The sequence below is a fragment of the Dunckerocampus dactyliophorus genome, chromosome 4, assembly GCF_027744805.1.
Source record: "Dunckerocampus dactyliophorus isolate RoL2022-P2 chromosome 4, RoL_Ddac_1.1, whole genome shotgun sequence".
NCBI classification, from domain to species: Eukaryota; Metazoa; Chordata; class Actinopteri; order Syngnathiformes; family Syngnathidae; genus Dunckerocampus; species Dunckerocampus dactyliophorus.
The window spans coordinates 17,808,646-17,932,095 of record NC_072822.1 but is presented as its reverse complement, the minus strand read 5'-3'; the positions used below and the strand labels follow the sequence as shown (position 1 = coordinate 17,932,095).

The 123,450-nt window shown below is 41.8% G+C and overlaps 9 protein-coding genes and 1 long non-coding RNA gene across 21 annotated transcripts; 7 read left to right on the top strand and 3 right to left on the bottom strand.

Moving 5' to 3' along the window:
* The first annotated feature begins 6,434 nt into the window (after nt 1-6,434).
* On the top strand, nt 6,435-16,155 carry arid5a (AT rich interactive domain 5A (MRF1-like)). The gene is made up of 7 exons (XM_054775012.1): nt 6,435-6,461; nt 7,344-7,429; nt 12,284-12,440; nt 12,513-12,565; nt 14,293-14,390; nt 14,478-14,631; nt 14,714-16,155. Exons 1-7 carry the CDS (start codon nt 6,458-6,460, stop codon nt 15,842-15,844), a joined length of 1,683 nt encoding a protein of 560 aa, XP_054630987.1. The 5' UTR covers nt 6,435-6,457; the 3' UTR covers nt 15,845-16,155.
* A 1,044-nt stretch (nt 16,156-17,199) lies between these two features.
* gins4 (GINS complex subunit 4 (Sld5 homolog)) lies at nt 17,200-22,689 on the top strand. Its single transcript, XM_054772285.1, has 8 exons — nt 17,200-17,478; nt 17,583-17,669; nt 20,221-20,334; nt 20,417-20,514; nt 21,287-21,375; nt 21,460-21,550; nt 21,624-21,728; nt 21,992-22,689. The coding sequence occupies exons 1-7, from the start codon at nt 17,389-17,391 to the stop codon at nt 21,718-21,720; spliced, it is 666 nt and encodes a 221-aa protein (XP_054628260.1). The 5' UTR covers nt 17,200-17,388; the 3' UTR covers nt 21,721-21,728; nt 21,992-22,689.
* Nucleotides 22,690-24,292: 1,603 nt separating this feature from the next.
* On the top strand, nt 24,293-25,581 carry ppp1r3c2b (protein phosphatase 1 regulatory subunit 3C2, duplicate b). The gene is made up of 3 exons (XM_054772283.1): nt 24,293-24,358; nt 24,438-24,500; nt 24,640-25,581. The coding sequence occupies exons 2-3, from the start codon at nt 24,481-24,483 to the stop codon at nt 25,484-25,486; spliced, it is 867 nt and encodes a 288-aa protein (XP_054628258.1). The 5' UTR covers nt 24,293-24,358; nt 24,438-24,480; the 3' UTR covers nt 25,487-25,581.
* Nucleotides 25,518-36,777, bottom strand: LOC129179266 (phytanoyl-CoA hydroxylase-interacting protein). 2 transcript variants are annotated; one of them, XM_054772281.1, is made up of 5 exons: nt 36,616-36,777; nt 31,630-31,803; nt 29,087-29,261; nt 28,776-28,893; nt 25,518-28,699 (listed from the first exon to the last, which is right to left on the bottom strand). In XM_054772281.1, exons 2-5 carry the CDS (start codon nt 31,795-31,797, stop codon nt 28,153-28,155), a joined length of 1,008 nt encoding a protein of 335 aa, XP_054628256.1. In that variant the 5' UTR covers nt 31,798-31,803; nt 36,616-36,777; the 3' UTR covers nt 25,518-28,152. The 2 variants fall into 2 exon arrangements, with proteins under 2 accessions (XP_054628256.1, XP_054628257.1); XM_054772282.1 differs by having other exon boundaries at nt 31,630-31,799; nt 36,616-36,774.
* polr3d (polymerase (RNA) III (DNA directed) polypeptide D) lies at nt 27,254-43,666 on the top strand. 2 transcript variants are annotated; one of them, XM_054772280.1, is made up of 9 exons: nt 27,254-27,390; nt 41,363-41,525; nt 41,622-41,665; nt 41,740-41,894; nt 41,961-42,085; nt 42,167-42,323; nt 42,564-42,811; nt 42,886-43,038; nt 43,171-43,666. In XM_054772280.1, exons 2-9 carry the CDS (start codon nt 41,364-41,366, stop codon nt 43,282-43,284), a joined length of 1,158 nt encoding a protein of 385 aa, XP_054628255.1. In that variant the 5' UTR covers nt 27,254-27,390; nt 41,363; the 3' UTR covers nt 43,285-43,666. The 2 variants fall into 2 exon arrangements, with proteins under 2 accessions (XP_054628255.1, XP_054628254.1); XM_054772279.1 differs by lacking the exon at nt 27,254-27,390 and adding an exon at nt 40,039-40,157 and having other exon boundaries at nt 43,171-43,665.
* Nucleotides 37,701-42,663, bottom strand: LOC129179269 (uncharacterized). Its single transcript, XR_008569932.1, has 3 exons — nt 41,342-42,663; nt 41,075-41,211; nt 37,701-38,995 (listed from the first exon to the last, which is right to left on the bottom strand). It is a non-coding gene; the product is annotated as an uncharacterized LOC129179269 (long non-coding RNA).
* A 605-nt stretch (nt 43,667-44,271) lies between the features above and the next one.
* On the top strand, nt 44,272-65,928 carry LOC129179263 (glycerol-3-phosphate acyltransferase 4). 2 transcript variants are annotated; one of them, XM_054772268.1, is made up of 13 exons: nt 44,275-44,475; nt 47,496-48,040; nt 54,441-54,510; nt 55,771-56,071; nt 58,182-58,256; nt 58,362-58,451; nt 60,003-60,096; nt 60,199-60,314; nt 63,318-63,373; nt 63,449-63,534; nt 63,621-63,749; nt 63,817-63,896; nt 64,854-65,928. In XM_054772268.1, the coding sequence occupies exons 2-13, from the start codon at nt 47,873-47,875 to the stop codon at nt 64,960-64,962; spliced, it is 1,374 nt and encodes a 457-aa protein (XP_054628243.1). In that variant the 5' UTR covers nt 44,275-44,475; nt 47,496-47,872; the 3' UTR covers nt 64,963-65,928. The 2 variants fall into 2 exon arrangements, with proteins under 2 accessions (XP_054628244.1, XP_054628243.1); XM_054772269.1 differs by lacking the exons at nt 58,182-58,256; nt 58,362-58,451 and having other exon boundaries at nt 44,272-44,475.
* A 137-nt stretch (nt 65,929-66,065) lies between these two features.
* On the top strand, nt 66,066-84,808 carry inpp5l (inositol polyphosphate-5-phosphatase L). Of its 8 annotated transcripts, XM_054772276.1 has the most exons (19): nt 66,066-66,892; nt 68,740-68,824; nt 68,951-69,038; nt 70,364-70,405; nt 70,677-70,777; nt 70,848-70,902; nt 71,098-71,185; nt 76,991-77,054; nt 77,497-77,600; nt 77,793-77,845; nt 78,648-78,767; nt 79,449-79,533; nt 79,615-79,707; nt 79,781-79,855; nt 79,992-80,065; nt 80,841-80,952; nt 83,525-83,593; nt 83,664-83,731; nt 84,324-84,808. In XM_054772276.1, the coding sequence occupies exons 4-18, from the start codon at nt 70,380-70,382 to the stop codon at nt 83,703-83,705; spliced, it is 1,161 nt and encodes a 386-aa protein (XP_054628251.1). In that variant the 5' UTR covers nt 66,066-66,892; nt 68,740-68,824; nt 68,951-69,038; nt 70,364-70,379; the 3' UTR covers nt 83,706-83,731; nt 84,324-84,808. The 8 variants fall into 8 exon arrangements, with proteins under 8 accessions (XP_054628251.1, XP_054628247.1, XP_054628245.1 ...); XM_054772272.1 differs by lacking the exon at nt 70,848-70,902; XM_054772270.1 differs by lacking the exons at nt 68,740-68,824; nt 68,951-69,038.
* Nucleotides 84,809-89,236: 4,428 nt separating this feature from the next.
* nkx6.3 (NK6 homeobox 3) lies at nt 89,237-92,454 on the bottom strand. Its single transcript, XM_054774194.1, has 3 exons — nt 91,803-92,454; nt 90,432-90,598; nt 89,237-89,653 (listed from the first exon to the last, which is right to left on the bottom strand). The coding sequence occupies exons 1-3, from the start codon at nt 92,209-92,211 to the stop codon at nt 89,426-89,428; spliced, it is 804 nt and encodes a 267-aa protein (XP_054630169.1). The 5' UTR covers nt 92,212-92,454; the 3' UTR covers nt 89,237-89,425.
* A 3,485-nt stretch (nt 92,455-95,939) lies between these two features.
* Nucleotides 95,940-99,505, top strand: LOC129179961 (E3 ubiquitin-protein ligase NEURL3). Of its 2 annotated transcripts, XM_054773854.1 has the most exons (6): nt 95,940-96,058; nt 96,174-96,250; nt 96,349-96,393; nt 97,550-98,062; nt 98,144-98,269; nt 98,346-99,505. In XM_054773854.1, the coding sequence occupies exons 3-6, from the start codon at nt 96,369-96,371 to the stop codon at nt 98,522-98,524; spliced, it is 843 nt and encodes a 280-aa protein (XP_054629829.1). In that variant the 5' UTR covers nt 95,940-96,058; nt 96,174-96,250; nt 96,349-96,368; the 3' UTR covers nt 98,525-99,505. The 2 variants fall into 2 exon arrangements, with proteins under 2 accessions (XP_054629829.1, XP_054629828.1); XM_054773853.1 differs by having other exon boundaries at nt 96,174-96,393.
* The last annotated feature ends 23,945 nt before the right edge of the window (nt 99,506-123,450 follow it).

Here is a 123,450-nt window from a genome sequence, read left to right as displayed (position 1 = left end):
TTTTGTACATTAGAAACACAAAATTAATTCAACATCGGTCAATATATGCTAAACAAAAACACCAGCATCTTTGTGTTATACTAGTAGGTGACAAAGCAAAGTAGTGTTATATGTACCAGTACTAGTATGTGTGTCAATAATGAATTAATTGTATTTTTACAATATGCAGAAGGACAATAAAAATCAAGCTACGGCTGGAAATGGCCACAGGGCCGCACTTTCGACACCCCGGACCTAGATGAAAAAGTAATTGTTAGTTTCAGGCCTTGACAGGAATACAGTATGCCAGAATTAGTAATCCAAGGAAGGTGACTCACCTCAAGACAAGAATAGAGTTATGTTCAATATGTTTTTCCCCATGCAACACTTACTGCAAGTCTGCATTTAATAATATTTAGTTGATGTCCTCTGCATTTTTTTGTCCAAAAGTTAACGCTGTATTAATAGGCAGAAGGACCAAACGGAAACGGCCAATCAAACTGACTTCTCTTTCCGTTTGGGCCGCCCATAAAGCTCATCAATTGGCTCGGCCGTTTTTTGGCTAACGTGTGATTGGTCGTCCCCGCTGTCACTCCATCCTTGTACACCGGTATTCTCGTTCGCTGGCCAGAGTCCGTTTTCGTCTGCCACTGTCAGTTGTAAACATTTTTGGGCGTTTGTTCTGCCTGGGTCACGTCAGCTAGACGGAATTTAATATCAAAGGTTTCATTTACAATAACATTTGAGTCTGTGCCTGTGTGCGCGTGCGTGTGTTTGGTCCCCCAACCCCAAGGGCCCTCTCGCTACACCCCACGTCACCCCAAACTCAAACCAGTTGTGAGCCCCCCCACCCCCAACACACATACACACACACTTCAGAAATAAAAATGTCGTCAATAGTTGTCACTCTACTGTACTTAGTTTACAAAAAGTTAGATTTCTGCAAATATTAAGCAGGGATTTAAAACAATGCAGACTCGGTGGGAAAATCCATGTCTACAATAATGTAAAAGTTCAAAATCATTTTATTTCTTGACATTTAGCATTTGCCATTTGAAACCATGGTTGTGCAGAAAGTAAAGATATCACAAAATCAAGAGAAAAAAATCCCTTCGACAGAAGAACGGTTAATACAACACAAGTTTGGTACTTTTGCCATTTTACTAATTTCATCATTTTGAAATGTCGTCTATCTGCAGTTGAGGACATCCCCTTTTTGGCACAGATCAAACAAATGCAGAAGAATCTGTGTTGTGTGTACGTGTGTGTTTTGTGTACCTTACTTATTGTTTGTCATGGGAACAATCTAACTAAAGCGTAAGGCCTGGCAGAAATGACCCAATTCTCCTAAAGACTCATGACTGGCAGTGGTGTGAAATAGTGTTCCTGATTTATTTATTTTTTGTTGCATGTTTGTAACACTTAAATGTTTCAGATCATCAAACTAATTTGAAAATGTTAGTCAATGACAACACAGTTGCACACAAAATGCAGTTTTTAAATGAAACTTTTTATGATTAAGGTTGAAAAAAATCCAAATCGACATGGATGGCCCTGTGTGAAAAAGTGATTGCCTCCCCGTTAAAACATAATTTAACTGAGATTAATTGAGGTCAAAACCTAACTTTACTGAGATTAATTGAAATCTATCAGTCTGGAAAAGGGTACAAAGCCATTTCTAAAGCTTTGGGACATCAGCAAACCACAGTGAGAGCCATGATCCACAAATGGCAAAAACATGGAACAGTGGTGAACCTTCCCAGGAGTGGCCGGCCTGTCAAAATTACCCCCAAGAGCGCAGCGATGATGCATCCAAGAGGTCACAAAAGAGCCCACAACAACATCCAAAGAACTGCAGGCCTCACTGCCTCCACCATAAGAAAGACACTGGGCAAAAACGGCCTGCATGCCAGTGTTCCAAGGCGAAAACCACTGCTGAACAAAAACAACATTAAGGCTTGTCTCAATTTTGCCAGAAAACAATTTGATGATCGCCAAGACCTTTGGGAAAATACTCTGTAGTCTGACGAGACAAAAGGCGTAAAAGTAAAGGCGCATTTCAGAAAAAGAACATCAATACCAACAGTAAAATATGGTGGTGGTAGTGTGATGGTCCGCTGAATTCTACCGTCTGCCAAGGGTGGCCCAACCAGTTATTAGGTTTGGGCGGCAATCACTTTTTCACACAGGGCCATGTAGGTTTGAATTTTTTTCTACCTTAACAATAAAAAGGTTCATTTAAAAACTGCATTTTATGTTCAGTTGTGTTGTCATTGACTCATATTTAAATTGTTTTGTCTAAAACATTTAACATGCACAAAAATAAGAAATCAGGAAGGGGCCAAACACTTTTTCACACCACTGTAGTTACTGGCTCTACTTATATGTGTAGGAAATTGCTGCTTCTGCATTGTCCTGATGTCATATTTTTAGCATGGGGACAAAGGCCAGTAGAGACTCTTTTTAAAGAAGTGCTCCTTTTCCTCTTCCATAAAAATAGCAGTCATAAAGTGTAGTTGCAGCCAGCCTTAGTCAAATACAGCTTATAAGGAGGCTACTAAAATAAAAATCAGATCAAATAGTCAATCTATTTTTATTAAGAAAATGTTTACATGTTACAGATTTACCACAAATTCCGGTGTATAAGCCGCAAACTTTGAACCCTCCGGCTTATACATCGGTGGTCATGTGGTCATGTTCTAATCTTGTGATATCTCCTATAGTTGAGAACTACTACTAATCTTTTAAATATGTATTTAGGAAAACACTGTAACTAAGATAGTCCACCATAAGGGCAAAAAAAAAAAAAGTTCAGGAAACAAGGAAAAAACACAGAGACGACACCATTCTCGGCATTTGTTAACGCTGTCGCTCGAGATGACTTCACACGCTGCCGTTTACAGTGAGCAACAACAAGCACAATTTATACTAAAATCAAATGTAAAACATTGTTGGATTTGGATTATAAACACCATGAATGCTGTATACCGCCAAGATTGCAAAGCCTGTTTTGTTGAATCAATACAAAAAAAAAGATGGGAGGTATTGGAATTTGTGCAGCGATCGCGTTGCTGACACATACCTGCATCTGCTGAGGGCTCTACGCACTATGAGGACTCAAAGGTGGCCACAAAGGTGCCTTCTTCTTCTTCTTTGGTTTTATGGCGGTTGGCATCCACAAAGGTGCTACTGTACCGTGGTTCTCATGAAGTCCAGAGCGATAATTCCAGTAGAAAGAGTGTGTAATATCCAGCAATAGAGATAAAATAAACCATATAAAACAAAGCGTAAAATGCTGTGTTGTTCTCTTGGACATTAATAAAGTCGCTATCTATACATCTAAAACTGATTGCCGAGAAATGTAGACGCGTTCATTTTCTTCTTTATGTTTATGGCGGGTCGCAACCAACGTTTAGTAACCATCTACTGTACCGGAATGTTGTTGTATTTTCCTCACACGGGTTTAGCTTCTTCTGTTTCTTCTATTGTTTACAGTATTGGCGGTTAGCAAGCAGCTGAGAGGGTTAGCTAGTTTGGTAGCCATGACCACAACAAGAGACACCACGAAGGGGATTGATTGACAATGATCTGCAGCCAATCAGGACGCAGAAGACAATGGGCGGCGCAGACAGAAGAGAGAGAATACAGAAGAGAGAGAATAGAGAGAGAATAGAGAGAGACACAGCTGCCTTTGCGAAGGCACAGAACTACAGCACTCATCTTCCCACAATGCAATTCTTCTTACAGGGCCAGGCTCTGCACAGTGTTCATACGCTGTAAAAAATAATAACAATAAATAAAGAATGGAGTGTAAGTATGAAGTACATGATTAAAACTAACAAATGTACAAAAAGAGTCTATTGATGGATTAACCTGGTGTGATCTAGTTAATATACTGTACGTACAACTGATAGATAATGGCTTTTTAAGGGGGGTGCAGCATTCATCTTCTTCCTTATACTGAAGTAATGTCATAATAATGTTTTAACATTTTTTTGATATTTCAATAATTATTTAGTCTAAATGGGCATTTTGTCATGTTCTGTCATGCTGCTCTGCTGCCGCCTATCTGCATTCTGTTGCAGTACACTGCTGACTCTCCTGGGAGGAGTTACCTGTCCACATCTGCACCTAATTAGCCTGACTACTACTACTTTAGCTGTGCTGTTTACACCTTTGCCAGATTGTTCCCTGCTCCTCGTCAGACCCCAGCTTTGTGTTACCTCTTGGTCTGTGCTTTCTGGTCCACTTTTGCTTAGCTTTGTGAGTACCTTGTTCCCTGCTTGGCTTCTCCAGCAGCGGTTTGTATTTTTTGTCATTTTGGCTCTACACTCGCCTGCTTGATTTTCAGCAGAGCATTTTTTGCTCTTATTAGTGTTTTTTCCTGCTTGTTCTCGCAGCAGTGATTTTTAGTTCTTGTATATTACCTCTTTTTCATGCTTAGTTTTTTTTCAGCAGTGTTTATTGCCCGATAGTTTTGGTTGGTTTTTCCTTTTTGTGTTGTATTTTTTTTTTTTTTTTTACCTTTGTGGACACCTTTTTGTTTTACAGAGTGACTTGTCTCTGCATTTTGGGATCCTGTACTATGGCCTTGGTCCGCCCGTGACACATTTGCTGCATTCCAGCTGAATGATCATTTTAGATTACAATATCCTTCAATAAAATCAAATAAATCCTAATATCACCGTAACAAATATTCTGAGGTCATTCTCCCTATATTCGTTTATAAATACACGATGACGAATGCATGATGATAAAGTAGGCAGTATAGTAATCAGCAGAGGTCCCCAACCGGTGGGTGGGGCCGTACTGGGCCGCAGGAAACTTTCAGAAGCAATGGGGAAAAAAAGACATGTTTTTTAAAATTTTGTAAATAACTACATAAAATATGATGTAAATGCATATCAAGTTTGAAAAGAAGGGGCATTTATTTATGTTTTTTACTCTTGACGTCACATCAAGATCAAAGTTGTACGCACGCGGTCATATTGCTTGTGCTCGTTGCTTCCATACTAATGAGCTGTAGCAAATCAGTAGTAGACAGTAGCATTAGATTACCAGTGACGTGTAGCTGGGGGAGCCTCACCTATCATGATGAAAAATGTAAAAAAATAACATAAAATAAATATTAATACCCTAAGCGGCATAGGAGATGGATGGATTTGTCTGTTGAACTGTATTGTAAATGTATTTTCAGTATGAGCCAATCGTTTTTAACATTTTGAAGTAAAAATAGCTGAATTTGCCCATTTCCTGATCAAGTGAGGCTGCCGTGAGCGTGCCCGCCAACCGTTACACTGCAGACTGAGTTGGATCATGGCTCTTGCCGGTGTGTGTTTGTCAGCGGGTTGCCAATAATATAATGTTGCAGAAACATTTGTTGTACACCATAACTTTCTACAGTCCATGTAATGTCTTTAATGTAAGCGTGACATCATTATTCTTGCTAATCAAACAATAAAATACATAGAATTTTCTTCCGGGAGGCATTTGCACTACTGCTGCATCCTGTAGGGGTCAGGCATGAGCTAGAAGGTGCTTGTCACTGTCTTTCTTCCATAGATTAAAACCCAGCGTTTAGGGTTTTTTTTTTGACAGCAGCAGCACTAACTAAAGAAAGTCAAATATATTCAAGGTGTTTTTATATCCTGCTGAACTAATGCATGAATTTGACTGCCAAGATGGAGGATTATATACCCAAACTCACCAAGAGGTGATCAGGATTTTACAACAAAGTATCACAACTTTTCCCGGAGACGGAAAGGCTGCATGTGCTTCATATACAAACAAAAGGTAAGAACACAAATGTTTTCCAGTTAATAAAAAATTTAACTAAGACTTATTTGAAAACAATTTGAAGACATATTTTGAAACAACACTGAATTATTCTCTTCTTTGTCTTGTTATCCTCTTAATGAGCAACCTGTACTAACATTAAAAAATCTTCAAAAGCGTCAGTTCCTCACAAGCCATGAACCTCACTGCACATCACTGTAGACTATTATATTACTATAACACTTGACATTTTTAGAGTCGCCTCAATTACTCGTGCTTGTTTGTCGGAATGTATTTAGGTACGTACCTAGTGTGTGCCATCCACTTCCACATTTAAGGTATTTTAAAACAATGGGTAAAAGTAAGTATTTTGTAACATTATATTAGTGTGTAAGGATGCTCCCACAGTATTTGTTTCTCAATTCCTTACACTTGTCTTGTGTCTTCAATTTTAGTATTCCTGAGTTAAGTTATTTGCCTGCACAAACAAGGAATTTGCCTGTGCCATTTGGGTGCATGAAGAGTACAGGAATTGAAACGTAAATACTGCAATCAGGAAATAATGTCATAACATAACAGGTCATATGTGTGGTGTCAACCAATGACTGTGAGCTGTGGGAGAGACACTTTGTGCATATGTCAGTGCGTCCAGTTGAATTACTGTCACAAAACAGAGACGCCTCCCATTAGAAGACCACTGGAGATGGGTAAGAATCACTTTCAACTTTATTTTGTTTCCTTCAGCCAGTTACTTATCTATTTAGCAGTGAAGTTGATTACATATCGTGTCCTATGAAAAGCATCTGACTATATCATTTCATATGAATATGCTTGTTAAACAAATACAGTACATTTTGTCCCAAGCGCAGTATTTCTGACTGTATTTTGAATAAACTGCAGAAAAAAAGTAACTGTACATGTTAAAGTAAATATATGTAAATATATATATATAGTAAATATATGTGCGATATATTTATAATACAGTACGTCCCCAGCACATGAAATGGAGAAGTCGGAGGTTATATTGAAAGCAGAATTCGAATTTGAAGCCGCAGCACAGGAAGCAAGCGATCTCAAAAGGAGCATTTTGGTTTTACACACAAATGCTAGAGCTACACCGCAGTTGGAGAGCTGGGACGTGGCGCTTGAACAAAAAAAAGACTTCCATTCATTTTATTTTGAAAATGTTATCGTTTCACCGCCGTCTGATGTTAAAAACTCACCAGCCACTTCATGTATGTGTTGTTTAAATCAAGTATTCCTTCTCAGTATGATGCAGTTCTAAGTAAAACATCGATAATACATTGCAGAAATGTTGAATGAATACTTCTGACAGTATGAATCAAAGCTGAGCATGCATTGCATCTCCTTCTATACTGTAGTCTACAATAATATCACCCAGTGCTGCACATAAGAGTGTGTGTTCATGAGCAGGAAGTGGTTTCCTACCTGTGGTTTCATATCAGACACTTTCGACAATATGCTCACACAGCCATTGGAATGTTGTGACAATTACTATGATGTGATGCGTCAAATTAAATTGGCTGGAGAAAATGGAGAAAATACTTATTGTGCTTCTTCTTGTTCAGATCATGAGGACCAAAGCGTGACGGTGGTCAGTGAAGAAGAAGAAGAAGAAGAAGAAGAAGAAGAAGACAAGCGAACTGCAAACAAGGTAAGAACGGGTTAGGAAGAAAAGAAGGTCTGTTTGCTTGGTGGAGACTGCAGACATGACTACACACAGTCGCATTTTCATTTCCCTTTTTGGTGAATTTCAGAAGGAGTGCAAATTTGAAGCGCTGACCGTACGCGGGGTTTCATCTTGTGACATGAGTAACGAGGAATGTGTGATTCTTCTTTGAAGACACAATTTGGTCTCCTTTTGTACAGGAACTGCACTCATTCTTCTGGTAACTGAATGTGCGCTGCAATGTGAGAAACACAGATTAGTTCGTGAAATTTCCCAGGCAGGTGGTTTCTGTGGCGACCTCTGAATTGTCAGTGGCATCCACCTTTAACACTGACATCACCCGCGTGTATTTCCCCCTAATTCTTTTCTTGCAGAAATCAAAGAAACGGGTACGCACGCTTCTTTTTCTTTTTCCACCAAAGGCCGCATACAGAAAAATTCAAGGGTGTCCTATATGAGAACACACTGTACACATATGGTGAAAGTTATTGTAAATATTTGCATGGAATACAGCCAACATATTTAGTTGAACTGGATTGTAATCTTTTATTATCTCTTGCCAATCAAACTTACACCACCTAGACCATGGGGGGTGTACAAACCTTTTCCACTGATGACCGTGTAAGATTTAAGCATGCGGGGGCCACTTTTGTGCATTACATATGCTAAAAACAATCCAATGTACCAGGTATGTCAATATATGCTAAGCTAACAGAACAAAAAAAAATGACACATTAGTGTAATATTTAGTAATATATCTTATTAATAATGACTTTATTTTATTTTTGCAATGTGCCGAGAGCCAATAAACAATGAGCTGCACTTTGCACACCAGTGGTCTACATCTTCTTCTTGTATTGTGACTATGACAAGAAAAGAAGAAAGTTGTTTTATTTATTCCCACCTCTGTCAACTAAACAGCAGACCGAAGTCCATCCTTTCGGTACCTTACATCAGAGTTAGTACTCCCCATAGATTTGTTTTTTGGCCAAAAATGATTAAAGAATATATATATATATTTGAAAACAACCCGTTTTTCCCACAGAAAACACATCTCATTCACCATAAGTCGGTAATAATACGTGATAATACAAGTAAAATGTACAGCACACATGCACCACTGCTAGAAAGCCCACAATGTTTACATCTTTACATCTTTATAGGTCACTGATCATGTTTTTTCAATGTTTTTTGTTCGGTGTCCCTTAAACCCACCATAGTTGTGTGCTGTGAGACGCAAAAGTTTGTTTGGCCCAGAAATTCTGGGCCCCCCTGGGCAGCTTTATTTCCATCTTTATTTTTGGGGCCCCTTTCAGTCAGGAGCCCTTGGATTTTTCCTAACTTCCGATACGGCGCCCCTGACAGAAGCACTACCTTCCTCAAAACTTGCAGCGAGGGGAATACAAGTAAATATATGATTGTAAATAGTTACCGGAAGTACAACAGGCAAGCTGTGTGGATTATGTAGACACGCCCTCTTTAGCTTGCTCGTCTCTAACGTTAGCCTGACGATTAGGCTAAAGGCTACACTGTGACTCCGAATCCATCTGTCATCGGAATGTTGATCTGCAAGCGGAGTAGAGCGTCAATGTCAAGCTAGCAGGAGGGTTTGGAGGGGGAGGAGTGAATCATGTTTCAAAAATAGACATTTTTTATGGGTTTATCAATCACTCTCTCTTGTGGTTGTTCGCCATTCACAGGTGGTCTTGGAAACCGCTGATAATAGTGGGGATGGATGGTATATGTAAATGTAAATGGCAACTGTACATCCTAAAGTAAGTACTGCACTATATACTTGTATGCAAATGTAAACGGTGACTGGTTAAGAACACAGCTGGACTCACACAGTGTATTAATAACTTGACAACACGCTAACCGGAAAATGTATGTAAACCGAGGCTGACTTTTGGCATAAGTTTTGGACGTTAACTGAAAAACACGCTAACCGGGGCGGACGCTAACCGAGGTTCCACTTCACACTAAATATGTGTGTGTGTGTGAAATAGCAACCTTGGGTTTACAAAATAAGTACTTGCAGTACATGTACTGTAAATGTACATTACAAAGTAAATATGATACCTGCAGCTATGAACAGTATATATAAGCTGTTGTGAGTGAATATGCCAACAATAATAACTGAAACTATACAATTTTATAATATAATATACAATTAAATCATATAGAATTTATTCTGTGTATATTTAACCATTCATAAGGGTACCTTTATTCCAAAGTGATAGATGGATGAATGACAGATCGACTTTTAATCCCTCTCACTACAGGAAATGAAGGACAGCTATGACAGGAAATGTGCTTGAAGGTTTTGTGAATCTGATATGAAATCAATGACCGAAAACAGAACGCAACCTGTTGTAACACAAGCAAATGAATGCCAATACTGTACACTTCTGCAGCCACTGTTCCACATTTATGAGCACACCACAGAGGTGCAGCAGCACGGAGAATTCTCATTTCGGATCACAAAGGCTGCATCTGCCGTGAGAGAAGAGCACCACTGAGGGGTTCAAACAGTGAAACGTCAAAGCTGGAAACAGCAGATGAAGGCTGACTCACTTGGAGCTCGGCCAGCGGCCCGCACCTTCACTATTACTCACTGTGCAGGCCAACTTCTCGGAACCAGGAACCACAGAGAGGAACTTGATTCAAGATGAAACCACCTTGAGCTGTTTGTTGTAGAATGGCTGCCATACAAAAAAAAAAACAGCAGTCTACATGAGTTGAGTCAAACGAAAATATTGATAGCGTTCACTGCGGTTTCTCATGCATCCAATCAATCGAAAGTGATGTCTGTTTGGCAATGTGAGGTTTCGTGTTTGAATATTGTCATCCTTTTCTCTATAGCAACAAAACTGACTCCCAGCCAGCTCATCTTTGCCTGGCAGCAGTTGTTCAGACTCCGGTTTGGCACGTCCTGTGCGCTTTTGGAACACTTTTAATAGAAGCGTCTCTTCAAGGAAGCTTTTTTTTTTTTGCAAGCTCTCCCTGTTTCATTTCTCCTTTCTTGCAAACCACAAATAGTGACATTGTCAATTTCATGCTCCGATGTGGGCAGTCTGAAATATGTCAAAGATGTAACAGTTATGAAACAGGAGCATTATTCCTGCTTCTGCATGTAGAGTAACCCCAGTTCCTGCAAGACTAACTTTTGCAGACACAATTAACACTGATGATACTGGTGATAACACTGGTGATAAAAAGCCTGTCCTCTTAAACCTGGTCCTTAGAAAATCTTTAAAAAAAAAAGAAGAAACAACTCCAAATGCAGGTGTGTCCAAAGAGCGGCTCGGAGACCATCAGGGGTCCTTGGCTGTTTATTTATTGGCCCATTGTAAAGATATAATTTAACAAAAAAAATATTTAAAAAAAACAAACAGCAAAAATAGAAAATCAGCTGTAATTTTGCAAAAATACGTTCAAAATATTAAAAAAAGAAAGTTGTCATCTAATGAGAAAAAGTCATAATTTTATGAGAATAACAACATTAACATTATGAGGAAAAATAACGTCATTTTTGTAGCATAAAGTTGAAATATTAAAGAAAGTTGTAAGTTTCTGAAAATTAGGTTGTGGAAAAACGTATAATGTTACGAGAATAGAATAAAAATATTAAGGGAATACAATAATCCCTCGTTAATCTCGGTTAATTGGTTCCAGACCCGATCGTGATAAGTGAATTTCTGCAAAGTGGGATTTCTTATTTATAAATTGAATATTTTGATAATTATTGGAGCCCTCTAAGCATGAAATAAGACCCCTATAGTCACCTTTACACTCGTATTACCCAATATAGCAGATGTAATCAGAGAAAATAACCCATTAAAGACATAACACTCGTGCTGGTGTGTGTTGCAATAAATATCTTCCGGACGTGTGGACAGGAAGTGACGTCAGGGGTTCAGAGTTGAGTTTTAGCTGCATTACGGCCACAATAGCAGCTTGTGTTATCACTGTGATGATTATTATTATTATGTTATGATTTTGCCTGTTGTTCTGATGATCAAGTCTGGTGCTTGTGTGTGAAATCTAGTGACAAGAGTATATACTACATTTACTATGTACTGTATTTGGATTTTAGTTTACTTAGCCATTTTTATGCTTGAAAATGTTTAATTTAGGCCAAGAATACATGAAATTTGCTTAAATGTGCATTTGTGTCAAAACAGTGATCATTTATTAATTAATATATTTTTGAAAAAATGCAATAGAGTGAGGGTGTGATGTTCAAACCACAAAGTGGTGAGGAACAATTATAAAGTAATAATTCTGAGAAGAAAAATTACAAGAATAAACTTTAAATATTTGGAAAATTAACAAAAAACCACAGCAGAAATGGAAAAAAATAGCTGTAATTGTACAAGAATAAAGTCAAAATATTAAGAGAAAAAAGTAGCAATTTCAAGAAAATAATCCATATTATGAGGAAATATATAAATGTCATTTTAGTAGCATAGGGATGTAATGTTAAAGAAAACATACATTATTTTTAAAGCTGTAATATTCTGAGAAACAAGCAAAACAAAATCAAATTGGGTTGGGGGAAAAGTTATAATATTATGGGAATAATCCAAATATTTTGGAATAAAGTCATAATATTAGGAGAAGAAAATTTACAAAGATTATATGAAAAGAAAATGTTTAAAAAACAGGAAAAATGGGAAAAAAACAGCAAAGTTTGTACTAATAATAGGCTTTTTTTTTTTTTTTTTTAAACTGTATCACAAAGCCCTTGCATCCTTTCATTTTTTTGTATGTGGCCCTTGGTGAAAAAAGTTTGGACACCCTCGTCCTAATGCATGTCCAACGCTTTCTCCTAATTAGACATCTCCAGCGATTGAGGTCAATGATAAATGCAAGAAAGGACAGGGAAGTGGCCTGCTGCAGATGGAGGAGAAGTCATTTGTATCAAGTCTGCATTCCTTCATGAAGGAAAGAGGCTCACCCATTGAAAGAATCCCACATTTGGGCTTCAAACAAAGTGAGTTTGATCAATACAGTACAGACACAATGCACTCCGGCCAGTGAGTTCCTGATCTATTTCTGCTCTCAGTTAACCTGTGGATGATCTACAAGACAGTTGAGAAACTAGGTGGCTACAATTCAGTAAGTAGATCCTAAATGTTCGTCATGTGTTTGTCTGAATTGCTGGTGCAAATAACATTAGTCACATTTTCAGTCTTCGATGCATGCGCAGATATTATTTGCATTGTTAATTTCGTCAGGGTCGAAACAGAATAGTCTGCATAAAATGCGTCCACCTGATATGACAGTGCTATTTTGTGTTATTTAAAGGTCAGTTAACCACTTCTCATTCTCAAACTGATCTGCATGGTACATGAGAATATGCACTGAGCCCATTTTTCAGAAGCATTATTTCTGCCTCAACTCCCAAAATGTGTCTCTTTTTTTAAATACTGTATTATGATACAGACTAAAATGCATACCTATATTTGCAAAATGTGATTAAATTCCCCAGCTGACAAAGAAGAATAGGCAGGTGTTCTTTTTCCATTTAGACCTGTGCAGTAAAGGTCGGGGCTTACGTCACATACAGTTTCATTATTTTATTATTATTTTTTAATTTGTTTTATTAATTACTCACCCTCCATGAAACAGGAAGTAGCCTGTTAACTAACACATGTACAAACAAACACAAACACACGCCACAATTGTTTTTTGTTTTTTCATTTTTTTTTTAAATAGCTTGGCCTTGGCAGAGGTCTGTGCTCTAGTTGTATGTATGTAACGGGTGCCAGCCAGCGTGGCATCTTGACACCTTAAGGGTCGCTTTGGGTTTGAGTTGACAATCCTGGGTTTTTAGCTCGATGACTAGCGCTCTCGACTCTCAACCCTGATTCTAGCCATGGAGGAATGCGGGGCTGACTGAAGCAGTTGGGTCAAATGTGGTCATTAAAGTACTGCTAAAAGAACAAATCTAATCTAGCCTAATACTTTTGCACAGTACTGTAAATAACAGAAAAACTACAGTACTCTCTATATGTGTGCTTTTGTTCCAATGGTCCAAAGCAACTAATGGTAGAATACTGTGCTGCCTCACTCAATAGAAAAGCATAGGGAGAGTCAACAGTACCCCATTCAACAAACAAATAATAAGGAACTATCTTCAAAAATTACATGCGCTACAAAACTAGTTTAATTATCCTTTTTTTTACCACAGCACCACCTGCTGAGTCTAGAGGGGTACTGCCAAGGCAAAATTGCTTTTGCCAATCAAATACATTTATATTTCAAGTTTCTTGTGGTCTTTATCAGTGCTATACAGTATACGTACACGTTTACAAGCCAATTTATGATCAGTTCATGGTCCTTGTGAATGTTGGCAGACAATCTTGGGATTTAATTTACACATTAAATATGAGCATATTTAGATGACAGCGAGAGTTTGTTTTACACGTAAACAGCATATGCAGAACCTTTAACGGTCGTACACAAACCTTTCCCAGACGCTGGTCGATTTCCAATTTATACAGATATTAAGACATTTTTTTTCCCAAAGAAATAATCGAAACTGTTGCCATCATGGAACCTTTATTTACCTTTCATTATTAAGTAACAAGATTTTTAAAGACCATATAAGTGTAAAAAACATAAAAACATAAACATAAATATTACATTTTAATTGTCACACAAGCGTAAAAAAGTTAACTTTTATGATGTTTGGTGCATTCAAATGTACCTCAGTCATGCCTCGTAGCGGACAAAACAAAAATTTTGTCTCCTCCTAGTGGCAATCACAAATTCAGCACCCACCCAAGATGAATTCTATGACGAACATAATGAAGCTTTTGACAAGGTGATGTCATCAACAGGTGACGGCAAGGCGTCTGTGGAAGAAAGTGTACGATGAACTGGGTGGGAGTCCCGGGAGCACCAGTGCAGCTACATGCACCCGCAGACACTATGAGAGGTAGTCATTCATCTCTTTCAAGCTCATTTCTTTATTATTTATGTGTCAAACAAAATGTTCAATGACACAGTGTGGGTCATGTTGCAGGCTGGTGTTGCCCTTTGAAAGACATCTAAGAGGAGAAGATGATAAACCTCTGCCTCTCAGCAAACCAAGGAAGCCTTATAAGAGGAAGGGGAAGATGAACAAAGCTGAGTGGGAGGGGAAAAGAATCCATGCAGACAGGGGAAAAGATTGTGAGGTACCATGTTGTGATTGATGAAAACAGTTCATAATACTGTATGTGTTTTAATTGTATGAATTTAACGTGTATTATTTTACAGAGGATTCCAGAGGCTGCCAGTCAGAGTGGAGCAGTGATGCCTCCTCATCAGTCTACCCTCTGGCCTGAAAGACACCATTTGGACTGCTCCCAGCCAGACCGGCCTCTGACCCCTGACCTTTATACGTGTTCCCACCTTGTGCATGGCTCTGCAGCAACCCCCTGGCCTGCAAACTTGTCATCGGTTGCTGGAGAGGTCATCTCTCCTCTGGAAAAAAAGAAGCGAGTGGCTCAGGCCAGCCTTCAGGTGAAAACAGAGGGGAAGTGGAGAGACAGGCCCTCTGTCATCCAGCGCTCTCTCTCTCCAGCCTGTTCCAGCCACAAGTGTAACTCCTCTGATGGCTCACCTTGCCCTCCTTCCTCCTCGTCCTCCTCTTCCTCACAGAGCACATCCCCATGCTCCATCTCATCAGAGGATGCTCCTGCATGCGGTGAAAGCAAACCTGATTTGGCCCTTTTCAGCACTGTGAAAAACACACTCAACCAAAGTGAGGACATGCCCATGAGACAGATCTACAAAGATCCTGCAGGAGAGAATAAAGACAGACTCCATGTTAGCTCCCAAAAGGTCAAAGCTCACATTAAAGACTGGAAGCCAAAAGGCGGTGACATCAACCTCATGCATCCTTTTTACTCTGCTATCAAAGGTAAATCTGACTGTTCTCCACCACCTTCTTCTAGTTTCGTCAATGTTCTTCCAAGGTCTACACACATCCCACGGCCTGCTCCTATTCGACCAGGTTACCGAAGCCACCAGGCCACTTTGACGCACTGCAACGCTTCTTCACTGAAAAATATCCCTCTGCCTCCGTGGCTTTATCAAACTGAAAAGTGGGAAACACTCAGGGCAATCCCTGCAAAGGTTCCTTCAACCCAGCACACGCTATCCCACACTGCCTGTGTCCTGCCCCCTTATGACAAATCAGACTCTCATCAGCAGACAACACTGCACCACCCAGCCTTCCTCCCCAGAATGAGAATACCTCAGTCTCAGCTCATGTACCGGCATGTTCCAGGCAGTGCAACTTCTTCTGCTCTCATTTACCCATACCCATATTCCATCCCTCTGTGGGGGCCCCACACTGCATATACCCTCCCCACCATGAACACCTTTTATACTCACAAACTGTGATTCTTTACATTTTAGCTCCAAGCAACTGCAATTTCAGAAATATTTATATGCAATATTTCTATGGAATATGGAACATTTGGCATGCTCTCTCATTAGAGGACGACTGTTGAAAATAGTTAATTGTTGTGTGCAAGTGTGACCTCATACTACATGAAAATATTTAATTTCACTGGCACAAAATCACACAATGTGGATAAATATGACTCTTGTGTGACTGGATTGTCAATAAAATGTGAAGCAAACTGGTCTGAATGAACATTCTCCTTTGTAAAACAAAAACAGCTGGGGGTTAATTTCCTGAATATATGTTACCTTTCACTATTCCCGTCCATTTTGGAAAAAATATAAGATCAGTCTTTTTTTGGTAACACGGGAAGAAAATCCCATTTATATTCAAATCATTTTTAGAAATGTTTAGTCATAAAGTATTTATTTGACTTTCAAACATCTTTTCAACATTATAACTTTAAAGTGAAGTAGTGTGAAAAATAAAATGGGCCAAGTACATACCAGTTGTGCAATGGTGTGTTCATTAGGGAAACTGTCTTAGCTTTCCTGCCTGGCAGAGGTGAGATTACAGACAGCACACACAGAAAGAGAAACAGGAGGGAGACATGAGAGTGTAACAGCTTGCTGAAAAAGTGAGGAAAAACGCTGAAAATACATAAGCAGAGTGAGCATGCAAGATTACATTTTCTTACTGATCAGGCTTCACAAAAAACACTACACAAAAGAAAATAATTCATAATTATTCATTTGTTTTATACGTTATTTATTAATTTTACACTTTACACTGGTATTTGGTCATAAATGAAAGCAACAAAAAATCTGAGGATCCACTTAGGAGCCGAAAGAAGCGACTCCTTTAGTGAGCCGAACTATAAAAAACAGTTCTCCTTAAAGAACCAGAATTCCCGTCACTACTATGGTAATGGTAATGGTTTGGTTTTATTTGAACATGCATACAAGTTACAGTGGATCCACTGTATCCCCCCCACACACCCCTCTAAATCCGCGCCTGATACTTTATAGTAACATATAATATAATACATGGTAGTATGTCGTACAGTATAGTAGACAATACAGTGTCTTTAAACAGTTCCAAAACAAGTCTTTTTAAGACCTGGTTTTTGACTTGCAGGAAACATTGCTCAATGGTGATCTAGGAAATCTCCTTACAAAGACAACGATTTGGTTGTTAACAGAAAAAAATCACATAAATTAGTCATTTCTATCTGTAAATCAAGTGGCTATATATATTTTAATGTTGGAAATAGTAGACAGACCAGGACAAATTTTGCCTTGGAAGCGAAGCTCGGGAGCAAATAGTTTATCCTCTCGCGAGAACTGCTACAGTGGCGCGAATAAACAAGTACCTTCCCTTTCCAATGTCTTACGTTTAGCTCACATAACAAGTGACAAAAACGTAGCGAAAGTCTTCGCTTATTATCTCTGTAGACTATAATTCAGCCGACTGACACTTAGTTTACGTGTAGGACTTTGTTTTTGTTTAGTGGCACTGGCACCTTAACTGAAGCGAAATCATGTCGGACTCTTTCTCTGACAACAACAGCCAAGAAGAATGTCAGAACGATGACATGACCCCGGCGGATCTGATCGCTAAACTGGAGGAAGTGAGTGAGCTCAAATTATTTAAATAAATATACATATAATATACGTATAATACATACATATAATCACCCAGCGGCCACTATCACAACGTTTGTGTCTGTCACAGGCTTGGCTCAATGAGAAGTTCTCTCCAGAGCTTCTAGCAAACCAGTCCGAGGTGGTGGAGTGTGTCATGGAGCAGCTCACTCACATGGTATACTTTCTATTCTTACAATGTTCTCCACCGTATCATACCAACATAATCGCATGGAGTTGGAGCAAAACCTTCTTAAATCTTAAATTAGGTTGCAGTCATTATGAATTTGAAGTATTTTATGACCACTAATGTAAACAGTGGTAACCAGTGTCAGCCATAACAGGCATGTTGCGTCAATGGTACATTTTAATCTCAACACCTTGCGAGTTTACACACATACTACTGAACTTTGTGGACGGAACACATTGAAGTATGGTGCTTTTTTTGTTGTTGTTCTTTTACTACGTCTATTTTTATAGCGTATTTAGATGTTGTTCCGAGTGAGCCTGTGAAATTTTGATCAGAATGCACACGTGTTGATGTTGTCTCAAAATATTGTAAGAATTAAAAAGAAAATCCATTGTGGTTTTGTAATATACACAACCACTATATCATTATCAAATATGATTTCTTTGTTATATGTATCCACAATCAGAAGCTGTAATATCAAATCGATTTTTAACCAGCTACAGTAGTGTCCCGCTATTTACGAGGATTGCGTTCCAAGGTTAGATGAATGGTGAAAAACCATGAATAATGGACCCACCCATAAAAACCCCTAAAATACCTTTGTGACTCGCACTAATCTCCACGGCGGGATGTAACCTGGAATTAAATGTGGCTGAGTGGGTCTTGATTGTGGAGAAAATTGCTAAATGTTTGCTATATGCTATATGCGCTTTATGTTCGGCGGATGTAACTTCAGCTATGATCTAAATTGTTGCCAGGTAATGGTAATGGTTTAATTGTATTTGAACATGCATACAAGATACAATGGAATACATAACATAATTCAATTTACAGTTTCACATGTCCAAAAGGAGTAGGAAGAAGCAAAGGTGATATCATCCTACCCCTCATCCGTTCCACATCTATTGCAAGACATTTATTCTCTTCCTGTATTCCATATGTGATTTTTTTTATACATAGAAGAATGATAAGGTAATATAACAATATGGTGATGTAATTATTGAGATTTTTTCACAATAAATGGAAATCATATGTAATAATCAGTGTAATAGTAAATAAATAATAATGAATAGAGGCAAAGTTCAAGACTCTTCTGCCTTGTAGTTTGCAAACATCAGCTGCTTGTATTGTTTCTTGAATTCGCTGATCTTGGTGCATTGTTTGAGTTCCTTACTTAATCCGTTCCATAATTGGATTCCACATACTGAAATGCTGTGGGTTTTTAGCATTGTAGGTAGTTGTAGTTGTAAGGAGTTCATGATTGTGGAGAAAAACAGATAACTGTGTCTGCCGGCTATTAAAGACATAAAGTACGGTACATATGTATGGAGGAAGCTGAACGGTTGTATTTTAAAAATGGTTGTACTGTAAAAAAAAGTAGCCATCACACTGTGGCGACCTGTATTGTTTATGTGCAAAATGCTCGCCATCCAGCTCAAGATGCTCACTTAATAGAGAGCAATAGCAGGCATTTTGGTAGGCACACTGCGTATGGCCAATAATCACAATGAAGCATATAAACACGGACGTCACAATGAGGTGTGAAAAATGGAGAAACCAAATTATTTCAGTAATCCGAGTAATTTAGGGCATGGAAACGTACTGAGCAGCATAAAATTTGCCGATAATACCAGTACCACACAATTAAAAAAACAACACTTTGAGCAAACACAGTGCCAGTCTGAAACATAAAATGTGACCTGTGTAATATGTCTACTTGTTTATATGTTTACTTATTCTTTGTGGCTAGTAAGCTGTTTATAATGTTTTGTGAACAGCAATAAAATGTGAATTGAAAACATTATAGTTTCTGCATATGTTGTTCAAGCATTTATCAGTAATTCAGTGAAAATGGAAATACCGTATATAGTTTGCAAGTTGATTTCGGTGTGCGCCCATAAATTTTCTGCTTGCGCGCCTAAAATGTTAAGTTAGGGCCCACTGTGCTCCTAATTAAAAAAAAGTTAGCCTGGAGCCCTGGCATTGTACTTACAAAACATGCAGTTACACAACACACCTTGTCAAAGCATCTTCCTGCTGGAGAATATTGAATGAATTGACTTGTGAGGCAGCGCCCTATGCTGGATTCATAGCTGCAGCACTCTTTCTCCTGCAGATAGCGCCATCAAACCACATTTAAAGGTGTTGTCTACCTTGGTTAGATGCGCAAAGGGGGTGCTAACTTTTTAATGTGCTGCAAGGCTTGTGTGTACGTGATGCAGATATGTGACAGCGGTGTGTTAAAGCCATGAACGGGAATTATTTAGTTTGGGCTTCATGAAAATTTTTACAAAGTTGAAGTTTGAGTTGTGGCAAATATAGATGTAGATACTTGAAAAACTGTAATTTGGAGCTGAAGAGGGACAACTCCCTTAAAGTTACCAAAAAAAGAGTATTTACAATTTAAAGCAGAGAAAAGAGCTCAGCAAATATGCTGGGATTTACCGTACAGATTTCACATTTGGCTATGTAAAATCTGGGGGGGGGAGTATTATATCCAGCTCATCTTGTGTTATTGCTCATCCCTTCCCTCCACCAGGAAGAGAACCTGCAGAGGGTGAAAAAAGGCGACGCCAAGGCCAGCGTCCATCGCATGGAGATCGACCGCATCCGCTTTGTGTTGTGCAGCTATTTACGCTCTCGTCTGCAAAAGGTCAGACTGGTCATTATTCGAGCATGTGTCCAGGTATTAGGTGCGTTTGATTACATGGCCGTTTGCTTGTTTGTGTGTGTAGATTGAAAAGTTCTTCCCTCATATCCTTGAAAAAGAGAAGTCTCGCAGTGTAGGAGAACCATCGCTGCTTTCGCCTGAGGAGTTTGCCTTTGCCAAAGAGTGAGTAGACCACCCTCAAGTGCAGTAAAACAACCAATCTGGATGCCTCTAAAATGGTACAATTTGGAATTCCACCCAAAGGTTCAAGAAAAGTATGGTTTAAAGTCGGGACATTAACTTGCAGGTCGAATGGTCATCATGTGTGGCATCATGGAAGACGTTCACATATCACGCTTCAGCATGTCTTGTCATATCTCAGCTTAATATGGCTAGGGGGGACAACCATAATTCTAAATGAACAAGAATGGGCTGCACACCATAAAGTCATCTCTGTATAGCGTATACAGACGCAAGTATGAGTAAGAGAATTTACTTTTTATATTTTATTTTAATAATTTACTTTTATGTTTATCACAATAGATAACTTATTTATACACTTGTATGTCCGTGTATTATATCCACGTTTTGGCTTCCGATCTGATCCGATTTTTTTTATAGTCTTGCCGAGCCGATCCGATTCGGTACCAATTTTTTTAAATAATAAGAGAAAACCCACACACGCACGGGGAGAACATGCAAACTCCACACAGAGATGCGCAAGCGGAGATTCGAACCCAGGTCTTCGTCATTGTGTGGAAGACAACACTGTTCTGTTAGAATACTACTTACAATTTTAAAATGTCTGTACAGATAATATTAGTTTTATTGTGGTGCTAATTTGACCGTGGACCTTATTTTGACCCAGGCTGAACAAGTGTGTTTTTACTGTGATTATGTTTTACCGCTTTAAATCACAAATCTGTATGTCTGTGTGTCTGTGTACGTTGTTCAGATATGCCGCAAACACAGAAAGCCACTTGAAGTCTGTTGCACTGAACCACATGCCCCCCATCCTGCAGACACTTGATATGCTTAAAGCAGGTACAATCCTCAAACCTGGTCTAGTTTTAGCTTTCATGCTCTTTCACACTCACTTTCATGCTTGTTATTCTGTTGGCGGCTCAGTACCTGCACCATGCCTGGACTCCTTTGTGTTCTTGCGGGTGAAGGAGAGACAAGAGAACATCTTAGTGGAGCCAGAAACAGACGATCAAAGGTACATTAGAACAGAGTGGTTTTTTTTGTTTTAAACATTTATGCCTCATTAATGATTACCCCTCTTCTCCCAGAGAGTACGTTGTGGATCTTGAAGAGGGCTCGCAGCATCTTATGCGCTATCGAACCATTGCGCCACTTATTTCAAGTGGAGCTGCACAGTTGATCTAAATGCCAAGGTAAGTAAGAAATTCCATTCTGCCCCTCAAGCCCGTGCACACACTCCATTTTTTTTCCTCTGCAGATCTTATATAAGCCACTGCTTTGTAGTGACATTTGGGTTTATTTTTAGCTCTTCATTTCTTTTTTTTTTGCATTGTTTCTTGGCAACAGTTTATTTATAGAGATTTTGTGTTCATAAATCACATTGTTAGGTGGTCCTGCAGTTTCTAATGACTTTACAACATAATGTAACTAATACAGAGTGTATTTTGCATTGCAGGAGTGGGTGCCATGGCCCCCAAGAGGTCACAACATATGGACCATTTAACCTTTCTGGACACAAGCAGCGGGAATGTCTTCATAACAAACCCTGGCGGTTATACGATCATAGCTACATTCACACAAACGAGTGTAAATGTCTCCAAGACTAAAGTTCATCTAATCCTGTTAATCCTAATGATCAGGATGATTGGATTGTTTTTGTGCTGCACTGGAAGACTTCAAATTATACAAATTATTTTGCCATAATAACAAAAGGATTGTCAAAAGGGAGATTTAGCTTTATGCTTGTACCAAGTCCTACTAAATTCCAATGTGAATAGACCCTACCTTTTCCTAAAATTTGCTACAGTGTCTATGACTTGTGGAAAAGGTTCATTTCAGTCATGTGTGTTTCATACAGTCATGTGCCTTGTCTTCTCTGAGGCATAATTGTTCTAATAGTGCTGTTATGTAATTTTCAGCGAGGGCAATCAGTGTTCATTGTGTGCCCTCTCTCAAATTGCCAAGTAATTAGACCAAATGTGTGATTACAAAGCACCGATTGAAATGAGCTGAAAGCCATTATCTTGATGAAGCAGTGCAACAATCCAGGTTTATCTGATTGTTGTTTTGGTAAGACCATTCAGAGCAGCATCGTAGGCAAAGAATGTTGAAGACTGTATTTCAAAAATATTAAAATATTGAAAAAAAAATTAATGATTGTGATAATTTCATCTCTTACTATCATTTCTTTTTTTTTTTGTCATTTATACCGTTTCAATGTTTCCATTTTCCAAACTTTTCAGGACTGCAGCCTATCTGTAGTTGGGGCAACGGCATAGTCTTAATTTTCATAATTGACCATGACAACATTGTATTATGTTTTTAAACGTTATTTAACAACAGAACATGACGTTGACTTAGAAGTGTTTGTTTCATTTTGTTCAGATTTCGCTAGGTTTGTCACTAGTCACTTTTTTGAGTCAAAAAGCTGGCAACACTGAATTCCCTCCTGCCACGCCATCTCATTGACTGGCAGTCCAGGTGTGTATGAGGTGTTTTAAGAAGCAGAGTTTCAGGCGATCTCTTGTACGGAGTTGGAAGGACAAGCTACACAGACAGTCCCGTAATGTGCTTATGAGCGAGTGCAAACATCCATCTATCCATTTTTTATACTGCTTATTCTGACTAGGGTTGCAGGTACGCTGGAGCCTATCCCAGCTGTCTTTGGCATAGAGGCGGGGTACACCCTGGACTGGCTGGTGAAGGCGAACAGGTCGCACCAAATCCAAAAATAAATAAATAAAAGGTAGTTCCAAATGGCCTTGCGACCAATCCAAGGTGTACGCTGCCTCTCGCCTGACGTCAGCTGGGATATAAGCTCCAGCATACCCACGATCCGAATGACAACAAGCAGTACAGAAAATAGATGGATAGCACTAAATGTATCTGCGTTGTTAAAAATGTAATGAATGTCTGGGACACACTGCTTTTTCAATAGATTTGGAATCTTAAGTCGGTGGTAATTGCATTGTTGTTGTATTTTTTTATTACATGTTTTTACATTTGTCCAAATAGCTCAGTATGTGTCAGGTTTCCAGTGCACACTTTCACCCAGTGGCTTTAGCATGTGGGGTTGACACGTTAGATGACTGACATGCTGAGAGTGGCTTGTAGTCCTCCCTGCGTCACACATGCCAACGTACGGGTACTCTCACACACAGTGATCCCGTCAGGACATGAGCCAGCCTGCAGAGCTCATGGACAAAATGCACAAAATGTACAAAATGGTATGTCTAACCACTACTACACTCATTACTTTTCATTCTTGTGAGTTCATTGCCAGTACTCACCCATTAGTACAGCTAAATTCAGTTATGTCTTTAAACTGATTATTATTTATTTACTATTATAATAATTATGTGGTTAATTATTTATTATGATTGAAGAAAAACCCTGACAATTATATTACTACACTGGTACATTACTTTATCATTTTTCCATGTTTCAACTGGTAAAGACTACATCAGAATACAGGAAGTGAATAAATGTATTGCCATTGATGTGAAATGGATGAGGGGTAGGATTAAATGAGCTTTGCTTCTTCCTTCTTCTTTTGGACATGTCGAACTGCGAATTGAACTATGTGATGTATTCAGTTGTAACTTGCATGTTCAAATAAAATTAAACCATTACCAGTAAAAATAATCTAATCGCTGCCTCACAGAGGGTTGTAAAATAGCATTAGAAGAGCTAACTGGTCACAAGACTAAAGGGGGCAGAGAACATGATAACTGGGTGAGTATAAATAGACAGACGTACAAGATTCCACTGTGGGTAAAGGGTGGACGAAGATCTGGTAGGACAACTGTTCACAATTTTGTAGGTAATGTATTTTTTTTTTTCAATTTTCATTTTAATTCTCCAAGGTTTAACATGCATTATGCAACATGTTTTTCTCTTAGATAAGAACAAAGTGCATCCCTAAATCTGCACCGGACCATCAGTATGGAAACATCCAGCACAAAGTAAGAACTTATGTGTGTTAATCAATTTAAATTCTTTGCATGTTTTCACTCTCTCATAATTGTTTGATGTGCATACAAGCTTAATCAGCATTGGTAGTAGCAGAACAAGTTGGAGCCACTTTTTGTTGTTTCTTGATAGTGTCCTGCCTGTCTTTGGCCTGGGATCAATGGCACAGTCAGCTGGACTAGTGGAGATTGCTGTCAGGCTATGTTTAAACCAACGTAAACAACTGTGTCCTCATGTTTGGGTACCCATCCTGAAGCCTTTGCGACCCTGCATTCGTCCTGCACTTTCAAAACACATATGCTCTGGCATCCTACGCCAAGACTGCCCGATCCTGCCGTTCTCATGTTCCCTTGAGGACTTCGATGAGGAGGATGTTTTGGCTCCCGTCAAGAACAAGCACGTGGTTTTTGCTGACTCCAAGGGATGGTCTTTGGCAGAGGTTCGAGTCTTTTCTAATGAGGATGAACACTCAGACCTGGACCCGCTGCCATCCCTCCAGGGTTTGGGGAGCATGATCGAGGCTGGTTACAGCTGCACGGTCAGCACCTGCTGCCCAGGAACACAGCTCACACTTGGCTTCCCACAGCCCTCTGCTAATTTCCAGGCCTTTCGTGCCAAGCTTGCTGAGAGCATGATCACACTGGAGAACTGCACGGTCACTGAGCAGGCCCTCAGAGGCACCGTCCGAGTCCGAAACGTCAGCTTTCAAAAAGATGTGCGTGTGCGCATCACTTTTGACTCATGGCAAAGCTACAGAGATGTGCCCTGCACGTACCTTCAGCAGCGCTTCGGAGGACCGCACACAGACATCTTTGAGTTTGACATAACCATACCTAAAGTACTTGATGCAAAGAGGAAGATAGAATTCTGCTTAAGTTATTCACCAGGAGGACAGGGTGACACCTTTTGGGACAACAACAATGGACAGAACTACACAATTGATGTGTGTGTGAGCTCACATTTTTGTCACAACAGATAGAAATGTGAAAGAGTAGGTTGTGACACACAGGTACTGTTTGAAAATAAAGTAGTTTTATTTAATATGTGTTGTGCTTCACTGTGATTTGTGTCTTATTTGTGACGTAATAAATAAAAGACAGAAGATAATTACAATATGTTCTTGCTTTGTCTTAAAACAATTAGTTTTCTTTGCAACCAATTTATTTGTGTGAGTCTACACTCACTCAGTGCCCATTCTTTGCTGTTGAGTAACAGTAACAGGGGATGCCTTATACTCTGGGCATCTCTGGGATTCCCAAATAGGTCAGAGATTACTCACTAGGGACACATCTATGCCCCGTAGTGGCATACAAACTAATCTTAGCTCAAATACACAGGCTCACTGATAGCAGGATGCTTTGTGCTCCCATTATTATCATCACATCTGTAACACCATCAGAAAAGGTATTACAATAATAATTAAAAGACCCAATTAAACTACAGTCCAGCAAATACAAAAGAAACACAAAATAAAACCAAAAACAAAATGAAGAAAACAACAACAAAGACGAGGGTGTAGTGTGGCTTGCCAGCACCTGAGGACCTGTATATGGATCTCCACCAGTCCAGTATGAGCCTTTTGGGCCATCGTACTTCAAGCTATATTGTGTGTACAACAAGCCACGATATGTTTGTTCCTTCCATTTCCATACATGGATAATGGAAACATCAGTCTGAAATTATACAGCAGTTAGCACCATGACAGACTCAGAGGGTGGGTTGCAAAGTGGTAGAAAAAGGGGTGCGCTGTTGATTTTCCTGCCGCAACTCTAAAACTCAGTTTTCATTTTATGACCACTACTCCTTGTATCACTTCAGTGGAACCTCTAAAGTCAAACACAATTCATTCCGTGATACGAGTGTACTTCCAAATAGTTTACTTAATCGTCTTAGCTGTCATCCACCACAATATCGAACCTGTCTACCCTACCATATTATTATTATTATGGGCGGCAGTGGCTCAGGAGGTAAAGCAGGTCATCCACAAAGTTTGGTGGTTTGATCCTCGCTCCCTCTACCCCAGTAACTCTTGTTGTGTCCCTGGGCAAGACACTTCACCCAACTTGCGTCCGGTGCTGCGCACACTGGTGTATGAATGTTTGGCAGTGGTCGGAGAGGCCGTTGGCGTAAATTGGCAGCCACCTTTCTGTCAGTCTATTGCAGGGTAGCTGTGACTACAGATGTAGATTACCACCACCAGTGTGTGATTGAGGAGGGAATGAATAATGGGTCCACTTCACTGTTAAGTGCTTTGGGTTCCTTGAAAAGCGCTATATAATCCATTATTATTTTTCCCATTTTCCCCCGAAATGTTCCCTTATTTTCAAATGCACATGTTGACAGTTATGTATGAAACAATAAAACAAAATAAAGCTACAATAAAATAAAACTACTAACCTTTTGACAAGTCATCTCGTGGCATATTATAGGTATTGCTATATGTGTGTACTGTATAATACGTTACTTGTATGTGTGTGTATGTAATTGAGATTTATGATTATGTACTAAGCAGCAAGACCCTTTCCTGTCACAATATAAGTTACATTTGTGGTTCTATGGTTATCATCACACTTCTGTTTGCTATCACTGCATGGAACCCTTCTGTGGCGGTATTGCAAAAGACACAGAAAATGCAAAACACACTTGAGTTTAGCCTTTAGATCAGCGATCCCCACAGAAAGAAAAAATTATTTCCATTATTTCTTTTTATGTTTTATTTTGAAAAGTGGCCGGATTCTCCGTTACATCCGTCTCACTTGACGCATGTCTATTGTGCGTGTGCTAACTTTATCTCATACTACTACTGTATTTTTAGTTTTGTACGATTTATCTTTCACCTCATATTTGGTGTCAAATGCTGATACTATGTGGGAATGCATAAAGGTAAGTTTTGATGACTTATTGAGTGCTAATGTGCACATTTGTCTCAAGTTAATTCATGCTAGCACACTGCCTTTTCCCACACACGTCAAACACGGAAAAACCTGTCTGGAACTTGAACTGGTGGATGGTGGGTCGGCATTCATTTTGTGCTTTTAATTTGATGTTATCCATGTCTTAGTTTTACACAATACATAATAAATAAGATAAATTAGATCGCTATAATGTACCCCACGCCCCGCCTAGGAGATTTGTGGTAACACAAGCCGGTCCGTGGATAAAAAAAGGTTGGGGACCACTGCTTTATATGATCACTGAGCTCAAGTCTCGCAAGATTTGCTGATGTTTTGTGTAACATACTTTGGAGGCATATATTTCCAAAAATGTTCATTTAACCAAATTCGACCCATTTTTTTCATTCGACTTTGGAGGTTCCACTGTACTGCACATCTTGCACCCAATTCAAACACTGCCGTTGCTACCTTCACACTACAACACTAACTAAAAAAACACACATACAGTCAAGAAACCAAAGATCACTAATAACCTTCTTTTGTCATTTAAATGGTTGTGTATGTAAACAGAATGTATTGTTTCTAGATGCCCATTATAGAGGTATGTAATATATAATTCTATTGGATACTATCCTAGCCTGGGAGGGTGGAAAAGGGAAAGCAGCATGCACACCCTCCTTGAGGTGGTGGGTGTTTTCCTCTGGGTTTTAGCCTACACACGATGTCTTGCTCATCTGCCCCCAGGCCCTGCTCACCGGCCCACGCTGATGTTGCACACTTTACAGCTCGGGTCTTTCTTGGCGTTCGCCGTGGTCAAACTCTTGAGCTGATGGTGTCCGCTGATTTGCTCCACGGTACCCTGATCCAAACTCACCGGGTCAGTGAAAAGCACCTCCAGGATGACGTCACTGGCGTGGCAGTAGAGCGGCTCATCCCCCGGCCTCTGGGGGGCGGTGTATGTCAATAAGGGGTTGCTGGCCAAGTCCAGCAGAGGGAGACGGCTTCTGCAGAATTGGTCTCCCTCTGAGCCCACTGGGGCCAGCACCACAACCACATAGTGGTAGGCTGTGTACATGCAGTAGAAGTCAGCAAAATACAATGAGATATTGGGGTTGAGCAGATGTCCAGCTGGAATCTGGAAGCGCAGGGGGCCGTATGGAGAGTCTTTGGGGGGGAGGCCAGTGTCAAACTCAGTATTGCAGCTAAAGAAGACTCCTTGCAGTTTGCCATTGATAGGAGAACCATGACTCCCACTGGTGTCTTTAAGGGCTGGATGCATTAGACCTTGACACTCCTTTCTAATCATTTCAATGACAAAGAAAGTGTACTATTAACATCACAATATTATATTCAGTAATTAGACATTCTGCTTACCTGACGCAGTCAAAGTAATCTGAATGCTGGTTGCGATAAAACACAGAGAATTTCAGCAGCCTTCCCGCAGAGCCTTTGGCCTTGTCAAGAAGCTGCTGGAGGTGTTCTATGGCGTAGTCTGCAAAGTTAAAAGGAGCTCTATAATCATTCAAACGTCTGCACTGCTTTCAAATGCTAATGACTCTGTGCTGAAAGAGAATTGTTTTTTTTTTTTCTCGCTACTTCTGCACTGCAGCGTTTTTGTCTTCGCTTATATAACTTGAGCTGCTCAGGGCATACATTAGCATCACTTTATCTGTCAGGCGTCTCACCTCCTGTGCAGAACTCCACCACTTGGCTCCACTCTGACACAAGGTAGTCGCCATCTGGCTGTCGAACCGCTGTCTGCACAGCAACACAATATTCTGTGCAGGGGCTCAGAAACCAGTGTCCCCTCACCGCCATGGGGAGAGGCACGGCCTTCGCCACCAGTTTGGTCGGCACATCCTGGAGGATGGAAGAAAAACAGAACTGTTCATTCATTTGCATCTCATTTATTCATCCATATTCATCCATTCATTTTTTACCCCTATTATTATGTGGGGTGAGAGGCGGAGTACACCCTGTACTGGTCACTAGATTAAGCGTTCACATTCACAGACAAGTCGTCAGTTAACCTAACATGCGTGTTTTTGAAAGCAGGATACCAAAAGAAGACCCATGCAAGTACAGGGAGGATATGCAAACGCTACACAGCGATGTTACAATGGAAATTCAAGTCCGGATCTCATGACTATAAAGCAGACATGCTAACCACACTTCCATAATGCAGCATTTACATTTCAAAAGATGTTGGAATGGATTTGCTATGAAGCATTCCCTTCCATTGGGTTTGCATTATTACCACCATATTCCACTTCAAACCAAAGCGACTGTAACTAGGAGACATTTAATCAAATCAGCTGACTTTGTTTTGTTTGAGGTCTTATACTCAGAGGCCGTATAACCATAGCAACATTGATGATGTAACTTTGTTTGTCCCCTTTAAGCTCTATCCAGTATACAGACACAAGCCCTGCCTTGACTTTCTAACTGTAAATTGCTATTAAATTGTGTGTGAAATGAGATGCCTAAGAAAGAAATTAATCGAAGCCTATAATATTATTGTAGCGTGCAGTTGCAGACACCATGCAAATATTAGGTCCAATATTTTGTGCTCCTGTTGATATTTGGGCTCAGAAAACAAGCACATTATTTTAGCGATGAATAGGCTTACTTCTTTTAGGAAATTTGTGTAAATCATTATTGTTCATGTAGGACAGGGATGTCCGAAGTGTGGCCTGTGGCTCGTTTTTTATTGGCCTGTGGCTCGTTTTTTATTGGCCTGTGACACATTGTAGAAATAAAACAAAAACAAAAAAAAATGCAAATATGGGAAAAAGAAGGAAAAAGGCACATTGTAGATAAGATAAGATATATAAGATTTATATATATAAATATATATATTTATAATTATGTACAGTTGTCCCTCGCCACAACGCGGTTTGAATTTAGCAGCTTCATCCCATGATGTTTTTTTCCAAAATATATTAATAAATCGTGCTGTTTCGTGGTTGAATACGGCCTATTATTAGCCAAAATATATGCATATTGAATCATATTTTACAGATTTTTTTGTCTAAATGAAACATTTTCAAGCATAAAACTAAAATACAAATATAAGGCATTCAGAAGACACATTCAAAGACACTGTGAAGGATATGTAGTATTCTACACTGGTCACTAGGTGTCAGTAATGTTACTGTGATGTTCGGTGAGACACTCTTGATCTCCAGAACAACAGGCTTTTATTGCAGGTGTGAATGATCTCACAACAGGCACAATAATCTCTTACAAAAATCACGAATAAAAACACGGGCTTGTGTTGGTGCAGTTACCCACGACAAGCTAAAACCCAACTCTGAACCCCCAATATCACTTCCTGCCACTCAGCTCCCCTAGGTAACATGTTTATAGCAACACACATGAGCACAAATCTTATCTATGTCTTAAATACCTTATTTAAACATATTATGTATAAAATATGTTGGGTAGTACAAAGGTAAAGGTGACTATAGGGGTGTTAGTTCAGGTCTAGAGGGCCCTAATAATGTTAAAAAACATATTTAGAAGGTTATAAACATTATTTTTCTACTCTTTAACTACAACGACCAGTCCAGGGTGTACCCCATCTTTCGCCCAAAGTCAGCTCGGATAGGCTCTAGCTCATAACCCTGAACAGGATAAGTGGTAGAAAATAATTGAATGAATGAATGGATAATGTCTGACTCCATCCACTAGGTGCAGATGTTAAGCTGTCAAGCTGTCTTTACTCTGACCACTCAGGCGGTTCAGCTGCTCTGACATTAACATAAAGTCAGACTTTGATGGAAAGTAGCTTGAAGCTAAGGTCAGTAGAATTTAGTAGTAATCTTCTGTGGAAAGAACAGGACACAAGTCTCTGTTGTGCTGATGTCAAATGCGTTAAGGGTGTGCATTAGGAGTGATGAACACAATAACTGCTATGAGTTGCATCTGTATTTGTGAGTGGTTTAAAAAAAAAAAAAAGAACAAGTGAGTCACAGGCCTGGAGCTGTTGACTCTACTTGTTTTTCCATTTGCTTCAATTGGAAGTGACTGAAAGGGCGCAACCGCTGTTTTCTGTGCTCAGATTAGTGTGGAACGTCTGTTAACCTCACCAGACCTCACCAAAATACACATTTACCATGTTGTTTAAGACTGTTCCTGTTTTGTCAAATCTTTGAGATGAGATACGAAGGCAAGCAGTGTGGTTCAGGTGTTACGGCAGCACAGAGGCCTTTTCGGGACGTCTCACCCTGTGTTTAAAACGGTTGGGATCCCTGCACTCCTTGCGACTCAGGTCAATGAAGAAGTGCGTGGCTCTGGCCGTGTCCTCAGAGGTCATGTCCCACATGATGCGGAACGAATCGCACGTCACCTCGCATATTTGGATGTTGCACGGGGTAGAGAGAGTGGTGTCCATTTCTGTCTGGGGGTAAAACAGGGTATTACAGCAGAGAGTGCATATCATTTTTGAAAACCCTTCCATTAAGATCACTGTCACATCCTCGACAAGCATAATCTCTTGAGCCCAGCGAATATTAAAAAATTAAATATGCCTGCTATATATAGACATAGATACAAATAAATATTGGGGCTACTTTGCTGCAAGGGACCTTCAACACGATTTAGAATCTGAGTCATCCTCTAATTATTTACTTTACTTACTTAGTAGGTCTTGTATTGTTTTCTTTCTTGGGTGTTTTGTCTTTTTTTTTATAATTAGTGCTGTTGAGGAGATTAAAAAAAGAATCTCACCTAAAAATCGCTCAGAAAAGCCCTCACCTTGAGGTATTTTTGTTTACATTCATTATTGTGGCAGATAAAAATATTGACATAAAACTGCAGTGATATATACTGTAACTGGATGCTCTCGCGACTGTGTGCTTTGCGTTCATATGGTAGGCTAAACTTGAGCTGTTTCGGTGGTAAGCAAACGCCTTATATCATGGCATATCACTCTACCTCTATCAATGGTGCTGTCTGAGCCTTTTTGAAATGCAAATTTCCCATTCATTGGACCAACAACTCTCACATGACCGTCCATTTTCACATCTCCTCGCCGCTACTCACCGCCCCTCACGTTGCCCTCCAGACTACAATGGGAGCCAATCAGCTAATGCTAAACAAGCCCAAACACAATGACAGCCAATCAATGTCCACTTCATGGTGTGACCATTGTTTTCCACCCCCAACAACTCAAGCACAAGAAGCCCAATGCATGAAAACGATTTTATAAAAAGGGAACTTGCATACAGAAACAGTAAAATTACAGATTAAAAATTTGATTAATGCGATTAAACAACACGTACTAAATGTGACTGTAATGAATTAATCGCAATTAATGCTTTGATACCCCTATTTATAAGAATGCTATATATTCCAGAGGTGTCCAAAGTGGTGCCCTGCAACCATTTGCTGCCATGTTTTTCCCTCATTGTAGAAATAAAAGTAAACCAAATACAATGTTCGTATAAAACTTTCTGGCCTTATAATAAAATGTAAAAAATACTTAACTAGAAAAGCACTTGGAAAGCGCAGACCTCCGCCAAGCACCATAATTCCCCCCATATTGTGATTTACACGTTAGCATGCTAACACATAGCTTAATAGTGGTAAGTCTTTATATACGTGTCTACCACCAAAAATGGCTAAAAATGTTACTATGCTGATGTTAACATACTAGCAATGCTAACATCCTAATGTTAGCATGTGGAAATTTTTGTGCTGCATGAATATCCTGACTTTGTTGATTGAGTTGATGTTGGAATGAGGTGAATCAGTTGAGGAATGTGGAAGTAGTGGTAGGTAATACCAGTTTTACGGAAAAGTGTGAATTTGGGGAAAACTTTGAATTTTTTTTGTATAAATATAGGCAGCCTGAATGTCCTGAACGTGTTGAACAGTTTGATGTTGGAATGGCTTCAATCTGTTGAGAAATGAGGCAGTATCCATACATTCATTTTCTATGCCACTTATCCTAATCAGGGTCGCGAGTTACAGAGTTAGGGTCAGAGTTACGAACGTGATACGGCAACCGGATCATCCCAATCTTGTGGCGGAAGCCGATATTATCCGATCTTCACAAATACAGCGGATCGGCAGCCGATCCCGATCCTGAAGATCAGATAGGGACATCCCTAATTCATAGTGCCCATACTTACAGTTGTGGTCAGTCATTCATCATGGGCATGAATTTTAACTGTACTGTATCTGCAGGACAGTTTGGACTTTTTGGTTTGGTTTTTCTCTGTTTCTACCATTATTTCTGGTTCTGTGCTTTTATTTTGTTAGTATATTTCCTGTTTGGACTGAATACTTCATCTTTACTCTGGTTAGAGGGAGCTGGGGAGCACACCTGTCTTTGATTTGTAATTAGAGTTCTATTTAGTTCAGCTCTGGCTTCTGCTAGTTTTCGATTCATTAGTTCTCCTTGGACTTGTTACCTGTGTCTTGAATGTTTTCCTGTTTCCTGGTATTATTGTCCTTTTGGTGTGTGTTGCTGTTTCCACCTCCCATGGTGAGTTTTATGTTATCTCTAGCTGTGCCTCTTAGTCTTCTTAATTTGTTACTTTGCCTTTTTGTGTGTTGTGTCGCTTCGTGCGACCATTTAAAGACTTTTATTGAACTAAGAACAACAATTTGGTGGACGTGTTTTAATTTATTTTTGGATTTTCTCTGATCGCCTAATTTATTTTTATGAAATGGAGTTGAACATTTTAGAATGTAATTTAACTTGACAAGGCTAAGCCCTATTAACTTCTCATTTGTGATCACAATTGACTGCAGATGATAGTTTCTGTTTGCTCAACATGGAAATGATTTGTTTCACCAATACATTAACTCAGTGAAGACTGACAGAATTGTAGTTTGTCAAGGTGAAAATTGCTAAGGGAAGTTTAACCAAATATTAGTGGGGGTGTATATAAATGTCTGAGCCCGTATGTACTTCACTCAATGTAATTTACAGAAAATAAACTTACCCTAATTTTGATTTTCTAAATTATTGATTTGTTTACATTTCCCATCATTATGTAACATGAGACGCTTTCAGATGATTCCACGTCTTTTTATAAGCACCGTCAATCTCCCAGTACCAACATGCCAGCAGCATCTTTCCAGCCATCTTCTTAATAAATAAGCTATACTTCCTCCTCCATTTGTTGAGAATGTGTTGTAGTTCATTGTAACCTTGTTAAGCATGTTCTAAATGACCGTTAGCATTCATTCTAATACTGTACTGTAGCTACTGGTTGTGTGTGCTCTCATACTACTGGATGGGCAGGACAGGACACAGGGAGATTTAGATGGCTACAGTAGAAGGTGATTAATCACTACTCGGTTGCCCATTAGCCATTTGATCCACACTGCTGCACAAAGCCTTGAATAGCAGGCTGGGGTCAGACAGATTTTGATGTTTGTTTGATTTGCTCTCTGCCTTATTTATCTGTAGCTGAGAACATTGCATGTTTCCTTTTAACCCAACCCTCAGGCACAGAGCATTATGCATATATGTGTGTGCCTAAAATCACCTTGTCAGTTAAGGAAGCAGTTGTAATGCAGAACACTCATGATGCTGCCATTAGACACGGACAAAAATGCTTTCATTGGCAGACTGGGATGTCTGCTGAGGTGTCCCATCACTACATGATGGACAGGCTGCAGTAGCTCATTAGAGCCTCATCCTCACTGGAGCCCGGGGAGAAAGATGTTTGCATCAAGTATGTTTCCACGCAGCTTCATTCCAATAGTTTCTTTCAGGAATAGAAAATGGGCCAAGAATGGAGTCTCACAGGACAGTCATCAAAGCTTGGTGTCTGTGAGTGCTCCACTTTAAGATCCAGTACATGTGAGCACAGTTCAAACACAGGTTTTCAAACCACTCACACAACCCTGTTGCCCTCATTTGTGCATTGGTCTGTAAAAAAAGAGCCAGTTTTCTCAGCTGCGATGCAAATTTTAATAGCCAGCTGCTCCAAATCGGGCAATTTGGGTCTATCTGATGACGCCTCATTAGTGTAATTATTTGTGTGCCCATCACATTCAGTTAAATTCTAATCCACACACAAATGTAATCATGTGCAAATATGCTATGTTCATTGAGCAGCATAAAAAGCATATAAAGCAACTCAGGTGGTCTTTTATGTTGCTTCATCTTTAAGGTAGAATTATTGCTAATGACTTTAATTGTTGTATCGCAGTTTCCATTGCAGTGCTTGTTTCATTTATTCCAAAAATGTACTCCTTGACTTCCTGCATTGCTGCTTTATGGTAGTTGTTGGTTTCAGGCATGCTTAACAAGTTACATTAAAGTACATCACATGGTTACACTTGCACAATTCAAGGAGTAGGAAAAAGCAGATCTTGCTTAATCCCACTCCTTCATGTCTCCGCAATTACTGCTAGTTTGGTCGACATGTTAAATATCCATATCCATATTCAATGCTGCTTGTCCTCACTAGGGTCGTGGGGGTGGGCTGCAGCCTATCCCAGCTGACTTTGGGCGAGAGGTGGGGCACACCCTGGACTGGTTGGCAACCAATTGCAGGGCACATATAGACAAACATTCACACTCACATTCATACCTATGGACAATTTAGAGACGCCAATTAACCTACCATGCATGTTTTTGGAATGGAGAAAAGCCACGCATACACGGGGAGAACATGCAAACTCCACACAGAGATGCCTAAAAGGAGATTCGAACCCAGGTCATCCTGATCTGACTATGGCCAACATGCTAACCACTAGGTCACCATGCGGCTACACGTTCAATAATAGAGATTAAATTAAAATAAGTAAAGAGACCAAATCTACTGTAATACATTTATGGAATCAATACATAAATATCTTATGTCTAGTCATGACAAAGTTTGATTTGAACACAGGGATGGAAGCCGGTAAAGGGACACTGTTAGTGTACACAGCTGGAGAAACACCAGGAAAATTACAAATCTGTGTGATTTACATAAAACTACTATAAATAGTAAAATACTCATATGAAAGGCATAGAATTAGGCCAAGTGTGAAGTGATAGAAAAAAAAAGCCAGTACACATCAGCAGAGAATAATGACACCAATTTCATAACACCGCATCTTCACTGTTGGTTAAGTTAAATCACTTGGAACATAAACATGTAACATAGAACACAACAGAGGATGTTGGCAAATCTCCGCAACTTTATACCCAGTTGTTTATTTTTACTGTCTCAAGTGCACCTGTACAATAATAATTCCTTACTTGTATGATGGAAGAAGAGTTGGTATCTCCTTTTTGTGCTTCTGAGTCTCCTCCTGTGCAGTACTCCCTGATAGATCCCCCTGCAAACTGATTAGGAGGTGAAACCAACACACAAGCTCCTCACTCTCCCTCTCTTTTTCTCTCTTGTGCTTTCCGTCTGTTTCCTTGTGTGTGCGTTTGTGTGTGTGTGTGTGTGTGTGTGTGTGTGCATGTCACACAAACACACTCACCCTCCGCCCCCTCCATCACCTCCCCCCTCCTGTTCCCATTTTTTTGCTGTGGGCTTTGAACATGATGTTTATTTGACTCTTACGCAGCTGCACATGATGCATTCAGTGCTAAAACAGGCGACCCAAAAGAAAATTGTCAAACTGCAAGCTCATCAGCATGTGCATACACAACACACCCGCTCACTCGCACAGTAAGTGTTGACCTGAGCCAATTTGACCTGACACTTTCATAAATGTCACCTGACATGCGGTGAATACAAAAATAAAGACAATGATAATATGCAAAAGAGAGTTCATGTGATGTCCCAGTAAATACACTGTATGTGCCAAACACAAAGCCATATGGACCTACTTCCCTCTACTACCCCGCCCCCCTACGAGCCCATCCTCAGGCGAGCGATGCCCCAGTGTAAACCCACAGTAAGCAGATTTCTGCTGGCATTAGTTGTAAGTGGGATGTTTTTGTGTTGGTTGTAGCACACTGGACAACATTTAGGATTTCACTAGAGATTAAAAAAGCAATGTCAATAGACCCCTTCTCAGATTAATGGCTATAATCTTCTTTTAAACAATGAGCATGGACATACAATAAGGATTGCAATAAAAGAGGCATGTCATACAGTATTATGTGCAGCCTCTGTAAACATAACAAAATATATGAAGATCATGAATAGATCCATTTGGCCGTACAGTATACCCTACATACTCTATCTTCATTCATGTCATTATGTACACCATAAGATCCAAAACAATAAATAATTAATAACAGCGAATGGCGAAAATACACAAGAAATTGATATGGTAATGGTTTAATTTATTTGAACATGCATACAGTTACATTGGAATACATCACCTCATACAATTCACAATTCTACATGGCAAAGGGAGTAGCAAGAAGCACATCTTATTTAATCTTACACCCCATCCGTTTCACATCAATTGCAATGCATTGGTTCACTGCCTGTACTTCCTGATACATCCATAAAAACGTTATTTTTAACAAGGACTACCAAACAATATGGTACTGTACTGGAACTCTGTGTGAGTAGAGGAGGGCAAAACATGAAGATAGTATCGATACCAACGGTTGTCTGAGGATCGGCTTGATACTGGCGTAATGGCGTTGATATTTTATATTAAGATAATATCAATACCAAGGGTAGTATGAGTATCGGATCCGTGTGTGTTTTTGTTAGGTTGTTCATATTGTTACATTGTTAACATTTATATACAGTCGTCCATTGCCTAGAATTTTGTGGCTTCACTTTATCACAATTTTTCAAAAATATATTAATAAACCATGCTGTGTTATGGTTGAAAACTGTGTATTATCAGTCAAAAATTCATAGTGAAGCAAATGTTATGTACATTTGTCTAAATTAAGCATTTTCAAGCATAAAAATGGCTAAATGAGCTAAAATACAAATAAATATTATAGAAGATGCATTCAAAGACACAGAATGATATGAAGTATTGTACACTGGTGTCAGTAATGTTACTGTAATGTTTGGTGAGACGAGGAACAGATCGCCAGAGCAAGAGGCTCTTAATGCAGGTATGAATTATCTCACAACAGGCACAATAATTCCTCATAAAAATCCCAAATAAACACAGGCTACTGTTGCGGCCGTAACCCACACCAAACTAAAACTCAACTCTGAACCCCTGGCATCACTTCCTGGCCGCCCGCCAGCTCCCCTAGGGAACACATTTATAGCAACATTGTTTTCGTATTTTACTGCTGTAAATTATAAAATGCTGTACCTCGTTGTGACCATGAGGTGGCATTTTTGACGTGTTTTGTGGCGATCCTTTTCCTTAGTGGCAATTTTTTCCTTTTCAACAGTGACTTATCCCCACTTACCTCCCACTTTGTCCCATAAACTGAATTCTGGTCGGATTTCGGTGATGAGGAACTTTGTTCCGGTTAGTTGGTTTTGGTTCAAGTTTTGGTTCTCATAACAATATGCGTTCAAAAGAGTAATACATTTGCATCACAAAAATGCCTCCTCTAAAAAAAAATCAGACCTCACAATCGCTTGCCATTGCTTTCTTTCCCGTCGTGTCACTGCGCGCTGTCACCTTCCCATTGGTGTATGTGTTCTACAGTGGATGAAGACTGCTGAAGACTTCATTCGTGCATCTAAACACTAGGGGAAACACACAACAAAAGTGTTTTGTGGTAACTTAATATAAGAAGACCAACAGACTGAGTACTCACACAAGGACTGATATGATATATACATTTGCTAACATTGGCCGAATTACAGTAATATTTCATTTTGCATCTTATTCCTGACACTCTGCTCAAAAAGTGAGCATATCTGGCGTATTCCCTTGGCTGAAAATCTATCTCGCTCACAGATGGATAATTTGATCAGGGAGTGCTAGCGAATCAGAACGATCTTGAAAAAGCCGCTTCCATCGTAATGCTGCTGGAATTATTCTTGTTCCCATGTCCACCAGGTTATCAATAAATGGTGACGCCATCTCCAAATGAGTTACACAGGGAAACAGCGGCTCTTTCATAGCTAATTTTATGCTGAAAGTCTGGATATAACCTGGTCGGGACCAGGTTATGAGTTTAGTTACCACTGGTGATATAGCCGCTTTAAAAAAGAGCTACAGTATCTTCGGGCAAGTTCAAGGTTACACTCAACACACCTCGCTAACCCACTTAACTCGCTTCGTGGTACACCCCCTTAATCTTACTTTTTAATTATGTATTTGTTTCGTCTGTTTGTATAACATGTACATTAACAGCTAATGTAACCGGAGTCAAATTCCTGGTTTGTGTAAGCATACTTATTTGCCAATGAAGCTGATTCGTGTCCTGATGTAATAAAAGGGAATATAAGAATAATTTTCTTATTTTGTTTATATTGTTACATTGTCTTATATTGTTTTATTAAACATTGTCAAATTGTTCACAAATAAGATACAAGGTGTTGATTTAAAAAAAAAAAAAGATTTAATTTTTTTGTTCATCTAAAATCTTTGTCTTGTGGTTTATTTTTAATAGTGTATACCGTAATCATGATTTCAAATTAAAGACACACTCAATACCCTGTATTTACTTAGAATTGCATCGATACCAACATTTGCAGTATCGAACGCCAACATTTACTGTACACTGTAAACAGATACAAATGCGCTGCTCTTTGCGCAGCTATGATCCGCACGAACTTTGGCTGACGACACCCGGAAGTCTCATGGTGGCGGCGTGTGAGGAAGCATTGCAACTGCACAACATGCAATGCTTCTCACAAATGTAAAGTTTGTGTCTTTTTAGGACATCGACGCAGTATTAAAGTAAGTACCCACAGGAAGTGTATATCAAAAGATAATCTCATTAGTATGTTTCGTTTTGACGTTTTTTTTTATTTTGGCTGTGTTGTAACTTGGCCACGTGTGGCTAAATTTCTTTCTGCTATGTTGATGAAGCAACATAATTGTCACCACGGCTTGTCAATGTAGTCATTGCCTTTGTTGATTATATATTTGTTACAAGTTTGCATTATTTCTCTCCTCTTTAAGTGAGTATTAAATGTAAAGCACTTCGAATTGATTTGGTCCTTGTTCACAGGTCATTATAAATGTGTATTTTGTTTAGAACATCTGACTCCTAATAATACTCGCTGGAGTAGTTAGTATGCTGCTATGCTTCTGTACATTCAGTAAATCTACATACAGTAACTAATTGAGAACATAGGGCATGTACATGTATTCTTAAAATTTTGCTCTGAACAGCACTCATGCCAATAACATAAGCAAGTATGACCTTGCTCTCTGGGCTCAGGTCTTTCTTCCTCCCTTCTTTCTGATAGTGACTACTTTGGGCACGTTGTGTTATGCACAACCACTTTATTCACATTTTCCTCAGTTCCATTTTTTTTGGACATTGCAGTTTTGTCCAAAATGTGGCCTAGGACCATTTGTGTCCCGCAGCTGATTTTGTGTTGTACTTTCTGTGATGTCCTCTGATGATGATCATGTTGTTTTTACTGTGTAAAGTTCCTCTTCTATTAATATACTGGCAAGTTACACTGTGGAATGCTGAAAAGATGCTACACTATTTGTATAAACTGACACGGCTACCAACCACAATTCTTCCTACACACACACACACACACACACACACACACACACACACACACACCCTACAATGAAAACACAAGACAGGTAAGGGCTCACACTAATGTTCTGAACTGTCGCTGAAGTGAACTTACCTCCTTTTTATTCATATTACACCCAGCCAGTCAGAGAATCCTTGAATGAATGTCACGGTTATGTCAGGAAGAACGTCCAGTTGAAGTGAGTCACAAAAACGGCAATTTTGAAACATGGCAGTGGTGATCACTGACTGCTGAAACCAGGAGAGGAAGTGTCCATTTGTCATATTGACCCTCATGTAGTATACCTATCTAATTCACAAAAAATATTGTAATGCAGATTCAACAGTTTTACTCTGCATCACTTGCATCACTTAACCTTACCATTTTTTTGTGTGTGCTTAGGATGGCTGATCCAGGTGCCGGTGATCCCAGTGGTCATCGCATGCCACCCCCGGGAGGGAGTGGCAGGGGCCAACTGATGGGCCGCAGACCACCTGCTACCATCTCTGCTGGTCGCCTCCCTGCAATGCGTTCGAGAGACCTCACCTTGGGGGGAGTGAAAAAGGTATATTGGAAATATATCGAATTAAACGTCTCTCAGAACCAAGTCCCTAGTTGAGATACATTTACATACATTTTTTCCACTGTTTCTTTCCCTTAGAAAACATTTACACCCAACATCATCGGCCGTAAAGTTAGAGAAGAGTAAGTTCACAAGCAATCCTGTATTCTAAAAGCAAATTTGCAAAAGTTTTGTTACTATGCATTTTGCCTGAAAGCACCAAGGATGAAGGCGGGCCAAGAAGGGAGAGAAAGGATTCAACCCGAGGCAGAGGTCCAAGAGATAGGGGCAGAGGCCGTGGTCGCGCAGAGCTCATCCAGTCCCACTCTATTTTTGAGCAGGGCCCTGCAGAAATGGCCATGAGAAGAAAAGGTGTGACGTACACCGTATTTTTGGTTAAATGATATATTGAGTAACTTCCCTGTTTTTAATATACAGTCGGCTATGAAAGTGAGCGAGATGCCCCAAGCACGGGACTCTCACACATCATCAATATCAAAAAAGAGAAGAGAGAAACTGAGGAAGAGACCAAAGAGATCCTACGCCAACTGGATCGAGACAACGTGAGTTGCACTTGATAAACACATGCATCGAGTGGTGTTTGCTTTGTAGTTATTGTAATGATGTGTTACATTTGTTTTTAGTTCATAGATGATCCTTTCCTGAGGAGTGAACAGAGGAGCTGCCCAGTTCAGCTTCCTCTCGCTGTGTCAGGATGGGGTTTCAAGGAGGAATTTAGTACTCCTACTATTAAAATTGAGAAGATGGATGAGGACGACCCCATGGAGCATTCAGTACAAAGTACTTTGATTTTTGCATCCTGCACTCTATAGTTTAATGTTAACAATTGCAGCCCTTTGCTAGTCCAAACCAAAAAAGGGGTCATCATCACGAAATATTCACACTCGCCTACCACAACACAGCTAGTCTGCTTGGCTACTTTCATATCCAGTCCCTCATGTTTTATAATACTTGTATATACTTTTATGCTGTGTGAAAGTTGGAAAATCCAAACAAGCAATTCAAATTATTTTTCTTCAGTCAAGGAGGAGCAAGAGGAAAAAGAACTGAAGAAGACTGAGGCTGCTTTCAAGCCTCCTCCGCTCCCTGAGCCGGAGGTTCTGCCAGACCTGCTCCACAAGTGGAGTCTTAGCAAAGGTGAGGAGCTGTTCTTCATGCAGCTGCCCGACACACTGCCTGGCCAGCCACCCACCAAGGAATACAAGCCGATAAAAACAGAGGTGCAGTCTGAGGATGGACAGTCTGTCCTACTAAAAACAGAGTCTCAGGTAGATCCAATTCATCATATTGATGAATCTATTACTTTTAATGTATGAATAAATATACTCTGAATATTTTACAGGAGGAGCAAGTTGATGATAATGGCTGTAATTTAAAAGACCTACGGGAGGGTCTTGTTGGAAAGATGCTGGTACGGAAGTCTGGCCGAGTGCAGCTCATAGTCGGACAGGTCTCATTGGATGTTTCCCTCGGAGCATCATGCTCTTTCCTTCAGGTAAGACTGGAGATAATGATGTCTGTCTCCTGCTGCATGTGCTACCCCTTTGTTTTAGCTATATAAATTGTGTTATCCAGTATAAATTATATAACGATTACCACATTTTAATGCCACACTTGTCGTCTTTAGGAACTAGTCTCTGTTGGTACGGAGGGACGGACAGGAGACTTGACTGTGTTAGGGAATGTCAAACACAAAATGGTTTGCTCCCCAGACTTTGAATCTCTTCTGCAGAGCAGATGATGATCCTTGATGCCCTTCCTGCTTGAGATTTGCTCTGCTGTGTCATATGAAAGTGGCCGTACTGATGCCCTAATGAAAAAGCTTGAAGGAAGACCAATATTTTATTCTTGTTTAAAAAAAAAAAAGGCACATTAATGCAGTGGTATGCTATATTTCTGTTTGATTTCTCTGCATCAAAAATGATTTGACGTGATGTAAATTTGTGAATAAAAGAAGTTTTTTGTTATTTAATGAGAAAGTCATGATTTTATGTCATCCAATTAATTATTTAATTGTATTGCTTTTATTATTTTGGTACTATTTGTTCATGGACTTTCTGTGCATAGTCCGGATGAACCAGTATGCTGACATTTGATGACCTCAGACACCAGGTCGTTTGTTTTACTAAATTGTTTTAAGACAGGTGTGTCTCCTGACAAATTCGGCTTTCGATTATTCATTTGGAGCATTTGGCTAACAAGGAAAATGATATTTATTTCATTTGTCTTTTAGCATCCTTTGATAGAATATTTTTGCTCGTCCAACAAACGTGTCTCTCCAAATGTGATGACTTATTTCTATATTTTAAACAACATTTGTAGACTCATGGTTTTTGTTGCTTAGTGACAATATAATGAACACCTTTTCTTTTTGGTTATTTCAGTATTCTATTATACTATTTAAAATTGATCATTCCAATTTGTGTGTAAATGTTAGGAGATACTGTTACTGAGCTGAAATCTACATTAAGAATTATGTTATAATTGTATGTTATGTCCTGTATATCACAATCTCCTGATATGTTGCAATTATGCTCATTATTGGTATGTGATGACATCACTGGAAACATGGGAACATTTATGCAGTTTATTTAACAAATACTGGATGTGAGCCGTTTTCCCCCTGGCGCGCTACAGCCGTTTATTTGTAAATGTGTTAACTAGTTTTGCATAATAATACAGTATGTGGGAGTAGTAACATATGTGTGCATTTACGCAGTATCCAATCAAGCAGCAGCCATAATGTGAGTAGTATCACCTTCCAACCAGCGGGGGTCGCTGCGAGGCAAGCGTGTCTTGTGGTTGTAAAACCACACAACAAGCTCCTAGTGGCCTGTTTGATCACGTTGTCCGCCGGGTGGATTCTATCTTCAGTCTATACAGGACAAAGACAAGCGATGGACTCCGGAGCCCAAATCTAAGTCTATCGAAGGTGGGTCTAGCATTCCATTTTTACTTATCTTTCACACGTGATTTGGCTGGTTGTAAAAGTAAAGAGGACTACTTAATCCACGTTGACAACAAAAGCCTTGGCTCAGCAGTTCATTCCGAAGCCGCGGCCGTTAGCAAGCTAACCCGCGAGCTGGAACACACCCGGGATCAAACCTGATGTGCCATTCGGCTAGCTTTAAGCTAACTCAAGCGTATTGTAGCCCCATGGTAGCTTTGTGTGCATTTTAGCTGCCTGGCTCTCGAACAGCACACTTGGGTTTTAACACCGTCAGTTTATGTTGGCAGAAAGTGTTGATGTGAGTGCCAGTGAAGAAGCTAACAGTAGACGGGGATTCTCGTTAGCCGTCCAGTTGAATTATCAGTAGAGGGTGAAAGGGGGCCTCCGACACGCTATCTACTTCTGTGTGGTTGGTAAACTGTTGATGGCGTCACTTTCCCCTTAACCACCTTTAGCTCTCCCTACAGGACAAAAGAGTCGACTCCCCAAAATAGCTATTAAAACATATTTTGTCAACTTTTTGTTTTGCTTAGATCTCTCTATCAACTTGAGTTTTAATAAAAATATCCAATGTGTAAATATTTTTTATTATTTCAACCCTCTAAATGCCAAATTGATTCAATTATGTCACTGCTTTTGCTTAGAAAAATACATTAAAAATGAGTTATTTTCCATATAATAAATGTTAGGGGGCTACGGCTCTATGTTAAAGATTAGGGTAGGCTAGTGTATACTTTTGCAGACTCTGCTATACGTGCACAAATCACTTTTATTGAGCACGATGTGGAACTGCAAGCTTCTCCCTCACACCTGCAAAAAACAGCTACAGCAGAGCAGCTTGTTTGCAGTTCTAAACATATGCTTATTTATGGTGCTGCTGACTTTTTGCAAACGTGTCATGGACTATTACGTCAGCAAGCCCCCCTCCGCACCGAAACGTAAATTTGACAAATTGGACTAATTGCATCACCTACAATGTGAAAATTGTCCAATCTGTTATAAACATAAAAAATGACAACTTTGACTATTTTTCAACAAAATGAAACCTTGAAATTAGAAAATGCATGCTTATATTGTCTAATTACAATGTGTTGAACAATTGTGCTTATAATGGATGTCAATGGGACTTTTTTTGGCCTCTAGGGACCTGGAAAGGGTTGGAAATTTGGAATCTGACCCTACAAAAAAATACAAAGCATCAAAGTAAATTATATTACTCATCTTATGTTTAGTTAAGCCTTTGACATAGAGCACCAAGCCCCCAACACGTATTATATGGAAAATAACTCATTTTGTGTATATTTTTCTCAGCAAAAACAGTGACATCATTGAATCAAATGGGCATTTCGATTGTTAAAATGATAAAAGATATTTATGTTTGGTATTTTTTGTTAGCACTTAAGTTGATTGAAATATCTAAGCAAAAAAAATTAATCTTATGTTTTTATAGCAGTTTTTGGGAGTAGACTTTTTTGTTGTTGTGTAGGGAACCGAAAAGGTGGGAAATTGGCCTACGTGTCTGGTTGACCTAGGAATACATTTTAAATTTGAATTTTATGATTTTTCATAAAAAGGGAAATAGGAAAAAATTGTGCATTATGGAGCAACACAACCAAAGTTATGAGCCAAAATATACCTGCAAAGACAAAAAAGTATTTACGGACCCCACAGAGTTAAAACAGTTGAATGGATACAGCACTGCTAATTAAGCCTGTCACAATAACAAATTGTTCATGCACGATAATTGTCCTACAAATTATTGTGAATAATCGATATTATTGACAATTTTTTTCATTAATTTCATAATATTGATGAGTAGATGCTATCAAAAGCAATAAACTTATTTAACTTAAACTTAGACAGATGCAAATTACATTTAATTAAACAAACATATTAAATTAAATTAAAAAAGAAAACCTCAAAGAAAATAAAATGGACTCTCAATCTCTTTTTGAAAAAATTGCACTTCAAAAATCACAATGATAACCAAAAAGTAAAGAAAAGTTAAGAAAAAGAACACTCCAATACAAAAACACAGTTATGTAGTGTATTGTTATACTAATGCAGGGAGTCATATTTGAGCTGGACCACATATCTGTGGTGGCAGAGTAAAATGCAATGTTTCTGATGTCCTTCAACATGTCTTTTTCACTCAGTTATACAGTTCAAGAAATGCTGTTTGTGACATGTACGTTCTCCCAGGCAATTTGTCCTGTCTGTCAAACATTTGTAACATTTCCCGAAATGTTGGCTTTTCAACCATATTGAAAGGTTGCATGTCTTTTGCAACGTAGCGAGCGACACTGTCTGTGAGCGCGCATCATTTTGCGCTGTCTGTTTATATTTACTTTGCTGACCAAACGCCTCAGTAAGCACTGGTCGTATTGCCCTTCTTTCTCGTAAATACTTTCGAACAAATGCGACATATCGGTTCGTGCGCTCACGTTGTTCATTCTGTTGAAAACTGAAATATTTCCCACACTGGGGTGGTGGTATTTGCCTTAGAAACCATCACTTCTATGCCTTCATTCATGTTAGCCTCGTGAGCCAGCATATGCTAACTTGCTGCTAGCACTGTGTATCCACTCACTAGTAGCCCTGCCTACACGTAATGTCTGAGAGGAGTGTTCACTCTCTCTGTTCATTCCACTGGGGCATCAACGCGCACAAACAGACGCAGAGTGAACCCTCTTGTCATCCAACTTGTGTGGTAAAGAGAGATGAAACAGACACGCCTGCATGCACATGTTAATTTATCGAGGCCAGCATAATTATCAACTTAGTTTTTTTTTATCATTCAGTTAATTGATTTATAAATTATTGTGACAGGCCTGCTGCTAAGTAAGCTTGACTGAACGGAACAAACACACTGTATCATCTGTGCTTACCAATGGCAAAAACGCTTTCTAATGATTATTATAGGCCTGTACAAGCGAGATATAGATAAGTTCAAATTGAACAGAACATTTTGTGATGATACACAGCTTTTTGTTTTTTTCCAGGCCAACTTCTCACTGTGGATGTTCATCACGCAGGCCAGCTACCTGCTGTGTCCAGCTGTAATTTTTTCTTTACAATTCCCCCAATGGAACACTTGCTGCATACAACAAGAAGGACATCTGGATGTTAAAGATGTACAGATTGATGGAACAATGGAACTAGTTTCTGCTTTAACATTGCCCATGAGGGCAACATCAAGATGATCAAAGATTCTCTGTGCAGTCTGAGGCGCAGCTCCATCATATAGTCGTCCATATGAGACCTTGTGTTGACACCAGATAAGGGCCACTTGGTGCCACGACGTGGAGCTCGAGACTTCTTCTGCTCTACTCGTCTTACTCAACAATCAAGAAGACCTCACCACTCGCTTGTTGTCAACATGGAGCTGTTCTTCAACCCCTTTGACAGCTTGGTGTGTATCCTCCTGGGTATCTCCTTCACCGTGTGGTTCACGTTGCTGCTCGTCTTCATCATTGTGCCCGCCATCTTTGGGGTGTCTTTTGGCATTCGACGTCTCTACATGAAATCATTATTGAAGCTCTTTGAGGTAAGTGCTTGTACCATAACTTTGTGTTCACAAAATGAATGTTTTGAAGGGGGGGCGTGACATGTTAAACCATAAAGCTTCTATTGTTACTTGTTGGTGTAGTTTCATACAGCTGCTTTCAGACTTGTACTGTACAGCATGTACCCAGTGGTCATTGCATTATGTGGCAGATATGGATTAACACTGCAATCTCAGTGCTACTGCTGTTATGTAACCTTTGGCAAGGTGGGGTGTTGCTCATCACCAACTATAGTCTGTGTCACAGCTCCAACTGCCTCAAGTACAAATTGCAGCCTTTTTTAATAATGGGGTTAGTGAGTTTAAATTACTTTTCAGGACTCCTAGACCGTTAATCGAGTACAACTTGTATAACATGAAGCAGCTCTTGTGCCAGAAACAAATGGGCCAAAGGAAGCTGGAGGAAATTTTCCTAGCTTGTGATTCCAGTAGCAATAATGAGGAATGTAGTGTTAAAAAGACACATGCAGAACTGAGTGTTCTAAATTTAATCAAGGTTTCATGGTTTGACATTAATTCTTCTCCTGATCATATCAGTAAAAAGCAGGACCTTTTCATGGCATGTTGTCAGTGTGCTTTAAGTAAGGTTCTCACAGTTTGTGATACTTTGACTATGTTATATCTACTGTAAAACCTATGTTGGCCCTATCAGATGTGAGCTAAAGCATCTGCAGTGCCAAATGCAAATGCTGGAGGCTAATTCCAGTGTGTTCAGACATGCCTACTTGACATGACTGCACCTTAATGTGCTCACTAACGTTATTCAAATGTATCATGCTTTGTGGTGTTGTATCAAATTGTAATCTGAAACTTCTGACGTGCCTCCCAGTCCATTTCTTTCCTGTACTTTTTTGGCTCACAGTTAAGAGAACATTGTGTACTTTTCCGCTCAGCTCCTAAGTACCTCCCTATTTTTGTTGCTTAAAGGAAGGCCTTTTAGGTTGAATTAAACGAGCACTACGCAAATTTAAAATTATTTAACAAATTAGCAAATTATGTAACACTCAAAATTATTTAACCACCATTGTAAATGTACAAAAAAATAGTGATCATTTGTTCTGTTATACACTCCTGATCAAAATCTTAAGACTAGTTGAAAAATTGCTACAATTTGCATTTTGCACATTTGGGTCTTTAATGAAGTTTTAACTTAATTAACTTGTAATTTAAACAAACAAAAAAAAACTAAAATAGGTTTTTTATCACCTGATCAAAAGTTTAAGACCACAGGCTATAAAAGCCAAAATCTGCTCAAAATGTTCTTTTTCTGTCAGGCATTCACACTGTCGTGCCCTCCTGATGGCTAAAGCTAAGAAGCTTTCTCTTTTTGAACTCCATAAGCAAGGCCTCTCACAGCGTGCCATTGCTGCTGAAGTTGGGCGCAGTAAGACAGTCATTCTACATTTTTTGAAAGAGCCTGAGCATTATGGAACAAAAAAGTCAAGTGATAGACCCAAAAAATCACACCTGCGCTGAGCCGGAGGATCTGATTGGCTGTCCATCAAGACACAGGGCGGTCTTACACCATATGAAGACCCTTACTGGTGTCGACTGCAGCACAATAACCATCAGACGGCATCTGTGGGAAAAGGGTTTAAAAAAAAAAAAACAAATTCAAAGACCTAGTCTCCTTCAACGCCACAAAACTGCCCGTTTAGACTTTGCCAGGGAGCATCAAACATGGGACATTGAAAGGTGAAAAAAAGTTTTATTCTCTGATGAGAAAAAATGTAACCTTGACGGTCCAGATGGGTTCCAATGTTACTGGCATGACAAGGAGATCCCACCTGAGATGTTTTCTACCCGGCACAGTGGAGGGGGTCCATCATGATTTGGGGTGCTTTTTTATTCAGTGGAACACTGGAGCTTCAGGTGGTGCAGGGTCGTCAAATGGCGCATGCTTACGTGCAGATGTTGCAGCGGGCATCCCTCATGACTGAGGGCCCTCGTCTGTGTGGACTTCTTCAGGGAGAATAACATCACTCTTTTGGAATGGCCATCAGTTCCAGACAGTTGATGCCCTTCGTGAAGCCATCCTCACCACTTGGAGCAAAGTTCCCACTAGCTTCCTGGAAACACTTGCATCAAGCATGCCCAAACAAAGTTTTGAAGGGATTCACAAGAACGGTGGAGCTACTCATTACTGAGTCCTACTGAGAACATTTTTTGTTCTGGTTTGGAGAGTTTTTTGTTATTTTTTTGAGCGATGGTCTTAAACTTTTGATCAGCTGATAAACATTCTGTTTCAATTGAATTGTTGTTTTCAATAAATTACTTTTTCAAAGTGCTTTTTGTCTCACTCCCCCTTCTTGCTTTTGCGTATTGTAGCTTTACTTAAAACCTCATTAAGATCCAAATGTGCAAAATGCAAATTCTAGCAATTTTTTAACTGGTCCTAAGATTTTGAGTGTATGTGTTGATATTAGCAGAGTGACATCTAATGACCATGGCCAGGACATGTGTGTGTGATTTTTATGGATTATGTGAGAGACAAAAAGTGGGAAAAAACATGAAAAGCAAAACAAATATGTTTAGAAATACTTCCTTCTGTCTGTCCTTTTTGGCTCACAGCAGCACCAGCTGCTTGTTTAGAAGAGCGATACATGTTTTAATGTTAGTCTTCAAAGGGGTCCAATAAGACTAGAGAAAGTTGCTAGATTTGTCTCTAGTCGCAACAAAGCCACTAAGTTGGGAACACTGATCCCTCCTGCTTCGGGCTGGGTAGTTATATGATTGAGATCAGTGATTGCGATAAATTTCAGGTCGATTACAGTGATCAGCTGTGAGCATATTTACTTGATCAAACATGGCGGAAATGTCAGTGACAACAGCCAATCAGAGTAAACCTTTTGCCGAAGACATAAACAGAATGTCCGAACTTGGAGCTAAACGCGGAGCTGATGGCAGCGAAATAGATACAAGTCAGCCGTGACTTAGAGTTACCCTCCGACGATGAGGCTATTGTTGAAAAGAGAGGTGTCTGAATGTGGGTTGTGTGGTGGTGGTGTGGGTATCTCCAAAGTGATGTGGAGCAAATGAAGTCGACGTGCAAGGTATGTCGGCGGTCGGTGCCCTTAAAAACGGGCAACACACCAAATCTGTTTAATCATTTGACGTACCACCACCTAATTGATACAGCCATCTCTAAAATGGCTGTATCAAATTAAGCATTTTCAAGCTTAAATTGCTAAATGAAGTATTTTCTCTCATTTAGCTACAAGGCAGAACATGCATTCTAATTGTGAATGTAATATACTACATTGGTCACTAGGTGTCAGTAATTGTTCAGTGAGACAACCACCAGACTTGATCTCCAGTACAACAGGCATTTAATTGCAGGTTTAAATGATTTGAAACAAGCACAATAATAAGATGACAATCATAATTAGGGCTGCAGCTATCAAATGCATTTTATTAATTGAGTATTCTACTGAAAATTCCTTTGATTCATCTAGTAATCAGACAAAACATATTTTTGCTTATTAAAGAGCAATTATAACTAAGAGAAAAGACATTTCACTTAATAATGAACAACCAATTGGTTTCATTTTGTCGATAATGATCAGTTTTATTTCTTCTTCTTCTTCTTCTTATATTTCTCTTTAATATTACCGCTCCTACAACCAAACAGCCGCTTCTTCGTCTGCATGGGTGACGTTGGTGCGTTGGTGACTTAAGCGTGTTACGATTCCTCAGTGCTGAAAAATTACTTTCTGTAATTGTAGTACTCGAATTATCAAGGAATCATTTCACTCCTAATAGGAGTGCGACACACGAGCACAAGTTGTATTTATGTCGCAAATGGCTTATTTTCTCAGATTTTTATCTACTATGTTGTGTAATACAAATGTAATGGAGACTATATTGCTGTTATTTCATGTCTAGAGGGCTCTCAAAATGTTAAAAACCATATTTAGAATATCGTAAACAGGTTCTCCATGCTCTAACTATGCTTGAGCATACAGAAAGCATGAAAATGCAGAGTCTACACTCGGGGTGCTGTTTGCTACTTTGTTAGCACGCTAGCAAACACTGCTGCTGTAATCACATGGGCTCTATCCAGTCGCTGCTGGATAGACGTGCTATGGCAGAGTCTGGAATCGACTCCTTGTATCATATGTGGCAATATCAGAGATTTGAGATGCAGGCCGATGTAATCTGTTGATGTGTTTTTTTTTTTGTTTGTTTTTTTGTGCTGATATCGGCCCGATATCCGATATCAATATTGGACCAAGACATCCCTAGTCTGCACAGCCTGCCACTGCAGCCAGCACATGGAGCAGCAGTTTAGCCAATACTAGTGGTGCAGCCACAGGACCAAAACAGCAGTAAATGGTCTCAATTTTAACTTGACTAGCTAATCTGTGTTGTGAGTAACTCATTCGATACCAAAGACATATTTATACGTTTTTTTAAACCCAAACACTCACTCCCAACGATGTATTAATACGGCTTTTATGTTTTTTTTGCACGAGAGGCAAAAAGAGGTGATGACCCAAGTGCACAATAAAAGAGGTCACTTTTCAAGCAGTTTTAAGCCATAAAACGGCCACAAGGAGGCAGAAGTGCATTTGATGAGCACTTGGCATGGCTCATTTGCCAGCAAGGAGGAAGTGAGAGAGCGTGGAGTGTACCGTGCAGGAGGTTACACATTGTTGGGAAATTTTAACGCATGCACATGCGCGCACACACACACACTGATTAGTTCCAAATGTGAAAATTAATAGTTCATGGTGTTACTGTATATTTGTAAATAAATTATTTTGTGTTCATTTTGTGGTGCAGTTGTGAAGTGTAGTGAAACGTTTTTATGATATTTGATAGATATTTTATTTCAAATCAATTGTGGTCAATATGTAAAAAAATAAAAAATTAAGCCTGTGGGCTACTTTGTCCCAAACATCTACCTCCTAGTATAAACATAGAGTTACATATATTTACTTATTTCATTTATAAATATGAGTAGGAATGTCCGATATTGGCTATTTTGCTGTTAACTGATATGCCGATATTGTCCGACTCTCAATTTCCGATTCCGATATCAACAGATACCAATGTGTAACATCTATATTTTTTTCATGAGTAAAGTTGTTGAAAAGTAACAATACTCCTAAATGAGTACAGTTGTTTTGTTGGCTACTCCACCCATCTCTGAGTAGATAATTGATGTATTACATATGTTATATAAGAATACGTTTGTGTTTCTTGGTCCTTCATTTACAGTATGTTAATTTATTTTTAGTTAAAGGTGTATTGTTTTAATTTATTGTATTTAGAATGATAACTTTCATGTTCTTATTTTATATTTTATTGCATTGGAACTATTTAAAAAAATATACACATAAAAATATATAATAAAATATAGCGCAGCTATTTTCCATCTTAACTCACTGTGCTGTTTTTGCAGATTAAATATGTATGAAGTCACGTTACCATCGTAATAAACTGCCACACATTCGACAGTAGTCAAAGACTAGTCCTCCACACGGCTAACATAATGTTAGCAAGGTACAATAACCTTAATCTCACTGATTTGCGCTACGTTAATGTGACTTTTTTGCGGATCTTCCCCTTCATTCAGGAGGAGATGATGCAACACATAAGATACATAACATGACAGATACATGTCACTGTGTTCAACTTGCCATTTAGTCACATTTTGTCTTTTTTTTTTTTTTTTTTTTTTTTTTACATTTTGTTTTCCTTCTCTTTCGTGGCATTTCTTTAGCCTCAATCTCCCCGTGCCTTCAAACATTCGCTTCCTTCTTCGTCCTTGCATGGGTGACGTAAGCGCATTGGTGACGTAAGCGATTTCTCAAAAAAATCCTTGATTATTGTTTGTTATCGAGGTACTCAAATTATTTGAGGAATCGTTGCACCACTAGATAATGTAGTATAATTTGCTTTATTTACTCTGTATGTTAATACAATTTTGAACTAATCTCTCTACTTTTTTTTTTTCAGTGTTTAGTACAGATGCTTGTAAAACTGCCAGCTTAAAAACAATATAAAAAATTGTGATAGTCGAGATTGGATGATATGAAAAGTATGTCTTGATGTTTGTTTGTTTTTTTGCCATATGGCTGAGCCCTACTCTTGCTAGGTCTTCTTATGTCTGGCAGACCAGGTACGCAAGTGTTAAGAAGCAGAGTCACGATGTTATCTACTATACAGAGATGGAACGACAAGCTTCATTGCACAGACAGTGAATGGGGGAAAATAGGTAGCGCCAAATCTATTTGTGGCAGTCCAAATTTATTCGTAGCGAGTCTCTACAAATAAGTGAAATGTATGGGAAACACTGTGCTTATAGTACTGAATAAGAGGCACATGTGCGATTTACATTTTCATTTTGGAAAACTCATTTACTCTTGTTTTGTAGTGGGCTACAGTGAGGCTAGAGAGAGGAGCCAAAGAAAAGAATCATCCCTTGTACAAACCCTACTCAAATGGTAAGATGTGATTTGCTGTGATTCTTTGCATGTGTTCATGTTCCATATACACTCCTGATCAAAATTTTAAGACTAGTTGAAAAATTGCAAGAATTAAAATTAATTTTGCACTATTGGATCGCTCTCATGAAATCTACCATGACTAGTAATTGCAAACAGACACGTTCTTTCTATGCAGCTGTTGTTGATGGATGTAGCGTTAGTTCCTATCGATGGGCTCTGTGAAATCATGAATGTACTTGTTACTGCATGGCCATAGCATGTTAAAAAGCTTAAATTTAATACGGTATTTGAAGAACAAACACTTGACGGAGTATGGTGAGTTTTTGAGGGTCACGGTGTGATCATCAGTCACGGTAGCTAACGCAGCCAAAACACTGGACAACACTCGCCCGTATGTGCGTGACAGTCAGAAGGCTAAGCAAATAACCCAAAAAATAATTGAATTAATCTGCCTTTGTCAGCGGTGGAAGACACTGGGTTTGCCAACTGCTCTCGCACTTGGAGCTCACCTATGTGCTATCTGGAATTCCTGCTAGGGCTCCACCAGTGTACTCGATCTCACATCCAAAGTCTCAAAGTGTCTCATCCTCTGTAAGTTTCACGAGTGATATATTTTCTTTTGAAGAAGTAATTCGAAGATATTTTAAGGTGGTTTTATGGTTCCTTTTTTCATATATAGCCAATAGCAGGGCTGCAGCCAGGACCCCATGGGGCCCTGGGTCCCATGACATTTTTTTTTTTTACTTTTACTCATTCAACAAAGTCAGGACATTCATGCTGTTAGCCACAGCACAAACATTCCCGTATTTTTTGTTTTAAAACATTTAAAATGTCTTACTTACTACGTCCAACCTCAGCAGCAATGGCACACTGCGAGAGGCCTTGCTTATGCAGCTCAACAGTCTGACTGCATTCAAAGAGAGAAAGCTTTTTAGCCTTTGCTATAAAGACATCATAATAGTGTGAATACCTGACAGAAAATGACATTGAATCCAAATTTTTGCCAAGATTTTGGCTTTTTAATGGCTTTGGTCTTAAACTTTGGATCAGCTGATAAACAGCCTATTTCACTTTAATGCTTGTTTGCAATAAATTGCTTACTCTTTTTTTGCCGCACTCCCACTTTTTATTTTTGAATTTTGAAGCTTAAGATCCAACATTGCAAAATGTAAATTTCTGCAAATTTTCATCTGGTCTTAAAATTTTGGTCAGGAGTGAATGTATTGCTGACACCATCCTCCTTTTGAACTACCCTAGCTATCATTGCAAAAGAGCCCACTTCTTTGGAAGAAGAGATCAAGGAAATTCGGCGCAGTGGCAGCAACAGAGACCTAGACTCAGCCCCTGAGTTTGAGATGTCTGATATTTTCTACTTTGCTCGGAGAGGAGTGGAGAGCATCATGGACGATGAAGTGACGAAGCGGTTCTCTGCTGAGGAGTTGGAGTCTTGGAATCTGCTGACACGCAGCAACTACAACTTTCACTACATCAGTCTGAGGCTGACAGTCCTGTGGGGACTGGGCCTCCTGATCCGCTATGGTTTCCTGCTGCCTCTGAGGTATGTACAAATAATGTACATATATTTACTCAAGCTTTGGTGGAGACACTAAAGTTGTGAGGACCCTCATTGTCACACTACAGCCAGAAGTCATATTTTGACCGTAACACTACCTGATATTATAGTGCTACTACTGACAGTAGTTAGTACTGTCAGTGGAAATCAACATTAATTGGGAACACGCCAGCGTTACATTACTGCTATTGCAACAATGCTGCCCACCATATCTCTACTGTCTGGGTAATATTTTAATTAAGTGCTTCATTTTTTTCCAGTCACTAAAAGGGGGCACTAAAAATAATTCACTAGATATTTAGGTATACGTGCACAATGAGCTATGAGGTCTGTATCCAAAATGATAATGTTCAGTTTTGATTGACAGACTGGTATAATTTTAACATGTTGATTATTGCTGTCTTTGTAGTGTTGTAGAATGCACTGCATCATGTTTTACCTCAACCTCAGTGAGAACCAGGTGTTAAATTGGGCTAAGGCACACCAACCTGCACCTATTTTAGCAGTTATGGATGTATACCTCAAAGTACACTGATCAAAACGATGAGGGGGAAAAAAAAGCTTGTGGGACTGGTAGTTTCAGTTGTAACGTTTATTCTTGCACCCAGCTCGTCTTGACCGTCAGTAGACATTCTGAACACACACAACAAACTTTTGACCTTCAAAATAAGAGCACTGTTTGCCACATCCTGTCTTATTGTGTAAACGAAATAAGGGTGTCATAAAAAGTATCTTGCAAATAGAATTGCACTGGTGACTTTGCCTTCCTTCACCACATGCACGGGTATTACAGTTTGTTGAGGATTTTGTAGCAGTGTGTGCAGAAGCTTACATCCCATTATAAAAGTTAGCCAAGCTACATCTGTTTCTGTATGAACAGATGTATGGTGTATGATGTATTACATCAATAAATGTAAGGATTTTTGCATTTAATTAACAGACATTTTATTCACTAACCCAAAAAGCACACACTCGATGCTGGTAAAGTTGTAAAGGTAAAAAAAAACAAAACAGAATTCTAAAAAAATGTAATGGAAAAAATAGAATTTGGAAAAGATAAAATGGAATTTGGGGAAAAAAATACAACTGATTTCAAAAGGCCCTAGTTGATGCATGGTGTCAGTTGGAGTGGAGCCACGAAATGAGGAAATGCAGTATTGACATATTACATTAATTACACTCTGAAAGTATCAATCAAAATTGAACGTTCTTTGTCAAGGCAGAATGTTCTATACAAAGCTTCTAGTAGACTTCTTTTGAGGTGCAGGTGTATCTAAATGTTTGGCAAAGGAGCATAAATGTACCAGGTGCAGATTAGCTACAGAAGTGTTGTGATAAGAGTTTAGTAGCCTACAACTGTCTTTAAGGATGTGCAAACAATTGGAAGGCCGCCTGATTGTGCATTAAATGTCATACAGTGAGTAGCCAAGCGAGAACCACTGAATGTGTCACGAGCACAGTGAGTCAGTGCTGACTGAGCGTGGCTGGTATGCCTCCAGTGAATACTGGGCAAGCAAATCACGCCACATGTGTACATATCAGCACATCATTCTTGAGTGTCCTCTTCCTCATATTGTCCCTCATTAGGGTTTTTTTCAGACAAATGTTTTGCCGTCATCAATTCAGTATTGATTCCATCCTCATTCAATACAATTAGCATGCTCTCCAGAATGGGAAGGTTGGCTCATCTAAATTAATTCCGTCTGTTACCCAGTACCAGTCACTGTCCAGTATGCCCTCTTGAAGAAACTTTGTCAGTGACAGTGGAAGTGCTTTTGCTTGATGCTTGCATGCCGTGTTTTCAGTTGTTGTAGTGAACAACAACTTTATAGTGATGGATCATAAGCTATATGTGCCCGGCAATTGGCTGGCGACCAGTCCATGTTGTACCCAGGAGAATTTAGCTGGGAAAGGCTCCAGCTGTGACCCCAATGAGAGGCTGTAGAGGCTGATGGTTGATCCATAAGCTTAAGTCATAAAGTTCCAGTGGAAAGTGAAATATAGTTTTCTTTCTGGTGCATCTATTTACCCCCCTGGCCTGTTGACTTATGTTAACTCTACTGTGTCATCTGTAACATGAACCTGTTTGTTCCAGGGTAACCCTTGCCTTCACTGGTGTTGGCCTGCTGGTATTCCTCACCTCTGTTATAGGCTTATTGCCCAATGGAAGGTATGGTGGATGCCAACGCAGACTTTTTTTTTGGACATCATAGTTTTAGTCATCCCATCAATACACACCCAAAAGCTAAAGTGAAACGTGTGCTCCTTCTTGCAGGATAAAAAGCATCCTGAGTGAAAAAGTTCATCTTATGTGCAACAGAATATGTGTCAGAGCTCTGACTGCCATCATAACATACCATGACAGGTAAGCGGCAGAGCATTACAGAGTACAGAGTAACAGCATTCACTAAGTGACCTGATTTGGTGGTTGTGTGTCTACCCTTTGAGGGCTTTTAGTGTAAAATAATACAAAATTGTAGGTGAAATTGACTGCAGATGTGAGTGAAATTGTGTAAATGTTACTCTATCAAACAGTAAAATCTTGTAGATGCTGTGAAAGTGTAGTAATTTTGATTAGTTGTAGTACTGATTAATCAAGATATAAAGACTGAAAACATTTTTTTTATTTATTTGAGACTGAAAGTAAACATGCATTTGTAGCACAATTGTGAATTGTGTTATGTGATGAGCTCCACTGTAATTGTGTGCATGTTCAAGATGAATTAAACCATTACCAATATAAATATATTTTCACTTACATTTGCAGGTTTGATGCATGTTTAAAAACAAAAAAACACACACCAAGAATTCATGCAACTAACGTTTTGGTGTTTTGGGATATGCTTGAGTTACTGTCCCCATTAAGTTATTGTCTGATATGATCAGACAATGTTTTCTTACTTAGAAAAGGATACTTATTTTTTGAAGTGCTAAGCTATGTAATTATGTTCAGTTTTTGTAAAAAAAAAAAAAAAAAAAAAAAAACCTTAAAAATAAAGGGAAAAAATAATTTTATTCAATGCTTCCATTAAAAAAAATGGAAGCATTTCCTCCTCAAACCTGATCCACCTTGGTCTACAGGAAATTACATAATGCCAGATGGGTTTTCTCCAAAGGAAGGAGGCCAGGGTGGGTTAGTCGGAATGTGAGCGTGGATGTGAACGGGAGGTTGCCAGAGGGTCAAACTTGAAATATTCAAGAATTTATTGGTTTGGACAAAGCACAAAACCCTCAACAATAAGGCTTTTACATATAAAAAGTAATATACAAAGGTTTAAAAAAAAAAAAAAACACAGCAAATTTGAGACATACACGATGACGCTGATTTGTATTCATTTTTATCACTGTCCTTTTATGGACCCAGAATTGAGAACTTCAAATTATACACAATATACAATGAGCTGTTTTAAGTTAAAGGGACCCCTTTGTGAAGCTATGTCATAGTAATAGAGAAAATACAAAATTCAGGAAGTGAATAGTGTTAAATAAGAGGCTGATGGTGTTTAGGTTGCCTGTTTTGCAATGCAGTGGTTGGGCAGGAGGGACACTGCTTTGAAATGACATGCTACTGGGCCTGTTGTAAGACACTCTTCTCTGTCATTTGGTTATATAAATGCACCAGTGATGTTCTCCTGCTCTGTTAAAGGGAGTGTAACTCAATTCCTGGAATGAAGACTTGGTATGTGCAAGTCTTACATGCTCAGAAGGTCAAACAGTTTATGGCGTCTACATAATTCACTTTGTTGCTCTATAGAAAAAGTGTATTGCATTAAAAGCTAGCTGTATGTTATATATTAAAGAAATGTGTTATGTAACTGTGTCATGACATTCAACCACATGTGGTTTGAATTGGTGGTTCTTGGTAAATGCTAGTGGAGGTGCCAACTTAATTGTCTGTTTCTTTTTTATTTTCTAGTGAAAATAAACCCAAAAACGGAGGAATATGTGTTGCCAACCACACGTCACCTATTGACGTAATCATTCTGGCCAGCGATGGCTGCTACGCAATGGTAAGTTGATGCTTTTCCATACCAGTTGCTCGACTGTTGAAATTTCCACAGGCACACGTGGACCCCTTTGCACGTGTTATATATTGTGTGTGTGTGTGTCAGGTGGGCCAAATTCATGGGGGCCTGATGGGAGTCATTCAGAGATCCATGGTGAAGGCCTGCCCACACATTTGGTTTGAACGCTCAGAGGTCAAAGACAGACATCTAGTGGCCAAAAGGTAAAACTACATTTTTTTTGGACCCCACATTGTAAAAGGACCGTATGCAACTGGCTCTAAAGATTCAATTTTTTTTTCAACCAAAAGAATATAAGAACACCACCACCAGCTAGCATATGTTACCATTAGCGGTTTAAAAGAGAAGATTATTTTAAAATTATCTATTATCTAATTTTCACAATTACGAGTTAAACTGTATAAAAATTGTAATACATTTTCATATGGCCTGAATGAAATAACTGCTGTTCATGGCTGTCACTCATCTCATGTCATGTCTGGTATGCACATACATGCCATAGTGTGTACAAACAAACAAGCGCACGCACGCACACACACCAGCAGTCTCAGAAAGGCAACCACTGATTTACATTCCTGCTGTTAAAATAGGCTCTTCATTCAATGATAGCTAAGGTGAGTAGCGGAGTAGGGCTGGGAGATATATCGATATTTACTTTAAGCACGATATCAAAACCAACCAACGTTGATATCAATACAACCTGGATGTGTGCTGTATATCCCCATCCCTGCATGCAGGAGGAGGGGCGGAGCAGAAGCCCGGCAGCTCCAGTCGAAGCGACAGCAAGGAATAATGGGCGCCACACACGGGAGGCGACATCGCCTCTACTCCATTCATTTTCAATGGAATCTGCGCGATAGGATGATTATTGCGTCACTGTCCAGCCAAGGGACACGTGAAATTTGTGCGTGTTAAAGTTTGTGCTGGTGTGTGTCATGCGATGCGTGTCTTGCGGTACGATCCCAGAAAGTAGAAATATGTTCAATTTTTCATCGCTGTCCCCCAGACAAGGACCAATCAGCGGGAGTTTCATTGATCGACCAGTGAGCGGACAGGATTCTAATCAGTACGCTATACTTGCCGTGTCAGATTTCCCAGAGGTATTTGACATTTCTAAAAAAGAATATTGAGATATAAAGAAAAAAGCAGCGGCTCGGGAACTCGTTGACGCCAGAGTAAACATATCTGGCAAGTTTACATTAATTTACACGGACATTTATGTAAGTTAATCTTCAATACTAGCAAGAGACCTCGATCAACACCGGCCGCTTTTCCTCCTCTGAACTACTTTGATAACCCGAAATTCCCTCCACATCTGACAGCCAATCAAACCGCGGGAGACTTGTACAATTCGCTCTGGATGTGAATGCGTCGCTCACCTGTGTAGCTGGTCACAATCGCTTGTCGCCTCCCGTGTGCATGGTTTCGTACGCGATGGCGATGAATTTCACCAATTGCGGTCGTTTGCCAAATGCAATTGGGGAAACTCTTGCCATCGCGTAGCAAACAATGCACACGGGAGGTGACGAGCTTCTGTGTCCATCGACACCCGTGAACGACATGTTCACATCCAGAGCTTACTGGCATTGAAGATGAACTTAAATGTCAGTGTAAAATGAATGTAAACTCAAATAGCTCTGGGAAATCTGACAAGGCAAGTATAGCGTACTGATCAGCATCCTGTCCACTCATTGGTCGATCAATGAGACTCCCGCTGATTGGTCCTCGTCTGGGCGACAGCGATGAAACGTTTTTTCACATTTTTCAACTTCAACGCAAGCCAGCGTGTGCACGATGACACGTACGAACACAAACTTTCACACGAATTTCGCATGTCGCTTGGCTGGACGATGACTTGCGAAAATCACTCTTTCGCGCAGCAAAGTGGTGTGCGAATTGTACAAGTCTCCCATGTTTTGATTGGCTGTAAGATGTGGAGGGAATTTCAGGGTGTCAAAGTAGTTCAGAGGAGGAAAAGCGGCTGGTGTTGATCAAGGACTCTTGCTAGTACGGGATATTGCTAGTTTTGAAGATAAATTTACATAAATGTCAGTGTAAATTAATGTAAACTTACCAGATATGTTTACTCTGGTGCCAACGAGTTCCCAAGCTGCTGCTTTTTTCTTTATATCTCGATATTCTTTTTTTTTTATTTTTTTATTTTTTTAGAAATGGCAAATAGCAAATCTGACACGGCAAGTATAGCGTACTGATTAACATCCTGTCCACTCATTGGCCTACCAATGAAACTCCCGCTGACTGGTTGTCATCTGGGCGACGCCGATGAGTTGAAAGTTGAAAAAAGTTGAAACATTTTAAACTGTCTGGGATTGCGTCACATGACACGCACAAGCACAAACTTTCACATGCACGAATTTGACATGTCACTTGGCTGGATGGTGACATGTGATAATCGCCCTATCGCGCAGGTTCCACTAAAAATGAATGGAGTTGAGGAGATGTCGCCTCCCGTGTGTGGCGGCCATTATGCAGTTGACAGGTTGACGTTCCTGGCACAAAATAAGGACATGTTTGTGTCTTCTAAAAATGTTTACCAATAAAATACTACTGTTCAATTGAAAGCATTTTTGAGTTGCTGACATTTTTAAAATTTCCTCTTAAACCAGGCACTCCTTCATATTTTGTTCGTTATTAGCTGAGGATTTGAGCATAGCTAAAGGTTTGCTATTTAAAAAAAAAAAAAAAATTTGGCTTTTTCTGTATTTATTTCGAAAAGAGAATGGCCTACTTTATTTCAGAGGCTTCTTTTAGCTAAGATTTTTTATGTGCATTTTGCATGAAGCTTTAAAATTTCCAAAACACATGTTAAGTGTTTATTTTAATAAAACAACTTGACATGCATATTTGGCTTTGATTTTGTCTGAACTCACTTTGCTTAAAAAATATCAGGATATATATCGATATTCAACCTAAATATATTTGGATATGAGTGTTGGTCCATGTCACCCAGACCTAATAATTAGCAGTAGTTGCAACAAACATACCTAATGCGCGTGTGCGTGTGTGTGTTATGCGGGACGTACTTTATTAGAGGACGTTCTCAAAGGAGGAAGAAGGCAGGATGACATGCTTAGAGCACATTGTAATGTTTGCGCCCTCTAGGAAGCTGGGGAACCCATTGCATACAGTCCCTTTTAAGAATGTCAGTGATATGGTGACTTAATATTATTCTTTCGGCAATTCAGGTTGAGTGACCATGCGCAAGATAAATCTAAACTTCCTATTCTTATTTTCCCAGAAGGTGAGAGCACATTCCAATTTATGATTTTTTTTGTAAAGCTCAATAGTCTTTTTAATGAAACCTTTGGTTCTACAGGTACATGCATTAACAACACATCAGTAATGATGTTTAAGAAAGGCAGTTTTGAAATTGGAGGCACAGTGTACCCTGTAGCTATCAAGGTGAGAGAAACCCCTTTTTGCCATCATTGATGAATATTAATGACCATGTGTTGATAATGTGATTTGAGTGTTTGTATTCTTTGCAGTATGATCCCAGATTTGGAGATGCCTTCTGGAATAGCAGCAAATTTGGAATGGTCAACTACCTGTTACGTATGATGAGCAGCTGGGCCATTGTCTGTAGTGTATGGTACCTTCCTCCTATGTCCAGAGAGGTAAGACTCTAATTTGTGGTCTATTGCAACATATTATTGTGTTACATTTATCAATATTTCCCAATAGGAAGGGGAGGATGCTGTACAGTTTGCCAACCGAGTCAAAGCGGCTATTGCCAGGCAAGGAGGACTGGTGGACCTTTTATGGTAAGACACCAACACGCATTTTTATGGCTTTTACACACAAACTGTACGATTGTGTGTGTGACAGCTGGGAATCTAAGGGTAGCTCACGATATGATTTGTGATACATGGCTCATGATAATGATATCTCCATACAGCCATAGGGTCAAACAAAAAAAAAAAAACATTTTAGATATAGATATTTTGCAGCATAATTTAACCAGAGTATTAACAGCAGTAGTGCAAAAACAATCTCACAGTTTTAGAGAACATAACTGTAAATGGGATTTTATTTTAGATGTCTGACAGTGACACGATTTTAAACATATTCAGAAAACACGACATCTCATGTCTCTCAAATAGATGAAATCTATTAAGGTGAAGCACAAAAATAAACATTTAGTGTAGTGTAGTAGTGATGTAATCATTGGAAAGAGACCGAGCGACCCAGATAAGGTTGAGTAGCATGAAGACGATGTTAGTAAAGTAAACTAAACATGTCTCTTGATTGAACAACACAGAATGTAGCATTGGAATAGAAAGATAAACATTTTTCTTACTGGTTGGTTTTCTCCATGAGCTCAGGGTGGGCGGTGGTGGCTGTGCATGTCAGTCGTGACAACCTTGGATGGTATAAGAATATGGATGTCATAGGCTGTAATAAATTGCAGATGAGTGTAAAGTGAGTTCTATTTGTTGTCAGCTATTGATAGAAATTTTACTAAGTTTAGCTACCTACGTTAGGCTATACATTCAATGATAGCTGTCATAAGAACAGCAAAAACTAATTTGTTTGTGGACTCCACGATATGCTAACCGGTGGTGGTGGTGGTATGTCTTTTGGTTGGAAAAAAGTGTTATCTGGGGCAGAAAAAGCATAACACCTTTTAACTATTGTAGTAGATTTTTTGACCATTTTATTAAGTGTGACAAAATGATATCAAGCAGTGATCACAGTAACTAGCAAATCTTTCTTTGCAGGGATGGAGGATTAAAGAGAGCAAAAGTAAAAGATACATTTAAAGAAGAGCAGCAGAAGCTCTACAGTAAAATGCTGGTGGGAACCCAGGAGGACCGAAGTCGCTCATGAAGGACTTGTGAGGATGTTGGCTCAAAAACACTTGCAGGGAAGCACTGACTGCAAATGAAGTCAGCTGTGAACCCTCTATATTTGGGGCTTCTAGACTGTGTGCAGTTTGCAGCGTTGTTTCGGGTCCCTCTGAGCCTGCTGCCCATTGGGAATTACATGAGACAAGACTTGTTCGCATAAAAATGAGGAAATTGTGCTCTGAGATGGATATAAAAAGTCTTCCTTGTGTTTGAGGAAAGACTTGTAATATCTGTTATTGAGTACCGGTCTTTTTTGTACATTTCTTTTTTTTTATGTTTGTATTTCAGCTATGTTGATTTTGCAAACCAAGGTATACCTAGGTATATAACAGAAGAGTTCTAGACTATAAAACAATTTGAGGTTTTGCATGACTTGCCAGACTTTGTTACATTTAAAACTATTTTTATGAGCTTTTTTCCAAGAAACAGTCTTATATCTTAAGCTTTGTGTTTTACATGAAGGCTTGTATCCGCACGATTACAACAGCAGCAACTTGTTTTACTGATGAACTCTAGTCAGCATTTTTGTTCCATGGAATGTGTAAAAGCTCACACATTGTGAAGTGGAAACTGCACCTGTTCCAGGTAATGATGGCGTACACTGTCCCAATATACAAGATGAGATATTTAAACTATCAATGCCCATCATAAGCAGGCAACTGTGGGGATTTAAAAATGACAACTGGTCTCCTAACAAAAACATAATTACAATAATAGCAAGCAGCTAACATTCACTAACACACTCCTAAACAAACTCCAATGCCTATTTCCTGCAACAACAACTTTGTCTAATTTATTTTAAGTGACCTCGAAAGGCTATTGTCTTGATTTCCTTTGCTTTGATGCTCTTTCTCGTACTTGGCAGCCTCTTTTAAGAAGAGTGTAGCTGTAGTGTGGCCTCCCAACCAACATGATTGCATCAGAAAAATAAACCTTCAAGAATGATGATTTGTGCCTGGAGGTGGATTTATTTTCAAAGCACAGTGTTATTGAAATAATACATATAAGAATGTGCTTGTATTGCTGATTCCCTTGAAGGTGTCCCATCCAAAACTTGGTGCTCCTTTTAGACATTTTTGTTAACCCTTGGTTTTCAGACGGGTGATTAGCATAGCTAAATTCACATGACCCCAACAGTAGTGAATTAAGTGCACTCTGCTTGGAAAAGAGGACAATTACTACTTCCTGTTTTAGTGCTGAGGCGAGTTTGTGGTAGCGTAAATGGCGCTTTCATCTCTGTTCTTTTAGAAAGTACGTTGGTTATTACCGTTATTTAAAAAAAAAAACATGCGTGTTTTCTCCTGTACACTCTTGTCTGGTTGTAATAGAACAAGCCTTTAGAAACTACCCGTATATGCACTGATAGTTAACGGATGTGTTGAGCAATTACCACGATCTTCACTTTTGTGATGCGAAGACGCCTTGAGGACTTCATTCACTGCGCAGAAATGGGCGGAGCACCGACGTTTATTAAATGCAACAAGACTTGGTCCTGCTTTCTGTCGCTGTTCCGAACAGGCTAGTCAGTGTAAGTCTACCAAAGCTGTTAGTCAGATTACTTGGGGAGGACTTGAATATTAACACAAAAAGAATAGAGTCTAATTTGCTGCTTCTCCGCTCGACGATGGCCCTGGGCGCCCTTGCTGCATATGACGACCTGATACAACTGCTCGTCATCAGCAAACATGTTGGACCAAAGCCGCACAGGATCTTTACTGCGATGATGGTTTATTTTAAGAGCTAACAACCCTGGTTCTCACAATAAGCCTTTCTAAGCTGCCGAGGAAGTCGCTTATAGGCCTGATCGCGGAGGAGATTGTCAAGTGTGTGTGTTTAGATGTAACTGGACCATGGAGACACACAACAATGTGCTTCTTATCACCGCCAACGTCGGGTCACTCTTCGACAACGTAAGTAACCTGGTGCTAGTCGGTGTATAACTAAAAAAAGTGGGTTTCCGCAGACACGCTAATACAGGATACTTACTTGGAATGGGCGCCATTTCGGGGTAAAGTCACGGTCTTAAAACGTCAGTTTGTCACGCGCACACCTGTTAACCACAATAGTGTCTTGCATAGACGCATGTACTTTACAGGACGATTATTTTGTGTTTCTTGTGTAATCTAACACTTAAAACACAGGAGTGTAACGTAGGAAGAATGTTATTACCTGGCTGTAGCACACGCAAGTTGGACACGTCACGTGACCTGGGTACGTAATAACTTCCGGAATTAATCAATTCTCATGTACTGGTTCCAAAACATTAACACAGGGTGTTTATCAAATACAACTTTTCCTGTCTGGGAATTATTTGAATTATACTTAAACTCAAAACCGTAATGACCATACTAAATGGACAAATGACTTAGGTTGCATCACTTCATTAATTTATCATGTGGTTTGTACTAGACCTCATAGCAACCCTTGTTTATTAATTCCTCAGCTTACTGAGTCATGTTGGACAACACTATGCTTCCAACTGTGTGAAAACAGTTGGATGAAGGCCCTTTTCTGTTATCAGGTGTATAAAGCAAGGTCACAAATGCATGCTTGGCCGAGTTTGGTGTTGAAGAACTAGAAAGCCCTTACCTCAATCACAGTAAACACGCTCTTAGAATGAACTAGAACAGACATTTTGTCGGCTAGCAAGACCTCTCTCAGGCACATCAGTGACCTGTGACTCCATAAATGCAATTATGGATGAATGGACAAACTCCAAAATCTTGTTGAACAACATTCCAGAATAGTAGGGCAACTGTTATAGCTGCGAATGGAGGAAACAACTTAACATAACACCATCTTATTTTAATTTCCTTTGGGTTTGATCATGGTCATGGGTACCATTTTTTATCAATACAGTGCATATAATCAAAGGGGGATGGTTTCCTTCTAATAACATGTTAATGTTATTCTTAGTAATTATCTTTCCTATAGTTGCATTTATTTGTTATTCTGTCACAGTTTTTCTCCATTGGTTTGGATTATTTTTTTGATCGAGAAATTACTCTTAAGATCATTCAGCCAAAAGGTCTTACAGTTGAGCAACACCTTAGCTCACTTGCAAAAACTCATCTCTCTCCCAAAACTGTTCACTCATGCTTCAAAGCTAATTCATCTCCCTTATAAATAGTCAGTGCCACCAAAATGCAAAGATCTTTCTCAATTGCTTTGGCTAATTTTAGACTATCTGTACTTAATCATTTGCAAAGATGGACTTAGACATTGGGACATGCACTAAGACATTTGCAATTTGATTAAATTAATGAAAAATTCTATTCTGTTGTGAACAACTGCCAAGTGGTTTGGAGGTTTGTCCATGTTATTTTGAGAATGTAATTTCTGTTTCAAGAAATGAGCCAAACCAATGGAGAAAAACTGTATTCTGGATGGATTGCTGTACTTTCACCCTTATATTTCAGCAACTACTTGATTATATTTTCTCATGGACAATGTCAATACAAATGAAACTTTGATATAACTTAGCTTGGAAATGCTGCATAGACTGGCCTATGAAAATTAGTCACATACAGCCATTATTGTTGAAAGAGCTGGCAACACAAGTGAGAGCACCTCACAGTGAACATGTCTGAAGTGTGACTATTTAGTGTGAGCACTATTGTTATCGAACACTGCCTTAATCTTCTTGCACGGAGGTTGTTATTGGAATCCTCTACCAATTCTCCATGGTGACATCATGGATGGAGGAGTTGATTTTAGACACCTGTTACTTCTCCATCTTCCGCTTGACGCCCCACAGGTGCTCAACTGGGTTCCGGTTTGGAGACATATTTGGTCACTCCATCACCTTCTGCTTCACCAGCAAGGCACTTGTCATCTTGGAGGTGTGTGTGGGCTCGTTGTAAAGTTGGAAAACTGCCATGTGGTCCAATTTCACATGGGAGGAGATTGTGCTCTCCTTCAGAATGTCATAGTGCATGTTGAAATTCATGTTTCCTTCTGATCCACAGCTCCCCAGCGCCAGCAGCACTCATGTGGGCCAAGACCATGATGCTACCACCACCATGCTTAACTTGTTGGCAAGACACAATTATCTTGGTACTCCCTTGTGTTGCCAGCTATTATGACAATAATGTCAAGCTTATACAGCTATACAAGCTGTACAGTGACTTCTTGAAAGTATGTCCAAATTGAGTATAAAATAGTTGCTGAAATGGGAGGGGTTGTACTAGCTTTTGTGACATACATGTATATGAATCTGAGCTGTACCACGGAGGTTTTGAGTTTCATAGGAAAACAAATTCTCATCTTAACTGCCAATTTTAGAAGTAGATAAGCTTAAAGCTGTTACTACTGTATATTATTTTACTTTGACTTTATGTCACTAAAAGCTGCCCCTGACGGCTGAAAATGGACTCATGTTTGTTTGTTCCACACCAGCATCCCAATATTCACCACTTAAAACCATACCAATTAATTACGGCTTTTGGCTGAGATGTTGTAAGTTAGAATGCAGCGACAGAATGTAAGAACATCATCTTCAGTTTTTGTTTTTTTAGTTATGGTTGAACACACAAAAATTCTGAGCGAGGTCAAGTGCTTCTTCACTCATGGAAATTTGGCTCAGGACCATGTTTCCGGGTGCCAGATCTGGCTCCAGTGGAAACATATGAGATCTTATTGTGGGAGATATGTAAACAGATGATTATCTTTCCTGAGGGGTTTGGGATTTTCTAGTAAAATAGCCCCTCGCCCCATTTATATAAACTTAACACTCCAAAATGTTCATGCAGCTTTCAGGGTATTAAGTACTGTTTGTTGGTGGGTTTGTTTGTTAAATCTTAACTTTACCGAGCTCACAGTGATTTATGACCATATATTGTTCTTTTGAAGCATTTGTCTGTCAACCTCTCGTTTCATCATAAATAAGCTGGTGATGACTGGTGTCATTATCATATTATCATCATCATGCAATCCAGTGAGGTAGTGTGGTACTGTGCAATAGTCCAATCAGTATTAGCTCAGTGCACAATGTTATAAAATCTAATACAAGAGTTTTATAAAATAATCTGTCTCTGTGGAATTACTTTGCTTTACAATATCTAATATTTCTGTTACCACATTTAACCCTACTTAAATGGCAGGGACAAATATCAGAAACCGCTCTCAGTAGGATGCAGCACAGTTCTACACAAACCCACAGCCTGTTGTTATTAAAACTGAACACTTTAGGCTTCATTTTTGATACAGCTGTTGTGTTGATTAGGATGTACCTAATGTCCTGACCGCTTTGTGTTGTCAGAATTGAACAGTGATTCAACAGCAGTAAAAGTTGTCATTGAGCTCTAAATTCGGACTCACCAGTCACTAAGTTTGCATGACATCAAGTTTAATATTGTTGTATTTTGTTTGTGTTTTTATAGGTGGGTGAAATTCAAAATGAATGGCTTCAGGAGCTGTACAAGGTATGTTTGGGATCACTTTTTTTTTTTTTTTTTTTTACCTCATTCCATGTGACACGTACTGTACATAAATATTTCATGTGCTCTGGAAAACGGATACTGTGCTGACCACTGATAAGAAATGAACACATGGCCTAGCAACCAAAAATTTCCACCTGACCCACTTGTGGAAAATTACCCTTCCCATCTTGTGACAAACAAATGTGAGTGTCCTCGCTCCTCTGTAGTGTGCAATGTAATATTGTACCTGTTTGCTTTTCTCTCTATATAACAGACCATCTGCAGATACCAACCACAGTTCATTGCCCTGCACTTTCAGGAGGTGGGAGGGAAAGAGTACATGGTCAACATGGGGCATGCAGAAAAATTCTTTTGGTAGGGAAAATGTGCTATAAATAATCAGTCTGGTGTTTTATTTCAGGATTTGTGTTTGTTTTCATCACAGATTCCCTAAAAAGGGCTCATTGTCTTTTTCCCCAAAAGATTGTCATTATCAGAAGGTCAGCTTTTATTCACTTGTTTGCTCAAACTGCAAATAACTCATTACAAGCTCACTAAGCTTGCCAACTAACAATCCAAAAGAGTTCAATGAAGATTTGGAGCACTTTGGAATCTTTTCATCCCCACTGCCAAAACTTTGTTTTTATTAGGGCAACCACACATAATTATGGTAATTGTTGCTCCATTGTTTTCAGGAGTATTGAGTCCAGTCAAGAACTGAAAGATTTTGATAGGCGCTGTATCTATGTGGACAACCAGTTCCAAGCAGAAGGGAGCTTCACGGTGAGAAAGCACACAAACCTGCACTATTGAACTGTTAAAGGCATGTAGTTCCCATAATTTCCACTAGATGGAGCCTTAGCCACGTTTAGCAAAAGGAAGTGGTTGCACTTGGGTGGTTAGTGGCAGGTAGTAGTAGTATTGTAGCCTAGTAGTTTGTACACCACATTGAAAATCACAAGTTTATTAAGACGGTTATTTACATAGTATGCCTGTGAATATTCTCATTCATCCATGTCATTGTATTGTCAGGGCATTAAAATGGCATAAGATATTTCACCTCATGTGAGCAGGCTTCATCAGTTAATGCTCAATGACTAGTCTAGTTTGGACAACAAGTTTCTATATGTCCAGTTACATATTATTTAACACTCCTTTTTTGTACTTGTTGATGTTAAACCTTTAATTAATGTATTTAATTAACTTTTAATTTATCAATTAAAAGATGTACAGTAACACATTTAAAAATAGAAGTCTGAAACCTCTCCCAAGGCTGAACAATCCCACTTTGAACGAGGACTTTTTATAGATACACACAATATTGTAATTTTAACAAGAAATTTAATTATTTGATATCCATGCTTTCTAAAAAGCAAACGGGTTTTAAAATGATAACCCCCTGAGTTAAGGCTGCTGTGCAGCCCTTTAGAGGGCGCTGGTGTTCAAACAAGTTGAAAGCACCGCCCTCCCCCAACCCCCCAGTGACGGGTCGTGCAGTCAGACGACCTGTCATGATGAAAAAAAAAACCGAATAAAGATAACATAAAATTAGTATTTGTTATTAAACTGTGTTAAAATGTATTTTCTCTATTATGCCAATCATTTTAAACATTTTCTTAAGTAAAAATCACAGAATTTGCTCATTTCCTGATCAAATACAGGGCAGGAAACCTGATCGTCTCTTAGTGTGCAAGCCCTACCTACCATCTGAATGCACTCAGTGAGTGCACTAAGCCCTATGTTCCCAAAGTGGGATACGCAGTTTGCCGTAGAGGGTACGTGAATATAAATTAAAAGTGGCTTGACTACATTAGCGCTGAACATTGAGATTTACATAATGTGCTTGAACGCCTCATGTGAGCAGTCACAGCTGGTAGTACAGTGCAGAAGAAAGATGATAGCATGAAGTTGTTCACTGTTCTGTGTGTGTTAGGTGAGCAAATACGTAAGTTTGATGATGACCTTGTGCATTAAGTGTTTCATCTTGAAGATTTTTCAAGATCATTGATATTGTGTGCTAAATGAGAGCTGGTCTTCTTAGGTGGTGCTGTGACTAATAAGTGCATTATTTGTTTGTTGAATGGATACACTGACTATGTTAGAAAGCCCCCAATTTTGCACGTGTAAGTCAATTTATGCTTTCATGAATAATGTGTCTTCTTCGGCCGTTGTGACCATTTTGTTCGGCGGTCCTTGAACACACCACATGTGACTCAGATTCAGAGTTAAGTATATTAGTTTCTACGGCACTGCACAGACAGATGTGTATTTTCTATTCTTCCTTTCACCTCGTCCTTGTTCACAAATGTTAATGCAGTGCGTAAATGCACAGAGGTGAGGTTTAATAATGTTAGCTCTGTCCTGCTGTGCATTTTCTCTTGGTGCATTGTCTCATGCTACAAGGGTATATGTGCTAATATAGCATGCTCATATAGCATATTGTCCATTTGGCTCAGTAATAAGCCTCGTATTGAATTAATTTCCTAATTGATTTCTGTAGTTATGTGCCTTTGTTTTCATAATTATTTACAATTATTACAATTACGTGTAACATTAGTTGCATTGTACTGAGTATTTCCATGTTGCAGAGTGCAGTGCAGCAAAATAACATAAAGATCACAGTTCACCACATCTTACCACAGCTTTTCACCATACTCAATACACAAACAAATACAAATAAATTCACCAAACAGAAGACAAAACTGCCAAGAGATATCTTACCCCTCTAAAACCCTCTCCGTTATAAATTAGTAACCTATATGAGCAGTTGAAAAATAAGACATATGATTTTTTAATATAATGTCATATATCAAAGATGTTTTATTGTGTGGTTTATGTTTTTTTTTTAAGTGTGAAGGAGTGGGCGGTACTTGACTTCCAGTCAGATGTCTGACAGGGTACACAACTGTGAAAAGTTTGTTAACCACTGCACTTTGCCTCCGAGCTTATCATGAAAGCAGTTCTTAACTCCCAACTGTATTTGTTGCACAAATACTCTTGATTGAGAGTCCTGCACACGCACACACACACACACACACACACTTCCGTTGGAGGAAAGTGTCTGTGTCTTTCATAAACTATTAACCCATACTCCTCCTAGGTGAGCGACTCACCCTGTCATCCGACAGCAGAGGTCATTGGCTACCCTTGTAGGCTTGAGGTACGAGAAGTCAAAAGGAGAAAGTCAATGGCCAGGTGTGCAGGTGACAAGACCAAGTCAATACTTTTAAGTCTAGATTAAAACTATTGATCCCAGCCCATTTGTGAACAATAAATAAAGTGTTTGGTTGTGGGGTGCAGCCAGGCAGCTGGGAATAAGTTTCCCCATACACTTCATTGTTAGCACCCTCCACTCTTTGCCCTGAGAGGGATCATGCACCCCCGCCTGTCCACGCTGTGTGCCTCATTCTCATTTCGTCGGTGCCACTTGCATTGATTTTCAATTTGTTTTCCCTTGGCTGCAGATCATCAGTTACACAACCAAGAGAAAGAGAGTTTGGGGTGGGGTGGGGGTTCTCCTGCAAAAGTAAATGGGACAGACTTGCATGCATTTTCAGTACAAATGGTGTTTTGATAAAAAATCACTTGTAAGTCAATGTTTTTTTATTAAACTGCATACACCTGATTGATGAAGATAGGTGCTGGCCAGAGTATGTGGAGTAATGTGTTTTCCTGCATTGTTAAAAGTCAACTAAGCCAAATTTGGATTGGATTTTCCCCATCTTATAACACATTGATGCATAAAACCTCTCAGATCTAATTATAGACTGGAATGTATGTTAAGCAACTTCTGGCCGAGTTGTAAAAAGCAGTTTCAGTATTAACGACCCTCATTTGTGCCCATGCTCCAGTTTGGACAAGTTGGTCCCTAATTGCTGCTCACCGAAGCAAAGCACAGAGACACCTCTATTTTGTTAAATGAGGAGGACTTTGGCACTGAAGAGAAATGATGTCTTCAGGGAGACATCTCTCATACTGAGGCCAGTAGTGGCAGGGGTGGTTGAGCGGGGGGGTCTTGCACAGTGGTCCGTCACGCCCTGAGCCCCCCGGGCAATGGCTGATTTTTCTTTGCTGCCAGTCCCCGCAGCAGTGTTGGCAGACAGCAGGCCCACTGCTTAATACCTTTTAAATAGTTTTAATCTTCTGTTTTTATTGATCTTGTGGGACATGATTAATCAGATCAGTGGAGCAAGCAGTTAGTACATTAAAAATTGTCAGACCATGTTAAAGGTGATTGGGTGCTGAAGTGTGCGTACAGAGGAGGGGGTGTTGAGGTTGCTCATAGTAAGTTGTATGTGTCTTTGGCAGAGTAACAAGCAATGTTACAGTATCATTCATTGAGAGCTGCACAGTTCAGCTCACATGATGGTGAAACAAGCATCTCAGTTCATCAGCTTGGCTGTCAGGTTGGGATGATTTCTGGTGTTTTTGTCACCACGTTTAGTTAACTTTTTTCAGTTTGGTTATGGGTCAATGCTTTTGTTGTTTCTGCTGCTGAAAAACCATATTGAAGGCGAGTCATTGATGGATTGCTTCATTATGAAAAGTTTTTTTTGTCAGGTTTAATAATAATTTGAGATGTACTTATGCCAATAAGTCACCTTTCTACCATATGCACATGATCACCAACACACCACACACTTCATTAGGAACTAATGCCCAGACCAGCACCAAAGCCAATACAAAAGTTGTATCAAAAAGTCTACCTTAACAAATGTAATAAGGCTCACCTTACATTGACACTGCCAGGCAGGTATTAATTTAACAATATGTTTTTATTGTTGTTGTATGACGCACTACGTCATACTGAGAACTGTTTCTGATGTTATACTCTGTTCTTGATAAATAACCAAGATTACGGCAGTCACAATAACACATTTTGTTGGATGATAATTGTCCCACAAATTATTGCAGATAAACACTATTATTGTCAACATTATTTTGAGACAATTTTTTTCATTAATGTAATGATTAATATATGGCATAATAATGCGAGTACACCATGTCAAAAGCAACTTTAATTTCTCAAGAGTATTTAACACTTTAATTGGAATGTCAAAATCTTTTAAATAAAATAAATCAAACAAACAACATAATAAATTAAACAAACAAAAAAGACAGAAAAACCCCAGTGCAAATAAATGGACTCTCATTCTCTTTTAGCAAAAATTGCACTTAAATAAAAGTCACAATAAATCACAATATTTCTGATTTGGAATCAGTGTCACTTTTGTTATTGTCTGAATATTGACCAAAAAAAATGTAGATATACTCAGACGTTCACATTGTGTGTCAATGCTGATGTCAGCTCATTTGCATATACACTTCCTTGATTCACTTTTAGCAACATTGTGTGTGGAAAACGCTGTTTACATTAAATGGGGTGTAATGTTTTTTGTCGGAGTTTGTTCAAAGTACATGTTTTGGATGCAGCAAAATGCGTTTGGTGCACAATGAGGTGTTATACTTTGGGAATCAGCTGAAACATAAGTTCCACCGTTTTGTATTATTTATTTGTCTTTGTCAGAAACTTTTTCATGTCACAAAACAATGATGCGCAAACGGGCTGAAATTGACATTAGGTCGCGTTTTCTACACAACAGGCATGAAAAAAGTATTCGATCGTGTAGCACACGACACACACAGCTAGCAAGTGCACACAGAGTACTGCTGCTGAGTGTGTGCTTGCTTGCGGCATGAGTGACTGACAGGAGGGCTCACTCACTTCGTTCATTCCACTACAGAACCAGCGCGCCCTGGTTTTGAGACAGATGCACAGAGTGAAGCCTCTTGTCATCCAGCCTGTTTGGTAGAGAGAGAGGAGGAAAACAAACACACATGCACATGTCAATTTATTGAGGCTGGCCAAATGATCAACTTTGGTTTATTTATCATGCGATTTATTGATTATCGTGATAACAGCAAAGAGCAAATGAGTAACTTAAGGTTGTCAAGATAATAGAATATGCAGTAGTTTACTCGTGTACATAAACATATTTCATGTGATCAGTTAAAATATTGTATTGTAATTACATGTCTTTTGAGTATTAATTTTCCATACAACACATGCACAATACTGCACAGTTCATTTTAAAAGACAAAGCCAGCGGATTTGTTAGAATAGATATAATAGAATTTCATAAATGTCCCTGAACTAGAGTATTAGTTTAATAAATGTGAGTTGATGTTGCTCAACTGAAATTATTAATCACTTGATTGGCTTCTTGATTGGTATATTACTCATGCAATTTGGCTGTGCTAAGGAAATAATTTTGAATGTTAATTTCATGTCCTAAAAGGGATGATTTGTTTTCACCATATTGTTTTTTGGTGTTTCATTACACCTTTATAAAAGACATCCATTATTTTATAGAATTATAGAATGCTCTAACATGTGGAAATGTGGCTACAGGTGATTTTTCTGTAATATTTACAACAGGTAAAACTTTTAAGATGCCTGCAACAGTTTTAGGACAATTCTCCATCCCTAAATTTAAACTAAAATTAACTGAAAGCCCTGCTGAGACATTTTTATTGAATATTTTTACTTTCAGGCTCTGTAAATTCACTCTTTGTTTTTGCATGCAGGCATTGGGCAGCATGTATTTCATCCACAAGACATTGAAGAACATCCGCCAGTATGACTTCAGCGGTAAAACAAGCTTGATTATGTTTGATATTTACATTGGTGACTTCCCCTCTGTACGGTAGCACAATTAATTAAAAAAAAAATGTTGTTTGTGATATGATGTTTGATAGTTACAGCCAAATCTCCTCCACGCCACCCATTTGGCCACACATTTGCAAAAACAGAGTCATTTTCCCCCAGCTTAGTCCAGTCACGTTAGGTATGAAAAAGCTCCTCTGAAAAGCTTATGGAAGAACCATAAACATCATGGAGCTGCCACTTGCTGTTTGGCCCAAAAGTGATAGTTGCTCACCAAACACAGTCTAATGGCCCTTTTATGGATCCCCTCATCATGTATGCCGCACTGATGAGGTTAACACCAGTTTATTGATTACTCTTTGCATGTTTTCTCACTCTTTTACATGACATCCGCCTGTCCCTCCCTCTTCCTCTTTTCCCCTCACAGTTAAAGATTTTAAAGCAGTGCCGGGACTGAACAAGTACGTGGGCTCTCTGGATGGGGTCAACACTGTGGAAAAAGAAAAATTCCCAAAGAATTTCTGGCCTGATGTGAGTGTTTGGGGTCGTGTTTGGGGTGGTAATGTTTGGACCAAAGGGAGATGCTTGGACAAATGAGTCTGTTGGGGATGGAGGGGCTGTCTGACTGCTGTGACAGGGAGATGAGACAAATTATGTGAATGAATCAACAATTATCAGTTTAACTGCTGTTTAGTGACTCGCTCTAATTTTTCTGTGTTGCAGTTCAAGTGGTCCAGGAAGGGCTTCATGAGGACCCGCTGGATCATCCACAACCAGTACGTACATCACACTTAACTAAGATAATCAGACCTGACAGATTTATACTCATCAGCCACAATATCAATGCAGTTGCATACACTCTAATAAGACCCTTTTAGCTACCCAAGAGGGGCATAATATTAGAAACACCGTTTTGAATGATGCAGTCTTTTTGAGCAACTACAGCCATGTTGTTCAGTCATAACTCTCTGACTTCAGTGTCAGTCAAAAACTGGACATTATTATATTTGTAAAAGCTGAATTTTAGTTGAGGCAGCCTTACAGAACTGTTTTGAACCCCAGTCATTTCCAGAAAAAAATCACTACTGCTGTGGCTCACGCTCACAACGACGACGACAACATCATCACGGCCCCAACATGTCCCTGATATCATTTTAGTTTGACTGTCAAGAATGTGTTCTATGCAGATACTGTAGTCCCAGCAACACGGCAAAGGTGCATCAATACAGTTAATATATTTGCAAACATTTCAAAAACACTTTTATTATGTTGTCATTATTGGGTGCTGGGTGTAGAATTTTGAGGGAAAAAAATGTATTATTACATTATTACATTATTATTAAGGCTGTCACATAAAAAATGGGGATAAAGTGAGGTGCTGTGAATACTTTCCAGAAGTACTGCATCTTGCATGATGTATTTAAATTTCTATGCACACTTCAACAGTTTATTAGCGTAATATTTGTTGGATGCAGCTACAATGTTTAGCAGGCCAATGCTTCAGAGCTGGTTTTGATTGAAAATTGCCTGAACAATAGCCACTGATGAGGAGTGTGTTTTTGCGCTATGTCTTCCCAGAGGGTTGGACCTGGTCAACGTCCACCTGTTCCACGATGCCTCCAACCTCATTGCCTGCAATTCCAGTCCTTCCATTTACTCTGCCAACCGCAAAAATGCACTGCGATATGTCATCAACAGGTCTGCATTGAATTGCAACACATTCAGAAACAGAAAGGATTATTGTATCCTACTGGGGTTGGGCACATCCTTTATAGTCTTTACACCACCTGATAAGATTTTTTTTTTCCACACAAAAAAGACAACCGTTTATTTGGAGTGCGCTCATTGTATGCATTAGCAAAAGTACTAAAGATTCTAAAATGAGGCAAAAATTGTGTCTCCTTCAATTTTGACTAACTTTTTATCATGCATTCAATGTCAAAGAAGCGTACATTCCAAAGTACTTCAAAAATGATTTGAAAGTATTGTGGTGTGCAGTGGTTTGCTAGGTCTGCACCCAAATGTTACCTGTTTTCTTCTTTGCTCATGTAAGCTAATAGAAATGTACTTGTACCCCTATGTTGGAAAATCTAACAACAGCAGCATTGTTACTGAAGTCAAATTTGAACTTATTTGATGGCACATGGTACATCGTATGCCGAAAACCCTCTAAAGTTGATACTTACTGTACTGTGTTGTACAGTGTAAAAAGAAGTTAACCACTGTTATTAGTAAACTCAGATAGTTGAGGTCTTGCATGATATGCTGAAGTCTTGAGTGATGTGCCTGGAGGTGTATTTTCCCCTCAAAAAATTAGCATTTAGTTTTCTTACAAAAAAAAAAAATCTCAGTGAATTTCATCTACATATCTTTTTTCAGGATATCAGACAACTGCCACACTCCAATGCCTTTCTTCTTGTTCGGAGATTTTAACTTTCGTTTGGACACGCTGAGTCTGGTCCAGGTAAGCTCAAACAATAATGCTAGCTTTGCGTCTGTTTTATTCCCCTATATGGCCAAAAATCTTGTTTGTGCATGTGAGCAGCATCTGTCTACCTCAGCGGACGTTCAGACCGTGAAGAAGGACAGCACTAATGAAGTGCAGAAAATCATCTGTGAGGAGAAAGCTGACCGCCAGGTAATTAAAACTGAAACTTTTCCCCATTCACTGAGGATTCATTCTTGCTATTATGCTTCTGTTTAATTGGCAGGTGCTTCTGCTGATCGAGGACAAGCTCTTCGCCTACCTGCACCAGGCCGTGTTCAGAGAAGACAATGGCAAAGGGGTGCGATCAGAATTTTCACTTTTTGGCAAAAATCTGACATGTTATCACATGTTAAATGTCAAATGCGTTGTGGTCAACACAATTTTGCAGCGTGAATATGCAGAGATGATGTATAATAAAGCCCTCTCCATTCCAGCTGCTTAAATACGACAAAGAAGTCACAGCCTTTCACGATGTTGTTAGAGAAGAGGAAATCCAGTTTCCACCAAGGTGAGATTTGTAGCTTACTGCTGCTTATATTCTTATTTAAACAATCTTAACCCTATCAGCACCGGAGTTTTCAGTTTTGACATTACTATTTCAAACTGGTTGTCTGATCCACTTGTCATACTCTTCCTAATCTCTGAATTAAACCCAGCCATCATCATCGTCATTTACAGCAGGATTTTGAACACCACTGCTACCTGCACCGCCATTATTACTGCTATTATTTCATAGATAGATATAAATTATCTAGCTATCTATCTATTATGTCTGTGAATGTTCTCAATCATCAAGGTTATTGTATTCTCAGGTCATACCTATCTATCAGCAGTGTATTTTTTGCCGACGAGTCTCCCGTGGATGGTCGTATGCCGCTATTTCCACGTTTTTTTTTTTTGTACATGCCCGCTACATGCCCCCCCCCCCATTATTAGCAGTGTTGTGACAACCCACCACATCCCCTCTGGCTTCCCCCGAACACGGTTTAGCAAAGCATCGGCTCAAGTATGCTGCGTGTGGACTGTCATAGCGAGCGGACGCCCTGCCGCATGCACAAGGGACTTCAAAGTCTATAAACTTATCAACTTTGCACAGAAATGCCGACAAATGTTGCTCAGATTGAAGTTACAGATGTCCGCCATCTCCTGATGTAAAGTATCATCTACATGAGGCACCAAATTTGCAGAAATGCCTTGTTAAATTCAGAAATGTTGCTTGTCGCAAATTTGCGACTTTGGCGCTTTAAGTGTTTAATGCTATTCTCCCTCGTTCTCTCTCGCAGCTACCCCTACAGTGAAGAGTACACTAAACCAACCCAATACATGAACACTCGCTGTCCTGCATGGTGTGATCGCATTTTAATGTCACACACTGCGCAACAATTCATCCACACTGTAAGTTGGAAGCCCCCCTGCTGTCTCCTCTTCTATGTCGATGTGCAACTAAATGTGCAACTAAACTAGCAAGTGGTAGATTTGATTAAAATAAATCAATAACGTCACTGAGTTTAAATGAGCAGTAAACAAGCAATTAACTATAAGATTTTAACATTATTTTTAAGAAAAGTACAATGAAAAAAATAGGGTGGAAAAACAAACTTTTAAAGTTTTTTTTTGTCACAAAACATTGTAGGTGCATTTTGAAATGTGTATTGTCCCTCAAATTATTGATGATAAAAATGTTATTGTCACCATTATTTTGAGACCAAATTAACAACTGATAATTCAGAAAATATATCCTAATAATAATTATATACATCATAATTATGAAATATTTTGTTTAATATGTCTTCTTTCAATGTTGTAAAGTTGTTTAATTGGCATTTGTGACATTTGTTTTCTCACAGGCAATTTGTACTGTGTGTCAAACATTTGCAACGTTTCTCGAAATGCTGGCTTTTTAACTGTATTGAAGAGCCGCATTTCTTTTGCAATGTAGCAAAGTACACTTTGAACGCACACCATTCTGTGCTGTTTTGTTTGTATTTTCTTCTTTTTTTTTTGTCGATCAAACGTCTGAATGAGTGTTGACTGTCTGTGCAAAGGCTCTGTATTTCAATGTGTACTTTTTTAGGAATGGGAAAACTGAGTCGGTGGTTATGTTTTCGGTGGGGAAGTTCCTTTGCTTTGTCTTTTTGTTGCCATCACTTTTGAACAAATTCAGCATACTGACTCGTCCGTGTTGATGGGCTCACCTTGCTCATTAATCTTCTACTACGTTACCTTGCATTGCTCCACACATGGCTACGCTCCTTTGCTGTGTGTATGCTAGCGGTCCTGCCGCCCCCCACAGGGACAAAGCTATGACTGACAAGAGGTGTCACTGCATTCATGCTGTTGTTTTATGGAACAAATGCGCCAAGGGGCTGAATCCAATGCACAGAGTAAACTTTCTTCCTGCCTGTTTGGAGGCAAGAGAAGAGGGAAAACAAGACACACATGCACATGGCAATATATCGAGGCTGGCAAACTTACTGAGTTAATTTTCATTTATTGTGTGATTAATGAATTAATTTATTATCGCCTCGTTTGTTTGTTTTTTTCAGAACGAGAAATCTTGTCACGGTTTAATCTTGTGATCTCGTGACACAAGATCTCGTAACACCCCAAATATTTCAACAAACTAGGGGTGTCGCAGTCCGACATCGGATATAGGTCCGATATCAGCCAAAAAACGAGTATCAGATTATATCGAACTGCATCTAAAATTTATGATATCAGCACTCTGATATTAGCAGTCCATTCCAAATTCCACTCCAGCACTTCTATCCAACAGCGCCGACGGATCCAGCATGCTGAGCCCACGTGATCACAACAGCGTGTGCTAGTATGTTTAGCAAGGAGTAGGAGTGCTGTTGGCCGTGTGGCAGCATTGTTTTGTTAAAGTCCCAAAAAGACGTCACAGAGTATTTTCCAAACGCTCTTGGGGATCATCAAGATGTTTTCTGGCAAAATTGAGACGAGCCTTAATGTTCTTTTTGCTCAGCAGTGGTTTTCGCCTTGGAACTCTGCCACGCAGGCCGTTTTTGCCCAGTGTCTTTTTTGTGTGGTGGAGTCATGAACACTGACCTTAACTGAGGCAAGTGAGGCCTGCAGTTCTTTGGATGTTGTTGTGGGGTCTTTTGTGACGAATTGGATGAGTGGTCGCTGCGCTCTTGGGGTAATTTTGGTTGGCCGGCCACTCCAGGGAAGGTTCACTACTGTTCCATGTTTTCGCTATTTCTGGATAATGGCTCTCACTGTGGTACGTTGGAGTCCCAAAGCTTTAGAAATGGCACACATACACACACATCATTTTTATGAACTACTTTAGAAATGGAACTGAATAGTATTGAAGCGTTAACTCAACCAAATTCAAGATAATATAGTACACTATGTTTGAGCAAACTATAAAACTAATAAATGTTAGATGCTGACCTTTTCAGTAAACTGCCTCTTGCCAAGGGACTTAATGTCTTCTAATAAAGGTGAATGTGACAAAGTTTGTACTAAACAGTTACCGTAAATTCCTGACTATAAGATGCTACGTTTTTTTCAAACCCTTTGAACAGTGCATCTTAAACAATGATGCGGCTGATTTATGGATCATTACAGGCTCTCTCATCAGAGCTAACAAGTGACGCTGGAAATACTGAGTGAAGGTAGGATTGCAAGGTTTATAGTGTGTGCTAAGCACTTAATGTGTGGTTCTGATCCTGCCTCGAGCACTGCCACTTCCATATGCTCCATATGTTACAACATTGAAGCCTGTGGCTTAAAGACAAGTGCAGCCTATATGTACAATTTTTTTTATTTTTTAATTTTTATTTAGTGGGTGCAACTTATATTAAGGTGCGCTCAATCGTCAGGAATTTATGGTTATTAGGAGCTACAATTTTGAATAAACTCTAAACAAAACTAAATAACTTAAATAAACAAGAGTAATAAAGCAAAACCAAATGACCTTGACAGTATGTTCTCCTCCCAGGGGGCTGATGGTGAGAGGAGTGTAATATACGACACAGTGGGTCCTAATGTTTGTATGGGAGATCATAAGGTAACACTTGACGTAACATGGATGCTGTCGTGGCATTGACTTGACATAATGTGTCTTTTTTTTCCCACAGCCTGTTTTCTTGTTCTTTGCACTGAAGACAAATGAACATTGACTGGGGATCTTCTTTGTGGTAAACCAGTGAGTGTTTGTCCATATTGTACTGGTTGTGCGAGTGTGTGGGGAGGAGGAAAGGTATGCTCAGTGTGAAAGCAGCAATCTTGTTCTGATCCCCAGAGAGACATTATAGCTAGACGGGCCGAGCAGAGTTGCCATATGAACTAAGATGAAGTACCAGCGGGACAGCAGCCATCCTTTGTGTCCACGTGCCATCAGTACCTTTTACTGATCTATGTCTTTTACATCCTCTCCACTGTCACTCTGGATCCACATCACAGGGCATTACTAGGCTGGCCCGCTTTTCCATCTGGATGGCCGACTAGGGAGAAATACCTCGTAGCCGACAGGTTATTGGCATTTTTTATGGCCAGGATTTTTGTTTTGTTTTGCTGCCATTTAAATTAACACTATTGAGGATGACCTACTACTTAAAGAGGGCTTAAATAATTAAAGACAATTACAGCTTGCATGAAGTGGTTAAACCAGGTGTATATTTGGCTTCAAGTCTTTTCCATTATTTACTGCCAAAAGTCAATTGACATTGGGTAACTGTAATTGATTTTGCTTTGATAAACACTCTTTTGTCTTTTGTGTGGGTATTCTGCTCATCCAGTGAAGGAACAACAGGAACGTCCTAAGAAAATTGGTGCAGCATCAGAGGAAAAAAGAAAAAACTGTCACCTCAAAGTAGAACTCAATTCCAGCTCCAGTCATCAGATGCGAAAGCCCAACTTTAAGACCTTTTCATCGTTTCCCACAAACAAACTTCCAGTTTTATTAGTATTTACTTTTATTTATTTATTTTTCTGCATGATCAATTATGTAAAGACTCTTTTCCCTAATGGACACCAATGAATCCACTTTCAACCCTAAATTTGTATTATTATAGACAGGCAACTTCTCAACACCATGAGCCACCATAGAGTGTTTTACTATCTGTTTTTGTGCATGACAATTTGTTTGGTATTTTATACTGTTTGTAGTCATTTAAAAGATGTTTTACCATAATGTATTTATGTCGCAATTACATCATCATCTAATTGAGACGTGAGGAATAACGTAGGAGACAAACAGTGAGTAAAAACCATGAAAGCTCAACAGATATGTTTAAACTTTCTTCTGTCGCTTCTTGTCTTTTTTTGTGTGAGTGCTTTTAGATGGGGGTGAGGCCCACAGCTGCTTGTTGAGAAAAGCGCTATGCGCTTTCATGTCAGTCGCAGTTAGAAAGAACACATTTGATACATGTGTGTTTGTTTTATTGGTCATATTTTCCATCAAGCTTTATGATTTCACACTTTGTTCAGCGGTCCTTAAATGCACCACAGCTATATTCTATGAGACACAAAAGTGAAACTTTTAACTTTCTCTGACTTAATAAATCCATGTACCATGGCATGTACCAGCCTATCAAAGATGAGTCCATTTCCAGTATACAGGTATACTGTACAACCACACTCAAAATTATTCAATCCTTACTATAAATCGTATTTATTTGCATACTTGGTCAAACAAATAAACAAAACTAATTTAAATAGCTCAACACATTTAATATTGCAAACTGTCACTATTGAAACATTTGTACATTTTGAAAATAAATGTAATTTACAATGGGGGTTGAATCATTTTGAGTGCAAAGATCATATGTGTGGAACACACAAGTAAACAAGGTGGCTGCGGCGCTCCATTGCGGAAGAAGATGCAAGTGTCTTCATCACATACACAAGAATGGACAGGCGACACCGTTGAAGTACGACGCTGATGATAGGGGTGTCATACAACTTTGTCAAAAACTCCAAACTATCCCTTTAAGTATTTATAATGATTTTATAATGGACATGTAATGATCTCTTCACATCTTACAGGCTTTGCCATTTTCTGGACGTTACTGCGCAAAAGATAGCCATTCAACAAATAGCTGTTAATGTTGGGGTACCACAGATGTAATCCGCTGGAAAAAGCTTGAATAATATTCTCTAAAATACTTGAAAAGTGCTTGAATGTGACCTTGGACTACAGTACATCCAGACAGTATCCACAGTGCGTTTTCAACGCATTTTCTTACATTACAGCCTTATTCCATAGTGAAATATTCATTTTTCTCTATATTCTGCACACACAACCCTTAACGACAGCATTGTTTTTTGAAATGTTTGCAAATGTATTCAACATAAAGAAGTAAGAAATCATGTGTAAGTATTCATACGCTGAAAATCGAGATCAGGCGCATGTTGTTTCCACTGATCATCCTTGAGATGTTATTGGAGTCCAATTCGGAAAGGCAGAGCACAAACCATACATGAAATCAAAGGAATTGTCTGTAGGTCTCCGTCCAAAGACAATGTTACGCTATATTACAAAAGAACTGTCAAGCACAAGGACCAAGCGGAAAACAGCCACTCAAGCTGACACCTGTTTCTCGCCCTGCAAGCTCATTGATTAGTCGTTTTTTTTTTTTTACGAATGTGTGATCGGCCGTCCCTGCTGTCACTCCATGAACCCCTGGACTTGCACATGGGTGGTGTTGTTAGCTGGCCACAGTCCGTGCTCATCAGCCACTGTTGGGCGTTTGTTCTGCCTGGGTCACGTCAGCTAGACTGGTTTTAACACGAGTTTATATCACTTTTCAAGTCGTCCATTAAGGCAGTTTTCCTTTTAAAATGCCTGTGTAGTCTGTAAAGGTGTGTCAAACTTGTGAGGCTGCGTCTTTTAGGACCAAACATCTGAAAGCTGCATCGATTTTAATTAATGGGACCGTCCAACTTTTGGGAGATTTTCTTGTTGCGTCACATACTCACACCCTTACCCTAACATGTACATGTTAGCATTACAAATACAGTTTTACATATTCTTAACAGGAATTACTGTAGTGTTCGATGTTAAATCACCTTAAAGGCTGAACACTGTGTACAATGAAATGTGACTACGTGTAAAAAGTTACGACTGCTTTGAATGCTGCAAAAACTGAATGACAATGACAATACGCATTTTTGACTAAAAATATTTTTATATGCAGTTTTAGATCAATTTGTGTAATATGTAACCACCAGAGATATTGCTTAAAATAAGCAAAATGATCTGCCGGGGGAGTCCAAAGTAAGGTGTTTTTTTATTGGCACCCAGCACATTAAAAAATAACAAAATAAATAAAATAACAAAGAAAAAAAGTAGTCGTTTGGTGGCTTGGGGCATAGTCAGCATATTCTAAAGAAAAAACTTTTTTTTTTAAACAACAAAACTAAAAACAACAGCAAAAATTGAGGAAAGGAAGTAATTTTATCAGCATAAAGTCATAATATTAAGAGAAAAAAGTCAAAGTAATTTTTAGAATTTTAAAAGCATAAAGTTGAAATATTAAAGAGAAATGTTGTTTTTGTAATATAATCAGAATCAAACAAAACAATAAAATTGCAGTTTTCGTAAATTAGGATGGGAAACAGTTACTGTATAATGTGAGAATGAAGTCATAATATTCAGAAGAAATAAACTACAAGAGGAAAGTCTGGTAAGAAACAACAAGAATCAACATTTTGATAGTGAATGTACTTTCTTCTCACATTCCTCCTTTCTAACGACCCAGCAGCTTCTTGTTGCTTCATTGCAAAGTACTTTGTTTGTTTGTAGTATCATTTCCAAAGGGGGTGGAATAGTTTTGAGTGCAACGGCAGGTCTTCAAATGCAGCCCTGAATTGGAACACAGCTTTAGTCACTGTTTATGTCTTCCTTCCCCCCCTTCCTTATGTCATTGCCAAAAACATCCCATCCTGCACCTCACGTGTGTTGATGATTTAACATAGCTTCACTCATACGTCATACAGTGTTTGCTAATGGAATTTTTTCTTTGTTTGACAAGTAGTACTATACTGTATTTTTCATGTTTTTAATATATTTTGAGTTCTGGCTTTAATGATGTGAATTAAGGCAGTGTGTTTAATGACACTTATCTCAATAACATTGTGCTGCTATAATGCATGTGAATTCATACAAGAATGATTTTGTGCATAAGCTGTCACATGTTTTGATATATGGATCAACATTTATGTACGTATGTGCTGGGGACTAAATGCTTGCCGTGATGGACTTGATACAATTAAAAAAGGCTGCTGGAAAGCAGTAAACATCAGAGTGACGTCTCTATACAACACTTTTGGAGCTATGTGAAGTCACAGAGACTATTGGGTTAAGGCGGTGGTCTGGTGGAATTGATTTCTTTAAATTGCTCTATATACCTATAAAAATATACCCAACATGATTTGACCCCTGCACTCACTTGCTGGTTCACGTCATCATCTGGCAGCTACATTACACGATATATGTTCATTCCTTTGGGATATTATTTGAAAAAATGACCAATATAATTACAACAAATTGCAAACACATCAGTTCCAAATAAGTCGAATTTAAATAGGAGGAGAAATGGAAAAATGACATAATTGTTTTCATTCTATTTATATTCACCAGTCACAGTATTAAGTAAACCTGAGTAACACTCATTTTGATGAAGCTTGACAGAGATATATTAATTTAACAATGTGTTTATTATTGTGGTTGTAGTTTGCACTGCATTGCATTATTATACTGACAGCTGCTTCTATAATATTAGGAACGTACAGAGCTATTGTAAATAAGGGAACAAAAATATTAAAAACACCACTCAGTAGTGCAGTTCTAATGTACAAAAATGATTCGCTACAATATTGATTTTGTGAACATATGTCACACAACAACCATAACGCTAATCAGCAGATTAACTGCAAAGGACTTATTGATATGCACCTGTACATCACTAGTTTGTTATTCAGTAATTTATTGTATATTTTCTATTATTTTCTAATATATATACATATATGTACATATATATACAATATATACACTGTATGTGTGTGTATAGGCGCACGGTGACCACACAGTCAGGAGATCGGGAAGACCTGGGATTGAATCTCCGTTGGGCATCTCTGTGTGATGTTTGCATGTTCTCCCAGTGCGTGTGTGGGTTTTCTCCGGGTACTCCGCTTTCCTCCCACATTCCAAAAACATGCATGGCAACTCTAAATTGTCCATAGGTATGAATGTGAGTGTGAATGATTGTTTGTCTATATGTGTCCCGCGATTGGCTGGCAACCAGTCCAGGGTGTACCCCGCCTCTTGGCCGAAGTCAGCTGGGATAGGCTCCAGCATACCCGCGACCCTAATGAGGTTAAGCGGCATAGAAAATAGATGGATGTGTTTATTATATCCAATTTTATATATAAATATATTAATATTTTTAATGCAATTTCAAATAAATAATATTTAGATTCTGATGGATGTATTTGATTTTTTGGATGTTTTTTTTTTTTTATCAAAAGCAGAATTTCTAGTACAGCTCTTGTGGACATATATCACACAACAACCATAACAAATTAGAAGCAACTTAATCTATTATTTTATTTCTCTTTTTATATATACGCCCCAATTGGGAGGACACTTCCTGTTCTGCTAAAATACAGGAAACAGCAGAAAATAATTTAAATATTTTTATTGTATCATATTCCTCTTCACATATGGAAATGCTTGTGAATAATATCTAGTAAACACATGTCTTTGAGCTTTATTTTTGCAGGGTTTTTTTGGAGGGGGGTGGTGTTGGTCGTCTTGCAGGTGCCCTCCTATGAGCGTGCTTGCATTCATTCAAGACTTGCATGCATTTCAGCTGAAAAGCATGAGTATGAGCATGCATCAGATGTTGTGAGGCCCGAGGCGCAGGACTGAGAAAGCTCTGCGGTGTTTGCGCAGCAGCAACCGGATCTTGTCGTCATCCGAGTCTGGGTCCAGAGGCTTGTTGTACTCTTCATCCTCCACCTCGTTGTCTGAGGCCTCCCCGCCTGGCCCCGCTTGGGTCTGCGTGGAGCTCGGCTCAGAGGCGCTCTTCTTCCTCCACTTGGTGCGCCGGTTTTGGAACCAAACCTACATTAACAAACAGTTATACGCATGTGGGTTCAGTATTTGGCAAGACTTGCTGCCATTTAGAACTGACAAAATGGTGTATTACTGTAACTTGTCAGACCGAGTAAGCGGCTACCATTTATTGAACCAGTGTTTCAGTGGGTAAATCATCGAATTGTCTAATTTGCATCATTGGGCATTGCACATGTGTAAGTAACTTATGGAATCTTATGGAGAGACAAAAAGTGAGCATAAAACATGAAAAGCAAAATAAATATGCTTAGAAATACACAGCAGGACCCGATGCTTGCCGAGAAGAGCGATAGATGTGCTCATGTTAGTCTCCAAAAGTGTCTAACAATACCTGAAAAGGTTGCTGGATTTGTCGCTAGTTGCTTTTTTGAAACAGACAATGTAGAGGTGTCTGAATACTGGCTCAATATACAAAGCTGTAAGTTGGCAATACTGATCCCTCCTGCTCAGGTGTGTATGAGGTGTGTTACGAAGCGGAGTTATCTACTGTACGGACTTGTAACGACAAGCTACATTCACAGATACTTCCATTATAAATCGCAGATATTTTTATCTATTTGTGGTGGTACAAATTTATTTGCGGCAGTCCGTCACAAATAAATGCATGTAGGGAAACACTGTGAACCAAGCAAAGGTGGAAGTCACCTCAATGTGCCAATAAACTAATGAATAACAACCAATATTCTTCATTAAGTGGTACCAAACATCATTTTTAAAAAAATAAAATACATCACTCTTGCTACTAAAAGAAAGTTGAAAGGTTTACCTTGACTTGAGACTCAGTCATGCCCAAAGAATAAGCCAGTCTGGCTCGTTCAGGCCCGGCTAAGTACTTGGTCTGCTCAAAGGTCTTCTCCAGAGCAAAGATCTGATGTCCACTGAAGGTCGGTCGGGTGTGTTTCTTCCGACCTGACATGTCCCCCAGCTGATTACCTGAAATCATCCAAATCAAAACGTCTACATCACTCATGTTACTGTCTTAGGGAGGAATAAAACGCTTATTGTAATTAGAAATCACTGTTGCGTTAATTGAAGTTCAATTCTATTATTATATTGCATTACAAAACATGTGATGCTCAAAAATGGCTCCTTTTCACTGTGATTGGTCCACATTCAATAAACACAATGCCTGCTTTGCACTGACTTACAGGTGCATCTCAATAAGTTAGAATGTCATGGCAAATATGTTTATTTCACGAGTTCAATTTAAAAAATGAAAGTCTTACTGTATAAACATGCACGACACATATGCTGGAGTGTAATATTTCACAGATTTCTTCTCTTATTCCTTAATAATTAGTATGATTATAGTTTACAGCAAATGAAACCCCCAAATACAGTAGCGCATAACATATGAATATTAATAATAAATAATATAAACTACTGGTTTTGTACCCTAATATATATATATATATATACATATATACTGTATATTACATTCTGATGCATACATTTGTGTTGCGGATCACACAGAGAAGCAGACCAAGCATGCAAGGGGAGATTTCAAAGCAATGGGGAGTGCAAAGCGGTGCCCCTGAGCTGAGACCGGCAGGGATTCGGTGGCACCTCGACAGTAGTCAGGAAGCAGACTAGCATCTCTACCATAACTACTTGCAATTTTTTTATTTAGCCTTGGGTTCCGAAGCCCAAGTCCTTACAGACTAAGCTCCTGCCACCCCAAAGTATTATAATACAGTATATGATATTATGCTACGTATAGAGTAAACATATCCTGTCTCTAAATATCATGCATTTAGTTTCATCAGAGAGGTAAAGAGTACATTTCACAAATATTACATAATAAATATGTTTGTTATTCTGGTTGCAGTGGTGTAGAACTGCAAGGTATCATATAGAAAAGTGTCCTTGTGCAGCAAAATAAAGGGACCAAAACATATGAAATATGTGCAGCGAATGCACCACCACAAACTGTAAATGCAGGAATAAAAATATTTCAAATTAAACAAAGTCTCTGACAGTTTCTAGCAAAACTGAACATTTTGACGCAGCTCTTAGGTATACCTAATAAAGTAGTCACAGAGTGCATGTATGCATTGAACTGTGGGTATGGCTTGCTCTAATAAAACAAGATACACAGAAGTTGGGACCAACTGGTCCAGAAAGCGTTTGGACTCACTGTTGGCGCAATGCTGCTTGCCTCCTCTCCAGTCACAGCCGCTCTCGGCCCAGCAGCTCACAGTGCGACCCTTCATAGGGCACTCGGCACCAGACTTGGCGAACCCGTTCAGGGTGGAGCTGTAGTCTCGGTTGTAGTACATGGATGTGCTGGAGACAGGATGGCCGAACCCCCCCACGGTGGAGTAACCAGGCAGTAGGGTGGTAGTGGTGCCCGTGGCGCCCACCCCCACCATGGAGCGACTCAGAATATCACTGATGCCATGAGGGGTCCCTGCAGGCAGCTGGCTGCTAAGGCCCGCGTTGAGCTTGTAGAAAGAGTTTGGTACCGAATACTGGCATACTGGTGCCTTCAACTCAGTGGGAAACTGATTGTTGAACAGGAAAGAACCTTGGATGTTTGGATCCATGGGATGTAGCTCCCTCTGAGTTCTCAGATAGTCCTGTCAGATCCAGTCAGGACCTCCTCGAAGGGCCCACTGGGAGCTACTTCTCTTTTGTCGATGCTTTGGTCTGGGGTGCAGCACCCTTCAGATATTATGTTCTGATGTGAGGTCCAAAAGCTGACAGATGAGCTCAACTCTTCACTGTTGTCCCTCACCTTTTGGCAGCCATAGTGAGTCTGGTCCATATGTGACACTCCCTCCCACTGATGCCGGTGCTCCCCCCAAATATCATACATAAGATATCTGGAGGAGCACATTGATAAAGACAGGACACATTAGAATGCAGCCTGGGATTGGTCACGGCCAACAGGCCTCGTCATTGGCTGGTTGGAGAGAGCCAGGATGGTTATTGGACGGCTTCAGATTGATGATGTTTTGAACAGGTGGAGAAGGAACAAGTTGATTTTTCTTGATGGCCTGCCGTGTTTGACCAATTGTGGTGGTGGGAGCGTGCATCTGAGCCTTGGTTTGCCTCTCTGGAAATGTGCTTTACAGTAAAGTATGCATTATATGATGCGCCATATACAACATTACCCCTTTGTTCTGTTAAATCATTCTTACCTCCACCAAGGAGCCTAGGATTATATCTGGATTACACAAAAAACTAGATTTCCACAAAACTTTGGAGGGGGGTTGGTGCATGGGCCTGGGAGGAACGCAACAAAATGTTGAATTGATTTGTAAATAATGCATGCAAGTTAATATTAAAAAAAGGTTAAAAGATTAGGGCTTCTGTAAATGTGCACCAATTCTGGGTGCTGTTCTAGTTGCATAATAGACAGACGACACACAGGAGGTAGGTTTATAATTCAGCCATAAACATTTATGAGCATGTAAGTGTGAGAGTGTATCAGTTACAGGTAGACTTGGTCTGATGAAACGTGAGCCTGACAGAATGAGAGTGACTCACTCAGCTTTTTATTTATTAAAGAAAAAAGAACGTAGGAAACATATTGAACAGCAGAATGACATTTAAGCAAATCATGTGCATAATGTGTAGAAATAGCTTTTCACTTAGTACAGGGGTGGGCAAACTACGGCCCGGGTGCCACATGCGGCCCGCCAAGTGTTTGAATCCGGCCCGCCAGTTGCTTCCAAAGTATTTAAAGCTTTAACATACAAGCTGGCAACATGACTTGCAAGTAGTCAGAGTCAACCTTTTGATGGTTTAAGTAGCTTTTCACATGTAGTGATCCAGACACCTACCTCACCCATGGTGCCAAACAAACACAAGTAAAAAAAAAATACGTGTCACACAACTTAACCTACCCACTAGGAATTAAAAAGGAGGGATATTCACATACCCTTTAATAGTCAATGTTTTAGTGTTCAGAATAGAGTGCATGTATCAAATATATAGTCAATTTTGTTAACTCAATGCGGCCTGCGAGTGAAAAAGTTTGCCCACCCCTGACTGAGCAAGTACAATGCATAATGTTCACAGTGTTGTGAACATTTGCATTGTTAAAATATCCTTTTGAATTACGTTTTCTTTGTGCATATGGTTCAACATCTCTCTTTCTATCTAACATAGCAACATGAACTGTGTTTGTTACTCCTGCTTCTTTCTACAGCATGTATAGGACATACACTACATAGACAAAAAAATTATCATATCCAAGTTGTTAGTCATTCAACTGTTGGACTGGTTCCTGCAGGTCATTTTTCATCTCCGAAAGACATTTTTGCTTTCAGCTTGTTTTGAACAGTTTGTGGTTTTCAGGGCAGCTTGTCTGTGCGTCAGTGCACAAAACACAATCATACTTTTTGCTTCGGGAAATTAATGGAACATTTTGATCTTCCACAAAATTTTCCACCAGCTTTGCTAACGTTGTTATTGTTTTCCAGTAACGGGTAATCTAATTAATTTCAAACATTACAACGCTGTGATTGTTACGGTAAGTAAAATGTGGCACCATCTCTGCGTCCTCTCCACACCCACATAACACGTCCTCATTATCCACCAATCACATGCAAGGAGCATTCAAGGACATCAGAACCCCTGACATTAACACAAAGGACAAGCAGGTCGTTCTATTAAGCATTGATACAGTAAGTCCTCAGCGTCGAACTCCAAATAGTTGAATTTTTTCAAAAAAGTAACGCAATAATTACTTTCCCTGGTAATTACACTACTCCCTAATTTATCATGGACCCGACCGTGATCTATAAGTGAATTTCCGCAACGTAGGACTCCTTATATATAAATCAAATGTTTTCATAGCTAGAGCATGGAAAACCTGTTTACTACTTTTTTTTTTTAATTACTTTTTAACATGACTAGAACATGAACTAACACCCCTATAGTCACCTTTACACTCATATTACCCAATATAGTAGACATTATAAGAGTAAACTAGATGATTGCAATGTCAGGAAACATTGCACATTAAAGCATGAGATTCATGGGGTGGGGGGTCGGGGTGGGGGTGGGGGGAATGAACAGGAAAGTGTCCATGTTGATGTTGGAAAGGTTGGAATCTGTTGAGAAATGTGGAAGTAAACGGGCATGTCGGGAAAAGTACGAATGTTTGTGCTGTGGATAATAGCACGAATGTCCTGACTTAGTTGAATGAGTTGATGTTGGAATGCGGTGAACCGGTTGAGAAATGTTGAAGTAGTAGCATTCCTTAAAAGGTAATTCGTTTTCTGGAAGAGTGGGAATTTTGTGGAAAAAATCAAATGTTTTAAATGTGAAAAATAGGTAGCCTTAATATCTGGATTGTGATGAATGATTTGATGTTGGAATTGTCAGAATTGGTTACAAATGTAGTTAGAGTAATTGAGATCCAAAGGAAATTACAGTAATTATTGCATTAAGCATTACTGTGCCTGTTGAGAGATCATTTAAAACTGCAATAAAAAGGCTGTTGTTCAGGAGATCAAGTCTGGTGTTTCGTGTGTCTCACCGAACCTTACAGTAACACTACTGACACCTAGTGACCTGTTTGGAATACTACATATCATTCACAGTGCCTTGTCGCCTGAATGCCTTTTTATGTATTTTAGTTCATTTAGCCATTTTTATACTTGAAAATGGTAGGCAATAATTATCTAACATTTTCTTCAGCATGCTTATTTTTGACTAGAAATAGGGTGTATTCAACCACAAAACAGCATGATTTATTAATATATTTTTGAGAAAACATAATAGAGTGAAGCCACAAAATTCAAACCGTGAAGTGGCGGGGGCAACTGTACAGTAATTGCATTTATGAAGGAGTAATTTTATTACTAATTCAATGACTTTTTTGGGAATGTAACAAGTAAGTATAGCTAATTAGTTTTTTTTAAGTATTTTGCCCAGCACTGGGTACAGTAAGTAACTCTATACAGTACTTTCTTCTCATTTCTGTATGTGTAATTATTATTTACTTAATATTATGCGTCTGTGCATACATTATCTCAACTTTTATATGGTAGCGCTGAAAAACTTAATTGAATATATTCCTTTCACAGACTAAGTAATATACTGCAGACTATCACCGGGGAATCGGTGAGGATTCCCGGAAAAAATCATGTGACGGTTGGTCACAGTAGAGTTGTAACTTTCCAGCTACGCTGATGATGTCATTTTTTTCCTTGTATGGCCTCTTCCTACTACCCTCAAAGCTGTGATCCAATCAGGAAAAAGAGGCTGGTCCTTGCTCAGGGCAGGAGCCAGTCGAACACTTTCAGTTTCACCAAGCCTTCTTACTGCAACATGTGTGCCAGATAGGCTCGGATTACTCCACATGTTTCCAAGTATTGTTCCCTTCCGGGAAATCTATTGTATGCTGCTCATGATCTAAATGATGTTGAATAGAAAACGGTATGGCATGAAGAGAATACATGTGTTTTTACACATCAGTGTGCATAGACATACTGTATGTATTCATGTGGATGTGTATGTGTAATAACAATGCGCATCCTATTTTTTCATTAAGGTAATTTCCAGAGCAGTTGGCCACCTCCCTGAGCCCCTCCCCTTTAGGGCCATGTGATGTAGGGGCGGTTTTTGAGTGTGAGACCACATGCACTTGTGTTTATAAATACATTTGTCCTGCCTTCGTTTTACATAAAGCCAGATGAACAATTGTAAGGTGAACCTGTCTTCTTCAGCCTTGGACTTCTTCATCCAGATGGTGGAACACAGCCAGGACACTGGTGAGTTTTCACTATAAACTTCAGTTTCCATCAGTTATACTGTTATCATATCAAATATTTGTTTGAAATAGTTATGGTAGTAGTGACCTTTTTTTAAAAAAAAATCCACGTTTGGCATGTGTTAATAACTAATAGCATTTTTCTGTCTAAAAATTGGAAATGTTGTTGTTACACTCACTGGCCACTTCATTGGGTACACCTCCTCTATGTCAGTGATTCCCAACATGGGGTACGAGACCAAATTGCAAGGGGTACGTGGAAACATTTCATTTTTTTAATATTAAGTAAACATTGTCAGTCATTTCATATTAAGCCAGACAATAAAATGGAACTGTATTTTTTTTCAGTTTCTGAGTAGTAAGTGCACTTTATGAGTAGGCTTAAGGCGGTGGAGTGTAGTGAATGATTGCTCTAGTATTCTTCCTCTCTGATGTATGCAAACATTGCATTACGGCAGGGGTGTCCAAACCTTTTCCACTGAGGGCCACATACTGAAAAATCAAAGGATGCAAGAACCACTTTGATATTTTGTAAACCAACACATATAGATATACTAAGAACTTATATTTATTTCAAGAAATATATATATATATATATATATATATATATATATATATGTATATATATATATATATATATATATATATATGTATATATATGTATATATATATATGTATATATAGTATAATGTTGTAATGTAACTTTTTCCACAAACAAATTTTCGAAAAAAATTTAAACTCTGTTGTTTTGTTTATTTCTCCTAATATTACGACTTAAAAAAAATAACATCTTAATATTTCAACTTTGTGCTACTAAAACAACATTATTTTTACTCATAATATTATAACATTAAAAAGTACGACTAGTAAAAGTACGAGTTTTTCTTGTTAGATTACAACTTTTGTCTTTTTTTATATTTTGACTTTATTCTTGTAAAATTACTGCAGATTGGTTTGGTTTGGTTTGGTTTGGTTTAATTTATTTCGAACATGCATATGTCCGAAAAGGATTATATATAAATTTTATTTTTAGAATGGGTAAATAAAACAACAGCCGTGGGCTGTGATAACACACAAAGTATGAAAGAAGAGTTTTTTCTTGTGTACCACTTTTTTTGTAACATGCCACTCTAATTTTGAACAATTTTACTTTGCAGTTGCTGAGTCAGGGAGGTCGCACAAATGCGGTTTCTTTTGCCTTGGTCCTCTCACCTTCCACAAGCAAGCCGTGGGAGACATGGTCCACCTGAGTCAGGAATGCCGACATGCAAAAAGGTCCAACAACACCTTCAGGAACGGCCTGGTGTTCAGCAGCCGCCCAGTGAAAGTCCAGGAGCGGATTCGCCTGCGGGTTGAGGAAGACGCTGCTAACTGGCACGGAGCCTTGCGGCTGGGCTTCACCAACGTGCCGCCAGAAGACAGATGTCGGCCCCTGCCCTGCATGGCTCTGCCTGACCTCACTGACACCCCTGGGCACTGGGCTGCCCCCGTGCATGAGGCCTACTGCCAAGCGGGTTCAGAACTGGAGTTCTGGGTGTCTCATTCTGGCAGTGTGTATTTTTCAGACCACAGGGGCTGCCGGCATGAGTTATTAAGAGGAGTCGACCACAGCCGGCCTCTGTGGGCCATGATTGACATCTATGGACAGACGTGCGCCATTGTCCTCCTGGGTAGGTTTGCTAATCGTCACACAGCTTGTATGGAATTGTTTGGATGAGTATTGAAATGAAACACTTCTCTTTTTGCTGCAGGTTCAGAGAAAAGGGCACTATTCCACACCAAGAGGTCCTGTAAGAGTCTCACCTGGGCCGCTTCTGACACAGACTCCTTGATTTCTGACGACTCCATCTCCTGTCTCAACATGGAGGTGACCGCCGGTAGGAAGAGTCCCTTCATTGTGTCACCAACTGTGATGGTTTTTTTTTCATGATGGTTCCTGTCTCCTCATGACAGATTGGGGAGAACAGATGACCTGTGTGGCGTGTATGAGCCAGGAGGTCAACGTCTCTCTGCGTTGTGGCCACCGCTGTTTGTGTCGCACTTGCGCTGCCATGATCTTTAGACAGTCTGGCACGTGTCCCCTGTGCAGGCAGAGCATGAGGCGGCCATCGGTGGCTTGGTCGCCCAGGTGAAAGAAGCCAGTGGTTCACCAGAGCAGAGCTGCTGAGAAACAGTGACATGTAGATAAGCTAATTGCACTTTTTTTTTTTAAACCCTCCTATCATCCTTGGGGTCAATTTGACCCCTTTCAATGTTTGTCATTCGAAGAAATAGTACTTGAATTTTTATTTTCTGCTTCATATTTCATGACTTTTTCCAATTTGATAGCTACAATTGATTGAGAATGACATTATCATGATGATATTATCTCAATGTTTTGAACACATATTACACACATTGGTGTTCCGCAGTTTGACCCCAAGCTGTTCTAGCTGTGAAAAACCTGCCTGTCTTTGTGTGAGCCATGTGTGGCCTAACATCCACACACCTACAAGCGCAGAGTTGGTACTTTCGAGTTGATAACAAACAACCAAAAAAACATATGACACTGAAATAACCCAAATAACAAAAGAGGAGGGTGAGTGAGACTTCATAGTGACTAACTAAAAATATATGACACAAAAAGGACATCAATAAGTAAATAAATGTGTTTATGACAGGAATGGGAGGGTCACCAACCTCAATCAAAATGGTTCATTTTGGGAAAGTCATGAATGTGCACCCCAAATGTTGTCAGTTAATTTGACAAGATTCGGATGAAAAAAATTTGGCCTGATGGTGGTGCTTCATCTTCAAGCGATTATTTAGTACTCAACAAATCAACAAAGTGCCTGAGACAAAAACTTGGTAAACATTTTTCTGTACATTTTTTTCTGGAGGAAAAGATCCATGGGTAAAATGTGTGATTAATATTTGAGGAGAATATGAGGGTTGAAATCATGTTTGAACGATGTGGATTGTTTTTGGATTGCATGTTATTTTAGCTGATCTGTTTTTTAAAATTAAGAAAGCAGATCTTCATTTGCACTGTTAATCTTTTTAGATATGTAATTGTGTTTTTATAAATAAATGATGTAATGTACTGTATGTGTTATGTTTGTAAAGACACACAATAAATCGACTGTTGAACATTGACATCTTTGTCTATGTTTAAGGCCATGTCCGTTTTAATAACACATATTTTCTATGTCTTTTGGCTTCTCGTTCACTGAGATGTGTGAAAAGTCCGGCTAGAGTGGAGATTTGAAAAAAGTCCGCAAACTCAGTGTTTGTGTGTGGATGGGTAAACTGAGCTTTTACACACATAATCCATCCATCCATTTTCCGGCTGTCGTGAAATTGCATTTTTTTTCAAGTTGCTGAAACAACACTTATCTGGTCCGGGAGGTGCTCCCAACCCACCACACATTCATCGGGGGTCCGGCACGACCCAAAGATGGCAAAAACCCAACTTTTCCGAGGGGTCGATTTTCGCCCTTTTTTTCAGTGTCGGCTGTTGCGAAATCACATTTTTTTCAAGTTGCTAAAACGACACTTTTCCTGTCTGGGAGGTGCTCCAAACCCACCACACATTCATCGGGGGTCCCGGCAGGACCCAAAGATGGCAAAAAAACATTTCCAACTGGTCAATTTTCGCCCGTTTTTTCAGTGCCGCAGCTGTCGCGAAATCGCATTTTTTTCAAGTTGCTGAAACGACACTTTTTCTGGTTCGGGAGGTGCTCCAAACCCACCAAACATTCATCGGGGGTCTCGGCAGGACCCAAAGATGGCAAAAAAACCCAACATTTCCAACTGATCGATTTTCGTCCGGTTTTTCAGGACCGCAGCTGTCGCGAAATCGCATTTTTTTCAAGTTGCTGAAACGACACTTTTTCTGGTCCGGGAGGTGCTTCAAACCCACCAAACATTCATCGGGGGTCCCGACAGGACCCAAAGATGGCAAAAAAACCCAACATTTCCAACTGATCGATTTTCATCCGGTTTTTCAGGACCGCAGCTGTCGCGAAATCGCATTTTTTTCAAGTTGCTGAAACGACACTTTTTCTGGTCCGGGAGGTGCTCCAAACCCACCAAACATTCATCAAGGGTCCCGGCAGGACCCAAAGATGGCAAAAAAACCCAACATTTCCAACTGATCGATTTTCGTCCGGTTTTTCAGGACCGCAGCTGTCGCGAAATCGCATTTTTTTCAAGTTGCTGAAACAACACTTTTTCTGGTCCGGGAGGTGCTCCAAACCCACCAAACATTCATCGGGGGTCCCGGCAGGACCCAAAGATGGCAAAAAAACCCAACATTTCCAACTGATCGATTTTCGTCCGTTTTTTCAGGACCGCAGCTGTCGCGAAATCGCATTTTTTTCAAGTTGCTGAAACAACACTTTTTCTGGTCTGGGAGGTGCTCCAAACCCACCAAACATTCAACGAGGGTCCCGGATGGACCCAAAGATGGCAAAAAAACCCAACTTTTCCGACAGGCCAGGTCAGCATTTCCATGCACAGGTTTCCCTTTGAAAGGAACAACCAGGCTCAAGGATCGCCACTATGAGTATGTCCAAGTGTCACTGCACGTTACATACACTGTATTGTGATATGGAACTCTGTGATCTGAAATCCTCCCACGCTCAATACTATTTTAAACTACACGACTGTAAACATTTGTTTTCATTGTTTTGATTTGTGTTTTGAATTTGAACTGGACAGTACTCTTTCTTTCTTTAGGTATTTCAATTTAAATTTCCCTGTTGTGGGCTAAATAAAGTACAACCTAATCTATTTATATGAAATGTATATTTAAAACAAAAACGGAACTAAAACTTTTGTTGCCAAATACTGTAACTTTCAGCTGTTGTTTGAGAAAAAGAAAATACAAATATTTTCACTGCAGTGTTTTTTGTAAAACACATCAGTGTGTTGCTAAAGATTTGCAAGTTCAAAGTAGTGCATGTGTGTATTTTGTACAAGGTATTGTTAGGTTTCGATTGTAGAGTTTCATTTTGACAGAGCTCCGAGGTGTTTTACAACAAGCATCAGGTCTTATCTTCCTTGCGTGTGGAGTTGTGACACAGGAAGCCAAATTTTGCAAAATGTGTGTGAGCAATCACCAAAAACTTTAACCGCGATAATGGAGGAGTTACTGTACACTGATGAGCATTATATTGACCTTATATACAAGTCAGCCGCAGGCATTTTTACAACTCTACTTGTGTAGATGGACATTGAACAAAAATCTGTCAATTCCTTCTGATTTTAAAACAAATTTCACTTAGCAAAAAATGGAAATAGAATGAATCTTTTCCAGGGTCGACTGTACAGTTTACCTGTATTTGTTGACCTATTAACCGCCATACAAGTGGCAAAATAATCTTACCGCTGTAATTTTAATGTTAAAACAATATAACAGGCTTTTCATACGCTCTTCAATGACGTATGAGAGGGATGTAATATAAGTCACATGGAATATGCAGCTCACGCATCTATTTTTATTTTTAAACAACTACAGTATTCACAACAATTTAAAAACAGCAGCAGTTTTTATGCAACTTTGAAGATATTTTCGTCCTGAAATTAGGTAGATTTTCAATTCCAAACTGTGCAACCATAGGGTTGTTTGAATGTGGAGGAACCATTGTAACATGTTTCACCTTGAAGGTCTTACAAGGTAATTTGATCATTTTGTAGAAACTTGACACAATGATCATGTGCTTAAGGCCAGTAAAAGTGGAGTTTTCAGTTTCATTCTGACTGTGCACATTAACAAAACTGCAGATGAGATGCTTTGGCTGTCAACGTGTCCTCTCCTTAATTAAGTTATCAGTACTTTTTAGCTGTTAGTGAAATGTTGTGCATGTATCTGCAGTATTTCTGGAGTACTTATTCTGTTCAAGGTAAAAGGAAAGCTGGAGCCTATCCTAGCTCAATTTGGATGAGACCGGGTACATCCTGGAGTGGGCATCAATCAATCCCAGGGCACAAATAGACAAACAATCATTCACACACATGCTACCTCCTATGGACTCCTATTGACCCCCGATGAATGTTTGGGGGGTTTGGCCCACCTCCCAGGGCGGAAAAGTGTCGTTTCAGCAACATGAAAAAAATGCGATTTCGCGACAGTGCCGGCACTGTCGAAACGGTTGAAAATCGACCACTCGGAAAAGTTGGGTTTTTTGCCATCTTTGGGTCCTGCCGGGAACCCCGATGAATGTTTGGGGGGTTTGGCCCACCTCCCGGGGTGGAAAAGTGCGATTTTGCGACAGTGTTTCGACACTGTCGAAACGGGTGAAAATCGACCCCTCGGAAAAGTTGGGTTTTTGCCATCTTTGGGTCCTGCCGGGAACCCCGATGAATGTTTGGGGGGTTTGGCCCACCTCCCGGGGTGGAAAAGTGCGATTTTGCGACAGTGTTTCGACACTGTCGAAACGGGTTAAAATCGACCCCTGGGAAAAGTTGGGTTTTTTGCCATCTTTGGGTCCTGCCGGGACCCCCGATGAATGTTTGGGGGGTTTGGCCCACCTCCCGGGGCGGAAAAGTGTCATTTCAGCAACTTGAAAAAATGTGATTTCGCGACAGTGCCGGCACTGTCGAAACGGCTGAAAATCGACCCCTCGGAAAAGTTGGGTTTTTTGCCATCTTTGGGTCCTGCCGGGACCCCCGATGAATGTTTGGGGGGTTTGGCCCACCTCCCGGGGCGGAAAAGTGTCATTTCATCAACTTGAAAAAATGCGATTTCGCGACAGTGCCGGCACTGTCGAAACGGTAGAAAATCGACCCCTCGGAAAAGTTGGGTTTTTTGCAATCTTTGGGTCCTGCCGGGACCCCCGATGAATGTTTGGGGGGTTTGGTCCACCTCCCAGGGCGGAAAAGTGTCGTTTCAGCAACTTGAAAAAATGCAATTTTGCGACAGTGCCGGCACTGTCGAAACGGTTGAAAATCGACCCCTCCGAAAAGTTGGGTTTTTTGCCATCGTTGGGTCCTGCCGGGACCCCCGATGAATGTTTGGGGGGTTTGGCCCACCTCCCGGGGCGGAAAAGTGTCGTTTCAGCAACTTGAAAAAATGCGATTTCGCGACAGTGCCGGCACTGTCGAAACGGTTGAAAATCGACCCTTCGGAAAAGTTGGGTTTTTTGCCATCTTTGGGTCCTGCCGGGACCCCCGATGAATGTTTGGGGGGTTTGGCCCACCTCCCGGGGCGGAAAAGTGTCGTTTCAGCAACTTGAAAAAATGCGATTTCGCGACAGTGCCGGCACTGTCGAAACGGTTGAAAATCGACCCCTCGGAAAAGTTGGGTTTTTTGCCATCTTTGGGTCCTGCCGGGACCCCCGATGAATGTTTGGGGGGTTTGGCCCACCTCCCGGGGCGGAAAAGTGTCGTTTCAGCAACTTGAATAAATGAGATTTCGCGACAGTGCCGGCACTGTCGAAACGGTTGGAAATCGACCCCTCGGAAAAGTTGGGTTTTTTGCCATCTTTGGGTCCTGCCGGGACCCCCGATGAATGTTTGGGGGGTTTGGCCCACCTCCCGGGGCGGAAAATTGTCGTTTCAGCAAATTGAAAAAATGCGATTTCGTGACAGTGCCAGCACTGTCGAAACGGGTGAAAATCGACCCCTCGGAAAAGTTGGGTTTTTTCGCCATCTTTGGGTCCTGCCGGGACCCCCGATGAATGTTTGGGGGCTTTGGCCCACCTCCCGGGGCGGAAAAGTGTCGTTTCAGCAACTTGAAAAAATGCGATTTCGCGACAGTGCCGGCACTGTCGAAACGGGTGAAAATCGACCCCTCGGAAAAGTTGGGTTTTTTGCCATCTTTGGGTCCTGCCGGGACCCCGATGAATGTTTGGGGGGTTTGGCCCACCTCCCGGGGCGGAAAAGTGTCGTTTCAGCAACTTGAAAAAATGCGATTTCGCGACAGTGCCGGCACTGTCGAAACGGTTGAAAATCGACCCCTCGGAAAAGTTGGGTTTTTTGCCATCTTTGGGTCCTGCCGGGACCCCCGATGAATGTTTGGGGGGTTTGGCCCACCTCCCGGGGCGGAAAATTGTCGTTTCAGCAAATTGAAAAAATGCGATTTCGCGACAGTGCCGGCACTGTTGAAACGGGTGAAAATCGACCCCTCGGAAAAGTTGGGTTTTTTGCCATCTTTGGGTCCTGCCGGGACCCCCGATGAATGTTTGGGGGGTTTGGCCCACCTCCCGGGGCGGAAAAGTGTCGTTTCAGCAACTTGAAAAAATGCGATTTCGCGACAATCGACCCCTCGGAAAAGTTGGGTTTTTTGCCATCTTTGGGTACTGCCGGGACCCCTGATGAATGTTTGGGGGGTTTGGCCCACCTCCCGGGGCGGAAAAGTGTCGTTTCAGCAACTTGAAAAAATGCGATTTCGCGACAGTGCCGGCACTGTCGAAACGGTTGAAAATCGACCCCTCGGAAAAGTTGGGTTTTTTGCCATCTTTGGGTCCTGCCGGGACCCCCGATGAATGTTTGGGGGGTTTGGCCCACCTCCCGAGGCGGAAAAGTGTCGTTTCAGCAGCTTGAAAAAATGCGATTTCGCGACAGTGCCGGCACTGTCGAAACGGTTGAAAATCGACCCCTCGGAAAAGTTGGGTTTTTTGCCATCTTTGGGTCCTGCCGGGACCCCCGATGAATGTTTGGGGGCTTTGGCCCACCTCCCGGGGCGGAAAAGTGTCGTTTCAGCAACTTGAAAAAATGCGATTTCGCGACAGTGCCGGCACTGTCGAAACGGGTGAAAATTGACCCCTCGGAAAAGTTGGGTTTTTTGCCATCTTTGGGTCCTGCCGGGACGCCGATGAATGTTTGGGGGGTTTGGCCCACCTCCCGGGGCGGAAAAGTGTCGTTTCAGCAACTTGAATAAATGAGATTTCGCGACAGTGCCGGCACTGTCGAAACGGTTGAAAATCGACCCCTCGGAAAAGTTGGGTTTTTTGCCATCTTTGGGTCCTGCCGGGACCCCCGATGAATGTTTGGGGGGTTTGGCCCACCTCCCGGGGCGGAAAAGTGTCGTTTCAGCAACTTGAAAAAATGCGATTTCGCGACAGTGCCGGCACTGTCGAAACGGGTGAAAATCGACCCCTCGGAAAAGTTGGGTTTTTTGCCATCTTTGGGTCCTGCCGAGAACCCCGATGAATGTTTGGGGGGTTTGGCCCACCTCCCGGGGCGGAAAAGTGTCGTTTCAGCAACTTGAAAAAATGCGATTTCGCGACAGTGCCAGCACTGTCGAAACGGGTGAAAATCGACCCCTCGGAAAAGTTGGGTTTTTTGCCATCTTTGGGTCCTGCCGGGACCCCCGATGAATGTTTGGGGGGTTTGGCCCACCTCCCGGGGCGGAAAAGTGTCGTTTCAGCAACTTGAAAAAATGCGATTTCGCGACAGTGCCGGCACTGTTGAAACGGGTGAAAATCGACCCCATGGAAAAGTTGGGTTTTTTGCCATCTTTGGGTCCTGCCGGGACCCCCGATGAATGTTTGGGGGGTTTGGCCCAACTCCCGGGGCGGAAAAGTGTCGTTTCAGCAACTTGAAAAAATGCGATTTCGCGACAATCGACCCCTCGGAAAAGTTGGGTTTTTTGCCATCTTTGGGTACTGCCGGGACCCCTGATGAATGTTTGGGGGGTTTGGCCCACCTCCCGGTGCGGAAAAGTGTCGTTTCAGCAACTTGAAAAAATGCGATTTCGCGACAGTGCCGGCACTGTCAAAACGAGTGAAAATCGACCCCTCGGAAAAGTTGTTTTTTTTGCCATCTTTGGGTCCTGCCGGGACCCCGATGAATGTTTGGGGGGTTTGGCCCACCTCCCGGGGCGGAAAAGTGTCGTTTCAGCAACTTGAATAAATGAGATTTTGCGACAGTGCCGGCACTGTCGAAACGGTTGAAAATCGACCCCTCGGAAAAGTTGGGTTTTTTGCCATCTTTGGGTCCTGCCGGGACCCCCGATGAATGTTTGGGGGGTTTGGCCCACCTCCCGGGGCGGAAAATTGTCGTTTCAGCAACTTGAAAAAATGCGATTTCGCGACAGTGGGTGAAAATCGACCCCTCGGAAAAGTTGGGTTTTTTGCCATCTTTGGGTACTGCCGGGACCCCTGATGAATGTTTGGGGGGTTTGGCCCACCTCCCGAGGCGGAAAAGTGTCGTTTCAGCAGCTTGAAAAAATCCGATTTCGCGACAGTGCCGGCACTGTCGAAACGGTTGAAAATCGACCCCTCGGAAAAGTTGGTTTTTTTGCCATCTTTGGGTCCTGCCGGGACCCCGATGAATGTTTGGGGGGTTTGGCCCACCTCCCGGGGCGGAAAAGTGTCGTTTCAGCAACTTGAATAAATGAGATTTCGCGACAGTGCCGGCACTGTCGAAACGGTTGAAAATCGACCCCTCGGTAAAGTTGGGTTTTTTGCCATCTTTGGGTCCTGCCGGGACCCCCGATGAATGTTTGGGGGGTTTGGCCCACCTCCCGGGGCGGAAAATTGTCGTTTCAGCAAATTGAAAAAATGCGATTTCGCGACAGTGGGTGAAAATCGACCCCTCGGAAAAGTTGGGTTTTTTGCCATCTTTGGGTCCTGCCGGGACCCCGATGAATGTTTGGGGGGTTTGGCCCACCTCCCGGGGCGGAAAAGTGTCGTTTCAGCAACTTGAAAAAATGCGATTTTGCGACAGTGCCGGCACTGTCGAAACGGGTGAAAATCGACCCCTCGGAAAAGTTGTTTTTTTTGCCATCTTTGGGTCCTGCCGGGACCCCCGATGAATGTTTGGGGGGTTTGGCCCACCTCCCGGGGCGGAAAAGTGTCGTTTCAGCAGCTTGAAAAAATCCGATTTCGCGACAGTGCCGGCACTGTCGAAATGGTTGAAAATCGACCCCTCGGAAAAGTTGGTTTTTTTGCCATCTTTGGGTCCTGCCGGGACCCCGATGAATGTTTGGGGGGTTTGGCCCACCTCCCGGGGCGGAAAAGTGTCGTTTCAGCAACTTGAATAAATGAGATTTCGCGACAGTGCCGGCACTGTCGAAACGGTTGAAAATCGACCCCTCGGTAAAGTTGGGTTTTTTGCCATCTTTGGGTCCTGCCGGGACCCCCGATGAATGTTTGGGGGGTTTGGCCCACCTCCCGGGGCGGAAAATTGTCGTTTCAGCAAATTGAAAAAATGCGATTTCGCGACAGTGGGTGAAAATCGACCCCTCGGAAAAGTTGGGTTTTTTGCCATCTTTGGGTCCTGCCGGGACCCCGATGAATGTTTGGGGGGTTTGGCCCACCTCCCGGGGCGGAAAAGTGTCGTTTCAGCAACTTGAAAAAATGCGATTTTGCGACAGTGCCGGCACTGTCGAAACGGGTGAAAATCGACCCCTCGGAAAAGTTGTTTTTTTTGCCATCTTTGGGTCCTGCCGGGACCCCCGATGAATGTTTGGGGGGTTTGGCCCACCTCCCGGGGCGGAAAAGTGTCGTTTCAGCAACTTGAATAAATGAGATTTCGCGACAGTGCCGGCACTTTCAAAACGGTTGAAAATCGACCCTTCGGAAAAGTTGGATTTTTTGCCATCTTTGGGTCCTGCCGGGACCCCGATGAATGTTTGGGGGGTTTGGCCCACCTCCCGGGGCGGAAAAGTGTCGTTTCAGCAACTTGAAAAAATGCGATTTCGCGACAGTGCCGGCACTGTCGAAACGGTTGAAAATCGACCCCTCGGAAAAGTTGGGTTTTTTGCCATCTTTGGGTCCTGCCGGGACCCCCGATGAATGTTTGGGGGGTTTGGCCCACCTCCCGGGGCGGAAAAGTGTCGTTTCAGCAACTTGAAAAAATGCGATTTCGCGACAGTGCCGGCACTGTTGAAACGGGTGAAAATCGACCCCACGGAAAAGTTGGGTTTTTTGCCATCTTTGGGTCCTGCCGGGACCCCCGATGAATGTTTGGGGGGTTTGGCCCACCTCCCGGGGCGGAAAATTGTCGTTTCAGCAACTTGAAAAAATGCGATTTTGCGACAGTGCCGGCACTGTCGAAACGGGTGAAAATCGACCCCTCGGAAAAGTTGGGTTTTTTGCCATCTTTGGGTCCTGCCGGGACCCCCGATGAATGTTTGGGGGGTTTGGCCCACCTCCCGGGGCGGAAAAGTGTCGTTTCAGTAACTTGAAAAAATGCGATTTCGCGACAATCGACCCCTCGGAAAAGTTGGGTTTTTTGCCATCTTTGGGTACTGCCGGGACCCCTGATGAATGTTTGGGGGGTTTGGCCCACCTCCCGGGGCGGAAAAGTGTCGTTTCAGCAACTTGAAAAAATGCGATTTCACGACAGTGCCGGCACTGTCGAAACGGTTGAAAATCGACCCCTCGGAAAAGTTGGGTTTTTTGCCATCTTTGGGTCCTGCCGGGACCCCCGATGAATGTTTGGGGGGTTTGGCCCACCTCCCGGGGCGGAAAAGTGTCGTTTCAGCAACTTGAAAAAATGCGATTTCGCGACAGTGCCGGCACTGTCGAAACGGTTGAAAATCGACCCCTCGGAAAAGTTGGGTTTTTTGCCATCTTTGGGTCCTGCCGGGACCCCCGATGAATGTTTGGGGGCTTTGGCCCACCTCCCGGGGCGGAAAAGTGTCGTTTCAGCAACTTGAAAAAATGCGATTTCGCGACAGTGCCGGCACTGTCGAAACGGGTGAAAATCGACCCCTCGGAAAAGTTGGGTTTTTTGCCATCTTTGGGTCCTGCCGGGACCCCCGATGAATGTTTGGGGGGTTTGGCCCACCTCCCGGAGCGGAAAAGTGTCGTTTCAGCAACTTGAAAAAATGCGATTTCGCGACAATCGACCGCTCGGAAAAGTTGGGTTTTTTGCCATCTTTGGGTCCTGCCGGGACCCCCGATGAATGTTTGGGGGGTTTGGCCCACCTCCCGGGGCGGAAAAGTGTCGTTTCAGCAACTTGAAAAAATGCGATTTCACGACAGTGCCGGCACTGTCGAAACGGTTGAAAATCGACCCCTCGGAAAAGTTGGGTTTTTTGCCATCTTTGGGTCCTGCCGGGACCCCCGATGAATGTTTGGGGGGTTTGGCCCACCTCCCGGGGCGGAAAAGTGTCGTTTCAGCAACTTGAAAAAATGCGATTTCGCGACAGTGCCGGCACTGTCGAAACGGTTGAAAATCGACCCCTCGGAAAAGTTGGGTTTTTTGCCATCTTTGGGTCCTGCCGGGACCCCCGATGAATGTTTGGGGGCTTTGGCCCACCTCCCGGGGCGGAAAAGTGTCGTTTCAGCAACTTGAAAAAATGCGATTTCGCGACAGTGCCGGCACTGTCGAAACGGGTGAAAATCGACCCCTCGGAAAAGTTGGGTTTTTTGCCATCTTTGGGTCCTGCCGGGACCCCCGATGAATGTTTGGGGGGTTTGGCCCACCTCCCGGAGCGGAAAAGTGTCGTTTCAGCAACTTGAAAAAATGCGATTTCGCGACAATCGACCGCTCGGAAAAGTTGGGTTTTTTGCCATCTTTGGGTCCTGCCGGGACCCCCGATGAATGTTTGGGGGGTTTGGCCCACCTCCCGGGGCGGAAAATTGTCGTTTCAGCAACTTGAAAAAATGCGATTTTGCGACAGTGCCGGCACTGTCGAAACGGGTGAAAATCGACCCCTCGGAAAAGTTGGGTTTTTTGCCATCTTTGGGTCCTGCCGGGACCCCCGATGAATGTTTGGGGGCTTTGGCCCACCTCCCGGGCCGGAAAAGTGTCGTTTCAGCAGCTTGAAAAAATGCGATTTCGCGACAGTGCCGGCACTGTTGAAACGGTTGAAAATCAACCCCTCGGAAAAGTTGGGTTTTTTGCCATCTTTGGGTCCTGCCGGGACCCCCGATGAATGTTTGGGGGCTTTGGCCCACCTCCCGGGGCGGAAAAGTGTCGTTTCAGCAACTTGAAAAAATGCGATTTCGCGACAGTGCCGGCACTGTCGAAACGGGTGAAAATCGACCCCTCGGAAAAGTTGGGTTTTTTGCCATCTTTGGGTCCTGCCGGGACCCCCGATGAATGTTTGGGGGGTTTGGCCCACCTCCCGGAGCGGAAAAGTGTTGTTTCAGCAACTTGAAAAAATGCGATTTCGCGACAATCGACCCCTCGGAAAAGTTGGGTTTTTTGCCATCTTTGGGTCCTGCCGGGACCCCGATGAATGTTTGGGGGGTTTGGCCCACCTCCCGGGGCGGAAAAGTGTCGTTTCAGCAACTTGAAAAAATGCGATTTCGCGACAGTTTCGATTTTCGAAACGGTTGAAAATCGACCCCTCGGAGAAGTTGGGTTTTTTGCCATCTTTGGGTACTGCCAAGACCCCCGATGAATGTTTGGGGGGTTTGGCCCACCTCCCGGGGCGGAAAAGTGTCGTTTCAGCAACTTGAAAAAATGCGATTTCGCGACAGTGCCGGCACTGTCGAAACGGGTGAAAATCGACCCCTCGGAAAAGTTGTTTTTTTTGCCATCTTTGGGTCCTGCCTGAACCCCCGATGAATGTTTGGGGGGTTTGGCCCACCTCCCGGGGCGGAAAAGTGTCGTTTCAGCAACTTGAAAAAATGCGATTTCGCGACAGTGCCGGCACTGTCGAAACGGTTGAAAATCGACCCCTCGGAGAAGTTGGGTTTTTTGCCATCTTTGGGTACTGCCAAGACCCCCGATGAATGTTTGGGGGGTTTGGCCCACCTCCCGGGGCGGAAAAGTGTCGTTTCAGCAACTTGAAAAAATGCGATTTCGCGACAGTGCCGGCACTGTCGAAACGGTTGAAAATCGACCCCTCGGAAAAGTTGGGTTTTTTGCCATCTTTGGGTACTGCCGGGACCCCCGATGAATGTTTGGGGGGTTTGGCCCACCTCCCGGGGCGGAAAAGTGTCGTTTCAGCAACTTGAAAAAATGCGATTTCGCGACAGTGCCGGCACTGTCGAAACGGGTGAAAATCGACCCCTCGGAAAAGTTGGGTTTTTTGCCATCTTTGGGTCCTGCCGGGACCCCCGATGAATGTTTGGGGGGTTTGGCCCACCTCCCGGGGCGGAAAAGTGTCGTTTCAGCAACTTGAAAAAATGCGATTTCGCGACAGTGCCGGCACTGTCGAAACGGTTGAAAATCGACCCCTCGGAAAAGTTGGGTTTTTTGCCATCTTTGGGTCCTGCCGGGACCCCCAATGAATGTTTGGGGGCACTGTCGAAACGGTTGAAAATCGACCCCTCGGAAAAGTTGGGTTTTTTGCCATCTTTGGGTCCTGCCGGGACCCCCGATGAATGTTTGGGGGGTTTGGCCCACCTCCCGGGGCGGAAAAGTGTCATTTCAGCAACTTGAAAAAATGCGATTTCGCGACAGTGCCGGCACTGTCGAAACGGTTGAAAATCGACCCCTCGGAAAAGTTGGGTTTTTTGCCATCTTTGGGTACTGCCGGGACCCCCGATGAATGTTTGGGGGGTTTGGCCCACCTCACGGGGCGGAAAAGTGTTGTTTCAGGAACTTGAAAAAATGCGATTTCGCGACAGTGCCGGCACTGTCGAAACGGTTGAAAATCGACCCCTCGGAAAAGTTGGGTTTTTTGCCATCTTTGGGTACTGCCGGGACCCCCGATGAAGGTTTGGGGGGTTTGGCCCACCTCCCGGGGCGGAAAAGTGTCATTCAGCAACTTGAAAAAATGCGATTTCGCGACAGTGCCGGCACTGTCGAAACGGGTGAAAATCGACCCCTCAGAAAAGTTGGGTTTTTTGCCATCTTTGGGTCCTGCCGGGACCCCCGATGAATGTTTGGGGGGTTTGGCCCACCTCCCCGGGCGGAAAAGTGTCGTTTCAGCAACTTGAAAAATGCGATTTCGCGACAGTGCCGGCACTGTCGAAACGGTTGAAAATCGACCCCTCGGAAAAGTTGGGTTTTTTGCCATCTTTGGGTACTGCCGGGACCCCCGATGAATGTTTGGGGGGTTTGGCCCACCTCCCGGGGCGGAAAAGTGTCGTTTCAGCAACTTGAAAAAATGCGATTTCGCGACAGTGCCGGCACTGTCGAAACGGTTGAAAATCGACCCCTCGGAAAAGTTGGGTTTTTTGCCATCTTTGGGTACTGCCGGGACCCCCGATGAATGTTTGGGGGGTTTGGCCCACCTCCCGGGGCGGAAAAGTGTCATTTCAGCAACTTGAAAAAATGCGATTTCGCGACAGTGCAGGCACTGTCGAAACGGTTGAAAATCGACCCCTCGGAAAAGTTGGGTTTTTTGCCATCTTTGGGTCCTGCCGGGACCCCCGATGAATGTTTGGGGGGTTTGGCCCACCTCCCCGGGCGGAAAAGTGTCGTTTCAGCAACTTGAAAAAATGCGATTTCGCTACAGTGCCGGCACTGTCGAAACGGGTGAAAATCGACCCCTCGGAAAAGTTGGGTTTTTTGCCATCTTTGGGTCCTGCCGGGACCCCCGATGAAGGTTTGGGGGGTTTGGCCCACCTCCCGGGGCGGAAAAGTGTCATTCAGCAACTTGAAAAAATGCGATTTCGCGACAGTGCCGGCACTGTCGAAACGGGTGAAAATCGACCCATCGGAAAAGTTGGGTTTTTTGCCATCTTTGGGTACTGCCGGGACCCTCGATGAAGGTTTGGGGGGTTTGGCCCACCTCCCGGGGCGGAAAAGTGTCATTCAGCAACTTGAAAAAATGCGATTTCGCGAAAGTGCCGGCACTGTCGAAACGGGTGAAAATCGACCCCTCGGAAAAGTTGGGTTTTTTGCCATCTTTGGGTCCTGCCGGGACCCCCGATGAATGTTTGGGGGGTTTGGCCCACCTCCCGGGGCGGAAAAGTGTCGTTTCAGGAACTTGAAAAAATGCGATTTCGCGACAGTGCCGGCACTGTCGAAACGGTTGAAAATCGACCCCTCGGAAAAGTTGGGTTTTTTGCCATCTTTGGGTACTGCCGGGACCCCCGATGAAGGTTTGGGGGGTTTGGCCCACCTCCCGGGGCGGAAAAGTGTCATTCAGCAACTTGAAAAAATGCGATTTCGCGACAGTGCCGGCACTGTCGAAACGGGTGAAAATCGACCCCTCAGAAAAGTTGGGTTTTTTGCCATCTTTGGGTCCTGCCGGGACCCCCGATGAATGTTTGGGGGGTTTGGCCCACCTCCCCGGGCGGAAAAGTGTCGTTTCAGCAACTTGAAAAATGCGATTTCGCGACAGTGCCGGCACTGTCGAAACGGTTGAAAATCGACCCCTCGGAAAAGTTGGGTTTTTTGCCATCTTTGGGTACTGCCGGGACCCCCGATGAATGTTTGGGGGGTTTGGCCCACCTCCCGGGGCGGAAAAGTGTCGTTTCAGCAACTTGAAAAAATGCGATTTCGCGACAGTGCCGGCACTGTCGAAACGGTTGAAAATCGACCCCTCGGAAAAGTTGGGTTTTTTGCCATCTTTGGGTCCTGCCGGGACCCCCGATGAATGTTTGGGGGGTTTGGCCCACCTCCTGGGGCGGAAAAGTGTCATTTCAGCAACTTGAAAAAATGCGATTTCGCGACAGTGCCGGCACTGTCGAAACGGTTGATAATCGACCCCTCGGAAAAGTTGGGTTTTTTGCCATCTTTGGGTACTGCCGGGACCCCCGATGAATGTTTGGGGGGTTTGGCCCACCTCCCCGGGCGGAAAAGTGTCGTTTCAGCAACTTGAAAAAATGCGATTTCGCTACAGTGCCGGCACTGTCGAAACGGGTGAAAATCGACCCCTCGGAAAAGTTGGGTTTTTTGCCATCTTTGGGTCCTGCCGGGACCCCCGATGAAGGTTTGGGGGGTTTGGCCCACCTCCCGGGGCGGAAAAGTGTCATTCAGCAACTTGAAAAAATGCGATTTCGCGACAGTGCCGGCACTGTCGAAACGGGTGAAAATCGACCCCTCGGAAAAGTTGGGTTTTTTGCCATCTTTGGGTCCTGCCGGGACCCCCGATGAATGTTTGGGGGGTTTGGCCCACCTCCCCGGGCGGAAAAGTGTCGTTTCAGCAACTTGAAAAAATGCGATTTCGCTACAGTGCCGGCACTGTCGAAACGGGTGAAAATCGACCCCTCGGAAAAGTTGGGTTTTTTGCCATCTTTGGGTCCTGCCGGGACCCCCGATGAAGGTTTGGGGGGTTTGGCCCACCTCCCGGGGCGGAAAAGTGTCATTCAGCAACTTGAAAAAATGCGATTTCGCGACAGTGCCGGCACTGTCGAAACGGGTGAAAATCGACCCCTCGGAAAAGTTGGGTTTTTTGCCATCTTTGGGTACTGCCGGGACCCTCGATGAAGGTTTGGGGGGTTTGTCCCACCTCCCGGGGCGGAAAAGTGTCATTCAGCAACTTGAAAAAATGCGATTTCGCGACAGTGCCGGCACTGTCGAAACGGGTGAAAATCGACCCCTCAGAAAAGTTGGGTTTTTTGCCATCTTTGGGTCCTGCCGGGACCCCCGATGAATGTTTGGGGGGTTTGGCCCACCTCCCCGGGCGGAAAAGTGTCGTTTCAGCAACTTGAAAAATGCGATTTCGCGACAGTGCCGGCACTGTCGAAACGGTTGAAAATCGACCCCTCGGAAAAGTTGGGTTTTTTGCCATCTTTGGGTACTGCCGGGACCCCCGATGAATGTTTGGGGGGTTTGGCCCACCTCCCGGGGCGGAAAAGTGTCGTTTCAGCAACTTGAAAAAATGCGATTTCGCGACAGTGCAGGCACTGTCGAAACGGTTGAAAATCGACCCCTCGGAAAAGTTGGGTTTTTTGCCATCTTTGGGTACTGCCGGGACCCCCGATGAATGTTTGGGGGGTTTGGCCCACCTCCCGGGGCGGAAAAGTGTCATTCAGCAACTTGAAAAAATGCGATTTCGCGACAGTGCCGGCACTGTCGAAACGGGTGAAAATCGACCCCTCGGAAAAGTTGGGTTTTTTGCCATCTTTGGGTCCTGCCGGGACCCCCGATGAATGTTTGGGGGGTTTGGCCCACCTCCTGGGGCGGAAAAGTGTCATTTCAGCAACTTGAAAAAATGCGATTTCGCGACAGTGCCGGCACTGTCGAAACGGTTGATAATCGACCCCTCGGAAAAGTTGGGTTTTTTGCCATCTTTGGGTACTGCCGGGACCCCCGATGAATGTTTGGGGGGTTTGGCCCACCTCCCCGGGCGGAAAAGTGTCGTTTCAGCAACTTGAAAAAATGCGATTTCGCTACAGTGCCGGCACTGTCGAAACGGGTGAAAATCGACCCCTCGGAAAAGTTGGGTTTTTTGCCATCTTTGGGTCCTGCCGGGACCCCCGATGAAGGTTTGGGGGGTTTGGCCCACCTCCCGGGGCGGAAAAGTGTCATTCAGCAACTTGAAAAAATGCGATTTCGCGACAGTGCCGGCACTGTCGAAACGGGTGAAAATCGACCCCTCGGAAAAGTTGGGTTTTTTGCCATCTTTGGGTCCTGCCGGGACCCCCGATGAATGTTTGGGGGGTTTGGCCCACCTCCCCGGGCGGAAAAGTGTCGTTTCAGCAACTTGAAAAAATGCGATTTCGCTACAGTACCGGCACTGTCGAAACGGGTGAAAATCGACCCCTCGGAAAAGTTGGGTTTTTTGCCATCTTTGGGTCCTGCCGGGACCCCCGATGAAGGTTTGGGGGGTTTGGCCCACCTCCCGGGGCGGAAAAGTGTCATTCAGCAACTTGAAAAAATGCGATTTCGCGACAGTGCCGGCACTGTCGAAACGGGTGAAAATCGACCCCTCGGAAAAGTTGGGTTTTTTGCCATCTTTGGGTACTGCCGGGACCCTCGATGAAGGTTTGGGGGGTTTGGCCCACCTCCCGGGGCGGAAAAGTGTCATTCAGCAACTTGAAAAAATGCGATTTCGCGACAGTGCCGGCACTGTCGAAACGGGTGAAAATCGACCCCTCTGAAAAGTTGGGTTTTTTGCCATCTTTGGGTACTGCCGGGACCCCCGATGAATGTTTGGGGGGTTTGGCCCACCTCCCCGGGCGGAAAAGTGTCGTTTCTGCAACTTGAAAAAATGCGATTTCGCGACAGTGCCGGCACTGTCGAAACGGTTGAAAATCGACCCCTCGGAAAAGTTGGGTTTTTTGCCATCTTTGGGTCCTGCCGGGAACCCCGATGAAGGTTTGGGGGGTTTGGCCCACCTCCCGGGGCGGAAAAGTGTCATTCAGCAACTTGAAAAAATGCGATTTCGCGACAGTGCCGGCACTGTCGAAACGGGTGAAAATCGACCCCTCAGAAAAGTTGGGTTTTTTGCCATCTTTGGGTCCTGCCGGGACCCCCGATGAATGTTTGGGGGGTTTGGCCCACCTCCCGGGGCGGAAAAGTGTCGTTTCAGCACTGTCGAAACGGGTGAAAATCGACCCCTCAGAAAAGTTGGGTTTTTTGCCATCTTTGGGTCCTGCCGGGACCCCCGATGAAGGTTTGGGGGGTTTGGCCCACCTCCCGGGGCGGAAAAGTGTCATTCAGCAACTTGAAAAAATGCGATTTCGCGACAGTGCCGGCACTGTCGAAACGGGTGAAAATCGACCCCTCAGAAAAGTTGGGTTTTTTGCCATCTTTGGGTCCTGCCGGGACCCCCGATGAATGTTTGGGGGGTTTGGCCCACCTCCCCGGGCGGAAAAGTGTCGTTTCAGCAACTTGAAAAATGCGATTTCGCGACAGTGCCGGCACTGTCGAAACGGTTGAAAATCGACCCCTCGGAAAAGTTGGGTTTTTTGCCATCTTTGGGTACTGCCGGGACCCCCGATGAATGTTTGGGGGGTTTGGCCCACCTCCCGGGGCGGAAAAGTGTCGTTTCAGCAACTTGAAAAAATGCGATTTCGCGACAGTGCCGGCACTGTCGAAACGGTTGAAAATCGACCCCTCGGAAAAGTTGGGTTTTTTGCCATCTTTGGGTCCTGCCGGGACCCCCGATGAAGGTTTGGGGGGTTTGGCCCACCTCCCGGGGCGGAAAAGTGTCATTCAGCAACTTGAAAAAATGCGATTTCGCGACAGTGCCGGCACTGTCGAAACGGGTGAAAATCGACCCCTCGGAAAAGTTGGGTTTTTTGCCATCTTTGGGTCCTGCCGGGACCCCCGATGAATGTTTGGGGGGTTTGGCCCACCTCCCCGGGCGGAAAAGTGTCGTTTCAGCAACTTGAAAAAATGCGATTTCGCTACAGTGCCGGCACTGTCGAAACGGGTGAAAATCGACCCCTCGGAAAAGTTGGGTTTTTTGCCATCTTTGGGTCCTGCCGGGACCCCCGATGAATGTTTGGGGGGTTTGGCCCACCTCCCGGGGCGGAAAAGTGTCATTCAGCAACTTGAAAAAATGCGATTTCGCGACAGTGCCGGCACTGTCGAAACGGGTGAAAATCGACCCCTCGGAAAAGTTGGGTTTTTTGCCATCTTTGGGTACTGCCGGGACCCTCGATGAAGGTTTGGGGGGTTTGGCCCACCTCCCGGGGCGGAAAAGTGTCATTCAGCAACTTGAAAAAATGCGATTTCGCGACAGTGCCGGCACTGTCGAAACGGGTGAAAATCGACCCCTCTGAAAAGTTGGGTTTTTTGCCATCTTTGGGTACTGCCGGGACCCCCGATGAATGTTTGGGGGGTTTGGCCCACCTCCCCGGGCGGAAAAGTGTCGTTTCTGCAACTTGAAAAAATGCGATTTCGCGACAGTGCCGGCACTGTCGAAACGGTTGAAAATCGACCCCTCGGAAAAGTTGGGTTTTTTGCCATCTTTGGGTCCTGCCGGGAACCCCGATGAAGGTTTGGGGGGTTTGGCCCACCTCCCGGGGCGGAAAAGTGTCATTCAGCAACTTGAAAAAATGCGATTTCGCGACAGTGCCGGCACTGTCGAAACGGGTGAAAATCGACCCCTCAGAAAAGTTGGGTTTTTTGCCATCTTTGGGTCCTGCCGGGACCCCCGATGAATGTTTGGGGGGTTTGGCCCACCTCCCGGGGCGGAAAAGTGTCGTTTCAGCACTGTCGAAACGGGTGAAAATCGACCCCTCAGAAAAGTTGGGTTTTTTGCCATCTTTGGGTCCTGCCGGGACCCCCGATGAAGGTTTGGGGGGTTTGGCCCACCTCCCGGGGCGGAAAAGTGTCATTCAGCAACTTGAAAAAATGCGATTTCGCGACAGTGCCGGCACTGTCGAAACGGGTGAAAATCGACCCCTCAGAAAAGTTGGGTTTTTTGCCATCTTTGGGTCCTGCCGGGACCCCCGATGAATGTTTGGGGGGTTTGGCCCACCTCCCCGGGCGGAAAAGTGTCGTTTCAGCAACTTGAAAAATGCGATTTCGCGACAGTGCCGGCACTGTCGAAACGGTTGAAAATCGACCCCTCGGAAAAGTTGGGTTTTTTGCCATCTTTGGGTACTGCCGGGACCCCCGATGAATGTTTGGGGGGTTTGGCCCACCTCCCGGGGCGGAAAAGTGTCGTTTCAGCAACTTGAAAAAATGCGATTTCGCGACAGTGCCGGCACTGTCGAAACGGTTGAAAATCGACCCCTCGGAAAAGTTGGGTTTTTTGCCATCTTTGGGTCCTGCCGGGACCCCCGATGAAGGTTTGGGGGGTTTGGCCCACCTCCCGGGGCGGAAAAGTGTCATTCAGCAACTTGAAAAAATGCGATTTCGCGACAGTGCCGGCACTGTCGAAACGGGTGAAAATCGACCCCTCGGAAAAGTTGGGTTTTTTGCCATCTTTGGGTCCTGCCGGGACCCCCGATGAATGTTTGGGGGGTTTGGCCCACCTCCCCGGGCGGAAAAGTGTCGTTTCAGCAACTTGAAAAAATGCGATTTCGCTACAGTGCCGGCACTGTCGAAACGGGTGAAAATCGACCCCTCGGAAAAGTTGGGTTTTTTGCCATCTTTGGGTCCTGCCGGGACCCCCGATGAATGTTTGGGGGGTTTGGCCCACCTCCCGGGGCGGAAAAGTGTCATTCAGCAACTTGAAAAAATGCGATTTCGCGACAGTGCCGGCACTGTCGAAACGGGTGAAAATCGACCCCTCGGAAAAGTTGGGTTTTTTGCCATCTTTGGGTACTGCCGGGACCCTCGATGAAGGTTTGGGGGGTTTGGCCCACCTCCCGGGGCGGAAAAGTGTCATTCAGCAACTTGAAAAAATGCGATTTCGCGACAGTGCCGGCACTGTCGAAACGGGTGAAAATCGACCCCTCTGAAAAGTTGGGTTTTTTGCCATCTTTGGGTACTGCCGGGACCCCCGATGAATGTTTGGGGGGTTTGGCCCACCTCCCCGGGCGGAAAAGTGTCGTTTCAGCAACTTGAAAAAATGCGATTTCGCGACAGTGCCGGCACTGTCGAAACGGTTGAAAATCGACCCCTCGGAAAAGTTGGGTTTTTTGCCATCTTTGGGTCCTGCCGGGAACCCCGATGAAGGTTTGGGGGGTTTGGCCCACCTCCCGGGGCGGAAAAGTGTCATTCAGCAACTTGAAAAAATGCGATTTCGCGACAGTGCCGGCACTGTCGAAACGGGTGAAAATCGACCCCTCAGAAAAGTTGGGTTTTTTGCCATCTTTGGGTCCTGCCGGGACCCCCGATGAATGTTTGGGGGGTTTGGCCCACCTCCCCGGGCGGAAAAGTGTCGTTTCAGCAACTTGAAAAATGCGATTTCGCGACAGTGCCGGCACTGTCGAAACGGTTGAAAATCGACCCCTCGGAAAAGTTGGGTTTTTTGCCATCTTTGGGTACTGCCGGGACCCCCGATGAATGTTTGGGGGGTTTGGCCCACCTCCCGGGGCGGAAAAGTGTCGTTTCAGCAACTTGAAAAAATGCGATTTCGCGACAGTGCCGGCACTGTCGAAACGGTTGAAAATCGACCCCTCGGAAAAGTTGGGTTTTTTGCCATCTTTGGGTCCTGCCGGGACCCCCGATGAATGTTTGGGGGGTTTGGCCCACCTCCCGGGGCGGAAAAGTGTCATTTCAGCAACTTGAAAAAATGCGATTTCGCGACATTGCCGGCACTGTCGAAACGGTTGAAAATCGACCCCTCGGAAAAGTTGGGTTTTTTGCCATCTTTGGGTCCTGCCGGGACCCCCGATGAATGTTTGGGGGGTTTGGCCCACCTCCCAGGGCGGAAAAGTGTCGTTTCAGCAACTTGAAAAAATGCGATTTCGCGACAGTGCCGGCACTGTCGAAACGGGTGAAAATCGACCCCTCGGAAAAGTTGGGTTTTTTGCCATCTTTGGGTCCTGCCAGGACCACCGATGAATGTTTGGGGGGTTTGGCCCACCTCCCGGGGCGGAAAAGTGTCGTTTCAGCAACTTGAAAAAATGCGATTTCGCGACAGTGCCGGCACTGTCGAAACGGGTGAAAATCGACCCCTCGGAAAAGTTGGGTTTTTTGCCATCTTTGGGTCCTGCCGGGACCCCCGATGAATGTTTGGGGGGTTTGGCCCACCTCCCGGGGCGGAAAAGTGTCGTTTCAGGAACTTGAAAAAATGCGATTTCGCGACAGTGCCGGCACTGTCGAAACGGTTGAAAATCGACCCCTCGGAAAAGTTGGGTTTTTTGCCATCTTTGGGTCCTGCCGGGACCCCCGATGAATGTTTGGGGGGTTTGGCCCACCTCCCGGGGCGGAAAAGTGTCATTTCAGCAACTTGAAAAAATGCGATTTCGCGACAGTGCCGGCACTGTCGAAACGGTTGAAAATCGACCCCTCTGAAAAGTTGGGTTTTTTGCCATCTTTGGGTACTGCCGGGACCCCCGATGAATGTTTGGGGGGTTTGGCCCACCTCCCCTGGCGGAAAAGTGTCGTTTCAGCAACTTGAAAAAATGCGATTTCGCGACAGTGCCGGCACTGTCGAAACGGTTGAAAATCGACCCCTCGGAAAAGTTGGGTTTTTTGCCATCTTTGGGTCCTGCCGGGAACACCGATGAATGTTTGGGGGGTTTGGCCCACCTCCCGGGGCGGAAAAGTGTCGTTTCAGCAACTTGAAAAAATGCGATTTCGCGACAGTGCCGGCACTGTCGAAACGGTTGAAAATCGACCCCTCGGAAAAGTTGGGTTTTTTGCCATCTTTGGGTCCTGCCGGGACCCCCGATGAATGTTTGGGGGGTTTGGCCCACCTCCCGGGGCGGAAAAGTGTCATTTCAGCAACTTGAAAAAATGCGATTTCGCGACAGTGCAGGCACTGTCGAAACGGTTGAAAATCGACCCCTCTGAAAAGTTGGGTTTTTTGCCATCTTTGGGTACTGCCGGGACCCCCGATGAATGTTTGGGGGGTTTGGCCCACCTCCCGGGGCGGAAAAGTGTCATTCAGCAACTTGAAAAAATGCGATTTCGCGACAGTGCCGGCACTGTCGAAACGGGTGAAAATCGACCCCTCGGAAAAGTTGGGTTTTTTGCCATCTTTGGGTCCTGCCGGGACCCCCGATGAATGTTTGGGGGGTTTGGCCCACCTCACGGGGCGGAAAAGTGTTGTTTCAGCAACTTGAAAAAATGCGATTTCGCGACAGTGCCGGCACTGTCGAAACGGTTGAAAATCGACCCCTCGGAAAAGTTGGGTTTTTTGCCATCTTTGGGTCCTGCCGGGACCCCCGATGAATGTTTGGGGGGTTTGGCCCACCTCCCGGGGCGGAAAAGTGTCGTTTCAGGAACTTGAAAAAATGCGATTTCGCGACAGTGCCGGCACTGTCGAAACGGTTGAAAATCGACCCCTCGGAAAAGTTGGGTTTTTTGCCATCTTTGGGTACTGCCGGGACCCCCGATGAAGGTTTGGGGGGTTTGGCCCACCTCCCGGGCCGGAAAAGTGTCATTCAGCAACTTGAAAAAATGCGATTTCGCGACAGTGCCGGCACTGTCGAAACGGGTGAAAATCGACCCCTCGGAAAAGTTGGGTTTTTTGCCATCTTTGGGTCCTGCCGGGACCCCCGATGAATGTTTGGGGGGTTTGGCCCACCTCCCGGGGCGGAAAAGTGTTGTTTCAGCAACTTGAAAAAATGCGATTTCGCGACATTGCCGGCACTGTCGAAAAGGTTGAAAATCGACCCCTCGGAAAAGTTGGGTTTTTTGCCATCTTTGGGTCCTGCCGGGACCCCCGATGAATGTTTGGGGGGTTTGGCCCACCTCCCGGGGCGGAAAAGTGTCGTTTCAGCAACTTGAAAAAATGCGATTTCGCGACAGTGCCGGCACTGTCGAAACGGTTGAAAATCGACCCCTCGGAAAAGTTGGGTTTTTTGCCATCTTTGGGTACTGCCGGGACCCCCGATGAATGTTTGGGGGGTTTGGCCCACCTCCCGGGGCGGAAAAGTGTCGTTTCAGCAACTTGAAAAAATGCGATTTCGCGACAGTGCCGGCACTGTCGAAACGGTTGAAAATCGACCCCTCGGAAAAGTTGGGTTTTTTGCCATCTTTGGGTCCTGCCGGGACCCCCGATGAATGTTTGGGGGGTTTGGCCCACCTCCCGGGGCGGAAAAGTGTCATTTCAGGAACTTGAAAAAATGCGATTTCGCGACAGTGCCGGCACTGTCGAAACGGTTGAAAATCGACCCCTCGGAAAAGTTGGGTTTTTTGCCATCTTTGGGTCCTGCCGGGACCCCCGATGAATGTTTGGGGGGTTTGGCCCACCTCCCCGGGCGGAAAAGTGTCGTTTCAGCAACTTGAAGAAATGCGATTTCGCTACAGTGCCGGCACTGTCGAAACGGGTGAAAATCGACCCCTCGGAAAAGTTGGGTTTTTTGCCATCTTTGGGTCCTGCCGGGACCCCCGATGAATGTTTGGGGGGTTTGGCCCACCTCCCGGGGCGGAAAAGTGTCGTTTCAGCAACTTGAAAAAATGCGATTTCGCTACAGTGCCGGCACTGTCGAAACGGTTGAAAATCGACCCCTCGGAAAAGTTGGGTTTTTTGCCATTTTTGGGTACTGCCGGGACCCCCGATGAAGGTTTGGGGGGTTTGGCCCACCTCCCGGGGCGGAAAAGTGTCATTCAGCAACTTGAAAAAATGCGATTTCGCGACAGTGCCGGCACTGTCGAAACGGGTGAAAATCGACCCCTCGGAAAAGTTGGGTTTTTTGCCATCTTTGGGTCCTGCCGGGACCCCCGATGAATGTTTGGGGGGTTTGGCCCACCTCCCCGGGCGGAAAAGTGTCGTTTCAGCAACTTGAAAAATGCGATTTCGCGACAGTGCCGGCACTGT

What these genes read in the sequence shown, in the direction of transcription:
- arid5a (XM_054775012.1), top strand. An exon ending in ACAAGCGAACTGCAAACAAG is followed by an intron (nt 7,430 to 12,283) that starts GTAAGAACGGGT and finishes TCTCCTAATTAG; the next exon opens with ACATCTCCAGCGATTGAGGT. An exon ending in ACAGGGGAAAAGATTGTGAG is followed by an intron (nt 14,632 to 14,713) that starts GTACCATGTTGT and finishes ATTATTTTACAG; the next exon opens with AGGATTCCAGAGGCTGCCAG.
- gins4 (XM_054772285.1), top strand. Translation starts at nt 17,389, where the DNA reads ATGTCGGACTCTTTCTCTGACAACAACAGCCAAGAAGAATGTCAGAAC. An exon ending in TACGCTCTCGTCTGCAAAAG is followed by an intron (nt 20,335 to 20,416) that starts GTCAGACTGGTC and finishes TTGTGTGTGTAG; the next exon opens with ATTGAAAAGTTCTTCCCTCA. An exon ending in GAGTTTGCCTTTGCCAAAGA is followed by an intron (nt 20,515 to 21,286) that starts GTGAGTAGACCA and finishes TACGTTGTTCAG; the next exon opens with ATATGCCGCAAACACAGAAA.
- ppp1r3c2b (XM_054772283.1), top strand. Translation starts at nt 24,481, where the DNA reads ATGGAAACATCCAGCACAAA. An exon ending in ATGGAAACATCCAGCACAAA is followed by an intron (nt 24,501 to 24,639) that starts GTAAGAACTTAT and finishes GTTTCTTGATAG; the next exon opens with TGTCCTGCCTGTCTTTGGCC.
- LOC129179266 (XM_054772281.1), bottom strand. Translation starts at nt 31,797, where the DNA reads ATGGACACCACTCTCTCTACCCCGTGCAACATCCAAATATGCGAGGTG. An exon ending in CCAACCGTTTTAAACACAGG is followed by an intron (nt 29,262 to 31,629) that starts GTGAGACGTCCC and finishes TCCATCCTCCAG; the next exon opens with GATGTGCCGACCAAACTGGT. An exon ending in GGTGGAGTTCTGCACAGGAG is followed by an intron (nt 28,894 to 29,086) that starts GTGAGACGCCTG and finishes TTAACTTTGCAG; the next exon opens with ACTACGCCATAGAACACCTC.
- polr3d (XM_054772280.1), top strand. Translation starts at nt 41,364, where the DNA reads ATGGCTGATCCAGGTGCCGGTGATCCCAGTGGTCATCGCATGCCACCC. An exon ending in AATGGCCATGAGAAGAAAAG is followed by an intron (nt 41,895 to 41,960) that starts GTGTGACGTACA and finishes TTTAATATACAG; the next exon opens with TCGGCTATGAAAGTGAGCGA. An exon ending in GCCAACTGGATCGAGACAAC is followed by an intron (nt 42,086 to 42,166) that starts GTGAGTTGCACT and finishes ATTTGTTTTTAG; the next exon opens with TTCATAGATGATCCTTTCCT.
- LOC129179263 (XM_054772268.1), top strand. Translation starts at nt 47,873, where the DNA reads ATGGAGCTGTTCTTCAACCCCTTTGACAGCTTGGTGTGTATCCTCCTG. An exon ending in GGCTTATTGCCCAATGGAAG is followed by an intron (nt 58,257 to 58,361) that starts GTATGGTGGATG and finishes TCCTTCTTGCAG; the next exon opens with GATAAAAAGCATCCTGAGTG. An exon ending in TATTCTTATTTTCCCAGAAG is followed by an intron (nt 63,374 to 63,448) that starts GTGAGAGCACAT and finishes TTGGTTCTACAG; the next exon opens with GTACATGCATTAACAACACA.
- inpp5l (XM_054772270.1), top strand. Translation starts at nt 66,849, where the DNA reads ATGTGCTTCTTATCACCGCCAACGTCGGGTCACTCTTCGACAAC. An exon ending in AGGAGAAAGCTGACCGCCAG is followed by an intron (nt 79,708 to 79,780) that starts GTAATTAAAACT and finishes TTTAATTGGCAG; the next exon opens with GTGCTTCTGCTGATCGAGGA. An exon ending in CGCAACAATTCATCCACACT is followed by an intron (nt 80,953 to 83,524) that starts GTAAGTTGGAAG and finishes TTCTCCTCCCAG; the next exon opens with GGGGCTGATGGTGAGAGGAG.
- nkx6.3 (XM_054774194.1), bottom strand. Translation starts at nt 92,211, where the DNA reads ATGGATCCAAACATCCAAGGTTCTTTCCTGTTCAACAATCAGTTTCCC. An exon ending in CAAGCAGCATTGCGCCAACA is followed by an intron (nt 90,599 to 91,802) that starts GTGAGTCCAAAC and finishes GGATGATTTCAG; the next exon opens with GTAATCAGCTGGGGGACATG. An exon ending in TGACTGAGTCTCAAGTCAAG is followed by an intron (nt 89,654 to 90,431) that starts GTAAACCTTTCA and finishes TTGTTAATGTAG; the next exon opens with GTTTGGTTCCAAAACCGGCG.
- LOC129179961 (XM_054773853.1), top strand. Translation starts at nt 96,315, where the DNA reads ATGAACAATTGTAAGGTGAACCTGTCTTCTTCAGCCTTGGACTTCTTC. An exon ending in GGAACACAGCCAGGACACTG is followed by an intron (nt 96,394 to 97,549) that starts GTGAGTTTTCAC and finishes TTTACTTTGCAG; the next exon opens with TTGCTGAGTCAGGGAGGTCG. An exon ending in GTGCGCCATTGTCCTCCTGG is followed by an intron (nt 98,063 to 98,143) that starts GTAGGTTTGCTA and finishes TTTTTGCTGCAG; the next exon opens with GTTCAGAGAAAAGGGCACTA.